The sequence below is a fragment of the Schistocerca gregaria genome, chromosome 2 (assembly GCF_023897955.1).
Source record: "Schistocerca gregaria isolate iqSchGreg1 chromosome 2, iqSchGreg1.2, whole genome shotgun sequence".
NCBI classification, from domain to species: Eukaryota; Metazoa; Arthropoda; class Insecta; order Orthoptera; family Acrididae; genus Schistocerca; species Schistocerca gregaria.
The window spans coordinates 233,506,801-233,650,979 of record NC_064921.1 but is presented as its reverse complement, the minus strand read 5'-3'; the positions used below and the strand labels follow the sequence as shown (position 1 = coordinate 233,650,979).

At 42.1% G+C, this 144,179-nt stretch overlaps 1 protein-coding gene across 1 annotated transcript; it reads left to right on the top strand.

Annotated features, from left to right (window-relative positions):
- Positions 1–30,333: 30,333 nt before the first annotated feature.
- LOC126336763 (lysozyme-like) lies at positions 30,334–142,804 on the top strand. Its single transcript, XM_050000772.1, has 4 exons — positions 30,334–30,476; positions 100,451–100,633; positions 109,610–109,683; positions 142,535–142,804. Exons 1-4 carry the CDS (start codon positions 30,395–30,397, stop codon positions 142,685–142,687), a joined length of 492 nt encoding a protein of 163 aa, XP_049856729.1. The 5' UTR covers positions 30,334–30,394; the 3' UTR covers positions 142,688–142,804.
- Positions 142,805–144,179: the final 1,375 nt, after the last annotated feature.

The following is a 144,179-nucleotide window of genomic DNA, read 5'->3' as shown; positions in this document are numbered from 1 at the left end:
CGTTCAGGGTTCCGCCGCCGTGTTAAAAGCCTCTTTAGTTGACGCCACTTCGGCAACTTGTGTGTCAATGATGATGAAGGACGCACCACACCTAGTCCCCTGCCGGGAATCGAACCCGGACCCCCTTTCATGTAGACGGTAACGCTACCGCTGCGCTACGGAGGCGGGCACAGTGGGATATAATCAAATCACATTCAAATTGCAATTTTATTGGCCATCTGTATTATCTTCCAATAACACCGGAGAACAATTTGTAACATAATTTCTGTTGACATCGATTTTTGAGCTATTTTAGAGTTAAATATGAATGCTCATTTCAAAACTGTAGTTTTTTTTCTACCACGCCATGTTTTTTTCTCTTTACATTATGTGAATGTGATTGAATGTGACCATACTCTACGGGACAGAGCGTGGAATATAGCAAGCACTGTTCTCTGCTATTGATTGACAAACTTACTGACCGGCGAGCAGACGGGAGTATGATTCCGTCGCAGACCAGCGACAGGTTAATATTGTCTAGAGCAGTTCGTATGCTGTAGTGAGACGGTGTGAGTCGCTTTGATGTAATGAAGCGCACTCCCGTGTGCAGTCTTGAGGTCCAGTTTGTATACAAGGTTAGAAGTATTTAGTGTTTAGTCGTATATGAGCTTGAACTTTTCCTAATGTCTGCCTCTGGAAGTTCGGTTAAACAGGACTGAATGGTTTTGTTACGTTTGTCGCAGTTTTATCATTCCAAGTCAAAGGACAAACATCAGTACATTTGACAGGCAAGCCTATTCTGCCTAATTTTAAATTGCAGATTGATGATCAAGATAAATCATGGGCTCCTCACAAAATGTGAAAGCAGCATGTCGAGTGTTTATGGATGTGGACGAAGTAAAAACATAATAACCTTCTGTCTGATGTACCTATGATTTGGCGAGAGTCCCCAGATCACTCAAGAGATTGTTACTTTCGTGTATTGCTAACGTCAGGATGCGACAAGGAATATAAAATAGAGTATCTTAGTTCACCGTTAGCTATACGCTCAGTGACTCATTCAGCTGAAATCTCAGTTTCAGTTTTCAAACAAAATGTTCAAATGTGTGTGAAATCTTATAGGACTTAACTGCGAAGGTCATCAGTCCCGAAGCTTATGCAATACTTAACCTAAATTAACCTAAGGACAAACACAGACACCCATGCCCGAGGGAGGACTCGAACCTCCGGCGGGACCAGCCGCACAGTCCATGACTGCAGCGCCTGAGACCGCTCGGCTAATCCCGTGCGGCAGTTTTCAAACAATTACCATTTTTGTAAATATAGGAATGAAAGTTTGGTGAAGATCCAAGTGACGACGAAGATTTTACTACTGAAAATGATTCAGTTCGTAGGGGACTTGGGCACCACGAGTTGAATGATTTGGCACTAGATTTGGGAGTATCCAGGAAAGCTCAGAACTTTTAGCATCAAGACAGCGCACGAAAAACTTGACTGAAAGAGGAGCTAACGTATCCTTCATTTGGTAAAGAGAAAGTGCGTTCCTGCAGTACTTTCGCAGTGATCGTGGATTTCTATATTGCCATAACGTACGTAGTTTAATGGAGGGTTGGAAACTTCAGCCTATAACGAAACTGAATGGCGATTGTCCATCGACAGCTCAAACCGGAGTTTGAAGTGTGTCCTCCTCGTCAATGTAAATTTAATTGGTGCAATTCCAATAGCCCATTCAGTTTTTTTACATGAAGAATGTGAAGTTTTGAGGAGTCACGTATCTGTTGCAATATCTCGTGTATCCGTGTTGATTTTGAAATGCTTGATTGAAAAATGAGTATACAATTGCACTTTTTACATAGCTATCTTGCTGACTTCCCAACAGATCTCGGTGCAGTCAATGATGAGCAGGGTGAGTGACTCCAGCGAGACCTGAAGTTTATGGAGGCACGGTATCAAGGTATTGATGGAGTACAGGCGAGAATGTACACAGATTAAACACTGCTGAAGAAGCTGTTGGCGAAAAGTTTTGGTAATACATATGTTCACCGTCTGGCAAAGAAACTAGTATTTGTGTGAACGCAATTTAACTCGAAGTAATTATTATAGTCTTTGTAGGAATAATACTATTCTTTGTGAACAGTTTTTTGTATGTTTTTTATTTTATTTTCCTTTATATGCCCATTTTATGTGACTTTTGAGACAAAGGGAGAATATTCTGTGACTTAAAAAGTTGATGTGACAGCCAAAACTGCGGTTAGTTTTGGATTCAGAGGCTATCAGTTAGCCAAAAACAAGTCGCAGATCTAAGACAACCAAAATACTTTTCTCCAGCGTAATCAGTCACCTTCTGGTCTCCATATCTTACTAGAGGGCACGTTTCTGGAATACGTCACATGTTTTAAAGCTGTTAACACCACGTTATGTACTTAGTACTGAGGTCACGGTGCTTGTGTGATGAGGCCTTTCATCTGAACGACGATACACCAAGTCACGCTGACGAGGGCTCTTGGCGCATAGTCGGCGGAAAAAAAAGACAGTTACACTCAACTGTGCAGGCGTGTAATTTTTTAGAGGTTCAGATCACGGTTACCTCGGGACGACAGTATGTTTACAAGCTAATCATGGGCAGCAAGTAAAATGGCTACAAATTCAGAGACTTTGTTACTCAGTTGGTTAATTAGTCAGTTGGTTGCGTGTTACGATGTGGAACGTGTCAAGTGCACAAGAAATACACATATGAAACTAGATTTTATAATATATATATATATATATATATATATATATATATATATATATATTACAATATAGCGTTAAAGATTAATATTTCTATTATTTACCCCATTCCCTTAAATGGCACAAAATGCATATACTATATTTATAGGTCTATTTATTCCTGTTCAAGAATTCATCTGTGATATAGGAGTTGTCATGAAGATATGATTTCAATTTATTTTTGAAGCTATTACTGCTGTCTGTCAGACATTTTATTTCATCTGGTAATTTGTCGAAAATTTTTATAGCAGCATATCTTACCCTTTTCTGTGCCAAAGGTAGGTTGAGTAAAGGATAGTGTAAGTCTTTCTTTTTTCTGGTATTATAATCATGAATATCACTGTTGTTTTTAAACTGGTCCATCTTGTTAAGAACAAATTTCATTAGTGAGTAAATATACTGTGAGGCTGTTGTAAGAATTCCCAATCTTTTAGAAAGATGCCTACAAGATGTGCGACTATGAACTCCACACATTATTCTAACCACTTTCTTTTTAGAAGCGAATACTTTTTGTCTAAATGTTGAGTTACCCCAAAAATATTATTCCGTATGACATCAGAGAGTGAAAGTATGCAAAGTATGTTAGCTTACTAATGTCTGTATCCTCAAAATTGACACTTATTCTGATTCCAAAAGTTGCTGAACCTAGTCCCTTTAGAAGATCCAAAATATGAATTTTCTAATTATGACTCTCATCTATGTGTACACCCAAAAACTTAGTATGCTCTACCCTGTCTACTGACTTCTGTTGATGTGTTATATTTATTGAAGGAACTGTACTTTTTGCAGCAGAAAATTGGATGTACTGTGTGTGTTCAAAGTTTAGAGCAAGCCCATTTGCAGAAAACCAATTAATGACTTTTCCAAAGACCTTATTTTTATCATTTTCAATTGGAGTTTCTTTTACTGGATTAATAATGACGCTCGTGTCATCAGCAAACAGTGTCAGTTCAGCTTCCTGTTTCAGATAGGAAGGGAGGTCATCCACATTTATCAAGAATAAAAGGGGACCCATGATTGAACCCTGTGGAACACCTAATGTAATTTCACCTCATTTATTTAACTCATTTGACCCATATAAGGAAACTTTTTGCTTCCTGTTTTGTAGGTACAACTTTAACCAATCATGTGCTATTCCATTTATACCATAGAACTGTAATTTCTGTAACATAATGTCATGGTTCACACAATCAATTGCTTTGGACAAGTCTCAGAAAATTCCTGTTGACGACATTTTACTATTTAAAGACTCAATTATGTGGACAGTGAAACTGTATATTGCTGTCTCAGTGGAACAGCATTTCTGAAATCCGAACTGTGATTTACTAAGTATCCCATTGTTGAGATGGCAACCACTATTGAGTACATTACTTTCTTGAAGATTTTTGAAAATGCTGTAAGCAAGGATGTTGTTGTTGTTGTCTTCAGTCCTGAGACTGGTTTGATGCAGCTCTCCATGCTACTCTATCCTGTGCAAGCTGCTTCATCTCCCAGTACCTACTGCAACCTACATCCTTCTGAATCTGCTTAGTGTACTCATCTCTCGGTCTCCCTCTACGATTTTTACCCTCCACGCTGCCCTCCAATGCTAAATTTGTGATCCCTTGATGCCTCAAAACATGTCCTACCAACCGATCCCTTCTTCTAGTCAAGTTGTGCCACAAACTTCTCTTCTCCCCAATCCTATTCAATACCTCCTCATTAGTTACGTGATCTATCCACCTTATCTTCAGTATTCTTCTGTAGCACCACATTTCGAAAGCTTCTATTCTCTTCTTGTCCAAACTAGTTATCGTCCATGTTTCACTTCCATAAATGGCTACACTCCAAACAAATACTTTCAGAAACGACTTCCTGATACATAAATCTATATTCGATGTTAACAAATTTCTCTTCTTCAGAAACGCTTTCCTTGCCATTGCCAGTCTACATTTTATATCCTCTCTACTTCGACCATCATCAGTTATTTTGCTCCCCAAATAGCAAAACTCCTTTACTACTTTAAGTGTCTCATTTCCTAATCTAATTCCCTCAGCATCACCCGATTTAATTTGACTACATTCCATTATCCTCGTTTTGCTTTTGTTAATGTTCATCTTATATCCTCCTTTCAAGACACTGTCCATTCCGTTCAACTGCTCTTCCAAGTCCTTTGCCGTCTCTGACAGAATTACAATGTCATCGGCGAACCTCAAAGTTTTTACTTCGTCTCCATGAATTTTAATACCTACTCCAAATTTTTCTTTTGTTTCCTTTACTGCTTGCTCAATATACAGATTGAATAACATCGGGGAGAGGCTACAACCCTGTCTCACTCCTTTCCCAACCACTGCTTCCCTTTCATGCCCCTCGACTCTTATTACTGCCATCTGCTTTCTGTACAAATTATAAATAGCCTTTCGCTCCCTGTATTTTACCCCTGCCACCTTTAGAATTTTAAAAAGAGTATTCCAGTCAACATTGTCAAAAGCTTTCTCTAAGTCTACAAATGCTAGAAACGTAGGTTTGCCTTTTCTTAATCTTTCTTCTAAGATAAGTCGTAAGGTCAGTATTGCCTCACGTGTTCCAACATTTCGACGGAATCCAAACTGACTGATACTGACTGATAATTATTGACGTCTGTGGTGTCCCCCCTTTTGCAGAATGGCTTGACAATGACATATTTTAACCTGTCTGGGAAAATACCTTGAGTTAGTGAACTGTGATTTAGTAAGTATCCCACTACTGTTGAAATGGCTAACCACTATTGAATACATTACTTTCTTGAAGACTTTTGAAAATGCTGTAAGCTAGGCTACTGGCCTATAATTATTGATGTCTGTGGTGTCCCCCTTTTTGCAGAGTGGCTTGAAATGACATTTTTAACCTGTCTGGGAAAATACCTTGAGTTAGTGATGCATCACATATGTGACTCAGAACATCAACTGTAATTGCTCCACACTGTTTTAATATCTTATTAGAGATGTCATCTACTCCAACAGAACATTTATTTTTCAAAGATTTAATAATTTTATTTATTTCACACAATGTTGTTAGATGAAACTTAATCTGACTAAATTTTTTCAAAACAGTCTCTTTCATATACTGTCTGGCTTTTTCTTTTGAACTCTTCTCATTAATTTTTTCTCCTACACTTAAGAAATGGTTGTTAAATACATTAGCTATTTGAGTACTGTTGGTTGGAATGGTCTCGTTCTCCTTGATAGTAATACTACCTACCCCTGTCAGAGTTGTTAATTTCTTCTCTAACATACATATTTCTTGATTTCCTTACAACTTTTCTCAGAATGTTACAGTAATTTTTATAGTGTAAAACTACTTCTGAATATTTGCTAGTTCTTGCTGTCTCATAAAGTTTTTTTTCTTTCTGAAGACACTTTAATATCTTTAGTAATCCAAGGTTTCTTTGAAAAGTGTGTGGTGTTATATTTAGTAATTTTCTTTGGGAAACACTATTCAAAAAGGGATATAAATTTATCAAGAAATATGTTGCATTTATCATTAGCATTTAGCTCATTACTTACATCTCCCCAATTAACATTTTTTAAGCTTTCTTTGAAGTGTTCTATAGATACCGGGTTGAGCGACCTCACACTTTTACTTAATGTTTTCCGAATTGTATTGTGTAGAAAGTACCCACCGATTGGTAACAAAACTTTAATACTCTGGAACTTCAAAGCGGCTTCGTTAACAATAATGTGAAATTAGTCCCCAGTCTATGTCAGTTCATTGCTACATAACCTGCAAAAGGCGAGTACACGACCTTAGATTTTAATACGGCTCGTATTATCAAAAAGGATTCAGTCATCCGCTTTTTCTTAACTTAAGACTTTATGAACTTATGGATTGTTTATAAAGCACCTGAATTAACACTGCAAGTAACGAAATAGATAAATGAATGTGTGGTCAGCGATCATTAAAAGGAAAATATTAAGAAAAGTTTCCGTAGGATAATAATGTGAGCTACTAGAATAGGCCAGCTTCGACTGTATTTTTTTTATTTGATTCAAATAACTACATACAGGTTGGAATTCGGATGTTGGTCGTACACCGATTGTTAACTTACCATAATACAGAATCAAAATGCCACTGAATGATTAATCTGCAAGGAGAGCATTCCACAGTCAGTGACAAGTGTGGACTGTAAATGCTTGAGCTGAGCAACAAAGTCACTGAAACCTGCAGCGATGATCACGAAGTTTAACAACGCACACAAGTCTTTAAACATTAGCAAATTTTTACTGCGGTTGTAATTACTCAATCACTGATAACAGGCTTGAGATTAAGTTCACCAGCATTTAGAGTTCCAAAATTATTTCAGTTCCCGAACTGATGGACGTCGAAAGTCTGAAACAAAGTACCTAAACGCAGGTGACTCTGTGGCCGCAAAATACCCTCTAAATACCTTACCAGTCCAACCGCATACCGACAAAAGAGTACGAGCTCAGATTTGCATGCCTATCTAAAACACTGATCATATGACCAGTACTTTAGACAGAATAGTGTCATCAACTTGACAATAATTCATGAAATCAGACGTATTACAGTATTTACACAACTTTAAATAGTCACCCTAAGTACTCTTGAATAGACTTTATTATTTCGTTTTGCAATATTCTGTCTACGTTTGCATTTAAAAAAACCTTTATTTATATTCCCGGCCATATTTGGGGCCGCAACCGACACTGTTCAGTACAACATCTTCACACTCAAAGAGCCTACATTAGTTAAATGAAGTTGCCAAAATCTCTTTAAATAAACATAAGGACTACTAGAATAACAGGATCTCATCCAGGCGATAAACAGTTATGTACGTTTGTATAATTTATAATTTAAGCACTTTTTTTTCAAGTTACCAACGAAATAATTTATAACTATTTACTTATTTGTTTAACCATATTACAGACATGTTCAGTCCTTAGATGACATAAAGAGCTACTTAACGGTGTGGCAATGCATATGTTTTGTGCCTGTGTTATTAGTTAATGATTTTATAAACATACAGTGTTAAATGTTGATAACTTCGTTGATAATTATTTTACACACACGGTAACGATTTTAGTGAACTCATTTGTCCATCGTGAATCAGACGGTGTCTTTTGATCTTTTGTGGCATGTCTATAAGCAGTTATTGATATTTTCAGTGAATACACAAACATCAAAAAAAGTTTTGCATCACCCCGTTTCCCATAACTCCTGAAGTTAGACGTTGACTGTGGATGTTGTATCACAGACGTAATCCCTTTGACTGTTCACAGACGCCACCAAACACACCTAAAGATGTAAACAACCATAAATGAGCAGCGCCTATTAGACGGAACGGGTCCGACAGCCGATCAGTTCCAGTCATTCCACCAGGAAGGCGGTACACAGCTCGTGTTGTCTATAGTTCAACCATGCCTAGACGGTCAATACCGCGGTTTGATCGCAGGTGCATTGTTACTTTGTGCCAGAAAGGGCTCTCAATAAGGGAAGTGTCCAGGCGTCTCGGATTGAACAAAGCGATGTTGTTCGAATATGGAGGAGATACAGAAAGACAGGAACTGTCGATGACATGCCTCGCTCAGGACACCCGAGGGCTACTACTGCAGTGGATGACCGCTATCTATGGATTATGGCTCGGAGGAACTCCTACAGCAAGGCCACCATGTTGAATAATGCTTTTCGTGCAGGCACAGGACGTCGAGTTACGACTCAAACTGTGCGCAATAGGCTGCATGGTGCTCAACTTCACTCCCGACGTTCACGGCGAGGTCCATCTTTGCAACCACGACACCACGCAGCGCAGTCCAGCTGGCCCCAACAACGTGCCAAATGGACCACTCAAAATTGGAATCGCGTTCTCTACAGCGATGAGTGTCGCTTATGCCTTCAACCAGACAATCGTCAGAGACGTGTTTGGGGGCAACCCGGTCAGGCTGAACGCCTTAGGCACACTGTCCAGCGAGTGTAGCAAGGTGGAGGTTCCCTGCTGTTTTGAGGTGGCATTATGTGGGGCCGACGTACGCCGCTGGTGGTCATGGAAGGCGCCGTAAATGCTGTACGATACGTGAATGCCATTCTCGGATCGATAGTGCAACCACATCGGCAACATATTGGCGAGGCATTCGTCTTCATGGACGACAATTCGCGCCCCAATCGTGCACATTTTGTGAATGACTTTCTTCAGGATAACGACATCGCTCGACTAGAGTGGCTAGCGTGTTCTCCAGAAATGAACTCTATCGAACATGCCTGGGATGGATTCAAAAGGGCTGTTTATGGACGACCTGAGCCACCAACCACTCAGAGGGATCTACGCCGAATTGAGGGGTGGGACAATCTGGACCAACAGTGCCTTGATGAACTTGAGGATGGTATGACACGACGAATATAGGCATGCATCAATGCAAGAGGACGTGCTACTGGGTATTAGAGGTACCAGTGTGTACAGCATTCTGGACCACCACCTCTGAAGGTCTTGCTGTATGATGGTAATGTATGGTTTTCATGAGCAATAAAAAGGGAGGAAATGATGTTTATGTTGATCTCTATTCCAATTTTCTGTACAGGTTGCTTAATTCTCGGAAGCGAGGTGATGCAAAACTTTTTTTGATGTTTGTATTAGGTTTCAGTTTTAACACACTCAGTTCCTGGGCCATCTCGTCTTGCTTGTTCAAGCATTCGGAATTCTCAAGTGGCGGAGTCGCTTTAAGGCATATTCACACTAGACTGTAATGTAACATCATGTTGTCATCCCGTCATGGTGCATGCACACAGGACATCACATTACGTGATGTCATGTCATTTCGCTTAAGCCCAGTACCGAACGGTGGAAATGAGACTGTGAGACACCACCAGTGATACAAAAAGTCTGAGAGTATCGAAATTCAGGAACTAACAACGATAAAGTTTATTAATGGCAAAAGTAAACTTCCTAATGATGTTCTTGATCAATTTTGTGTCATATGCGGTGAGAAGTGAAACAACATTTCAAAGCATCGACATGTGTTTGCTAGCAAAATTATATATGTACCAACACATCAAACATTGCAAGGGAATAAATAGAGGCTGTCGAAAATATATAAATGCAAACACACAAGCAATATTTATAAGGGAAGAAATAGAGGATGTTGGCTTGTCGATTATGTTTCTTTTTCTAATGTAACTATACATTACCGTATATACTTTTCGTTTTCATTAGAGCTGATATTTTCACTTAAAAACTTTAATAATGAAAATTGCTTCACCAACTTGTGATCTCACTTATACATAGCGTAGCCTTCAGCTCAGTTCTGTAATTGTAAAACCTAGATAATTTTTCATTTTCAGATATTTGTCCTCGCTTCTGGAAGAACACTAAATGGAAAAAATATCCCTGTCGTCATGGAACGATTGCAATTTGTCAAGAAAACAAAGCAAAATAATAAAATAAAAATTATGAAGACACAAAAGCGCCAAATTTAGTAAGTGAACACAGTGCTCATAGATGGTTAACTTTCGATTTTAGCAGACAACACCACCGTTAAAACCTTCTTCCCTAGAAACCTTGATGGTGGCGTGACGTGACGCGACGTGACGTGACATGACGGTCCGTTAATGGCCTATGTGATGTGACGACAAGTATGAATTGGCCTTTAACCTGCCGAGAATCCCCCGGCCACTCATGGCTCACTGCAATAACCTGGATGCTCTGTCCAGCGCCAAGTCTGACTTACCTGGCCCAACCATATCTTGGAAACTTGCCAGCCCCTCATTTCTAAATCTAATATTTTGCATAAACATATCATACTTACCAGACCCGCTGCTCGTATGCGCCAGCCGGAGTGGCCGTGTGGTTCTAGGCGCTACAGTCTGGAGCCGAGCGACCGCTACGGTCGCAGGTTCGAATCCTGCCTCGGGCATGGATGTGTGTGATGTCCTTAGGTTAGTTAGGTTTAATTAGTTCTAAGTTCTAGGCGACTGATGACCTCAGAAGTGAAGTCGCATAGTGCTCAGAGCCATTTTTTGTTCGCATGCCACAACTCTATGGGTGAGTGTGGAAGACTGGAAAAGTTTGGAATTCTCTAGACAAAAGATTCTCTGCTCTCAAGCATATCTGAGCCAATCATAGAATCGAAGCTAAAGCACCTCAAGAAACTCATTTTTTACTTACCTCTTGTGTACAGTGCTTTCTACTCGAAGCTAACACCAGAGAATGGAGTTAATGACTGGAGTTAATGAAGGAGAAGAGAGATCCGTTGTTGAATATGAAGATGAACTAATTACCAGCTCCATTTCTGGTAACAATGCAAACGCTGTAGTTTCGTGTATGTTTAGGTATGCTGTCAATGTAAAGTATCTACTTCAAACCTCCTTGTAATGAGCAATTACATCGTGAACATGGGCCAGTTTTCTTCAAAATCTCAGCTGGTCTGCAATAACAGTACAAAATTTTCTCTGCCAAAACAAACATTGGAAATCAAATCTCACTGTTCCTATAATTCTCTAAAGTTAATGATATTCTAACAAATGTAAAAAACAATACAAGATTTACCAGACTCAATGAGGCAATAATATAACCATTCACAGAGAAAAGGGGAACGTACCTGGATTTGTCGGTAGATAGCAACGCCTTGAGTTATCAATAAATAGCACCACTGAAGGGACTACTCTCTTTAGTTGAAGTGCATAATGGCGGGAAGAAGGTTGCTTATTGAGCAGCGTGATTACATCTTCGCTTTTTCTCGGTCACGTTCAATTTATCCGAATGCAACGCCGATTATTGGAAGAATTTGGACAGTTTGGATTCCACAAGGACACCACCGATCGATTAAACAAGCAGTTTGATGCAGGTGCCAGTGCTATAAATCCTAAACATCTCGGCCAGCCGGAAGTGTCCGAATTCTAGACATAGAAGCACCTTGCTGTGGAGCCAACATCCTCTCCTGAGAAATCGAAGGATCTCCGTTGTTTTTCGGCCTTGGTGAACATATTCAGGACAAGTCTACGAAGAGTTTTGAATGTCTTGAAGCGGATGCCATACCTTAGCTGAGGTAACACTCGTTTAGTTTCTGGCCTGATGCGGAATATTGTCTGGACTGATGAGGCCAAATTACACACATCAGTACCAGTAAACAGAGAGAACTGCTTGTTTTGGCGGAGAGAGAACTCCCTGTTACCATTGAGTGTGATTCCCAGTACATGAGAGTGATGGTGGGGGGTGGCGTGATGTACGAACGATTGATTGGCCCATTCTTTCTGGAAGGTCTGGTCAAGGGGGGACCTACCTTGAGTTGCTGAGGGGTACTGTCGACTCAGACCTTCAGAATAGGATGAACTTCAGTGACAGGTAGAGGGTGCTCCATCACACTTCGCCCATGTTGTTTGGACCTTCTTGCATGAAGTGTTTCCAGAGCGCTGGATTGGCTGTCAAGGACCTGAGGAACTGTGGAGTGACCAGCCCGATCTCCCAACTTCATTTCTTTGGGGTTACCTTAGCGATCAGATGTAATCCCATTACCAATTGGCAATATCTGCGTGAGGTGGTTGTTCAGGAGTCAACAGTGTTCTTGTGGACATGTGCCAGAAGGTGTGTGAAAATGTTTCTGGGGGTCTGCAAGCCTATATTGATGTAGAGGGTGGCCCAGTCGACCACTACCTTTAATATAAATGACTGTTACATAAAGATTACTGGCATTGTTGCGTTATCTCATTTCTGTAACCGTTAGTAGCATTTAACAATGAAAATAATTTTAACGCTAATATGTAAGCTCTTCATTAAGGCTCCATACACTTGACCAAGTAAAATGTTACATATGCCTGACATACTGTTAGCAGATCAGCAGCCAGTTCAATACCGAAAAACTTTGCTTTCGTCTATAGACGAAATTTAATTATTTTTCTTACTGGCCACTGGTATCAGTACACAGTAGCATCCTCTGGCCAGTCCCTGGCACTCCTCTGTCACTTTCGGTATCTGACACACTTACCTGGGGCAGCGAAAGTGATGGCTGCATGCCTGGGGATGGCCTGAGGATGATACTGTGTACCGAAACCAGTAGCCAGTAAGCAAAACAAATAAACTGCGACTGTAGGCTAAAACAAAGTTTTTCAACAAAAATAACATGTAATCAAAAACGTCCCAGTTGAGTCCGGCTCATCCTGTACGATAAACAAGGAAGAGTACATGTGTTTCCTCATAAGACAGAATATTAATATGGCCCAGCGTTGCACTCAAACTTCCTTATGGAAGCTTACCGACAATTCTTCCTCCTGAACACCACTCGCCTGTCGAGCCCGAAAAGGGAAAGTAATAGTAGTTCAGGAAGTACCCTCCGCCAGATATCGCAAGTAGGTTTGCGGAGTATAACTGGGTTCAGAAACTGGCGGTGAAATATGACTTGTGAACTCACTATCTCGGAAGCAACGTTTCTATTTTGCTTCATTGCACAACCATAAGCAGAGCGCATTTACCAGCCTAAAATTACCGGAGGCGCAGCTACCTAATTGCAGGACATTCACATGTTTACGTATCAATGTATGTAAGCAGGAAAGCATTCGCTTTTAAGTAAAGCGGTCATCTACTCAAAGATTTCCAGAGAGAATCTTCCACTCTGGAACTGCGTGAGTGTTGTGAAACTTGCTGACAGAATACAACTTAGAGCTGGACAAGGTCTCGAACATGAAATACTTTATGAAATGTGTCGTGAGTTATTCCTGGACAGCTCAGATGTTAACACAACTGCTTGCTAACGAAAAACGGTTATAATTGGGGTCAATCAAATATATAGATTTAAGCCTGAAGGAGAAGAGAGATCCGTGGTTGAATATGAAGATGAATAAACTACCAGCTCCATTACTGGTAACAATGCAAATGTGGTAGTTTCGTGTATGTTTGGGTATGCTGTCAATGTAAAGTATCCAGTTCAAACCTTCTTGTAATTAACAATTACATCGTGAACATGGGCCAGTTTTCTTCAAAATTTCAGCTGGTCTGCAATAACATTACAAAATTTTCTCTGCCACAACAAATATTGTAAATCATATCTCACTGTACCTATAATTTTCTAAAGTTAATGATATTCTAATGATGGGCATTGGTTTGAGGGCTACTGTACTTTACTTCAGATGATGTGCTCTTAAAACCACCTAAGCCAACAAGATATATGAATACCTACAGTTTAACATGTAATCTGGATCATCTACCCAAGTAGTTCTTGGATGAGGGATCATTTTCCAAGGCGATCATAATGCATATATACGCATAAAACGACGAAATACGAATTTTGGAGTCTTGAATTTGTAATCTGGCAGTAACCCAATCCTGTTGTAATCACATAGTAAACTGTCGTAAGATCGTCATAAAACTTGTCTGGCTACCTACAAAATATTTCAATGTAATAAGAAGATTTTATAGATATAAGCCTAAGAGTAATGCGGATATAATATAATATGTACAAGAACCAAGAAAGAACAATGAGTTTGGAACCAATAGAGGGGTGCTAAAATTAAAAAGGACTTAGGGTAGGAATGAAATCTTTCTACTTTATTGTTTGACCTATATATTGAAAAATCAACAACGGAACTGAAAAAGAAGTTCAGAAGTGGGATTAAAATTCAGGGTGAAAGGATATCAGTGATAAGACTTATAGACGATGCTGATGTTCACTGTGTAAATAAGGAAGAAATAGAACTGAGCACAACGAGAAAACCGAAGGGAGGCGAAAATACTGAGGATAAGCAAAAATGAGACTAGCGACAAGTTAACATCGAAACTGAGGATCGAGTCGTAGATGAAGGGAAATAAATTCCGTTACTCTGGAAATGAAATAACGCTTGACAAAGCAAGGAAGATATGAGAAGCATATCAGCATAGACAAAGAGATCAACCCTCATAAAAACGTCTAATATTATTAAACGTAGGCCTTGACTTGAGAAAGTAATGTCTTGAGAACAACATTCTATGGAAATAAAGCATCGACTGTGGGAAAACTGGAAAGGAAGATAACTAAAGCATATGAGTTGAGATGTTGAAACGTCCCCTTAGAACAATTATACAAGACTGTGCTTAAACTAACACACAATATTTTTAGCGCAACGCAATCTGACTTTCAATAATGCCTACAAAAGAATGGCCCTGACTAACATTAACCTATACGTTTCACAAATCACTTACCTCACAAAAATCTTCGTTACTCAAGCTACTGCAATACAGCGAGCGCCACTACTGCCAGCTAAATAAAAGATTCAAACTACTGAAGGCACTAACTACTGATAGGCATAGTTAGCAAATGAAAGATTTTAATAGAGAACAAACAATGTATTTACCTTAATAGTCATAATATATATAGCAGTTCATGACACCAATTCTTACAAATTTCAAAACTCAGCCATCTCTCTCCCCACGTCCACAACTGCTGGCGGCTCACCTCCAACTGTGCAACGCTACGCGCTGTTAGCATCTAGCTGCCACTGCCCAACACTACAATGGCGAGTATTACAACAATGCAAACCAGCCACAGACTGCACACGGCACAGCCAGTGATTTTCATACAGAGCGCTACGTGGCGGCGGCGTTACCAATAAAAAAACCTAAACAGCCTACTTACATAGCCTCCATGCTCCCCACAAAAAAAAATTACAAATTGTTTTGGGCTGTGGCTAATACAGATTTGAAAATTTTTTTCATAAGTACAATGACAAAGAAATGAAATGCACACACTTATCGATACAATGTTGGTCAAAAGCTAAAATTTTCTCACAGTCCATAAAGACAGTCCTGATCATTCATCAAAGTAAAATTGCAGTGTTTTTCTCAAAGTCTGAGTAGTAAAAGAAAATGCACACGGAAGTAGTGGATTTCCATGCAGTCTTGAAGAAGTAGTGTTGTCCTTTCAACGGAAAGACAGTGCTGACTCTTGACATGCAGACAGGTAATGGGCCACAACAGAGCAAACCCACAGCAGAGTCAGTCGAACTTTTAAAGAATATTGGTAGGTAGGTCGTCACAGAGTAGACCCATTGTAGTCCTGGTAGAGATTACGGTATTGGTGGGCCACCAGAGGTGCAGACCCACTGCAGTCCTTGTAGAAATAATGGTATTGGTGGGTCATCAAAGGTGTAGACCCACTGTAGTCCTTGTAGAGATAGCCAGCAGCCATCTGTTGCGACTGTGCAGGCGCACAATCACCATTGAAGAGTTTTGCGGAGAATATAGCAAGTCCATAACCACCACTTGTGCACTCACAAAAATTGTTTTTGAATTGTCCTTACAACCAGCAAAGCTGTTATCCAGTCCCTTACTGAATTATTAACACATGTGCAAACACTATCAGTCCCTACTTCTCACATATTGTCCATATACTATGACCAACAGAAATGTGTGCAGTGAAATGTAATTTACAAGTTACTTAATTTGATGAACTGGTGTCAATTACAATTTTATAACATAAGAATACAATAACAAAGGTACAAAATATATCATTAAAGACATAACAATACAGATAACATTTGTAGTAGTACAGGCTTTACAAAAGAATCGAAATAGCAAATACATCAGTGTTACAAAAATTACGACATAAGTACATACATATAAGATCAGAGTAACTTTTGAAACGTCAACTTCACACATGAGCATTAGAACAAAACAGAATAAATAATGTGTAAACATCTTTACAAAGTAAATAACATGTTATTAATGCAAATTATATTTGAGGATAACAGTATTCCTCATCATAGTGAATGTAGCTTAGTATTAGAAAAATTCTGCAACATAAGTCTTATCAGATAAACATATAAAGACAGGAAGAACATAAATACACAAGGGTACACAAACACATAGTGGGATAACACAAGGAAAGGGCAGGGTTTGTTTTACTGCAGTATTTTGCAAACAAAACTTTCTTTACTTCTCGGAGATCTCCCTTCATTCTTCATTATTTCCAAAAGGTCCTATCTATACCTGCTTTCTGTACTTTTCTCATATAACCTCTCAGTGCATTTCTTCAAATCCATCGCAACTCATTCTCTTATATAGGCTACCCCCTCTTAAGCTAACTTAAATCTACTGAGCTCAGATGCTAAACTAAGGGACGAGGCAATGCAGCAGCACAAAACAATTAATACAAACAGCAATGAAAAAAAAAGGTGCAGGTAAGCAAAGAAGCAGCAATAAATGTAATAACTTATATCTAAACATGACAAACCCACAAGCAGAAAAATAGTACACTGAAGACAACAACGCAGATAAGGGAAATGTATATTCACATCTTAATGTCTATGAAATTAAAATGGTGCACCACTACTTATTCAATGAAATAAATTACCAAGTACTTGAAGAGAAAATTATGTATGCAGTTCCTGTGAAGGGAAATGTCTTTTTGTGCTCCCTTACTTTTTTTTGAAGTATATCACATTATTATTATATACTGGATCTGTAGACAGAAAATATTTATATTAGTGCATCTATAAAATTTTATTTTAACCAAAGCTGCAGTGCAGCTAGAAATTAGATATTAAACAAAATAGGCAAAGCAAGGCGTGAAACGTCATTCGCTAGCCATAATGCATTTCATAATGCAGTAAACAATCTTCCAACTAGCAAGCCAATAGCCATGAAACGCTTCTCATCATTTCATTTCAGTAAATATCATAAATTAAGAGGTTCACAGTATAATCATATGTTTTCAAGTTTGAGTGTGTCGTATTTACGATGCTTTCTACAAAGGAATGAATGTCAATAGCGAGGATAACGGCCTCTTTTTTTTTTTTTTTTTTTTTTTTTTTTTTTTTTTACCTAATGGCTTTCTTTTGTCAGACGACTACCTCTCAGCTGGGCGCCCAAAACGCATTACGTCAAGGTCACTTACCTTTCTTACTGAAATATTTATGACAGCAGTTTCCGCTACAGTGACAGTCTCATATAAAAATATTTTCACAGGTTGAGAATTGGCGTTACAAATATATAGAAAATAAAATCCTATAAATATAACAGTGTCCAAAAAAGTTCCGTCGCCATTGTAATACATTCACGCATTTACATACATTTCATAACTCTTAAAGTACGATTCTTGGTTTCCAACAACCTTTTCCACAAATCAGAGTCCCTAACCGCTACTCATTATTCCTTACCTTACTATACATATACATATTCGTTGACACTTCTTCCATATTTCATCATAAGAAACACGTAGCACAATCAAATTCCTCATATATGGTAGCATCATCTTATTGATCATAAACATACCTCAACAGCATAATACACATCGTCGTCGTAAAAATAACATCATAACACCTCAGTCAAATCTCTAAAACACCGTAGCTTTCTGCAATAATGTCAAAACCTAAAAAAATTCTCTGCTCATTTCAATATTGTCATCTACCTCAAACGTACTTTAAAAATCATGATCTCATACCAAATACATCATTCAAAGCTCTCATAGTATCACAATGGTTCTGAAAAAATATGAAGTGTTCACAAAGTACAGACAAAATACAATTTCATAAGTGTGAAGTTATCCAGCTGTGTAATTGCGTAAACGTCTGTCACTGACGTAGTAAAAAAAAAAAAAAAAGTTTGTCTCTCTCAGTTAAATAATCAGATCTCTTTGTAATTTATGTGTTAGAGAAATATGGTACCGATGTGTAAAATTGTATAAGCAAATATCATATCAGCTAGGGCTCCTTGTGCTTGCCAAACACATGGTACACAAAGAAGGCGTGTACCCCCCTGAGGATGAATGTAATTATATCCTCAGATGTTACAGGTTACAGCAATGGAATGAAATGTATCACGGAAAACCTTTGTATCATTGTATTTCAAATATCTTTAAAAATAAATGTTTTAAGTACAAAATTAATGACGCAGACACATGTACTGTAGCGCTGAACTGTGCGTCATGTTGTAAGATAATCTGTGGAAGTGTCGTAGTTATCGTCCTCCGATAGCTAAGTTCTGCAGAAGTCAATGTACTGATCTCATGATAAACAAAAGTGAAATACTTTGGTTATAGATATCTTAGTTATTACGCTTATTGCCGTGATGAAGAAAGTACTGTGCTGTAACGTACTGTTATGATACGGAAAAGACTGTCTCCTTGTAGCTATACCACAAAAATTACTACTAAAACATGTTTTACTTTCCAGAAAAATTCAGAAAAACTGTGTAGATGTAAAACAGATAAACTGCAAAAGCAACATTGTAAATTGTCACTCATTAGTAGCGTCGTGATAGAATCGTGTAGCTGTCACATATACTAACCACTGTGTCATCTGGTATCTCACAGAAAGTACTTTAAATCCAGAATGTATTTTCAAGTAAACCAAAATGTTGCATTAAAATCTCATTACCAATACTGGTAAATGTTCTAAGTATGTGAGCCTTACAGTCGTTACGTAATCGTGCAACTAACAAGCAAGAATGTAGACACGCAATAACACTGTGATGTCTGGTCACTATAACAATGCACTCGTAAATACTGTCTAAATATGTTCCGTAGGTTCTAGACTGGATAGTAAACTTCAAACATGGTTGCATGTTAACAGATTCTAAGTCTGACAAATTGTACTAGCAGCGTGAAGTGAAAAATTTTATGGCAAAGACTAAGTTAAAAAGCAGATTATCTCTCAATAAACGGTTTTACATGTGAAATATGGTGAAATCCTTTGCTCTTCATAGTACTCAGACTTTTAACTTGAACGCAATTATCATGCGGTATACGTCGGTAAAGAATACTGGAGTTTTTCTCAAGGTTAGCGCCTATGTTATTTTTCTCTGAGCCAGCCAGCGTACGTGGCTGCCTGCGGTGCGAGTCATTGTCTGCTATCTCTTTGTTGGTGTGCGTCGTTATTGGGATTAGGAGACCTAACTTCTACAAATTCACATTGCCGAGAGGGCCCTGCTCTGTTTGAATCCCGCCAGTTCTGACGAAATTCCGGTCTGTCGTTATGATTATATCGTCTGTCGTCATGTCGGTAGTTCCTGTAGTTTCTTTCTTGTCGGTTAAGTGGTGGAGAATTCCTCCCTGAATTACCACTGTGCGGTGGACCCTTGCGTCTGAAATGATTCTGCCTTCCCTGATAATAATAGTTCCGGTTGCCATATTGTCTGTATCTATTATTGTCTCTGTTATATTCATTACTACGGAAATGCGATCTTTCTCTGTAACTATTACTCTGCCAGTGGTTGTCATATGGGTGGTGTCTGTTTTGGTCACGATTTGTATTATGAGAATAGCCTTGTCGTGTCCAGTTATTATTTCTTTCATCGCGGAATTGCGACGGATGTGACCTGTAATTGTTGCGTTCCTGCTTTCGCGTTCCGCGATTGTCAGTGTTAATTTCTAATTCTTGTAAGAGTCCCTGAAAAGCTTCGATGTCGTCTTTGCAACGGCCTGCCAAAATAATATGCCGTAAATGTTCAGGCAATTTGATTAAGCAAATGCGGATGAGTTCTGACGGGCTGTATGGGTTTGAAAGATACTGATTCTTATATAACATGTCTTCAAAATATTTCACAAGACTTGAAAATTCAGATTGTTCGAAATTTTTCATCATTATGATGCCATGTTTTACTCGGTCTTGTGTGGCTTGAGACCAATATGCTGAGAGTAAGGCATGGTAAAATTCTCCTTCACTGTGACAATCGTGAATGACCGATCGCATTCTTACAGCTGGTTCATTCTCCAAGTAGCCACACATAAATTCTAATCTGTGCTCTAATGACCAGTTGGGAGAAAAACAATGAGAGAATTGATGAAGCCACGCTTGTCGATGAATTTCGTTGCCAGAATTCTTAAATGTTTTGAATTTACGTGCAGTAATGAACAGCTTATAGTCAAAATCATCGTGTCGGCGGGTCGCATGTCGGTCATTGCTACGTCGTTTCGGCGGTTCCATCTCAAAATTCGGTGTACTTTGCCAATTTCTTTCATAATCTCCAAAGTGCCCTGTGTTATTATTTTGTGGCAGTTCCTTATTTTTATGTCCCTCTTCCGGTTGGAGTGCGAGTGTCCTCTGAAATACGTAATTCTTGTATTACCTGTGTCAGCTGATCTTGTACTTCCCGGATTTCTCTTTGGTGTTGCGTATTAATTTGATTCTGATTTTGTTTGAATTTCCTAATTTGTTCGAACTCTTCTGTGTCATTAAAGACTACCGGTTTTGTGTCATTCAGATTATCATCTACCTTCGTAGATAAATTATTTAGCTGATCTGAAAGTTCAACTACTTTCTCTGATAATGAACTAATGTCCTCCACGTGTCTTTCTGAACCAATTTTCAGAGTGTCTACTGTGTCCTTTAAGTTCGCTTGAGTTTTTGCAAGTTGCGTAACCGAATCGGTAGATGCAACTGAGTCAATTTTAGCTTGCAAGGTCTCATGATTTTCATGAACAATAGTTTGCAGTTCTTTTATGGCTGCTTCGTGATTCTGTAATGCATTTTCATGCCGCGAAAAAATAGGTTGGAAATGTTCACAAATTTGTGTTTTTACGTCATTACAGACTTTTTGACATTTCGATTCGATTTTATGTAATTCAGTAGTTAAATCTTCACGCGTTTGTTCAAGCGTATGTCCCACTGAGTCTAACTTTTGAAGATTTCGTTCCATTGTGTCTAACTTTTGAAGCTTTTTCTGTGTTTGTCTCTGATTTTGTTCTACTGTGTCTAACTTTTGAAGCTTTTGTCCCATTTGTTGCATTAATTGTAATAACAATGCACTGGTGTCTGAAACATGTTCCTTAGTGCTATTCGGCAATGCATTTGAACCGGCAATATTCGCAGTTTGAAAAACAGAAAATGTGTCTTGACTTATTTGAGAAAACGGTGAGGACGCAAAATCTGAATCTAAAGTATTTGCAGGAATGTGTCCTGTCATTTCGTAATCCTGAGGCGAGCTGTTGCCAACTGATCGATCGATAATTTTTCCCTGTTCACTTGTTTCACTGTCTACACCATCGTTTGCAGCCCGCTCCATTTCCCTATGTACAATTACCAAATTACTACTTTGAACATTAGTTAATTCATTACTCGGTGGCGCTAACACACTGCTTTCGTCTTCACTGTCATTTCTCAGTTTACTTTGGAGCCTAGTATTACGTTTTTCACACGCCATTATTGTCACAATATTTCACGCGACAACACAGAAGAACACAATTTGAAGAGCAAAAATAAGAGAACACATTGACATAGGAAATAATTTCTAGTTAATTGCAAGTGCAGCTGCGAAATACTTGGTGCAAATCTACACGCATGCCACAACTGTTTTACTGTACAACAATGAAAGACTGCAACTGCAAAGGAGATTCTCTCTACAATTACGCGCTAGCAATAAACAAAATCTACACTAATTACACAAACTACAAGAAAAAATCTGAAGATTCCAGTGAGGTATCCTGGCAGGGTCGCCATATGAAACGCCCCTTAGAACAATTATACAAGACTGTGCTTAAACTGACACACAATATTTTTTGCGCAACGCAATCTGACTTTCAATAATGCCTACAAAAGAATGGCCCTGACTAACATTAACCTATACGTTTCACAAATCACTCACCTCACAAAAATCTTCGTTACTCAAGCTACTGCAATACAGCGAGCACCACTACTGCCAGCTAAATGAAAGATTCAAACTACTGAAGGCACTAACTACTGATAGGCATAGTTAGCAAATGAAAGATTTTAATAGAGAACAAACAATGTATTTACCTCACTAGTCATAATGTATATAGTAGTTCATGACACCAATTCTTACAAATTTCAAAACTCAGCCATCTCTCTCCCCACGTCCACAACTGCTGGCGGCTCACCTCCAACTGCGCAACACTACGCGCTGTTAGCATCTAGCTGCCACTGCCCAACACTACAATGGCAGACAACAATGCAAACCAGCCACAGACTGTACACAGCACAGCCAGTGATTTTCATACATAGTGCTACGTGGCTGCGGCGTTACCAATAAAAAAACCTAAACACCCTACTTACAATGTTACAGTAGATGCCCAAAATTTAGTGGTGTGTTAAGAAATGAGGAGGTTCTCCGCAGAAGTGTTGAGGAAATGTGTATGTGGAAGAAACTACCTAGTGGGACCGTGGGTTCTAAAACAAAAAACTGTGCCGAGGCGTTGGAGGCAAGCACGTATCACATGCATCTAGAAGAAATGTGATCCACAAAACTACCGTTCAGTATCTTTGAGATCCATGTGTTGTAGAATCATAGATTTCGAGTTTAAATATAATGCAATACTGTAGCTGAAATAAAAGCAGCAAGCATTATGGAAACATGCGAAATACAACTAGCATTTTTCTTAGATGACATCCTGAAAGCCACAGTTCAAGGTAATCAAGTGGATGCAGTGTTTTTTTGACTTATAAGAATCATTTGACTCCGTAATACACCAGTATTTACTTAGAAAAGTATGGTTGTAGGGGGTATTAAACGCAATTTCTGATTGGATTTATGATTTCCTGGCAGAAAGAACCCAATCTACAACTGCACATGGAAAATCATGTGCATATGTAGACGTAAGTTCAGGAATGGTTCAGGGAAGTGTACTGAGGCCCTTTCCGTTGTATATTAATGGCATGCGGACAATATGAATTGTAACCCCAGAGTATTTGCAGATGATGCAGTTATCTACACTGAAGAGCCAAAGAAACTGGTACACCTGCCTAATATCGCGTAGAGCTACCCAGAACACGCTGACGCGATGCAACACGACGTGGCATGGACTCGACTAATGTCTGAAGTGCTGGAGGGAAGTGACACCGTGTGTCCGGCAGGATTGTCCATAAATCCGTGAGACACGAGAGGGTGGAGATCTCCTCTGAACAGCACGTTGCAATACATCCCAGATATGCTCAACAGTGTTCACGTCTGAGGAGTTTGGTGTCCAGAGGAAGTGTTTAAACTCAGAAGAGCGTTCCTGGAGCCACGCTGCAGCAACTCTGGACGTGTGAGGTATCGTATTGTCCTGCTGGAACTGCCCAAATCCGTCCGAATGCGCAATGGACATGAATGGATGCAGGTGATCAGGCAGGATGCTTATGCACGTGTCACCTATCAGAGTCGTATCTAGACGTATCAGGCGTCCTATATCACCCCAACTGCACACGCCCCACACCATTACAGAGCCTCCTCCAGCTTGAATGTCCTGTCCTGCTGACATGCAGAGTCCAAGGATTCATGAAGTTGTCTCCATACCCGTACACGTCCATCCGCTCGATACAATTTGAAGCGAGACTCATCCGACCAGCAACATGTTTCCAGTCATCAACAGTCCAATGTCAGTGTTGACGGGCCCGGGCGAGGCGGATAGCTTTGTGCCGTGCAGGGAACATGAGTGGCGTTTGTCTCCGAAAGCACATATCGATGATGCTACATTGAGTGGTTCGTACGCTCACACTTGTTGATGGCCCAGAATTGAAATTTGCAGCAATATTCGGAAGGGTTGCACTTCTGTCAAGTTGAACGATTCACTTCAGTCGTCATTGGTTCCGTTCTTGCAGTATGTTTTTACGGCCGCAGCGATGACGGATATTTGATGTTTTACCCGATTCCTGATATTCACACTACATTCGTGAAATGGTCGTACGAGAAAAACTCCACTTCATAGCTACGTCGGAGATGCTGTGTCCCATCGCTCGTGCGCCGACTATAACACCACTTTCAAACTCCCTTAAATCTTGATAACCTGTCATTGTAGCAGCAGTAACCGATCTAACAACTGTGTCAGACGTCTTATATGGGGCGTTGCCGACAGCAGTGCCTCCACATCCATGTCAGCACCTTCCTAAACGTCAATGACTTCCTGCCTACACGCCTCGCAGCAATTCGCTCTTCAAAAGGCAAGTGAAAAAAAATTGTGCTGTAAGGGTACAGCGGATGACAACCAAAGGGGTCCCAGTATGAAAAGAAATGACACCCCAGACCACGACTCCTGGGTGTCAGGCCGTGTGAAGAAAGGGGCCGGGTGGCATCTCACCGTTATACGTGCCATCTCCAGATTCGTTTCGCTGGTTGCCGCAGCTCTATTCGAAGCGGATCTCATCACTGAAGACCAGTCAGACTCCAGGCCGGAGACGTGTCTGGGAAGCCCCGGACAGTGGCGAGATACCAACCTGTCTGCTGCCCACCATATGACGTAACAACCAGGAGTAATTAACAGAGGTACCATTTTTTTCATATTTGGGCCCCTTTGATTGTCATCCGCCACGCACTTACAGCACAGCGGCGCGTCGACGATACTCTACGTCCTGTTTTGTTGCCCTTAGTGGCGGGCCGTGGTGGGTTTTACATTCCAGCAAGGTAATGTCCGCCGCACGCGACGAGAGTTTCTCTTCTTTGTCATCGTGCTTACCTTGTCCTACCTTGGCCAGCAAGGCCACCGGACCTCTTCCCTATTGAGAAAGTTGTACCATTATGGGCAGGGCCCTCCACCCCATCTCGGGATTTTGACGGTCTAACGGGCCACTTAGACGCTAATAGGCACGCTATCCCTCAGGAAGCCATCCAACAACTCTGTCAGTCGATGCTAAGCCGAGTAACCACTTGCCTAAGCGCCAGAGGTGGACCAAGGCGTCACTGAATTGCTCAGTTCGTGAAACTCTTTCTGTTGAATAAATCGTCCAACCATCCATTTTTTTTTTTTTTTTTTTTTTTTTTTTTGTCCATAGAGGTACATCACATCTACCGATTTCCGTCCTTTTCGATTAATTCCATCTTGGTGCGTCGTTCTTTTTCTTTCTGTCTTACAGTGTACTGTGTATCTATGATAGTAAAATATCGACGTATACATCACATCTGCTTAAATATCTCACGAAAATGCATTATCCTAGTTGTAGGTATTTCGCACAACAGACCAGAAATTGCTTCAACATGTAAGGTGAAATATTTGGTTTACTTATTCTAGGATTGAACACAACTATATGAGCTGTATTGACTTGTTCAATGTCGCAATATTTGCATAGAAATACACTCTTTTACACAGTTCGCAATGTGACAGTGTTAAAAGAGTTGTCAACATAACGCATCTCGTCAACATAAAAAAGTGAAATAATCTTAAAAACAACAATATTAATTAGTAACCCTCAGAAAGCTAAATTATCCTAAACACGACAATATTAAAGTTCAACTACAAGTTTCATTACAATATTCTTACGATTTCGTTATGATGTTGGTCAGTACTACGATAAATCATCCGATTTCGTTTCAGATTTCGCTACTATTTTTAGGATGACAATCAAGTCTACGGTGGATGGTTAGTTATGTGACAAATTGAGCAAAAGATTACCCAAGGTTGCTCGAGTTTACAGTGGACGCAAGTTGGTGAACCAAGAAGTTTACGCCTCTGCACGTGGCCTTTACCGTAAGCTGCGATGAGCTGTCATCTGCTAGGCCGTTTTCTCCTCTGAAATTCCTATAAAACTAATTAAAACATTTGCTGAATATGTTTCTTGTTATGTGAAAAAACATGTACTCATCCCTAGTCTTAGAATATGGCTATATACACACGCATGGCTGGAGCAGCGTGCATATTATAATACTGTCTCAGGTCTCACAAAAACAATTAACTAATTTGCTGGTTCGTTTCTCCACAGTTGGAGCTAAACGATGCTACCGCTTATTTTTAGCTGGATGTCAGCCAGCGTCGTACACAGCGTTATGCAGTGCGTTCTGCATTTGGCGCCAAGAAGAGTCCCCTTTTAAATTTCTGTCTTGTCTTTCTCATAGCTGAACTGTCTCCCCACTTGGGTTCTTTCATTCTTCACGTCACAGCTTTTTTCGGCCTCTAGGAGCATTCCTCTTATTTTGTGGAAACACTCTGTACCAATCGCAAGGGCCCTACCACTAAACTGCGTCGAAACTTTGACTCTGTATTCCTTCGTAGTGCGTTTCCGCCAGTCGGACGTTTTGTTCCCGCACCAGATATCAAAATGCGTAGATTGTCTCTCACGTGTGACCACTCGCTGGACATGTGGTCGAAAATGCGTCACTGGTCTTGTTAGTATCCATTTGGAAGTCTGAAATGCAGATTTTTAAATGCTTTCTATCCTGTCCTTTCTCAGATGGCCCGTTAACTCGTTCTCCCCTTCTAAGTTACCTGGTCGGTCGTTGACCTGGCTTGGGACGCCCGTTTAAGTGATTTCCGTGACCTTGTCTCTGCTCTCGCCCCTCTGAATTACAAACTAAAACCCCTCTCGCTGCTTGTTGTACCTTCTGCTCATAGACATGCATTTAATAGGAACGATGTGTTAATTACCATTGATTGAGTGTCATCCCTTTTTACATTAGATACTGATAGGCAAATTTGCTCATAACTGCCGAATTAAGTTAGGTGTCATATTCACCTTCCTGTTGCGATGTATAAAGCTCTCATGTAAGGTGCGAATTTAACCATCTATTGTGCCACCTTACAAACGTTATTTCTTTAATGGTTACTAAAGTGCTGTAGGGCTTACACTGTGTTACTGTCATTATTATTATTAGTGGAAGTGGTCTGAAACAAAACATTGGTAACTTGCAGTCTTCGAATTTCTGCCAGTTCAGAAATAGATCAGCAATCAAGTGATTTACAAAAAACAGAAGGCCTAAGTACACTCGACACATGTTAATTAGTTTGTTTTTAAATGTGTGTGAATGGCGTAGGTGATAGAAGTGTCGCTGGGTAGAGGAGTACTGCAGAGGCAGCATGTTTTGTAACAAATGTCTACTGTGAATGTGGATAGTTAGCTTTATTTTGTAAGTAGGAGTTGTAGGTGGCACCGGCTAAGCATTCAGAATTGCTTCATCAGCCTATAAAAGAAGTTTGTTAGGAATAAGCAGTACCAAATATTTATTTTTCGTCATTTTATAAATGAGTGTTCAAACGTCTTTTTCGGTCTCAAGTTCAGTTAGCGGCTAATGCTAACGATGGTGGGGGGAGGGTGTACAAATAGCTAATATTTGGTTACATTCAGCAGTAATTGTCCAAAGCTTTAAAAGGCTGTCTTGAAGTGTCTTCCGGCCCTGTTTCCAGTCGATGTCTTGAGAGAAACAGGAGGAAAAGGCACCAATACAAAAAAAGAAAAAAAAGAAAAAAAAATCGGGAGGGCTCCTCCCAGGATTTAACGACTTCTTCGCATTCACGTTATTATCTTGACACCAGAGGAGACTAATGACGGAATTTACAGTCTGCAATTTGTACTTGATACTAGAGTGTGGGCAGCCCCGAATGTAAACTGTGCCAGCTCTTTGAGCATACAGCGAATTACTGCCACCTCCCACCATGGTGTATGAGATGTGCCTGGTACCACAGCAGTCTCGGAACTGCACCCTCCTGAGGACGGAGAAGGCGAAATGCCGTAATAGTGAACAGGACCACCCTGCTTCATATAGAGGGACAGTCTACCAAGACGTACTTCATGCCTACCAACAACGTGCCTTTGCCAGGTCACTGCCTTCTCGGGTCACAACTGTCATCAGGCCATCATCCAAGGACGTCTACCAATTCTCCGATGTCCGCTCACAGTCACTCCATTCAATACAGTAGCTTCCGCAACAACCACAACCTCAACAACACCAGCAGCTCCCACGAATTACCTCTCAAATCAAAAATGGCTCTGAGCGCTATGGGACTTAACATCTGAGGTCGTGAGTCTCCTAGAACTCAGAACTAATTAAACCTAATTAACCTAAGGACGTCACATACATCCATGCCAGAGGCAAGATGGTTCCCTCTCAGAGTCGACGGCCAATGCACACACAAGCAGCGAGTCCTGAACATCATCAACAGCCTCGATCTACTGACTTTCTTACCTCTTTGATGGGACATATGAGACCTGCCCTTGCTGATATTAGAAACCTGTTTCACATGTTCCACCATTAACTTACTAGTGTACCGAACCTAGCAGAAGGTCTTCTCCACGCACTTGTTACGCCATAACTGGACTGTTTGGTCAGGGTAACTCTCGCCTTTCTTTTCTTTAATTATGTAACCTTTGTCATGCCAGTATTCTGTTGATTTGCCGACCGGAGTAGCCGAGCGGCTCTAGGCGCTTCAGTCTGGAACCGCGCGACCGCTACGGTCGCAGGTTCGAATCCTGCCTCGGGCATGGATGTGTGTGATGTCCTCAGATTAGTTAGGTTTAAGTAGTTCTAAGTTCTAGGGGACTGATGACCTCAGATGTTAAGTCCCATAGAACAGAACCTCTTTTTTTTTTTGTAACGGATCGTGCAGCCACGTCTCGATCCCTGAGTCAACAGATGGGGCCGTTTGCAAGGCGACAACCATTTGCACGAACAGTTCGACGACGTTTGCAGCAGCATGGACTATCAGCTCGGAGACCATGGCTCCGGTTACCCTTGACGCTGCATCACAGACAGGAGCGCCTGCGATGGTGTACTCAACGACGAGCCTGGGTACACGAATGGCAAAACGTCATTTCTTCGGATGAATCCAGGTTCTGTTTACAGCATCTTGACGGTCGCATCCGTGTTTGGCGACATTGCGGTGAACGCACATTAGAAGAGTGTATTCGTCATCGCCATACTGGCGTATCACCCGGCGTGATGGTATGGGGTGCCATTGGTTACACGTCTCGGTCACCTCTTGTTCGCATTGACGGCGCTTTGAACAGTGGACGTTACATTCCAGATGTGTTACGAGCCGTGGCTCTACCCTTCATTCGATCCCTGCGAAACCCTACAATTCAGCAGGGTAATGCACGACCGCATGTTGCAGGTCCTGTACGGGCCTTTCTGGATACAGAAAATGTTCGACTGCTGCCCTGTACAGCACATTCTGCAGATCTCTCACCAACTGAAAACGTCTGGTCAATGGTGGCCGAGAAACTGGCTCGTCACAATACGCCAGTCACTACTCTTGATGAACTGTGGTATCGTGTTGAAGCTGCATGGGCAGCTGTACCTGTACACGACATCCAAGCTCTATTTGACTCAATGCCCAGGCGTATCTACGCCGTTATTACGGCCAGTGGTGGTTGTTCTGGGTACTGATTTCTCAGGTTCTATGCACCCAAATTGCGTGAAATTGTAATCACATGTCAGTTATAGTATAATATATTTGTCCAATGAATACCCGTTTATCATCTGCATTTCGTCTTGGTGTAGCAATATTAATGGCCAGTAGTGTAGTTCTAAGTTCTAGGGGACTGTGACCTCAGATGTTAAGTCCTATAGTGCTCAGAGCCATTTGAACCATCCGTTAATTTACATTTACGAATCCAGAGGTGGAAAGGACCCATAGGCTCCCCAGACTCTTCTGAAAGTGCTGTAATGAAGAGGAAATTTCATTATGATTTATACCGTATAAGGAGAGACCACACACACACACACACACACACACACACACACACACACAAGGGTAATCATCTGAGAAAGGTTGGGAGCTACTGTTCTAGCATGTTACCAAGAATTCCTATGATTCGTATCATTCAGATGTATTCATGTTGTTGGTGCAATTCCCGAGAGCCGTTAGTGGAGTTTCCGGGCGCGCGTCCCTGAAGGTTTCCGCTGGTGACGATATCTGGCAGGTGCATTAGTTAAGGGCCGGCCTACCGCAGGCCACGTGCGATACGCCGCGCGGAGCTTCCGGCAGGCTGCAGGCCGGCCGCCAGGTGTCGCTGCATTCGCCGCCGAGGTCCGCCAGAGTCGTCCACGGGCTCAGATGCCTCAGCTCTCTCAGCCGGGATGGAGCCGTCGCAGTCGCAATCGCTGCCGCTGCTGCTGTTGCTGTACCTCGCCGTGACCTGCGCGTCTGCCGCCGCTGCCGGTGAGTTTCCCGCTGTACGAGTATACCGCCGTGACCTTGGAGCTCACTGCTAGCACCGCGTCACGGGGGAATTACCTCGCACGCTTGTGGCCCATTACACTGACCCGCTAATGGCCACCGCTGACTCGCAGCCTCCTTGAGATACGTAAACAGCTGGCTGCGGTGTATATGGCTTAGTTTGCCATCGTGCTCTGGAGCGCATTTTTCACTTGACAGCTCGGTGTAAGTAATGATAGAACTTACAAAGGGACCGCACCTACTCGTCACCGAATACGTCCCGATTTGTGGCGTATGCAGCGCTTGGCCGGAAACGAAAGTGACAGAATTTGGAGCTCCAGATGACCAACCGTTTAGAGAAACTAGCATTTATGGCCCGAGTCGGGCGTGGCATGAGCCATTTCTTTGCCTAGCTTCCGGGCAACGGTTGTCTCATAGGAGAGAGTGCAGAATGATACAGGGCCGTAGTGTCAACCCGCTATTCCGAAACTTCGTTTTCAATTTGTTCTTTACTGCAAGTAAACCGAAATAATCTCCGATACATTGTATTTATTAATATTTGCATAAAAGGCGTGAGAAGAACAGGAAACAAAAATTTAGGGTTGTAAATAAATTCGTAGGAAGGGATTGTAACACACCCGAAAACATCGCATATAAAATTACTTTTATAATTTTTACAGTTGATGATTTACACGTGCTGGTGAGATTTTCATCGTAATAACAGGGAAGCATTAATTTCTTCGGCATCTCTCACGCGTTATGAACGTCGCATTTTTACTATTACACGACTGTTATAAAGTTTCTGCAGAAAAACAAATTTGATTTACATTAATAAAACGTTCTTTCTCATCGTTCAATTTGGAAGCAAAGACAAGCACAATAACACATCATTTCGCCACATACTGGTGAGGACAGCTGCTGATGTACGATGGAATGTATTTTGATAGTCTTCTGGGGATGTGATTTCTTTCACTCCACTCTTAAATATTGCCATTTTTCATTTATTTCTGTTTAATAATTTATGCACTATCATTAATTTATGAGGAGCAAACAGAATCTGCTTTGTTTATTATACGTCATACTAAAACATGTGCAGTATCCATCGTAAATAATAAGACAAACATTTTGTTTTACTTTCCGTTTTTTAAGATAGTTTACACAATTTCCATTGAAATTACTCTAATGATACATTTAATTTGTTGTGCACCATAGTTTTCATCAATATAGATCATTTAATCAATAAACTTACTTACAAGATTGTGAAATTTATTAAATCCACATAGAAAAAAATTGCAAAATGTCTAACGCTGGTGGTGGTGGTGGTGGTGGTGGTGGTGGTGGTGGTGGTGGTGGTGGTGTGGCGTGGGAGAGGCATGCCTTTGGCAATTCCGTCAGAAGCACAGGTTCGCAAGCAAGCCGTTTACGAAAATTGTAATGTCGAGCTGCAGTTCATTTCAGTATGAACTATCGTCCTAGTTAATGCATACGTTTGAAATGCAACTTTCCGATTGTCCAATAATTGCGAGATTTAATCGTTTGATGAAATACATCACTACTTCAGCACGATAACTGTGACACTTTGCAGCATAGTTGCACCTGCTAAAGGCACTGTTCCATGCGTCGGTTCTCGCGTTTGGATGAAACACTGTAATTTCTAGTTGCAGCGAGTTATGAATTCTTTCAACCATTTTCACATCATCTCGTATATCTTATCAAGACTAAAATTCACTGCTCCATATCCTGAAACGTATCAATGAGGGTGCCCCATAGTTCACTTTCGTGATCACTCCAGCTATCAAAATCCAGGGGCTTGATGTGGGGTGATTTTGGTACAGGCCTTTCCACTTTAAACCATAAGCCACGCGTGGTGGCCGAGAGGATTGAGGCGCCATGTCACGGACTGCGCAGCCCCTCCCACCGGAGGTTTGAGTCCTCCCTCAGGCATGGGTGTATATGTTGTTGTTAGTATAAGTTAGTTTCAGTATTGTGTAAGACTACGGACCGATGACCTCAGCAGTCTGGTCCCTTAGGACTTCACACAGTCGGCCGGGGTGGCCAGCGGTTCTAGGCGCTTCAGTCTGGAACCGCGCGACTGCTACGGTCGCAGGTTCGAATCCTGCCTCGGGCATGGATGTGTGTGATGTCCTTAGGTTAGTTAGATTTAAGTAGTTCTAAGTGACTGATGACCTCAGATGTTAAGTCCCATAGTGCTCAGAGCCATTTGAACCATTATGAACTTCACTCACATTTAAACATTTTTTAAACCATATTGACGTGTCACATCTTAAATCAGCAGCAAAATACACCGGTGTCCCATTATACACGTAACACATATCTCAGACGTGGATAATTGGTGTGGTTGGAGCCAATTAGATGGGGACTAATATATATAATTTTCCAAATAGAACAATATTTCATGCTGAAGCCAGCAGCAGCGGGTAACCTCACGTAGCAAATATCTCGGTACTGACTCGTTTGCAGATCAGAGTTCCCGGAAAGTTTTTGCATCTGTTATCTTATACTTCCACCCTCGTCATTTTCGCCATTAACTATAATACACCTTGTACATGGGCATTTACATATACGGAGTAGTCAAATGAAAACGAGACAGATGGATAACAATAAGTAAACTGTTAATTATTTCGAAAGTAATTGTCAAGACGGTACATTTATCACACCGCGAGACAAGACGGTCAGTACCTTCTTGCAAAAATGTTTCCGGTTGCCTGCAGAGCCACGAGTGCTTCGTCCGAAGCAAATCGACAGCCAAGAAAGTCTTTCTTTAGTGCAAAATGTGAGAGGCATTATCCTGGAATATAATGATGCCATCCGTATACATCTCTGGGCTTTGGACTTTGTGTTCCTCAGTCGTTGCACAGCGTCCACGTTCTGCTGTACGTTAACCGTGAAGCTGTCTTCCAGAAAGTCAAAGAGCAGCGAGTCTTTCCAGTTAAAGTAAGTCATCATGACTCCCCTGAGCTGGTGTGTCTGTTGTTTCGACTATGCTGGAGAAGTTTCCTCCATACAATCCAGATCTCTCATCAATTGATTTCCATATTTTTGGAGCCCTGAAGGAAACGTTAGTGGCCACCGATTTGCTATGGTCAAAGAGATGCACGCCTGGATAGAATCATGGTTCCGTAGGCAACTGCAAACATTTTTCTATGAAGGCATGTGGGATAAGTGTGTTAACAGTTACGGCGATTACTTTTGAAATAATGAACAGTTTACTTGCTTTTTTCCCATCTGTCTCGTTTTCATTTGACTGCCTATTATACTTACAGGTCTAATTTCAAAGAGAGGCGTTTTGCTTCCATTATCGTATACATGGTGCGCTAACTGGAAATCTAATTGGAAGTTAAAGTACACCGAGAGGTAAGATTATTGTGACCAAAACGTCTATATTGTACATAGATTCATCGTGAAATTCTGCCAGTATATGGACCAAATGCGATGTCGCATCCAGCCGTAGTCAAATGGTGCTCAAACTTCGACCAGGGTATCACAGACTTGGGTGATACCGATCAGGAATTTCAGATCTTGCACCGTGTAGGTCACGTCTTTTCGGCGAGCTGAGAGAACATTTGGGGGAAAGCGATTTTCCAGTGGTGAGGACGTTCACGCAGAGCTTCACGAGTGTCTCTGTAACAAGGCAGCGGATTTCTGTAGTCGAGGAACTGAACGATCGCTAGAACATTACGGCCCTTGTTTATGAGACTTGCTAACTATGTTGAAAAACAGTGTACTATAGCAGTCAATAAGTTACTTGGCTTACCATAACAACGTGTTTCTGAAGTCCCTTCCTAGTGCGAACTCTGAAGTAATTCAGGGAAACCACGAAAAACATGAACCAGAATGGCTGGATGGAGATATGAATCTCTGTCCTCCAATATTAAGGAGCAGTCTTTCTAAAGCAGCGCAACCACATTAGGTTTATCACTACTTCCTTTACACATCACTGCAAACAAGTCATTTAATGTCAGAAGCTAGTACAACACCATTTGTTGATACCAATCACTGCACATACTTTTTGTGTCATCCGGCATCTGACTGATGGGGTCGGCGACGAATATCTCTCCTCTGTCTACCTCTTCAACGTCCTAAACAACCTAAGTCATTTGTAAACTATTTTCAAATCTGTCTTCACTACAGTTTGTAGCCCCTGCAGTCCCGTGAAGTACACGGAAATTATTCCTTGATGTCTTAACACATGTCCCTCCTATTTGCCAATGTTTTCCACAAGTTACTCTCTTCGTGATTCTGCAGAGAACTTCGGCATTCCTTACGTTATCAGTCCACCTAATTTTCAGCGTCTTTCTGTAGCATCGTGGCAAAAGCACTTCGATTCTGTTGTTTCCCGGTTTTCTCACAGTCCATGTTGCACTGCCATACAGTGTTGTGCTCCAAACATACATTGTCAGAAGTATCTTTCTCTGATGAATGCGTAGAAGACTTTTTTTCGGCCAGAAATGACTGCTTGTGCTAATTTGCTTTTTTATACTCCTTGTCTCATCTGTCAAGAGTTATTTTGCGAACGGGTTAGCAGAAATCCTTAACTTCTTTTACAAGTCCCCAGATTTGATAATTTTATCGCTTATCTCATTTCTGTTAGTGATAATTTCTTTCGCCTTTCCTCGGTTTACTCTCAATCCACAGTGTATGCTCATTAAGCCGTCACATCTTTCACTGACGATAGCAATGTCATTAGTGAATTCTGGATTTTCATCCCACTAGAGAACCTTTGTTCTACTTCCCTCATTGCTTCTTTGATGCATGGATTAAACACACACACACACACACACACACACACACACACACACACACACACACACACACTACTTCATAATGTATCACACTATTGTTACACTGTTCATTAGTTTCTCAAAACGAATCTGTGCATACACCAGTCGTTCACAATCACCTTACATCAGGACCATGACGATGTTTGGCTTCCATTCGGTACGTCTCAACTACTTAGTTGCTTTCTCGCTTCAGATGCTACTGTTTTGAGTGATTTTTGTCAGTAATTTAGTCTTACAATAGTGCTACTAGTTTAATCTTACAATAGTGTCTCTTTGCCTAGTTATAGAGAAAAGGATACTTTATGATGGTAACTGACAGTCCCCGCATCAGACTTCATTCCTCTGTATGTCTTCTTGAATTTAGGTACACATTTTCGGCGTTGCGACGTTCACGTATGCAACAGCATCATGTGCAATAAGTCTCACGGAGTTTTTGACGTAACCACTAGACCAATTATGCAACGTTATTCATAAGTACCGCCTGGGTTTCGGAAGACAACTGCGTGGAAACTACAATACAGAAAGTGACGTACACCAGTGGATAGAGCATGGCTCCACATTTTGAAGTCTAGTTACAAGTGCTCATATGGGCACAGTTTGTGATGTGACAAACGCCAATACGGGTAGGAGATCACGCGCCTGCAAGGCATTGGAAGTCGCTGCTGCTGTTAAGACAGCAGCCGCTTTGGGCAAAATTTCGTTGGGTTTCCTACTTGCATGCACTTCCTAAGTCTGTGCGACAATGCGAAGCGGATAATTAATTTGTCCACGTGTTCTAATACGCCTGCCCCTCTGTGACTGCGCGTATTACGAAACAAAACTTCGAGAGACGCTCTAGACACTAATGTCATTTGCAGGATTCCGTACTTCAATCGCTAAAATAGAAACTTTTAGGGGATCATCTCTCTGTCCAACTATGAAGTCATTTTCTCAGAACGGCTAGGTGTTGAAATTTATGTAACATACTAAGAACTACGGTCCCTTAGCAGTGTAAAAAACTGAAGCTTCTAATGCAATCAAAAGATACGACCATTTATGTCACATAGTTTGATACTCGTAAATCCACTCACCAAAATCTGTGGTACAGGATACTTCCCGTTTGCCTAGAATCATGAAATTTTTCAAGAAGCAAGATTTCAGTGAAAGTACAGGAAAAAATCGTAAAATTTATAATTATATCAAAAGAAAAACTAATTTTTTCTTTTGTAAATAAAACCGCCTGTTCTTGCTGCACTGTAATTTTTTGCACTGTAATTTTTCTCTTCTCCCAGAGGCGTTTCGCCTTTTTACCTTTTTTTATTCAAAGGCATCTTCAGTGGGATCTAGAACGATACATTTTTGTTTTGGTATGTGATATATTTAGATTATCAGGCAGTTCACGACGCGCTTTTTATGTAAATAAGTTGTTACTTAGTTTGTTGACACCTACGTTTCCTCTCGTCTGGTCTCGAGGTCACATTACCACAGACTACATATAATTACTTATTTACATAAAAACGCGACGTGAACTGTTTGATAACGTAAAAACACACATCAAAACAAAAATGTATCGTTCTAGGTCTCATTGGAGATACCTTAGCGTAAAAAAAAGGCGAAACGCGTCTGGGATAAATAAAACACCGTGCAGCAAGAGAAGGCGTTTATTTACAAAATACATACAATTCTGAGCCGCTTCACGTCAAAACGAGTGCATTCGCGATGCATCTCACCAGCAGCAAAGACATGCCCGGAAACACACAGAATCAACTACAAATCATACATCACGCAGAGAAAAGGAAGAAAATAAATATTTGATAAGAAATTGAAATTTTTAAAAATCAATCCGGTACACTTCCAACGAACAAACTGAACAAGAAAACAAAAAAATATCTCTCTCTAATTTTGTACTGTTCTGCCAATTGGTAGTCAAAACTAAAGTAAAAGTTCAGCTCTTTTTTTCCACACAGACAGTTAAGATTATTTATATTATCCATACACATTTTCGAACCTCTTATTCAATTCTTTATTTTTATTAGGTCCTTTACACACACACACACACACACACACACACACACACACACACACACACACACACACACACACACACACACACACACAGATAGAGAGATAGAGATAGAGATAGAGATAGAGATAGAGATAGAGATAGAGAGATAGAGATAGAGAGAGATAGAGAGATAGATAGATAGATAGATAGATAGATAGATAGATAGATAGATAGATAGAGAGACAGATAGAGAGAGAGACAGATAGAGAGATAGAGAGACAGATAGAGAGAGATAGAGAGACAGATAGAGAGAGAGAGAGAGAGAGAGAGAGAGACAGATAGAGAGAGAGAGAGAGGGAGAGACAGATAGAGAGAGGGAGAGAGAAAATGTGTGTATGGTGGTGGGGGGTGGGTTGTAATAGGTATAGGTGAAGATATTTTTATTGGAGACTGAGAACAGTGTACTAAACAGCATTATGTATTTACTTCATTTGCAGACTGATAATTGTAGCTATTAGGAGTAGCTTGATTTTGGGTTGGTTTAGTACCTCAAAGTGCATGCGACAAGAACAAGCCATTAATGTTAATTTTCCCTTGGGCAGCACGTCAGGTGTTGAAATGTGGATGCATGGATGCATCACGGTTAGCCTATATTGACAGGCATAGTCCACTTTGTGGTGCCGTTAGGACTGTGCAGAAAACACGAGGTAGTACATTGTGATGTATTTGGAGGGCAGGTAGTTGGCTGCAGAGAAAAATAGGCAACACACTGATGTGTGCACATCTTAAGGTACTGCAGATAAAAATATCTTCTACCTTTTACATCCCATATATGAAATTGGCACACTGCCCCTACTTTTATTCTTTAGTCAACCTTTTATCTTTGAACATTTTCTTCCATGTGTGCACCAAAATGAAAAATGTAAGTTAATGCAGATGGGTAGGAAAAACAAATCGATAACGTTCGAATACATCATTGGTAGTGTACTGCTCGATAGTCACGTCGTTTAAATATCGGGGCATAACGTTGTAAAGCGATATGGAATGGAACGAGCATTAGAGGATTGTGGTAGGGAAGGTGAGCAGTCGACTTACGCTTATTGGGAGAATTTTGGGAAAATGTGGTGCACCTGGAAAGAAGACCGGATTCAGGACGCTAGCACGACCTAGTCTTGAGTACTGCTCGTGTGTCTGGGATCCACACCAAGTCGGATTAAACGAAGGAAACGGAGCAGTTCAGAGGCGAGCTAATAGATTTATTATTGGTAGGTTCGAACAACACGCAAGTACTACTGCGATGTTCCAGGAACTGGAATGGGAATTCCTGGAGGAAAGGCGACGTTCTTTCCGAGGAAGACTATTGAGAAAATCGGCATTTGAAACTGACTGCAGAAAGTTTCTACTGCCGCGTTCATACGTTTCACATAAGGACCACGATGGTAGAATCCGAAAAATTAGGGCTCATACGAAGTCATATATATAGTCTTTTTTTCCCTTCGTTCTGTTTGCAAATGGGAAACACTAGTAATGATACAGCGTACCCTTCGCCACGCACCTTACAGTGGCTTGCGAAGTATGTATCCAGATGTGGAACTAACTGTGAAAACGTCAACACTTAAATTTTCGTAAGCTGTAGAGTGAAAGGTACTTCTGGTGCGGAACTAAGTTTTCCCTGGCGAAATGTACAGCTGCCGTAGAGGCATATAAATAATTTTATCCCGTCTAACAGAGCAGTATATCACCTGATAACACTAGTTTCCTGTGTGCATTTTTCTATCGAAACATTTTTCAACCCCCAGACAAAATTAAAACGTGTTACATGTGCGCAGGAGTGTAACTCGGCTGGGGAAACCGAGCCTCCCCAGAAAGCAAGAGACCCCAATTATCCGAAGGCGAGGCGTTTACTAGCTCTCTGGAGCTCCAGTGTTATGCCCACTATGGAGTCCTGTTGGTTGGTTGATTTGGGGAGGGGGACCAAAATTAAAGGTCATCAGTCCCATCGGATTAGGGAAAGATGTGGAAGGAAGTAGGCCGTGGCATTTCACAGGAACCATCCTGGAATTGCCTGCAACGATTTAGGGAAATCACGGAAAACGTAAATCAGGATGGCCGGACGCGGGTTTGAGTCCCTCAGGGAAATAGCGTTCAGAGCCAGAAAGAAATCCATTGAGCACTCGATGTGTCTGCCGAAAGGATCTGCAGAGATGTGGAGGGGCGGCCTTGCTTGCTGGTATCGAGCGTTCAGGGCTGTGGTTCATGTCGGCACCAATGACGCCTGACGCTTGGTTTCCGAGGAAATCCTCGGTTCCTATGGGCGGCAGGTGGAAGCGGTGAAGACTGCTGGACTCGCGCGCGGGGTGCAAGCAGAGCTCGTTATGTGCAGCATTATTTCCAGAGCTGGTCGGGGCCCTTTCGTACGGAACCTAGATTGAAAAAAATTTGTCAGTAACTTGACAAAGTACCGTGACAAAGTTCCAGAAGTTACTGCTCTCCAGGAAATTTTACGCGCTCAAATTATTCTCGGGACCAAGAATTGGCCGAAACTCGAAGTAGAAGGTTCTGGAATATTTAGCGAGTATTGCAACGGAAAGACAGGTCAGACGCAAAGGGGAGTTTTCATTACAGCTGGCAAAAAAGTTGTCTCTATTGAGGTTGAATTTGAATGTGACTTTAAAGTTTCCTGGACGCGTATAATACGTCTAGGGAAAATAAAGTTAACTGTTCGCTGTATTTACCGGCCACCAGATTCCACCGTGATTGTTCTAGAATCATTCCAAGAATGTCGACACTCAGTAGAGCGGAAATATCCAGATCGCTGCAGTATGGGTTGCAGGCGACTTTAACGTGCCGGATATACACTTGGTCATACATGGATTCATTGCAGGTATACGGACAGGCAGTTTCGTGAGGTACTTTTGAACACTTTTCAAAAAATTATCTTGAGCAGCTGGTTAGAAAGCCCTACTTGTAACTGCAGAGTGACAATTATTTAACAATATGAAATAAAGTCGTCATAACTTCTGGACGGTTTGCGTTAGGACGTTAAAACTGCACGAATGGTCCCGGCGCGTGATGGTAATTATTATGCCCATGTATGGTTTGGTGTAGCGACGAAGCCTACTTTCATGTGAACGGGTTTAATATGCAAAATCAGTGCATTTGGGAAACTGAGAATCCGCATTTCGCAATCGAGAAGTCTCTTCCAATGGCCAGTCACGGGGTAATTGGTGCGATATTCCCTGATGGCACGGTGACTACCGAACGGTATGTGAAGGTTTTGGAAGATGATTTCATCCCACTTATCCAAAGTGACCTTGATTTCGACGAGATGTGGTTAATGCAAGACTGAGCTGTACCTCATTGAAACAGGTGTGTGTTTGATGTCCTGGAGGAGAACTTTGGGGGCCGCATTCTCGCTCTTCAGTACCCAATGGCCACTGGCATGGGCCTCGATTTGCCGCCGTATTCTCCGAATCTGAACAAATGCGACTAATTTTTGTGGGGCTATTTTAGGACAAGACGTACAGCAATAACCTCAAAACAATTGCTGAGTTGACAACGATGGCATCGAGGTTTCGACACCTCAGTGGGTCATGCAGAATTTCGCTATTCGTCTGCGCCACATCATCGCCAAGGATGGCAGGCATATCGAACATGTCATAACCTAAATCCAAATATTTGTAGTGACGTTTACATGTTGAATAAAGTGTTGCACCTCGTAGTTTGTAAATAATCTACGTTTTTCCATATTGTTTAATAATTGTCACCCTGTACAAACTGGCCTGACCTTATCGATGGTGTCGGTTTGGGGACGGGGAATAGTGGTTACGATGTCATCGTAGCGACTATGGTTACGGAAGTTAATAAATCAGTCAAGAAGACAAGGAGAGTTTTTTTTTTTTTTTTTTTTTTTTGCTAGAAAGAGCAGGTAAACAGCTGTTAGCATCCCACTTAGACGACGAATGGACGTAATTTACTTCCAGTATGATGGATATAGGGGAAAAGTTTAAATGGACTGTATATCGCACTCTGGAGAAGTATGTGTTGAGAAATTGGATTAAGACCCATTGTGGTCTAATAATAAAATTCAGAAAATGCTAAGGATGCGCGAAGGCTACAGCTTCTACCCTCATACCTTAGCAAAAGATCTTGCCGAGAACTCGAGAAAACTCTGGTCGTAAGTAAATTCGCTAGGCGGATCGAAGGCTTCATATACAGTCATTCGGTGATCAATTTGGTGTGGCAAAAGGAAAGATGGAGTTTCAAATTTCGCGTTTAAGAAATTGTTAATGGAGGGAATCATACAAACATGCCGTCATTTGATTGTCGCACAGACTTAGCTTTCCCTCTTCTCGCATGATACCCTGCGAACATGAATGAAGGTACCGAGAAGCATTTGACATGGTGGACTACTGCAGACTGTTAAGGAAGGTACGAGCATACGGAGTATGTTCCGAGACATATGAGAGCCTCGGAGACTTCTTAAATAACAGAACTCAGTACATTGTCCTCGAAGGCGAGCGTTGATCATACACAGGGTTATCGTCAGGAGTGCCCCCAGGTACCCGTGGAAGAATAATAGGAAATTTTTTTTCTTTGTATACGTAAATAGTCTGACGGACAGGGCGAAAAGCAATCTGCGGCTGTTTGTTGAAGATGCTGCGGTGCACGGGAAGATGTCGTCGTTGAGTGACTGTGGGAGAATACAAGGTGACTTGAGCAAAAGTTTCTAGTTGGTGTGATGTATGACAGCTAGCCCTAAATTTAGAAAAAAATAAATTTAATGCAGATGAGGCAAAAACAATCCCGTAATATTCGAATGCAGCATTAGTAGTGTGCTATTTGTCATGTCGATTATATATCTAGACGTGTTGTTGCAAAGCGGTATGAAACTAGAATGTAGGGTTTATTGGGATAATATTAGGAAAGTGTGGTTGGTCTGTAAAGAAAATCGCGCATAGAACGCCAGTGACGCATCTTTTTGAGTATTGCTGGTGCTTGGGATCCCCACAAGTCGGATTAAAGAAATACATCGAAGAAATTCAGAGCTGGGTTGTTAGATCTGTTGGCGGTAGGTTTGATAAGCATGAAATTTTAGGAGACGCATCGGGAACTCTAATGGGAATCTCTGGAGGGAAGGAGACGTTATTTTCGAAGAGCGCTACTGAGGACATTTAGAGGAGCCGAATTTTAAGCTGACTGCAGAACGATCCTACTGACGCCAACATACGTTTCGCGTAAGGGCCATGAAGAGAAGACAAAATAAGGCTCGTGGAAGAAGTGGTGAAGACCCACCAACGGGGGGGGGGGGGGGGGGGGGGGGGGGGGTCTGGGTGCGGAGGGAGGTGAGGGAGGGCATATCATGCCACTGAATTTTAGAATGTTAGATGCGAATGTGTAAGCTTTGCTACTTCGTAGTGAACCATATTTACACGAGTTCTCGAGTTCTTCATTACGACAGTAGTATTTAGTGTAAATTGCATGATGATATAGAGCTTCTTTTTCTTTTCTACAAATACTACTAATCTGTAAGAAACTTATTAAGCAATATCATGCCCCTGACATCGCATCAATACTTTCAGATACAAACATTCATCCAAAAGCGGAATGTCTGTGTTGGGAGAGGATGGAAAATCACACATACAGATTATGTTAGTCGGTTGGATCGTGTGGTCCAACTACAAACCTTACTGTTTTAGCTTCTGAGAGTGATAGAAAACTACGAAAGATCATCAGATTCCATTGTGTTCGTTGGTTTCATTGGTGAAACAGTGCTTAACTATAGATAATTAATACCCACGCGATTCGCAATCAAGGGTTACATCACCCGGCGGTTGTTATTTTATAAGCGTTGTCGTTGTTATATCTGATAGAGATATCTTACAGTTGGTGTTGAAGTGCTGTCTTTTCTGTAAAATCAGTGAGATAAACAGGATTAGTCTGACGCTAAACCAGTCTGTTGCATGATCCTAAGGCTTACTATTCGCTGTAACATTCCTGAAGGAACAGGGCCCTGTTTGATGGAACCAGCACTGTTTCATAAAGGAATGGAATGAGCATAAGGTTTAACGTCATCTCGAGAACGAGGTCTTTAGAGACCGAGTACATGCTTGGATTGGGTCAAAGATGTAGAAGGAAATCGGCCGTGCCCTTTCAAAGGAGCCATCTCAGCATAAACCTGGAGCGATTTTAGAGAACTCACGTAAAACCTAATTCGAGATGGTCGGACGCGATTTGAACCGTCGTCCTAGCGAACGCGAGTCCAGTATGCTAACCACTGCACCGTCACGCTCGCTGATTGGTTCAGGGAAAATCCACTCGTGCGAAACACAAAATGGCTCTGAGCACTATGGGACTTAACATCTATGGTCATCAGTCCCCTAGGACTTAGACTACTTAAACCTAACTAACCTAAGGTCATCACACACATCCATGCCCGAGGCAGGATTCGAACCTGCGACCGTAGCAGTCGCACGGTTCCGGACTGAGCGCCTAGAACCGCGAGACCACCGCGGCCGCGAAACACAATTAGATGGCTTACACACAATATCTTGCAAGTAGTAGACGCAGTCAAAGAGGAAGATTCAGTCTTTCTAGATTTCCGAATGACGTTATATTGTACCATATTGTCGAGTGATGACGAAAAGATGATACTGAGTTTCTTATTTTACGTGGTTAATAGAAGCGTTTTTGATTAATAAAACCCGGTAGAACGTTACTCTGGCAGATGAATGTGAGACATAAACGAAAGTAACATAGGGTGTGTGGCAAGGAAGCATAACAGTACCTCTGATGTTCCCGGTATAATACACGACTTGTCAGCACCACCATAATATGGTTCGCTACGATGCTCTTGTCAAAAAGACTGGAAAGTTGCACAGGGAACACTGATACACAAGAAAGAATGCAGAAGCAATCCGCTGAATTGCAGACCCATATCACTGACACCGATCTGTAGAAACATCGAACACACTGTATGTCTGACCGTTATGAAGTAAAACAAAAAGTTGATCTATTGGAACATAACGGGCACGGATTCAAAAAAATTTGTTCTTGTGAAACACAACTGGTTCTCTATTCACACGAAGCAATGAGTGCTATTGACAGGGGATCTACAGCTGAGTCCATATTTCTAGATTTCCAGGAGACTTTAGGCACCGTTCCCCGTGAGCAGTTTCAAATAAAATTGCGGCTTAATCAGTGTCGTCCCAGTAATGTGACTGGATTCATGATTTGTCAGAAAGGTCACAATTAGGAATAACTGACGGGAACTGATCTAGGGTTAATCAAGGGGGGTTACAGGCCGTCTGCTCTTCTTAATCTAGATAAACGAACGAGGAGACCAACTGAACCGCGCTCTTGTATTATTTGTAGATGATGCTGTAGTTTGCTGTACAGTAAAGTCATCAGACGATCGAAATGAATTGCAAAATGATATGTCCTATGTGAAAAGTGGCAATTGACCCTATACTGTAAAAAGTGACATTTCGTATGAGTACTAATAAAAACCCGTTAAATTTATGACAATAGTTCACACAAATCTAACTTAGTACACAGGGATTACAATTACGGACACCTTAAATTGGAACCACTTCAAAGAAAATGTTGAAGGCGAACCAACGACTGCGTTATATTGGGAGAGCGCTAGAGAATGCAACAAGTCTAATAAATATACTGCCTTCATTACGCTTGTACATCCTCTTCTGGAGTGTTTGTTGCTGCGCGATAGGAGATCATTACCAGACAGAATTCATGGAGAACATCGAATAAGCTCAAAGTAGGGCAGTACGTATTATGGCGAAGTGGCGGAGAGCGTCATAGATATAATCTGCAAGTTTATATAGATCTCATTTAAAAAAAAAAAAAAGCTGCGTGATGTTAAGGCGCCTTGTCCCGGTCCGCGCGGCTCCCCCTGTCGGAGGTTAGTCCTCCCTCGGGCGTGTGGGTTCCTAAGCTTACACACTAATGTAACTTTAACTTACGCTAAGTAAGTTAAAGTTACATTAGTGTGTAAGCTTAGGAACCTGTGACCTCAGCAGTTTGGTCCCATAAGACCGTACCACAAATTTCCATGTTTCCAATTTTCGTTAAAAAAAGGCGTTTTTCGTAAAGACGAGATCTTTTCACGTTATTTCAATCACCTACTTTCTCCTCCGAATATTAAAATATTTTGTTGACTCCCAAATGCTTTGTGAGAAACGAGTTTTACAATAAAATACAGAATTAGTTCTCGCTCGGAAAGATTTAGATGTTCATTTTTTCCGCGCGTTATACCAGAGTGGAACGGTCGAGAAATAATCTGAAAGTGGGTCTGTGAAGCATTTCAGGGTGAATTGCACTGCAGTCGTGTAGATGTACATGTACAACGCCACTGTAAGTGGAAGCAGAATGTTCCCCACTAGGTGTAGTAAACAGCAGCTCTCTTACAAATGCAACGGAATCCTCATAAAGTGAAACACGCAGTGTGTGACAGCCACGTAAAAAGTATGTGCCCATTTATGATTTAAAATGGAGAAACAGTGCTGATATGTACGCTGCACATTTTTTTGTCTTGTTTTTGTACGTCACTGGACTTGATGTGATTGATTCATTAACGTGTTTAAAGTCTTCATCAGAAAATCAATACAGGGAGAAAACTTCGTACATACTCGATCGGGTCATGTGAATGTACACACGACCGCATAATGTATATTTGAAGAACCCTCCGCTGTGCTCAGTATAGTAACTTGATGAAGAACGCAACCAGCGACATATGCTTTCGGAAATCTTTATTTTAAGCCATTGCCGGTTTCAGGCTTTCGTGCCCATCTTCAGAGGGGTAACATTTCGAATTGCAATAACGTATTCTTGAGCAGCACGCCGTCCGCTTCTGTAGTATATTCCAGCTAACGGCGTTCTGTACTTCTCTGGCCGTTAAGTGTTTTCAAGACGATGCGCAAACTTCTGCAGTGCAAACAGCACACAGATTGTAAAGAAATCACTGTGGCGCACACACTTCATATCATTCTTCATGTCGTTTTCAATCAGTCACGTCTGAAATTGGGTACGATAACCCGAAACCGATAATGGCATTAAAGAACCGCTTTTTTAAGACTAGTTGTAGCTCAGTTTTCTCTGGTTTTCCTTCGTCAATTACGATTAGTACCGAGATGGGTCTTTCGAAAACGACACAGGTAATTTTCTTCTCCATCCTTGTCCAATCTGACTGCTCTCCACCTGTAATGGCATTACCATCGACGGGACGTTACGCTAGAATCTCCTTTCCTTATTTTTTTCCCTATTTTCCTCGGTGTATGCCAATAAGCAGGACACATCTACTGCCCAAAATTGCACCAAACAAATCTCATTAATGTAACGACAGTCAGTTGGTTACGTGCGTATCTACTTGTAAGAAGGGGACCACTTACCGCTACGTAAAGCCGTCATCAACCCGCACGTTTGCGCATATTGAATCTTTCCAATCTGCTGTGTAGAGAGAGAGAGAGAGAGAGAGAGAGAGACAGAGAGAGAGAGAGAGAGAGACAGAGAGAGAGAGAGAGAGACAGAGAGAGAGAGAGAGAGAGACAGAGAGAGAGAGAGAGAGAGAGAGAGACAGAGAGAGAGAGAGAGAGAGACAGACAGAGAGAGAGAGAGACAGAGAGAGAGAGAGAGACAGAGAGAGAGAGAGAGAGACAGAGAGAGAGAGAGAGAGAGAGAGAGAATGGCGTGCACGTTTCTTTACTTTTTTAAAAAAAGTGCTTGAACTCCTCCGTTGGATGAATGATGAAGTATGAGATTTAATCGGAGAAAGGAACAGACCAGCTTCATTAATTTTAGGAAACGTTCATCCTTACAGCTTAAAAAGAGAGGGTATCAATGTGTTAACTGTAGGAACGACCACGGTAACGCCCCAGAATTCCACTCACTTATTTATGTCATCAGTTTTCTGACTGGTTTAATGCGGCTCGCCACGATTTCCTCCCCTGAACCAACTGCTTCATTTCAGAGTAGCACCTGCACCCAACGTACTCACTTGGCTTATTTGTATAACTTTTTTTAAAAAAAATTGTCCTCTCTTACAGTTTTCACTTACCACAGCTCCCTCTGGTCCCATGTAAGTTATTCCCTGATGTCTTAACATACGTCCTGTCACTTTGTCCCTCTTCTTGTCAGTATTTTCCACGTGTCATCTTATATTCTGCGGAGAACCTCCACACTTCCATAGAACTCTGTGTTCAAGACGTATATCCTAGGAAATTTATCCCTCTGACTTTTGATGCTGTACTTTTCAGTTCGAATATAATTAATTGAGAGAGAAAAGCTTCTGTCCACAGATCAGCGCGGTTTTAGGAAGCATCGCTTGTGTGGGGACTGAGCTTGCCCCTTTTCTCACATGATATCCTCTGAACTTTGGATGAACGGCAACAGGTGGGTTCCACATTCCTACATTTCTGTAAAGCATTTGACACGGTGCCACACTGAAGACTATTAATGAAGGTATAAGCATACCGAATAGGTTCCTAGAGATGAGTGACTCGAAGACTTCTTAAGTAACAGAACCCAGTATGTTATCCTCGACGGTGAGTGTTCATAAGAGACTGGTATCGTCAGGAGCGCCCCAGGGAAGTATGATAGGACCGGTATTACTATATATATACTCCGCGGACACAATTTGTGGTTGCTTACTGATGATGCTGTGGTCTACCGGAAGGTGTCGGCGTTGAGTGACTGTAGGATGATAAAAGATGGCTAGGAAATATTTTCAGTTCGTGTGGTGATTGGCAGCTAGTTCTTAATGTAGAAAAATGTAAGTTAATGCGGTTGAGTAGGAGCTGTTAATATTCGGATACAGCATTAGCAGTGTGGTGGTTGACAGTCAAATCGATTAAATACCTAGGCATAACGTTGCAGAGCGATGGGAATTGGAGTGAGCATGTAACGACTGTAACAGGAAAGGCGAATGGTCAACTTCGATTTATTGGAAAATTTTTATGAAAGTATGGGTTATCTGTAAAATAGATCGTATATAGGACACTAGTGCGACCTATTCTTGAATACTGTTAGTGTGTGAGATCCGCACAAAGTCGGGTTAATGGAAGACATCGAAGCAATTCAGAGGCGTGCTGCTAGATTTGTTACCGGTAGGTTCGAACAACCCGCAAGCGTTACGGAGGTGTTTCGGGAACCTAAATGAAAGCTCCTGGAGGTAAGGCGACGTTCTTTTCGATGAGCAGTATTGAGAAAATTTGAGGCTGACTGCAGAACGATTCTACTGCCGCTAACGCACATTTCGTGTAAGGACCACGAAGATAAGTCGTACAAATGGACAGTCATTTGTCCCTCGTTCTGTTTGCGATAGGAACAGGAAAGGAAATTACTAGTAGTGGTACAGGATACCGCCACGCACCATACGTTGGCTTGCAGAGTATTTATGTAGATGTAGGAGTACCAGATGATTTCTGTTTGTCATGAATGCCCTCGTTGTCTGTGATAGTCTTTCATTCTACTTTACCTTGTCAGTCATGTATTATTTTGCTTCCAAGAGAGCAGAATCACTTCTTGACTTCGCGATCTCAGAAATATTGCTAATCGCGTTCCAGCTGCTCTCTCCACTGCCATCCTCTTCAGTTTAAACTTGTTGTTGCTGGTATTCGCAGCCATAAAACTTTTTTGAAGGACATCATCTTTCCGCCAGTGACTGTTAAGATTTTATTGCACTATTGCAATTTCGGCCTTAGGCCATTATCAAGTGGCTAAATACATTAACGTGAAAATTAAAGCCACCTCCACGGCAGCAAGACGAGCTAAAAATCAGCGCTTGATAATTCCTAGGCAGAAATTGCAATAGTACAATAAAAACTTATGACAGTCACTGATGTTTTTTTTTAAAAAAAACTCTGTTTATTGTCTATACATAGTACTATTTATCAGGATTTTCATTCAATTCAACCTGTCATCCAACTCTTTCTCACTTCCACTGAGGATCATATCATTGATATCCTTTTGCCCTGAACTTTAATCCCTCTCCTAAAACTTTCTTTAATTTCTGCTATGGCGTCTTGGATCTATATGTAGACTAGTAGGCGAAAAAGGCTTTCCCCAGGCTGTCAGAGAAACTGGCTTGAAAAACATTGAGAACCATTGTTTCAAACATTCTAGAGGCACGATCTGGGAATATTAGTATTTGCGAAACCCATGGACAACGAGAGTACGAAAATGTGCCGTCTTAGTTTGGTCAAACTTAGATTACTTGCACTCTCCGCCCATTAAATGATATCGACGAGACTCAAACGAGCTCACTATCTCGTCTCTCTTCCTCACTTCCTTAGTAGAGATTTGCTGTCCTAGTCACAAACGTGTAGTTTTTTTGTATATTCTGTGCAGATAACGAAAGCAGATCACAGTGCATGTGGTATGCGTGTGGCACTTTTGTTTAGAGCTACCGTGGTGACACGAAACTTTCGCGTTAATGAATTTTCTTTCTCTTTGTTTGTGGTATTTCCCTCGATTAATGGAAACCAGTGTGTAAATCGTAGCATTATCTAGCTCTGCTATTCTAAAGCAAGGCATTTCCGTGACCATTGTACAAGCGTCCAGGTAATAATGACCAGCAAATGTATTAAGTTGTTCAGTTAAATAAGTCTTCTTGGTTTTCTGTCGCTGCCTGCATAACGACACTTAATTTCTTGTTTCCTCATTTTCGCTTGTGACTGTTGGACTCGTCGTCTCCAGGCAAGAGTTCCCTAATTACTTATGTTAAAGTGCTACCGGTCACGTTTAACGTAACAGAAGGTTACGCATTTCTAGCATGCTTTGCTCATCTTCAGGCATGTATACATACAGCTACAACTAATATAAATTAACACTAAAGCTACAATTTTGCACACTGTCCTGCTGACGGAATAGCCGTTGGATTGTGTGTGTGTGTGTGTGTGTGTGTGTGTGTGTGTGTGTGTGTGTGTAGTGGGGGTGGCGTGGAATGGGGGTGGACGGGGGAAGCTGAATTAGACTTACAGTGGTAGCTGCTAGTGATATTTTGTTGTGGAACTCAGTAAGTTATCTGCCTTTGCTCTTTAATTGGACATCAGACTTTTTGGGGTGCATGAAGATAATTTTGCACCACTGCCATGGTGCAATACTGGTGTGACGCACTATGAACATATTAGTTGTTCGCTGACAGTTTTGGAGATCTATAACATCATTTTCACTGTATTTCCTTCTGGTACACTGACTGCCCTGTTGTATAACATTACAACGGAGCACTGACACTGGATGTGAGCGTGACAGGTTTCACTGCACAACACATTTTTATGTAAGTGTAAACGTTACACACTTGTAACAATATTGCAGTCTAGCATTGTATGGCTACGTATCGACTATTGCTTCTATCACACCCGATATTCACCATGATAACTTAGCCATTCGTGTCACAATGACGCGACTTAAATATGTCCACTAAAAATGGCTTAAGGCTATGAAGAATTTTGAGTTTTTAAACTCGGTTAATTCACTAAGAATAGCATGGTTATTTTTTGTCTTGTGGATGGAGATTTCTATGTATTTCCATTCTTCAATCTCTAAAGGCTGTCCTGTGTCTTCAAATGTGCTGCTAGTGGTGATTTGTTACATTTCTTGCCTGTAGCAATCCATATGAGTTCTGAAATTTTTAAGTGTCGTCTAGATAATATTCGTTGCATTGGCTGCAGGTAATTTTGTAAATGCAAGATACGTTAATATCTGTTAATAGGCATCCTAAGTACGCTTCTCGAGGTGCTTACGCTGATTAAAAAAAATGGCTCTCAGCACTATGGGACTTAACTTCCGAGGTCATCAGTCCCCTAGAACTTAGAACTAATTAAACTTAACTAACCTAAGGACACCACACACATCCGTGTCCGAGTCAGGATTCGAACCTGCGAGAGTAGCGGTCGCGTGGTTTCAGACTGTAGCGCCTAGAAACTCTCGGCCACCCCGGCCGGCTGATTTTCTTTTTTTCAACTGTATCTTCTAATAATCTAGATAATTTATCAGACATTATACAAAGATTTCTAGAAGTTTAACAGCTATAGAACTGTCGGTTGCGAATGTGGTTTGCGTATATTTGTTCAGTTTGTTTATTGTGAGTGTGAAAGGTCATATCCATTGTTAATGAGGTGCGTTTGATGGTTTCTGTTTCTTGTGTGTGATGAGATGTGTGGAAGAGTTTGGTAAAGTAGTGACTGCAGCCGTGGGTTTCCTGTGTACACTGAAAGACATCTGCTGGCTGTTTCCCGATATCTTTACATCAAGAAAAGGAATGGTGTTTTTTTAAAATTAAAGATGAATTGAATTTATTGAATTCAGAGGATTGTTGAACATAAAATAAATGGAAATGAGACTGGTAGCAATTTAACTCAATATTCCACACAGTCGCAGTGTCTACGCTGGGCCATAGCTAAACAGTTGTTGCCTTATTTCAAGCTGACACAGCTGCCCTCTGCCCCATCCATAAAACATTGTTTCGTCACTAAGAGAACTTCTAGCGCAGCAGCTTTTACACACCTGCTGGCGTGTGCTGCAGACCATAGATCGCGTGATTGCGGGCAGTGACTCCAGAGTCAAGCGGGTGGCGAGGAATTCCTAGAGATCTGCCAGCGTGCGTCTTTGAAATCGGCCGCACCGTAGCATCCACCAACAGCCACAATAGAAGAGTGACAAGAGTACCGGGTCCGGGTAGAGTGGCCTTTCCAATGCTGACGCTTCCGCAGTTCTCTGAAGAGCCGTCCAGGTAATTCGTTTACTACGTCACTACAGCTGACGCGGCCCTGTTAACAGATAGCGACCCGTTATGACAGCTAGGGAACCCCGTGTAGCCTGCTTCAGTACAACGCTTCCACTGGTCAGGATATAATGCTAATAAGGTCTGGAAGATCATTTCATGCTCTGAATGTGACAAGGAAAATATTCATCTTTACTATACGAAGGGGGACCCAAAAGAAACCGGACTCAGAGGGCGCTGCCACTCGTAGACGTAGTGCAGGGTTCTCACGCTAGATGGTGTTAGCAGAGACCTTCATTAAACAGCTGTGCAGACGGTGCCAGTGTAGAGCTGAACGTGCAAGTGTGGTATTGTGTTTCTCTGACTGTTGCGGATTACCTCTGCGAAGTCGCTAAGGCAACTTTAAAAGAACAAAGAGTGTGTGTGAAATTTTGTTTCCTGCTTAAAAAAACTGCAACGGAGACACCAAATGCTTCAGGAAGCTTTCCAGGAGAACGCTATGAGCCGCACACAAGCTTTCGAGTGGTTTGGGCGCTTTAAACGTGGTGAGATGTGTGTTGAAGACCAAGCTCGTTCTGGACGCTCTTCAACATCGCGAAATGAGAACATTGAAAAGGTCCGCCAGAAGATCGAGGATCGTCGCCAAACGATCGACCAAATTTGAATAGAGACAGGAATCAGTGAGGTCAAATGTGAAGACGATGATCATTCTTTTTTGATGTTCGTGGAAGTGTGCATCGGGAATTCGTACCCCCTGGCCTGTTAACCAGCACTTTTACTTGGATGTTTTAAGGCGTGTGCGAGAGGATGTGAGGAGGAAACGCCCGGAACTTCGGCGATCAGGCAGACTGGTTTCTGCATCATGACAACGCTTTAGTACACACAGCCTTACGAGTGACCCACAATTTGGCATCTCAGAGGTGGTCCGTCGTTCCCCACGCTCCGTATTCGCCGGACCTAGCCCCGTGCGACCTTTTCCTATTTCCACGAATGGAAAAAAAACGCTAAAAGGGGAGTGTTATGAGGTGGTAAAAACAGCTTCGCAAAAGGCGTTGGACAATATCAAATTTGAAGAGTTCCAAACATGCTTCCAAAAGTGGGAAAAGAGACTTGACAAGTGTATCACATGTAATGGAGAGTATTTTGAAGGTGACTGAAGTAATTTTGTAAAAAGGTTCATCAATAAATTTTTTATGGCAACAATCCGGTTTCTTTTGGGTCCCGCTAGTACAGAGTATGTCACCATTAATAGTGGAAACTCACACGGATGAAAGTGTTCGTTAATAAAAGCAAAAACTTTCCGCCAAACATGGACCCAGACGCTAACCGTTCGCGAGATATATATATATATATATGTATGTATGTATGTATGTGTGTGTGTGTGTGTGTGTGTGTGTGTGTGTGTGTGTGTGTGGTGGAGGTGGTGGTCGTGGGGGGGGGGGGGGGGGTTACGAGCGGACAATGACTTCAGTATTAAATATTGTCCTAGTCAGTGAAAATATATTTAAATTGTAACTTTTCGATTAAGTCCCCAGCTAAATGGGTTGCAATTCCATCGTGGCCTACCGTAACAAGAAATGCAATTCAACTCCAGCTAGTTACACGTTACCGTACGCTGGTACATGTTAGAGGACGTGGTTCACGTGTCGCCCTTACATTTGTCTGCAATACTGCAGTCATCTTTGCAGTGAACTATAAATTCTTTGAAACATCCGGATCATCTCGCAGATCTTACTAGGAATGAACAGTTCTCTGCTCCAGATCCTCAGTTGTAACAACGGACTTACTGTTCACTTCATTTCTGAGATGACGGAGAGAAAAATTCAGAGATCGTTTGGTCTTTAAGTCCAAAGTATGGAGCCCGATGGACATATCCGTATTGAACCATAATGGCGCGTTATATGTCGTCTTACAGCTCTACATCTATACTGCGCAAGCCACCTTGAGGTGTATAGCGGAGGGGCCGTTGTGTATCACTGTCATTTTCCGTTCCAGCTGCGAATAGTTAACAGGATGAAGCCTCCGTGTGGGCTCGAACCTCTTTAATTTTATCTTCATTATCCTTTTTTCGGCATTTACGTAGGAGGAAGCAAAATATTTGCTGACTCTTACAGGAACGTATGCTCTCGGAACTGAACAGTAAGCCATATCGTGCCGCAGAACGTATTTCCTGTAGTGTCCCAACTAGAGTAGGTACATCACCTGTGTGGTGTCACCGCCAGACACCACACTTGATAGGTGGTAGCCTTTAAATTGGCCGCGGTCAGGTAGCATACGTCGGACCCGCGTGTCGCCACTATCAGTGATTGCAGATCGAGCGCCGCCACACGGTAGGTCTAGAGACTTCCTAGCACTCGCCCCAGTTGTACAGCCGACTTTGCTAGCGATGGTTCACTGAAAAAATATGCTCTCATTTGCCGAGACGATAGTTTAGCATAGCCTTCAGCTACGTTATTTGCTACGACCTAGCAAGGCGCCATTATCAGTTACTATTGATATTGTAAATCATGTACCGTCAAGAGCGACGTTCATCATTAATGGATTAAAGTTAAGTATTCCACCAGCTACGTCCGTTGCTTCTATATTCTAATTTCTTTGTCCTGTTCCAGACCTCACGCCAGCCTGCGTGAGCTAAATCTTGTGCCTTTCGGCCTCCTCTAGTAACACGATGTTGGCTCTCCTGCCAACCACAACCACCTCCGTCATGCTTTCGTGAGTACTAAATGAATCTGTAACGAAACGCGCTGCTCTTCTTTAGGCTTTAATTACTTCCTATATCGATTCAGTTGGAACGGATCCCATACTGATGAGAAACGTAAGTGTTGGTCGAACGAGAGTTTTGTAAGCTCCCTCCTTCGTTGACGAACTAAATTTCCTGAGGTTTGTTCCAGTGAATCTGTCTGGAATCTGCCTTTCATGTGATTATTTTTATGAGCTCGTTCCACTTTAAATCGCTTCGTGCTTACGGTGGAAGGAGCTGCTTCTAGCCACTGTTCTTTAAATCGTTTAATCGTGCAATAATGCGCCTTTCTCTCTATGAATACGCATCACGTTGAGAGTCAAGTCACTTCCTGCACCAAGCGTCGATCCCATGTAGGTCTTCCTGTATTTCGCTATATTGTTACATATTTGGGCTCGAAATAACCCTTTTGCTGCTCCCAGCATTCATTAGTCATGAACTTCTCATATTGATGTGATCATCAGCTGTACAAAGCATTTCGACGAGAAGCGATTTACTTTCGACTAATTAACACACATCCACGAGCACATTTTATGTATAGTGAACTAATTTCTTCTCACATTTAGCAGAGCACCCAGCATGAGTTGCCGTCCGTATGGAATGACATACACTCCTGGAAATGGAAAAAAGAACACATTGACACCGGTGTGTCAGACCCACCATACTTGCTCCGGACACTGCGAGATGCGAGAGGGCTGTACAAGCAATGATCACACGCACGGCACAGCGGACACACCCGGAACCGCGGTGTTGGCCGTCGAATGGCGCTAGCTGTGCAGCATTTGTGCACCGCCGCCGTCAGTGTCAGACAGTTTGCCGTGGCATACAGAGCTCCATCGCAGTCTTTAACACTGGTAGCATGCCGCGACAGCGTGGACGTGAACCGTATGTGCAGTTGACGGACTTTGAGCGAGGGCGTATAGTGGGCATGCGGGAGGCTGGGTGGACGTACCGCCGAATTGCTCAACATGTGGGGCGTGAGGTCTCCACAGTACATCGATGTTGTCGCCAGTGGTCGGTGGAAGGTGCACATGCCCGTCGACCTGGGACCGGACCGCAGCGACGCACGCATGTACGCCAAGACCGTAGGATCCTACGCAGTGCCGTAGGGGACCGCACCGCCACTTCCCAGCAAATTAGGGACACTGTTGCTCCTGGGGTATCGGCGAGGACCATTCGCAACCGTCTCCATGAAGCTGGGCTACGGTCCCACACACCGTGAGGCCGTCTTCCGATCACGCCCCAACATCGTGCAGCCCGCCTCCAGTGGTGTCACGACAGGCGTGAATGGAGGGACGAATGGAGACGTGTCGTCTTCAGCGATGAGAGTCGCTTCTGCCTTGGTGCCAATGATGGTCGTATGCGTGTTTGGCGCCGTGCAGGTGAGCGCCACAATCAGGACTGCATACGACCGAGGCACACAGGGCCAACACCCGGCACCATGGTGTGGGGAGCGATCTCCTACACTGGCCGTACACCTCTGGTGATCGTCGAGGGGACACTGAATAGTGCACGGTACATCCAAACCTTCATCGACCCCTTCGTTCTACCATTCCTAGACCGGCAAGGGAACTTGCTGTTCCAACAGGACAAAGCACGTCCGCATGTATCCCGTGCCACCCAACGTGCTCTAGAAGGTGTAAGTCAACTACCCTGGCCAGCAAGATCTCCGGATCTGTTCCCCATTGAGCATGTTTGGGACTGGATGAAGCGTCGTCTCACGCGGTCTGCATGTCCAGCACGAACGCTGGTCCAACTGAGGCGCCAGGTGGAAATGGCATGGCAAGCCGTTCCACAGGACTACATCCAGCATCTCTACGATCGTCTCCATGGGAGAATAGCAGCCTGCATTGCTGCGAAAGGTGGATACACACTGTACTAGTGCCGACATTGTGCATGCTCTGTTGCCTGTGTCTATGTGCCTGTGGTTCTGTCAATGTGATCATGTGATGCATCTGACCCCAGGAATGTGTCAATAAAGTTTCGCCTTCCTGGGACTATGAATTCACGGTGTTCTTATTTCAATTTCCAGGAGTGTATATGTACTAAAAGGCTAGTATGGTGCATGGTGCATGGTCTCAGTTGGAGGGTGGCTATTTAGCGGCTTCCGTGGGCAACGAAAATTTAATTCTCAGTATTTGATATAATTATTGATCCAATTAAAAAAATTAAATACTTTCTGTCCAGACACTAAACAGAAAAAGACGAAGCCTCGTTGTCAGGTGTTAAAATTTACGTGAATCCTACTCTGGCAGCAAGGCACCATATAAACTATTCCATGTTCAGTTCATTGCTGCGTGTAACACAAGTAAAAGATTAATTCTGTCGTAATATCACTCCATCCACGGGGATTTATGACGTATAGTTAGACTGCAGCATCTGTCTGTCTAACAGCCGATGTCCCCCGATCTGAACACCTAAAATCGAAGAAAAATCATTTTAAGATACGGAGATATCTTTTCTACCACACGAAGGTCATTTACACGTAACACCGTTCATTTGTGTACACTATATGTTTCAAGATTAACGATTCTGAAGGCTGAAGAAGCACAAGTAGCTGAGGAAACATATCATGTAACACAGCTGTGACCAGAAGAACCACAACAGTCATAAATGACTTATTACTTGGCCAAAAGCTAAACGTGTGCCGCAAATAACACGCATTGCGTACAGAACATCATTTCCCACATTGAGGGTTCCTGTGTTGTTATGCGTTTTCCCATATTCTTCATCGAAGTGCAAATGTAGAATATTAATGCAGTGATTAAAACACAACACAACGGAATGGAACAGTATGGTTACTCGACAACGGCAACATGCAGACTGCGGACATATTACATAAATGGGGTGTTAGCCCCAATACTATATCGATAGTCCAGTAAAAAAAAGCTAGAGGAATCAAATTTCCCAGATCTTTGCCTCTGACTGAAACATCCTGCTGTGTTTCACTCTCTCGCTACTGATTTCACGTATGTACTTCGATGAGAAATGAAGGAAAGAACGTACGACAACAGTAGAAATTCTGTTTAGGGGAAAAATCTTACTTTTAAGTATTGCATGTGTTACAGGGCGTTAACGATATAAGTGCAGATATTGTGATCGCTGGTACCTTAATATGTGCCCACTTCAGTGTGTTAGTTGTTTTTTCAGCGCTCATTTAACTTTAGGACTCTATCTCAATATGAAAAAAATGGACTTGTACCACTATTTAAATAAGCCCTTCATATGTTAGTCTTAGACGTCTCCTACACAGCCTGTCAATATGAATCAAATGGACGAGAGGAAGTTCGTATGGTCCCGTTGCAAGTGAACTAGCCTATCAGTATAGACTAACCGTTTTGCGTCCATGCGCCAACACTTCAACACCTGACTCGCTGCCCAGGCGAAAATAAGTATTAATGACTTGCTCTTGCCGCTTCTACTTAGAGGTACTAACCAATCTAAAAACATACTTCTCCTAATAACAATTATTAGTCTGCCAATGAAGTAAAGACTGATGTAATGTTGTAAAGTACATTGTCTTCAGTTAAGAATAAAAATATCTGCATGTATACGCCTGACATTCTGTATATTCTTTCAAACAAATGTTTTCACCGAATAATACCTCATTTATTACTCTGTATGTCCATCTTTTCAGAGATCTTTTATGACTCTTTTGAATCTGCTGGTCATAATTGTCTGTCATACGGTACACTATCCTCAGCAACTTGTGCTGCTATTGTTCCCAGATTCGTTAACCTACGAACATAGTTTGTTTACAAATGCAGAGTTTCACAGGTGGTGGGTGATAAACCACATATAACTCCATATATAAGATCATAGTTATTCGATTTTAGCCTTTCGAGGTGGGGTACCTCCATTCTAAATAGGTAACTATCAGAATACACTTCCAAAAGTTTGAGGTTCAATCCTCAATCGTTCCTAGATTTTTTCCTTACTTATCGCTTCTTTTGTCTCTTGCAATGATTAGAGTATATGACAAATGCTAAGCTACATCGTGGTTCAAAAGCCAGTGGGTGTATAAAGCCGGGTACACCATATCAATACTACTGTTGGCTTTAAAATAGACTTTTGGACGAGAGGAGTTCCGGCTGCTGGATTCTCAACGTACTGTCAGCTGGAGCGGCAGTCACTTTCAAAGAACGCCGGTGGTCGGCCAGAGGTATGGGACAACCCAGACGTTGTCGCTGGGCTTTCCCCAAGCTATTTGTCGTGTGGTTCCCCGCACACATCTTGCAACCGATGGTATTTCAGGCCCTGTTCATTAATGGGCCTTGCCTACGAATCTGCTGTAGGTGGTAGTCCTGAATTTCTGCCTGTCACGGGGTCAGTCTTGTCCCTCACTTATGAGACGTAAGACAAGAAGGGCACGCTGGATTTCTACCCAGTTTGTCATTCTGCATAAAGTCAATTCGTCTAACTTACCCTGTCCCTATCGCGAAATCTGCATCATACCTAACGCCTATTTCCACGTATTCACTTCGTAGCGTACTTGATTCTCGTACAGGTTACATTTCACCTTCCGTGTCTTACAAGACTATTAGTTTGTTGGTTAGCTGTGCCTTAGATCATATTGACGTTAACATTAGGATGTGGAATAAACATACAAATATTTGAAAATAATTATTTGTTTGAACACATGCTCGCCATTTGCATTTTTTACTAAGTATTCAAAAATTCTTCTATGGGTAGGAGTAGATCGACTTGCTAAGGAGAAACATCTTTTATCTACATTACAAAACACTTCTTTCGTTTGTGAAACATTTTCTTTCGAGGGGATAGATTGTCAGTTTGATGGGTGGATAATTAACTCCTTTCTGTAGCAATGTTAGACTCATTAAACAATAACGCATGTCGTCGTTCTATCTAGTGTTGTACGAGGGGGCTTCGAAGTTACATGTTATTTTGGCAGGTCAAGTAACTTTTATTAAAGCTGTACTACACTTCAATGTGACAGTTGCATGGCACTTTTTAAACATAGTCGTCAGGTCTCTGCAGTCAACGGCCGGAACGTTATACCAATAGTTCGATCCCTCAGCGATAGAAATCTACTCGGTCGCGGAGTCATTGGAGTGGCGCTGTGTGAACGCCCTCATCGTCGGAAAGCCTGTGACCGTTGTGAAACAGTTCCTCGGCCAGCTGTACATTGTCGTCTGTGGTCGACGTTCTTCCTTCTCGACCAGCACCTCCAATGTCTGGCCGCCCACACAGTCCGTGAATAATTTTGTAAGTTGCATCTACATCACGTTTCCTCCCACTTCGAGGGTTTCTGTCGAAACATTACCCCCACGTGCCTATCCATTCTTCATGCTGCGAATGACTGACAGTACGAGTATTAGTGATAAATTTTTAATTATCACTTTGAAAATAGCAAATTACGATGGTGAAACTTGAAAGGTGGCTACACTGAGTCACAGCGCCAGAGATTGCGCCAAAGAGTATTATTCAGCCGCCTCCACTGGCAGTTGCCGCTGAGAAATTCCTGAGGGCAGTAGTAGTTCTGAGGTAGGCGTGATCTGAGCTCGTTGAGACGTCGATAGAGTACTAGTTGTTCTGTTGGGCAAGACACCATAGGTTATTCGATTGGGGATGTTGTAGTGATCAACGTGTTTTTTCGTCAATATATAAGAATGTAAATATTGTTTTTAATTTTAGACTTCCTAAATAACAATGCCTCTTGGTCACAGGTTCAGTCAACAAAGCATCTGGCTTGTGTTAATGCATTAGACTGTAATTATGGTTTCTATATGCAATTATAGTATTTATGTTTTTTTTTTAAATTACTTCATTGTAAATGTCGTTTAAAGCATCTTGTCGTATTGAGGATGAACCGTGCCAGATGTGTACGTTGAATCACACTTCCACACACAGAACAGCTACACTTGTGCTTTGTTGTTTTGTAGCTTTTATAGGTACTGGGGACTTAATTAATTAATTGTGTTAACGCAAATTTCCTTTCATTCTTTGTTGTAATTCTATGCAGTCAGATTGCGTACTGATATTATTCAGGGCCAACCGGTTACAAGACTGCGTAACCGGACAAACAGAGACTAAAAAAATTAAAATTATTAGCTTTCTATTTAATTAAGCCCCCATGCAAGCTTGGTGGTGCTCCTACTCCACATATTCACCCTCGAATGGGAGACATTTTTCCAGTGAGGAGTGACTTGGTAGAGACCTCGGTTGTAAAAGTCTGCGTTTTTGGCTATTTAGGAAATGTTGCATATCAAAAACCACCTTCTGGAAAAGCCTGTCACGCAATGGTTTCGCTATACGAGGAAAGAGGAGGGACAAATGGGTTGTCGTGTCACGAGAATACGAAGTATGAAGAAAGACTTCATAGCCATCTCACCACTATGTCGAATGATGATGCATTGTGGCTGTACACTTCCGCCAATTCAGCATAGACTGCTGCAGTGTTGTTCCCCTCCAAATGCAGAAATCGAATAAGTGTACGGTTCCCGACTTTACTCAACGACTCCTCTTGCGGCGTGCTACGGTTTTAAGGCGCGCGGATTTCCATGTGTACTAAGACGGCAGACGTGCACCTATAAATAGAGAAAAAAATAATTATTTCTTTCGAGGTGATGATTAAAACTTTTTCACCTGGTATTTCCAAACTGTAAACATGTTCTTAATTTCATATTCGTCTGAAACACAGTGAAAGGGGTCCTAGAACGATTAAATAGTTTTCTCTGCTATTAGATATTGTACCTTTTGCCTTGCAATGTCCTCAATACTTTACAATTGTCAGCCGTGGTCAGAACAGTTTCTGTGTAGATTTGAATGCATTATGTCGGAGATAAGTGAATCCAGCGTGGGCAAATTGTTAGTGGTTGTATGCTGGGGGCTTCTGTAACAATTGCAGCCGAAGTTTTTTTTTAATTCTTTATTTCAACAACAATATTATCAATACATCATAAACCCATCACCTAATACGTTAGTGGGTCGTAATATTTAAGAGTTGTTAAGAGCGTATTACTCTTATATTTTCTACTTTCTACAGGAAATGAGCTACTCTATCGGCAACTACATTTTTACTACTGGTTTGCTATGCTAACTGCCCTACCAATCTACACTGCTGCAGCGTTACAGGGGTTCCAGTGGATGTACACCACTGACCATTAAAATTGCTACACGACGAACATGACGTGCTACAGACCCGAAATTTAACCGACAGGAAGAAGATGCTGTGATACGCAAATGATTAGCTTTTCATAGCATTCACACGAGGTTGGCACCGGTGGCGACACCTACAACGTGCTCACACGAGGAACGTTTCCAACCGATTTCTTATACACAAACAGCAGTTCACCGGCGTTGCCTAGTGCAACATTGTTGTGATGCTTCGTGTAAGGAGGAGAAATGCGTACCATCACGTTTCCGACTTTGACAAAGGTCGGATTGTAGCCTATCGCGATTGCGGTTTGTCGTATCGCGACATTGCTGCTCGCGTTTGTCGAGACCCAATGACTGTTACCAGAATATGGAATCGGTGGGTTCAGGAGGGTAGTACGGAACGCCGTGCTGGATCCCAACGGCCTCATATCACAGCAGTCAAGATGACAGGCATCTTATCCGCATGGCTGTAATGGATCGTGCAGCCACGTGTCGATCCCTGAGTCAGCAGATGGGGACAACAACCATCTGCACGAACTGTTCGACGGCGTTTGCAGCAGCATGGATTATCAGCTCGGAGAGCATGGCTGCTGTTACCCTTGACGCTGCATCACAGACAGGAGCACCTGCGACGCAACGACGAACCTGTGTGACGAATGGCAAAACGTTATTTTTCGGATGAATCCAGGTTCTGTTTAGAGCATCATGATGGTCACATCCGTGTTTGGTGAAATCGCGGTAAACGCACATTGGACTGGCGTATCACCCAGCGTGATGGTATGGGGTGTCATTGGTTACACGTCTCGGTCAACTCTTGTTCGCATTGACGGCACTTTGAACAGTGGACGTTACAGATCAGATGTGTTACGACCCGTGGCTCTACCCTTCGTTCAATCCCTGCGAAACCCTACATTTCAGCAGGATAATGCACTACCGCACGTTGCTGGTCCTGTACAGCCCTTTCGGGATACAGAGAATGTTCGACAGCTGCCCTGGCAGCACATTCCCCATATTTCTCACCAATTGAAAAAGCCTGTCAATGGTGGCCAAACAACTGGCTCCTTCCAATAAGCCAGTCACTACTCTTGATGAACTGTGGTATCGTGTTGAAGCTGCATGGGCTGCTGTACCTGTACACACCATCCAAGCTCTGTTTGACTCAATGCTCAGGTGTATCAAGGCCGTTATTACGGCCAGAGGTGGTTGTTCTGGGTACTGATTTCTCAGAATCTATGCACCCAAATTCCGTAAAAATGTAATCACATGTCAGTTCCAGTATAAAATATTTGTTCAATGAATGCCCGTTTATCATCTGCATTTTTTCTTGGTGTAGCAATTTTAATGGCCAGTAGTGTATAAAAAAATGGAAATGAGCGTATGGCGTCGTTGGGCGGGAGGCCCCATCCGCTGAGTTCGGCCGCCACGTGCAAGTCTTATTTCATTCTACGAAACCTTGGGCGTCCTACACGCAGGTGATGAGGATGAAATGATAACAACGCAACAACCCATCCACGAGCGAGAAAATCTCCAACCCGGCCGGGAATCGAACCCGGGCCCGCTTGCATGGGAGGCAAGTACGTTATCACCCAGCTAAGCAGGTGGACAGTGGATGTATGAACCTGATTTATCTGGCCATGCCCAACGAGCTAATCCCAGTGGTCGAGCCCCTGGAATCGGGCTGGCCATTAACTTGGAATCGCTGCAAGTAGACTAGAGACATTGCAAAAAATATACATCCTACTTTATAAGATAACTACTACTGGTCATAATCAATGTGCAACGTCAAGTCCGGGTGGGTGTCGCACCTTCCCCCTGTTCCATGACGCGGCCGTTTCCAACCGTCATGGCGATCGGCCAGTCCACGCCCCGGCGGAATGGGATGGGTGCGAGGAATATCATGCTATCTCCTACCAATTACTAGCTCTCCCTTCTGTATTATCGCAGGACCTTTGATGAGACCTCGATGGCGAGACTATCGATAGTTCTAAAGGTGTTTTGGCGCTGATCATGGGGTAGGTGTCTTTGTTCGGTAAATCAACGTGTTTGTCGTTTCAAGAGACACCGTATCGGAGATTTACGCATACCGCGAACAGAGAAAGCGGGGAAATATCGTCCCTTAAGTCACGACGCGGACGAAAGTGAGAGTTGGGTGATCGTAGTGGATGGTGATTGTAGGGGATTGAGACGAGAAATGACTGCTGCAGAAGTCACTGCAGAACTGAATATCACACTCGCGCATCCTGTCTAAAACGACATAAACAGACCTCCATAACCAGGGAACTGCAGGGCTAGCTGGAGCTGTAAAACCACTCATCTGTGATACAAATGCTGTAATGGGAAAAGTTGGTGCCGAAGCAATGAAACCTGCGCCACGGAGAAAAGGAGGAAAGTCATTTGGTCTCATGAGGTTTCCTTCACAATGTTTCGAGCTTATGGCCGAGTTTACGCCCCAAGAGTAAAAAGTGACGGGGGTTCGGTGGCTGTTTGGGAAGCCTTGTCGTGGTATTAAAAGGACACCACGGTTACTCTGCAACATCGCATTACTGCTAAGCATAATGTGGAGATATTAGCTGATCGGTTTTATCCCATGGAACAATGTTTGTTCCCAAATGGCAATATTATGTTCAAAGATGACAAGGCCTCCTATTCATCAGTTGGCATCGCCCAGGACCGGTTTTGTAAGCACGAGGGTTAACTGTCACATCTCCATTGGCATCACGGTTCTTCGTATCATTGAAGCTCAATGTTGTTATGCATACTTTGAAGAAGAGTGCCCGTGATCACTATCGACCTTCGTCTTTGTCTGAACTTGCAATTTTTTTTCTGGAAGAATGGTATAATGTTACCTGGAAAGCCATACAGGACTTGTAAATATCCACTGCGAGACGATTGGAAACTGTTTTAAATACCAACGGGTTTCTTATGCCATATTAGGCACTGTAACGTAATGTATGTTTGGCGTTTCCGTATTTTTGTTCACTCCCTGCAGATATACCTAAACTCAGAAAAATACGACTTGTAGGAAACTGCGAATGAAGACATATATCGTATTAAACTGTAAATTGCCCCCTCAGAACGCTCCTGAACCACAGTCTTCATTCTGCTGCATTTCTTCAAGCTTCCTCTTAGCATCGGTTTTAGAATTTTTCTTCTTTGGTGATTTCAAGACCTAAGTTTTCAGCTTCCTGCATCCATTGTCTGTCGTGGGTAAGCAATTGGTCTTTCGTATCAGAGCCACATCTTATGCTCAGATTACTCAACACTTCGAATCTAGCTATCACTTCATCATTGAAACACATTACTACATACTTACGAATATCTGCGATCACAAGTAGCTGTAGCGCACGGGCAACAAACATTCAGTAAGACAAAAAAACTCTCAGCAAGGAAAAACTAACTGTGGGGAAAAAACTGAATAGGATCAAAGATAATCGTTTACAGATGTTATAAATCAGCAGTGTTACCAACATATACAAGACACGCTAAACAAAAATTTAACCTTTGGTTTACGAAATACTAATGTTTTTTTTTAATTGAAATAAAGGGAGTGTAGGAGCGTGCACTCCGAAATTTAATGTATAGCCATTATTTTTTATGTTAATCCCAATGTGACCAGAAAAGGCTATAGAATTTGATAATGTTAAAAGCGTTTTTTTAGTCAGACGTTCTCTGTGTCCTTAAGAAGCCTTAATTATTTTACAATACCCGCTGTGTCATAAATGATACCTCTCGTTTGAGAGTTCGTGTGGAGGATAAAATCTGTTTCGGCTATATCCTCATCAGTGAATACGTTTTTAAATGAGGTGTTTAATATTCATGGTGTTTAATAGTCCTGATTTCTGACTGATACGAGGCGCTGGATTAGCCGAGCGGTCTAAGGCGCTGCAGTCATGGACTGTGCGGCTTGTCCCGGCGGAGGTTAGAGTCCTCCTTCGGGCATGGGTGTGTGTGTTTGTCCTTAGGTTAATTTAGGTTAAGTATTGCGTAAGCTTCGGGACTGATTACCTTAACAGTTACGTTCCGTAAGATTTCACACACAACTAAACAATCTGACTGCTGTCTTCAGCACGCCTACGTTGGTGTAGACTGAATGGTGTGAAATTGCACGTGGTACAGTGGGCGCCGGAGAGCGCGTAAATTAACCCTGACTAGCTCAGAGGAAGCAGAAGGCAGTCGTATGAAAATGCCGCCGTAGTGGGATTACTCGCGTTCCAGGAAATGCCGCTTCTTTTCCGCTCCCACGTCAGCTACCTCTCGGGTGACGCCAAACAGCTGATCGCGACCGTTATCTTCGAGTTTTCCTGGTCGCCTTCTCGCCATCGGACCGTCAACAGAGTCCACCGCCGTCTCTGCGAGTGGGACTAATTGCCTTTCGAAGTATTACCCGCCTTAATTAGATGCGGAAATATCCCTTCGTTGTTTCTTCGCGTTTCTATTTAGCATATCTTTCATCACATTCACACCTATACCCCGCAAGTCACATTACGGTGTCTGACGAATGGTACCTCTGGTTCCACACTCATTTTCCGCCTTTTGTCTCGTTCACGAATGGTGCTTGATAAGAACGACTGTCGATATACTTTCGTAAGAGCTGTAATTTTTCTAATTTTTTTCCCTTCATGGCTACTTAACGAGACGTACAGGGGGATAGGCAAAATAATACGAACAGTAATAGTAATAAAATGGTTGTGTTCGACGGTCAACAACGCAGGTAAGGGTATATCGCGCTGGACAGTACGTGTTCAGTACGGACTAGGCATCACTGCAGGTTGTTTCCGAGTAGTGCACACTTCGCATCTGCATTCAGAGACAGAGGTCGACGTGCGATGAAAGATATAACCGAATTCCAAAGAGGGCAGATTGTGGGGGCCCGATTAATTGTAGCATCAGTAACCAAGACAACCAAGTTATTGAATGTTTCAAGAGCGAGCTGCTATACCAAAACTAGTAATGACGACAACCAACGCAAAGAACGGGTAAGGAGCATAAATCCTGGACGGGTGACCAGTGGAAACACGTCTACATCTACATCCATACTCCGCAAGCCACCTGACTGTGTGTGGCGGAGGGTACCTTGAGTACCTCTATCGGTTCTCCCTTCTATTCCAGCCTCGTATTGTTCGTGCCTTTGTGGGGCTCTAATCTCTCTGATTTTATCTTCATTGTCTCTTCGCGAGATATACGTAGGAAGGAGCAATATACTGCTTGACTCTTCGGTGAAGGTATGGTCCGACGACTCAACGTTTTCGTTATTTCCAATATCGGGCGGAGATTGCGTGTGGAGATCGCTAAAAGAAGCCTACAGTCCTGGTTGCTTGATTCCAAAGGTTAAACGTGGAGGTGGAAGTGTAACGGTGTGGGCAGCCATATCGTGGTATTCTGCTGGTCCCATCATTACTCTCAAAGGCCGTTTCACAGCCAACGATTAGGTGAACATTTTAGATTATTAGGTGCACCCCATGATTTAAATGTTGTTCCCAACAATGATGCTATATTTCAGGACGATAATGCACCCATTCACACAGCCAGGACAGTACAATCGCGGTATGAGGGACATGCAACTGAACTACAGCGTCTTCCCTGGCCAGCACAGTCCCCGGACTTGAACATTATCGAACCCTTGTGGGCGGTATTGGAGCGCAGAGACGGGAGCAGATTTCCGCCTTCCTCGTCACTACAGGAGTTAGAAGAGGTTCTAATCGAAGAGTGACATAACATTCCACTGGAAACTATACAATCATATGCTAGTATTCCAAGAAGAATCGCAGCTGTATTATGGACAAATTGTGGTCCAACCCCTTACTAATAAACCATTCCGAAGTAAGTATAGGTGTTCACATTATTTTGCCTATCCCCTGTATGTGTGAGGAACCAATATGTTGCCCAAATTATTCTTAGAACGTATGCTCTCGGAATTTCAGAAGTAACTTTCTCCGTGATGCACAGCGTCTCTCTGCTACTAGAGTTTGTTGAGAACCTCCGTAAAGCCGGGGTCACACACGCAGCAAAAGTGTCGCCAAAGCTAGTGCCATCTGCAGTTGCATGCATGAACACTGTTTTCAGTGGCGCAACTTAAGAGACACAAATTCTCTAATCCGATACAAAGTTCAGCTTGACTGTAATCTGTTCCGCCACTTTCCTTCCATCATTGCTGCCTGGTAGCTGTATTTCGAAACACGAGCCTTCTGCCACAGTTATTAGTTATTCAAAATGCCTACATCTACGAATATAACATTCTAAAATCTTGGAAAAGTGGTAGGTCTGCAAATGATATCTGAATACTAGATGTTGGTTAGTTTGCCATAGCAGACAGCGTTTCCGTCTTGTAGAGTAAAAGGGAAATTTGTTTTCGGATCTAACATTTGGGTTTCTTCTTCCTTGTATGAAACTCCTGTCACAGCTCCAATGCCATAACCTGCTCTATAACATTAACACCCGCCTATATGATTTCAGTTGATGTCATGTTGAAAGCTGTGCCACTACGTAGAACTTATGGCGTCCTGTATGAACGATAACTCACGGTGCAACTACAGAAAGCCACAAGAACTGGCGTTATGTCAGTTGCACGTGTGAATCCCGCCTAACTCTCTCGCGCTTACTAAACATTCGCGAGATGAAATGTGCCGTTCTTTGCTGTATGTTCCTTTTCTCTTCCGTTAATACTACTTGGTAAGGATTCTTGACCGATTAGCAGTACACAAGAATCGATCAAACAAATGTTTTGCAATCTACTTCTCTCATGCATGAATTGCATTTCCTTTAGATTCTTTCAGTGTATCACAGCCAAGCATCAGCTTTTCAGATCATTAGTTTTAGGTGACGCTTCCACTTTAGGTCGTTCCGGGAGGTTAGTCCTAGGTATTTTACGAATGTTGCTGTTTCCACTGACTTCTCACCCAAAGTATATCCGAACAGGATCGGAAGTCTTTACTTGTCTGCAAGTACCACGTTACATTTATTTAGGTATAGTGTTGCGAGCTATTCGCTGTAACAATCATGTATCTTCCGGTGTCTTCCTCTATTTCTTAGTCTTCTGGAGTTGCTACCTTCCTGTAAACAACAGTTTCATTTGCTAAAAGCCTCACAGAGCTTGTAACGGTATCCAAAACACAAATGGCCTATAACATTCCCTTCAGGTACTCTAGAAATTTCCTTCCATCTACCGATTTCATCCCTTTAAGAATGACGTATTGAGTTCTGTCTCTCAGAAAATCCTGAATCCAATCAAAATTATGGTCCGATATCCGGTTAGCAAGTATTTCGTTCACTTAGAGACAGTGGGAAACCGTATCGAATAACTTTCGTGAATCGGGAAACGACGTATCAAACTGTGCGCCTTTGTCTCCATCACTGTAGATGTCATGAACGAAGTGAGCGTTAGTGTGTTTCGCAAGATAGTTTTTTACGAAATCAGTCTTTGTTTGTGGAAATTTCCATTCTCCAGAGGTCCACGAGGAAGTTTGCCGTAATGAGAGTAAAGCATCGGCAATACCAACATTTGGTTGTGAACACTACGTAGAAAAACAAAACAAAAGCCGCGCGGGATTAGCCGAGCGGTCCAAGGCGCTGCAGTCATGGACTGTGCGGCTGATCCGGCGGAGGTTCGAGTCCTCCCTCGGGCATCGGTGTGTGTGTGTGTGTTTGTCGTAAGGATAATTTAGGTTAAGTAGCTTGTAAGCTTCTCGACTGATGACCTTAGCAGTTAAGTGCCATAAGATTTTACACACGTTTGAACATTTTTGAACAAAACAAAAAAGGCAATTGCCGCAGGCTGTTGGCAGGTTACAGTTGTATTCTGGACTTCGTTAAAAAGAAGTAATGATAAACTTTTATTGTATCTAACATTAGACAGTTATGTTTACTTTAATTCCTTATGTATGTTTCAGAAACTGTAAAGTATAGGATATTTCACTTTATTATCCGTTTTCGCCTATTATTTTATCATGTAATCATGTGGCCTTCTAGTTAGATGTTTCAAAGGAAGATGTGCCAATCAAACAAACACGCATTGGTAAGAAAATCACTTGTTACAAGAAATTGCGTTAACTACACTGATGTCCAAAGTTGAAGCAACAAACGGAAATTTTGCAACGTTGCGTTTATTTTGTCACAAAACAGTATAAACAGGTGATGGTAGAGACAATGTAAAGAATACAGAACGTAGCCAACTGCAACATGCACAACAGCAGACGAAACTGTTCTTTTTTTCGAACTTAACGGATTTGCACAACCCATTCTGACAACTGGTTAATGTGCTGCGTACGGGGTGTGACCGCCTCTGGCACCAATACAGGCCTGACAACTACGGGACATGCTGTGAATGATGTCATCGATATCATGTCGAGGCTATAACGCCCGTTCTCCCTGCACAGCTGATCACAAGTCCTGGAGAGTGGTTGGTGGATGCCGACGTGATGCAGCCCGTCTCTCTAGCGCATCCGACATGCTCTATGGGATTCAAATCGGGAGGGAGCAGTATCTTCCGTCTCCAAGAAAACATCAACCACCCGTGTTCCATAAGGTCGAGTATTATCGTCTGTCTGTGCCTAAAGCACCTCGCAACAACCGCGCATGAGATCCCAAGATCTCCTCAAGGTACCTGACAGCAGTTAAACCTCGCTGTTTACCTGCACAATTTTAGGAAGATGTGTTCGACTGGTCAACATAATCCCTGCCCACACCATCAGGGATCTTCCTCGATATAGGTCCCCTTCCACCATGTCTCTGTCCCGAAATCGTGTTTCACGTGCCCTCGAGATGCGAATCCGTCGTGAATCACTCTCCAGACCAAATCGGGACTCATCTGTGAAAGAACACTGGCCCGCCCTTCGACCGTCCAGGTGGCATGTTGGCAGTTCCCCTGTAGACCTTCCCTTCTGCGAAGACACGCCAGGGATAGACAGCAGGTCTCCAACAATAAAGGCCACTCTGCTGAAGCCTTCTGTACGCCTCTGTAAAACACATTCAAGCGATGCTCCGAGGCCAGATGCAATTTGCAGGGCAGTAGTAAGGCGGTACCGTCGTGCCCTTCCAGTAAAATAATTGTCCTTTCATTCCGATGTCAACGTGGTCGGTCCTGTCCTAGTTTGAGATAGTTTCGGCCTCTCTAAACTACCGCCTCCTCGGTGCAACGACTGGACGATCACAGTAACCAATCGAGCCGCATCAGTTTGCGACTCTCCTGCTTCCATTCTTCCTATGGCCCTCACCAGCAGAGTGTCCGTAGGAGCCATCTCTGTGCCGTACTGCACCGCCAGTGACTGCGTACACAGCAATTGTGGATGTGGGACGACCCCGCAAATACTACCCCGCTTGACAAGTGCCCTGACGTCATTGCTGGTGTGGTTGTCCGTTGATCGGAATGTCATCTTAAGTGCAGAACACGATCGTAACATCATCTGTTGATAGTTTCTATGATTATATCGTGAATTAGACATACGACGGGGAAATAGCAGTTTGGTGGTTTAATTTTGGACACCAATGTATTTGATAAAATTGTGCAGAATAAACAATGTCTAAGAGTATACTAAACGACTTACGATCAGAACTAAGTATTAATAGTAAGTAAAAGTGAAGACATTTGGGAGAAAGTTATAAAAAGGAAGGAAGACTATCTCGCTTTGAAACGGGGGGGGGGGGGGGGAGGGGGGGGCGGCTGAGCTGAGTGCTGGAGCTGCTAATGACCTGTTTGTGGATGGCGAAACGTGCTAACACTTCTACCCTACTTAATGTAGTTAGTTGCATCATCTTATGCTCGTATTACATTTCACAAGAGTATGTGTGTTGCTACAGCAGGGGAAAGCAATACTATAGAATACAAATGAGTAGCTTTGAGAGTGAAATAGTGAAGACAGCAGAGGATCAAATACGTAAAAATACAATGCACTTAGATCTCACTACAGATATTGAATTTAATTAATAAAAGGAGAAAATACAAAAATGCAGAAAATGAAGTAAGCCAAAGGGAATAGAAACGTCTAAATATGAGACTGAAAAAAGTGCAAAATGGCTGAGCAGGAATGGCTTGAGGTCAAATGTAAGGATATAGAAGCAAATATTACTAGGGTAAAGGCAGATGCTAAAGAGACCTTTGGAGGAAAGAGAAGCAGCTGTATGAATATCAAGAGTTCAGATCAAAAACCAGTAAATAGCAAAGAAAGGAAAGCTTGAAGGTGGAAGGAATAAATAGAGGGTCTATCTAAAAGAAATGAAATTGAACACAATATTATAAAAAAAGAAGCGGACGTAAATGAAGATAAGATGCGAAATAAGACACTACAAGTAGTCATTGAGAGAGCACTAGAAGTCGTAAGTCGAAACAACGCGCTGGAGTATAACACACTACCAGAACTACTGATATCTATGGGAGAGCCAACATGAGAAACCTATTCCACCTAGTGCGCAAGATGTGAGACAGGCGAAATGCCAACAGACTTGAGGAAGAGTGTAAGAATTCCAATTCCAAAGAAAGGTGTTGGCAGGAGTAAGTATTACCGAACTATTATTTTAATAAGTCATGGTTGCAAAATGCTAACAAGAATTCTTTATAGAAGAATGGAACAACTGGTAGAAGCCGACCTCGGGGAAGATCCGTTTATGTTCCAGGGAAATGTAGAAGCAAGCAAGGCAACACTGACCCTACGACTTCTCTTAGCAGGTATGTTAACGAAAGACTCGAACCTCCGCAGGGACCAGCCGCACAGTCAGACTGTAGTGCCCTAGACCGCTTGGCTAATCCCGCGCGGCTTTATATCACTGAGGATTAGGCGATGCAACAACCGTCAACAAGTGAATTGCAGTTCAATACTTGATGCATGGGCCACAAACGTTCTGGCTTTCTCGATTAAGAGGTAGTATGCTGAGATTCGAAAAAAATACAGAGGTGTAAGTGAAGTTTGAAACAAGTTGACAGTGGACCGCGGTAAGACATCTTTTCCAAAACAGATCCGTGACTGAAAAACGCTTTTGACATTTTTGACAAGCTCCAGCAAGTTTTTTCTGGTGTACAGCACACGTGCTTAAACGTTCATCTGCAAAATAGTTGAAAATATTTATTCTCGTGATAGACTGTGTAGTCCAGGGCTGTTAGTCCACAGGTAGCAGAATCGTAGTTAACGTATTTCTTGTTCATTTTGTGAACAAAACAAACAGCGTAATTGTGGTATGAGAGAATACAGGTAATAAGTTGACACCCGAATCACTGTGAATGACCTTAAAGAAGACTAAGATAGAACGACTAATTTGTAGGACAGATAAGTAAAGCTGTCTCTAATGTCTGAAGCAGATGCATTTAAGAACGCAAACTACAGCATCATGAATCAAAACTAATGGTGCTGGCTGAAGACCAAACTCTTAACATAATTAAAAGTAATAAAATTTTAAGTTGTGTCCCTCTTAGAAAACTCTTTAAGTATGGTATCACTATTTATAATTTCTTGATACAAAAAGTTTAGCGAGAAGACAATATGGGCGAGATAAAAAAATAACAATTTCGTATCTCCCATAATTTAAAAGTATCATATGATTCGTTGTTGTCATACATTTCCATATACTCATCATGGATTGCTGCAGAATTTTCGTCCTTCAGATGCAGAAAGCGAATTACCGCACAATACTTCGCTGCACCATTTTGTTTTGGCTACTTGATCGGCGTGTTACTGTACTACAGCACGCGATTTTTAATTTTGTGTAGATGTATCTGAAAATTAAAAAAAAAAGCTGAAAACGTATCTTTAGTTTTTGAGATAGTTAAATCTTTATTACCCATTCTACTACCGAAGTTGTAGCAATCAATGCGTGAACGTAGTATGCCTTCCCTGGAAGATCTGTTACCATTTACCAACTCATTAAATGCAACAGAGCTGGCATCGCTACTGCAACAGGAAATCGTGAAATGAGAAATGTGACCCTGTGGTGAGACACTGGACTAAGATTCCCGAGGGCGACGGTTCAAATCCCCCTGCGGACATCTAGAATTATGTTTCCCGAGGTTTGTCCAAAGAGCGTAAAACGACCAGACACCATATTTGTTTACAGAATATGACCGTGTACATGTGATGTGTTAAGACAGTGAAAGGAACCTGTGACCACTGGAGACAGTGACAAAAGTTCCTTCAAAAAGTCTTAGCTAAACACACATACAAATATCATACTAAATCCACCTGATGATGGAGGTTTAATCCTTAGAAACGCGTTGTGGAGATAAACAGTGACTGGTAACAGTAAACTTGTTTCATTTAATAGCGTAAAACGCATTTCAGGATGGATTGTTAAAAATTTCCTTTCCCCATCCGTTCCTGATCCCAACTTGTGCTCCGTCTGTAATGACCTCGTTGTCGACGGAAAGTTAAATCCTAAGCTTGCTCTTTTATTTCGTTAGGAAATTTTCGAGATATTGTGTGTCTGTCGTTGAAGAAGTGAGACTGTATTTAAGGATACCAGTATGCAAAATAGTGAAATACGTTCAAACAAATTACGAGAATGGAGGCGCGTGTCGTCTTCGACAACCGACAACATTTCAACGTATGAACACCGTCATTTTCAAGGCACAAATGCAACATGAGAGTCCTTCCCGAGGAAATTTAATGCCTCAGTATGTGGAAAATATTGTTTGAGCAAGGAGTGCGGGTTTATAAGCAGAATTTAAGAAAAAACCTCCGCTTCTATTAATTAGATCACTTGGTAATTTAATCGCAACTGGCTTCTTAATAACACTATTCCAATAGATGGAAATGCATGCCAGAATCTGTTGTCATATTCCAATAGCTGACTGGTGCTTAGGCTTTTTCTGCAATAGCAGATGTGTTTGGCTTCCGTAAGCGTGTTTGACGCTTGTGCCGATACACCGGTCCTACACGATCTTGATGGTCTGATCAACGTCTGTTACGTCATAACTGTAGACACCCGTCATTCTTTAGACTTCGAAGGCGCCTACTCCTAGATGGCGGTCGAAGAACGCACTTCACACAGTGTTTCCGCAGAAAATGCCTGATCTTGTTTGGAATACTACCTGTGTAAGGCAAAAAGGACGTAGACTTGGGGCCAAATCGTTATTTCTTCACTCGTCTGATTCACGGCTGGTCTATAGCGCAACGCGCATCTGATCTTTCACTATAACCATTGTGACGAAAGGTGTCATGAAGGTAGTATAACTCCGTTTGACACTGGTCAACCTATGGAATATAACACAGATTCTGGCATAAGATTCCATATGTGTTATTAAGAGGGCAGTTGAGTTTAAATTAGCAAGTGACTTTACAAATATAGACGGATTCTTGTTTCAATTTTGCTTAGAGCTCTGCTCATTCTCTGGTCAACAGTGAGAAAGAGTTGATGCTACTTGCTCATCTGTTGGTACTTAATATTCGCTGTCGATAACTTCTGAGGTTGGTCATATTTAGTTTGCGTGCTGGCGATAATGTTTACAATATATGTGTTGTTTTTTCTGCATATGCCCCAGATACTTAGGTTTTAAATTACCTTGCACAGCGATCTCGTATTGCATTTGTACTTTGAAAATGGTGGACCGTGCACCTGTTGAAATAACTTAGGTTAATTACCGAAAATGTAACACGGCTGCAGTCCCATGAGTTGACTGAATATTTTATAAAAAATGGTATAAATGACTCTGAGCACTATGGGACTCAACTGCTGTGGTTATCAGCCCCCTAGAACTTAGAACTACTTAAACCTAACTAACCTAAGGACATCACACACATCCATGCCCGAGGCAGGATTCGAACCTGCGACCGCAGCACTCGCACGGTTCCGGACTGCGCGCCTAGAACCGCAAGACCACCGCGGCCGGCCTGATTTTTTATACACCACGAGAAACTAAAGTTTCACAGTGAAATACGGACTTAGACAAAAAATAACGCCCGTCACTTAAGAAATAACGCTCGCATATTACAGTAGAACAATATTTCAATCATGTAAATTCAAATGATTCTGAATTTTATGTTGATGATTGAGCCATTGCGTGTGGCTCATTTTTCACATCGCAGAATGCACGTCTTTCTCAATCTGTTTGTTTTTTAGTTTGAATGACTATTCTGCCGTTCACATACTGAAATTCGAGATGACCTGGTTTGCAGGTACTCACAAGGACACTGCCATTCAGCCACTCTGTTTCTTCAGATCCGTCTTGTATTTCATACCAGCAACACTGTTCGCCTACTCAGAATAAGAAATCTTCTGTCGGGAATACAACAGACAAAACTACAGTGTAAACGTTTCCGCTGTTGCTCTGCAGAAGGACAACAGGCGAACTGACGTGATAGTAATTTCGCGAGTACCGCACGTGATTGTTACAGCGCCGCTGCTATTCAAAACGTCTATAAATGACACATAGTCGTTAGCGCAGTAGTAAGCACCGTCAGGCAGTGTGCTAAGGAAGCTATTGAGTGCAGCAAAGCTGCCACACCAGAAAACTGTAGCGAAATGCAGGATCACCTTAACCGGTGATGGGACGATCCACTCATGTTTGTAACCGACTGACCAGTCGATTGTTTTTCTCTTTCAGTATTTCTTTTCCCCAGTGGTCTGCAGCAAGCGAATGGAAGTAAATCTCTGAGGTCTTGTCAGCTATATGAATGTTTTCACTCACTCTCCGGATTTGAGTGGTTGACTTACATACTTTTCACCCTTTACGGTTATACGTGAAGCATGACTAGCGTTGCCAAATTATTTAGCGACAAATAGACTTTATAAGCGCTTAATCTTAGATGGTAGTCGAAAAGCACACTTCACACTCTGTTTCCGCAGCACATGACCAATCTTGTCGGAGGCTGTTCGCATATGATCTTGTGGTATACGGTAAGGTGTCGATGTTGAGTGACTCTAGGAAGATACAAGATGACGAAGACTAAATTTGTAGTTGCTGTGGTGAATGGCAGATAGCTGCAAATGTGGAAAAATGCAAGTTAATGAAGGTGAGTAGGAAAAATAAAGCCGTAATGTTCGGATACAGCATTAGTAGTGTCGTGCTTGACACATTTCGTTTAAGTGTCTGGGAGTAACGTTGCAAAGCGATATGAAAGGAACGATCATGTGAGGATTGTGGTAGGAAAGGCGACTGGTCGACTTCAGTTTGTAGTGAGAATTCTAGGAAAGTGTGGGTTGTCTGTAAAGGGGACTGCATGTAGGACGCTAGTGCAACCTGTTCTCGAGTACTTACCCAGTGTTTGGGATCCATAACATGTCGGATTAAAGGAAGCCATCGAAGCAGTTCAGTGGGGGCTGTTAGATTTGTCACTGGTAGGTTCGAACAACACGTAAGTGAGATAGGGAGGTGTTTTGGGAACTCCAATGGCAAAAAGGCTACGTCCTTTTCGAGGAACACCATTGAGAAAATTTAGAGAACCGGCATCTGAGGCTCATTGCAGAACGATTCTCTTGCCTACAACATACATAGCACTTAAGCACCACGGAAGTAAGATAGGAGAAATTAGGGTTCATACGGAGGCATATACACGGTTGTTTTTTCGTCGTTTTATCTGAGAGTGGAACAAGAAAGGAAGTGAATAGTAGTGATACGGGGTACCATCTGCCACGCGCTGTAGGGAGGAGTATCGATGAGGCATAGAAGATCGTAATACTGTTTCTCCAACCAGTTCTTGTACGAACGTCGAAATGGCAGATATTGAGATAACCGATCGCGGAATAGAAAAACTACAATCGCTTGGTAGCGGAAAGGCGTCAGCACCAGATGACACCTACAAGATTCTAAAAAGATGTTGAGAAAGAATTTCTCCTCTTCCAGTAGTAATTTATCGTAAGATCGCTTGAGGAACGAAGCGTACCTAGCGACTGGAAGAAAGCGCAGTCATTCCCGGTTTTAAAAAGGGCCCTAGGACAGATACACACAATTATAGACCTATCTCGTTGACGTCAGTCTGTTCTGGATTTATGGAACATGTTTTATGCTCAAGAATTATGACGTTCTTGGAGAAGGAAAATCTCCTATATAAAATTCAAAATGGATTCCGGAGAGAGAGATCCTGCGAAACATAGCTCCCTCTGTTTCCTCCATGAGATCCACAGCGCTGTAGACAACTAGACACCGTCCACCACTGCCGTTCATTGAAGAAAAAAAAATATAGGAGCAGATTTGCTACTGGATTCAAGACTTCCTTGCAAATAGAATTCAATAAGTCGCCCTTAACGGAACAGAATCGACAGATGTAATCTCCGATGTACCCCAAGTAAGTGTGATTGGACCGTTGCTGTTTACTAATATGTGTCCCATTTATCTTGACCACCCTAAATAAGTTTGTCCAGACGCAAATTACAAAATGTTTCAAGCAAATGTTCTTTAGCCGTCAGGGGGACATCAATCAGCATTATTGCTTTCGTTGTAGCTTTGTTTTTTTACAAAGATATGAATAGCTGTATGGCTTTCTTAAATGGCACCCTGTATTCTTAATTCGGTAATTCATTTCCTATCCTAAACAATGTATCACGGTGTACCATCCACTCAAACACAACGTTATTAATTATATAACACAACACTGACTTTGAGCCCGGGGTCACAAACTCGTCCACTTTCTGGAGTTGTCAGAAAACAAGTGAAAACCAAGTAAAAACATAAAACAAAATAGACTTTGACTTGCTTGTACTATTGCCCAGGGGTAAAACATTCAAAGGTGCTCAGTGGTGACCCTGGACACCGATACACTGGTGCACTCGTTGAGTGAAAGAATTATTTACTGCTTACAGTGTTGACTGCTGAAGAGAATTTACAAACAAGCACGATATGTTCCTGCAATTCCTGTGGAGTTGTTGGAATATCACGATAGACATCTTCAATGCATCCACAAACAAAAAATGTCCAGAGGATTTAAATCAGGAGACCTAGCAAGCCAAGTAACTGTTCCTCCTCGACCAATTCATCTGGCAGGAGACCTTCGGTTAAGAACACGACGTGTACGCAAGGCATTCTGTGCTGGACATCCATCGTTTTGATACCACACGAGCATTCTGGCTCTTAGCGGCACTTCATCCAAAAGAGGAAGAAGAATTCTTCTGAGGAAGTTGGCATACGCTGTGCCGTTTAGACTACCATTGATGGAATTAGCGCCAATAATTGTAGTACCAGGCATCCCACATCAGACGTTAGCTCTCCATTGACGCTGTGGTTCCATCTGTCTAAGCCATCGTGGGTTGTCGCTGGACCAATAATGCATGTTACTTGTATTTACCTGTCCTTTGTTTGAGAAGGAACATCCATCGATAAATAGAACATTGGAGAAGAAGATCGGGTTGGCGAGGATTTGTTGCCGTGCCCACTGACAGAACTATACACGATTCTGGAAATCATTCCCATGCAATTTTTGATGTAGGTGTACATGGAAAGGATGGAACCAGTGACGTGAAAGAATACGATGTACAATGGTTTTAGGAATGCCAATCTCGTGTTCAAGCTGTCGTGTGCTCACATGTGGATTCATCGTAACGGAAGCGAGAACAGAAACTTCGGCAGCTTCGTTGTGCGAGTGTTATAACGATTGCGTTGTCGTGGCTTGAAACTTCCCGTTTCCTGGAGCGTCGCAATAAGGCGAGAAAACATCCGTCGAGATGGTAGGTTCTTCTCAGGATATCGCTCTCTATACAGTTCCGCTGCCTGCGTAGCATTTCGTCTACCTTCAACAACAATAAAAGAAACGTTATGTCGATGCAGTTTGTAGGAAGGACAGCCTTTACAGCCTACTCTACACGGCAGTATTTAAAGGGACTAAACTACTCTACTAAATGTACCCGTACGTAATAAAAAGGTATTGCAATTGCTGTTCTGCTAACTTAGATTCCCCATGGACGAGTACCATTTCTACCTTCTATTCGTTGGTGTACATTCTACTCGCACAACTCTTCAACTTCCCATGGTTGACGGAATGACTGGCGTGCATTCTGCTTATGTTTACATGTATCCTCTGTCAACGTCAGCATGTGGATGTGTTCCATTACCCCTAGTACCTGCACTAAGCGCTGGGAGCGTTAACGTCAATGTTGTTACTTAATTAATAACGTTGTGTTTCAGTGAATGGTACACTGTGATACGTTTTTGAATAAGTCTTGAGGAGAGGAAATGAAGCACCGAATAAAAAATACAGGGAGCCATTTAAAAAGTCGTATCGCTGTTAATACCTTTCTAATAAACAAAGCTACAACGAAGGCAATCATGCTGATTGACGTCCACCTGACGACTAAAGAACATTTGCTTGAAACAATTTGTAATTTGCATCTGGGCAAAGTTATTTAGGGTGGTCAAGATAAATGGGAGATCCCAACGTTAGAGAGCATCCGACACTTCCTATGTATCTGTTCGCAGATGATGCGGTTGTCTATAACGAACTAGCAACGCCAGAAGATAGTAACGATATGTAAAATGACCACCAGAAAATTGATGAATGGTGCAGGCTCTGACAGTTGAACCTGAACGTAAATAAATGTAACATACTGCGCATACATAGGAAAAGAAATCCACTGCTTTATAGTTACACTATTGATGACAAAGCGCTGGAAACAGTATCTGTCGTAAATGTCGAGGAGTAACTATGCAGAGTAACCTTAAATCGAATGACCACATAAAACAGTGGCAAAAGCGGATGCCAAACACATTTATACGAAGAATCTTAAGGAAATGTAACTCATCCACGAAGGAAGTGGCTTATAAGGCTCTTGTTCAACCGATTCTTGAGTACTGTTCATCTATCTGGGATCCCTACCAGATAGGTCTGATAGAAGAGAGAGAGAGAGAAGATCCAACGAAGAGCGGCGCATTTAGTCGGCACGAGAGCGTTACGCAGATACTCAAACTCCATTGGTAGACAAAAGAGCACTTCCCGGGAATAGTCAAACAACATATTACTTTCTCCCACGTGTAATGGCCACGAGGAGAAAATTGGAGAAATTAGAGCTAATACAGAGGCTTACCGACAATCACTCTTCCCAGGCGCTAATTGGGAGTGGAATTAGTGGTACAAAAAGTACCCTCCACCGCACACCATTAGGTGGTTTACTGAGTATGATGTAGATGTGTGTAGATGTAGATCCCATGTCACGGAGAGGTGAATAAAAAGTATGTTTCTCAAAATGAAATTCTTTTAGCATTTGTGTTTATCTACTTAAATACAAATTTTTCGTACTTCAAGCATTAAAATGGCTTTTTGGTTGGCTTTAAAAGGTCGATAAAAGGTGCTACGCTACAAATTTATGTTTGAGTAAATGAATAATTACTTTTTATTTAAATTTATTGAAGCTCTGTTTCTCTCTTTAAGCGTATAATATACAAAGTTATTAATTGTTTGGTGACACTTCTTTTAAACCATACAATGTCACTTGTTATAAACATTTTTTGCGAGAAATCTTTTTCACCATTTGTTAGCTGCTCTTGTTCTCTAATTAATATAGTTTCCAAGCGCGAATCATCCTTGCACATACTTTGTGTCTCATAGAATTTATGGTGAGGCTCACGTTTTATCCAGCCAAACGATTTCTTCCACGCCGCTGGGTGTTGCTGCATTCTGATCCCAACACAAATTTCACTATTAAGAAAACGACGAGCTATGCTAGAAGCTACTTGTTGGTATTCCATGAAAATTAAATACTGGTCGCCAGTAACAGTGAAGACAGTTGATAAGAGAGTGCAGTCAACAATAATGATGTAACAATATCAAGACGATCTAACGTCTCCGCTCAGAACTGAATGCGCTGGACTCTATCGACTTTTTTCATTCGGTTACTTCTGCAGACTGGTTTCAGTCGAAAGAAATGAATAACTAATAAGCCTGCTGATACGAAAAGCTACAACCAACTGAATCGACTGTTTTCATTGGCTTGCCCCCACAGACGGATTTCACTACAAAGAATGAACGAATAGTCCAACTGATTGATTAGATTATTTTCGCACTGTTTCTCCCACAGACTGGTTTCACTTAGAAGAATGATTCGATAAATCGACCGATATGTAAAACTACACCCGACTCAATCGTTACCTTTCATTCGGATATACCCATCACTAACCTTAAAATCGCCACTTTTTGGCAATTGACTCTCAATATAAATAAAGGTAGGTTGGAATAAATTTCTTTATTTCCGTCTGTGATTACAAAATGTCAGGTCCTTATACTACCTTTATCGGTCGGCAGTGACCATCTTCAGATGTGCAGCAAAACATGGCAAAAAGCGCAACTACTAGGGGACTGTCTACAGCTTAAAACAATAAAATAGGCCATAATGTAAAGTGTCACTGACATACAAGAGAAAATTGTGCGCTTGAAATATGACGAGGCATACGTGTTTTAAAAACGTGCCCTAATTTAATGGAGCCTTAGTGACATCGTCGAGATTAAAACCAAATCAGCTCAGCTTCCTTACACTTACGTGAAACACCATATATATTAGTCATTTTGTTAACAGCGCTACTGTTCAAAACAAACTGCCGTACACTAGCCACAAATTGTCGAAAGTTCGCCATATGTCGCTACTGTAGGCGTACACACATTCTTCAGTGATGTAACTGCGCGATATGGAATTAAAAAGACTAGAACAATCGGTAAAGCCTGTTGTATGGTTACCAGATACGTATGTCATAACAGTAAGAAAATGAAATAAATTAAAACATAATAAAGATAAGACTGTAGGCAAGTCACTAGTTGCATTTGTGTTTTTTACGTATTTTACTGCAGATCTGCTGAATGAAACAGCTGGTGTGAGGACCAACATTTTGTGATCATAAACGAAAATAAATTCATTCTACACTTTTTGGATCAGTGTTCGATTCGCGAACATGCTGCAGATTGTGTAAATGTAAGCATTGTGGAAAGAATTTTTGAATTTTATAAATCACTGGAAAAAAAGAATAACCTAATATATGTATGAGCGAGCGAACTAAGTAGAACGACGAAGTAAAACTATTGTAGGAAGTACACATGGCAAAGTAAGATTCACTGGAGCCACCATAAAGAAATGCAATACATTCAAAAAAAATTTGGTTACAAAATCCTCAATCCATTCTTAAAAATTCACGCCAGGTTGGGTACCGTAGCACTAAGGATTGATAACAGTATTAACTGCGAGAGATTCCAAGACCGAGTGCGTCTTCGAACTTGACGCCACTTCGCCGACTTAGGGTGCCCCTAATTTCGCAAGTCTTCCAACCAGGTAAAGAAAATCTGTAGTTTAACGTGGAATCCGAACGACGTGTCTTCCATGGCGGCTACTCAAATCTTTCACAGGTCAAGGTCAAATTAAGGATAGACTGAAAATTTCCGTGGACCGCCGGGATTCGATCAGCCGACTTCTCGGTTTATAAGTATGTGCTTTATCACTTTCTTGCATTCTATTCATAATTGTTCGTTGTTTCGTCGTAGCGTAGCAGACGTCAGAGGCCAGCCAGAATCTAACTGAAACTTGCGGCAAGGACACATACACACACTGCTTTATAGCTACACTATTGATGACAAAGCGCTGGAAACAGTATCTGTAAATGTCGAGGAGTAACTATGCAGAGTAATCTTAAATCGAATGACCACATAAAAAAGTGGCAAAAGCGGATGCTAGACACATTCATACGAAGAATATTAAGGAAATGTAACTCATCCACGAAGGAAGTGGCTTATAAGGCTCTTGTTCAACCGATTCTTGAGTACTGTTCATCTATCTGGGATCCCTATCAGATAGGTCTGATAGAAGAGAGAGAGAAGATCCAACGAAGAGCGGCGCATTTAGTCGGCACGAGAGCGTTACGGAGATACTCAAGCTCCATTGGTAGACAAGAGAACTTCCCGGGAAGAGTCAAACAACATAATACTTCCTCTCACTATTGTAGGAAGTACACATGGCAGAGTAAGATTCACTGGAGCCACCATAAAGAAATGCAATACCACAGCGACAATGTTTGGTTTCCATTTCGCGTATCAAAAATGTCCTTCTCCTTACTTAAAAGGCTAATGCTACACTGTCCACTAATTGGTTCGCTTCGTTCATTGAACGCAAAAAACACGTCATACACACCTGTGTAGTTCAAGTTAGGTCGTTCATCGAAAAATTAATAAAGTTTGTCCAGGTGACTTAATAGCTGTATTGTTTCTTAATTAGGCTTTTGGACAAGAAACTAACACGTTTTAGTGAATAAAAGTGTCGTTACGTCTTCAGGATATAAGAAGCTGTGTTGGTGCAAAAGAATAGAAAACTTCTTGCATGGAAACTGTTTGCTGAAAAACAGACAACCTGACAACAACAGGAGACAGACTGGAAAATAACGTTTACTATGCTACAGATTTGTAATACTCTCTGCCACCGGTCCTACGACGTCGAAATATAAAATTAGTGGTAGTAATATGTCTACTACAAGTAGTTTCATTCATCCGTCGAACACTTTTATAACGCTACTGGACTTGGTGCAATACTGGTCAAGGAGAAACAAGAACCTTAACACACATGTGCAGACATTCACATACTCAACAGTAGTTTGACGAGACTGTGACCTTATAGCAAGGACAATCTCGATATTTTCCTAAAGAGCTTTAGGGAAACCATGGAGAACTTAAGTAAGGATGACCGAATGCAATTAGTGCCTATATCCATCCGAATACAAGGTTGTTAAAGAAAACGAAATCTCGTTAGATTCATCCCTAGTTTTATTGTTTCAAATAAGTTATTTCATAATGTAAAAGGCTAATGCTATATTGTCCACTCATTTGTTAGCATGGTTAATTGCATGCAAAATACACATTTTACATACCTGTGAGCTCACCAGGACCACAGCGACAATGCTTGGTTTCTATTCCGCATATCACAAATTTCCATCTGCTTGCCTAAAGTACTGAGTCAGTATTCCTCCACACTGAGTGAGTTGTTGAGGTTAGAATGATTCTGAGATGTCAGTAATATCCGTTGCAGACCGTTATATTTTTTCACGTCGAAAACATTGTAACAGTACGAAATACTGAGTTGTGAACTGACATAGGTGCTTTATTTACTTTTGTTACATGTTTTGTAACCTTCCTCCTGGTATATTTTTTATGATTATTAACTGAGTTTTCAAAATGTTCAAATGTGTGTGAAATCTTCTGGGACTTAACTGCTAAGGTTGTCAGTCCCTAACCTTACACACTACTTAAACTAAATTATCCTAAGGACAAACACACACATCCATGCCTGAGGGAGGACTCGAACCTCCGCTGGGACCAGCCGCACAGTCCATGACTGCAGCGCCCCAGACCGCTCGGCTAATCGCGCGCGGCAACTGAGTTTTCTTTACGACAGTCAGTCAAGGGGAAGGGTTGTTCAACAGACAGCACGCTTCGTGCGAAACCCGCAGAGTTGCCGGGAACGAAAAAGTCTGTTTTTCTAAACGAATTTTGAAGGTGTTGAATTTTGAGGGAAAAAGATTGATTTGAAAGGATAAGTTCATAGCATTTACTTCATTTACCGTGTTCCTAAAACATTTGCTAACAATGGCCTTTTCAATAATCCTTATATTATTATCTTCACATGGTTGGGATTCACGATCATATAATATTTCTTAAAAGACATCATAGTTGCCGTTGGCTGTATAAAATATTTGTTACTATTGCAATTTCGGCCTTATGGCTGTTTTCAAGTAACACTGCAAAGTGGCTTCAGCCAAATGCCGGGATGGTTCCTTGAAAGGGCACGGCCGACTTCCTTCTCTATCCTTCACTAATCCAACATCGCTGCTTGGTCCCTTCCCCCCGAATCAATCAACCAACCAAACACTCGCTGTTCCTTTGCCATTGTATGGAAAACTTACATATTAACTCCTACATCTGCAACTGCACAGTTATCTAGTGCGACTAGACTGTATACGACCGATGCAGGCGAATCCTGAACGTATGTCTTTGCTTCGCATTAAGGGGCGTGGGCAGTAGCGCTCGGGCTTTGATCGACGATTCGGCTAGACAGTGCCTCCTGCCGGAAAAGGGGCGCTCACTCCGAAAGTTCCAGAGAACCAGCGTATGGTACATGACTGGCTATTTCATGCCGCTATCGATAGTATTTAGCAAACTCCTCTGCTATACTGAAGAGCCAAAGAAACTGGTACGTCTGCCTAGTGGAGATCTCTTTTGAACTACACGTTGCAAGGCATCACAGGTCATGTCTGAGGAGTGTTTGGTGGCCTGCGGAAGTGTTTAAACTCAGAAGAGGTGTTCCTCCAGCCACTCTGTAGCAATTCTGGGCGTGTGGGGTGTCGCATTGTCGTGCTGGAATTTCGCAAATCAGTCGTAATGCACAATGGACATGAATGATGCAGGTGATCATACAGGATACTTACCTATGTGTTACTTGTCAGTCGCATCTAGATGTATCATGGATCCCATATCAATCCAACTGCACGCACACCACACAATTACAAAGCCTCCACCAGCATGAACAGTCCCCTGCTGATATGTAGGGTCCATGAATTCATGAAGTTGCCTCAATACCCGTACACATCCATCCGCTCGATACAATTTGAAACGAGACTCGTCTGACGAGGCAGCATGTTTCCAATCATCTACAGTCCAATGTCTGTGTTGACGGGTCCAGATGAAGCGTAAAGCTTTGGGTCGTGCAGTCATCAAGGGTACTTGAGCGGACGCTCGGCTCCGAAAGCCCATATCGATGATGTTTCTTTGTATGGTTCGCACGCTTACACTAGTTGATGGCCCAGCAATTTGCAGAAGGTTTGCACTTCTTTAACGTTGAACTAATCTCTTCCGTCGTCGATGGTCCCGTTCTTGCAGGATCTCTTGTCGGCCGCGGCGATGTCAGAGATTTGACGTTTTACCCGATTCACGGTTCACTTGTGAAATGGTCCCCACTTCATCGCTACCTCGGAGACGCTGTGTTCCATCGCTCGTGCAACGACTATAACACCACGTTCAAACTCACTCGACCTGCGATTCTGGCAGCAGTAATTGATCTACCAACTGCTCCAGACACTTGTCTTATATAGGCGTTGCCGACCAGAGCGCCATATTCTGCCTGTTTACTCTGTATTTTAATTTGCATGCCTATACCAGTTTCTTTGGGGCTTCAGTGTATATTACACAAGTAACCATTCCCTGTGCATAACATAATACTGAAGTATTTCATAACTGCCTTTATAAATACGTCTATCTTAGTAATTTCCTTAGGTAGTTTATCGTAGAATTATTTTCTTTACCTAAAATGCTGCTTTGAGTGGTATGTTCAGTCTTTCTTGCCAAATGTTAAATGCTCGTTTTCGATGCATCATCGGGAAGCACAATAAAACACTTCCCTGCTATGTGAGAAACCTGTTTCCCAAACGCTGACGTAAGCCTCCGAAGGCGAACGTGTTTCATAGACAATGCGGCACCATACATGCCGGCTCCATCCGTGCGCCGTTTCGGCGAGCGTCGGCACCTGTACACCGGCCACCCTGATTCCGATTTTCGGACGGTTTACCACACTCATCTAAGCAAATTTTGGGCGGTTCCTGATCTTCGTTTCAGAAATATAAAGTAAAAACGAAATCTTAAACGCAAAAAAATTCTGAAAAATTTTTCCTCGGCTCCTAAACAGGTACAGTCCTAACTTTAGTTTCAGTCTTGAGGTTTGTGACCATGTGACGATATCAACAGCTACCACTGAAGGAAACTTTGTCGTATTCAGTACTGTATCACATCGACTAATAACCATGAACCGATCATATAGGATGCCTTCGCAGACACGTGACTGCTTTGATCAATTTAATTTTATCCATATTTTGCAGCTTCAAACGTGACTACTCAATACGCTCGAGGTATTAATTAAAAAACGCCTTAAGTCACAATTTTTCGTGTTTTATTCAGCACACGATGCATTTCGGAGCCTGTGGGTCCATCTTCGGGTGTAATTTGTCTTAATACATGATTTATTTGTTCTCTTGAATGAGATGAAATGCATATTCCTGTCACGAAAAGGTTTGATGTTAGATTATGGACTTCAGATGCGGAAAATATGTGTGAAATAGCGGAAGAGATGAATAGTGTAAACTTATCATATAATTCAAGAAAAGGATTTTTGGCGTTTTAGTAACAGTATAAGTTTTTTCCGCCATCGTTTTTAAGCATATCACTTCATTCAAGAGGTGTGCTATGAAAAATTAATCTTAGACCACACAATGTACAAAATATGTGTCTTTACAAACATGTGCTTGCGAATGTGCCTCTTGAATGAAGTGGTATGCTTGAAAACGATGGAGGAAAAAACTTGCACTGTTACTAAAACGCTAAAAACCCTTTTCTTGGATTATTTGGTAAGTTTACACTGTTCATCTTTTCCACTATTTCACACATTTTCCGCGTCTGACTTACAAAGTTCATAACCTAACATCAAACCTTTTTGTGACAGGAATATGCATTTCATCTCATTAAAGAGAACAAATAAATTGTGTACTAAGACGAATTACACCTTAAGATGGACACACAGGGTCCGAAATGCATCTTGTACTGAATAAAACCTGAAAAATTGTGACTGAAGGTGTTTTTTAATTCATATCTCGAGTGATTTGATGAATTCTTCACTAACACAACAATGTAGACATAGTCTACATTTGATGGCAGGTGTCCAACAGATACGAGAGTAATATCGGGCGTGACCGAAAGAAGCGAAACAGGACCATTCACAATGTCAGGGTACACTACTTAACAATTAAAATTGCAACACCATGAAGAGTAAAGCTGGCGTGCTTTGATATTAAAATGCGTTCCATTTCAGCGTAATCACACGACATAGGCAAGGGTAACGCTGTCTACGTTCTGTATATGAGGAAATATTATACTGCGGGTTTCGCATTTAGAATTCTTATTTGAACGGTATTTGTGTGTGCGACACTCGTGTTACTCCTCGTATAATAATGAGAAACGTCTACCAGCGCGTGTTAGAATTCAAACTTGGTGGCATATCGAGACTATGGCTATAGTTATGTGATATTACTGTTCGCGTTGGTTGGGGTCCCATGGTTGACATACCAGTCCTTCGGACATAAAGATCGTACAGGCGCGTCACGTACATTCAGACAGTGAATTAGCTTATTTGCAGCAAGACAGGCACACGCAAGAACAGTGTGACGACGCTTGGAGCACCAGTGGCTGACAGGATGGCGACAATTGTCACGGCTTCGCTTGCGTTGGCAGCAGAGGTAGGTGGGCCGGCAGTGGTGCAGCCCGCGAGACACTGGGGAGGTACCATCTCGTCCCCTGAGACGTGTCCTGGTTCTTTATACAGCATCTAGATGCATATTTCCGTGACTGGAAGTTCCGACCGAAAGAGGTGACGCAGTGTTTAGCACAATGGACTCGCATTCTGGAGGACGACGGCTCAAAACCGCGCCTGGCTATTAAGGTTAAGGTTTTCCATGATTTCCCTAAATCACTCTAGACAAATGCCGGAATGGTTTCGTTGAAAGGACACGGCCGATTTCCTTCCCCATCCTTGACACAATCCGAGCTTGTGCTCCGTCTCTAATACCTCGATGTTGGTGGAACGTTAAACTCAATTTTCCTTCCTTCCTTCCTTCCCGAAATTCCGAGGAAATGGAACGTTATTAGCTTGTACGAGTATTTGTCGTAAGTTAACTGATGACTACAGCTACACAAAGAATATCATTGTCTAGTCCTGTGGTCCATACACTATGAGGGACAGTTTCTCTGCTACAGTTTCTGGTTCGTGAAAACCTTCTTCTTCCTGCCCTGCATGGATGTCTATTTTCTAAATAACGCCTCTTTGCTGGTGACTGTCTTAAAGCATATTCTGTGAGCACGGACTACTTTCATCATCCATGTACTTAAATAAATCCCTGACTCTCTTCTTTTCCTGGATTCACTAGATTAAACGTCTCTGTTGATAGTCTGTTTTTAAATACTCCGGTACTATATTTCTGTTTCAAAAATCGGAATGATGTATACGGACCTTTCTACATTAGTGAGCCTAGTACCGATCTATCTGCTTTGTATTTAAGAACAAAAAAACTTCAGAATTTTACATGGTTACCTTGGCGATAGATTTCTTAAAGATCCATTGGTCAAAAACTACTTTTCATAGCTCCATTAAACTTCTGTCCATAAAAACAATGAAGAGCGATGGATTATTTTTGTGCCGTGCGGAGTGGTCGCTCGGTTTGACGCTCCTAGTCACTGATTACGCGGTCTCTCCCGCCGGAGGTTCGAGTCCTCCCTAGCGCATAGGTCTGTGTGTGTTTGTTGTTGTTACCATAAGTTAGTTTAAGTAGTGTGTAAGTCTAGGGACCGATGGCCTCAGCAGTTTGGTCCCACAGGAATTCACTCGCATTTGAACATTTGATTACTTCTGCATATTACCATTGCTAATAAGAAGGAAACTGCAGTACGATTGGTTTATTTCTTCACCCTTTCTTTAATCAGAGCAGAGTTCCAATTACATTACCCAAAGGGATGTCCTCAAGTAGATGAGTAACTTCCATGCCAAACACTCGTGCAATCAGTGAAGATAATGACACTACTTACGAGTTCGTATTTTAACCACCACATGCATGGCAGGGCAGATCAAATGCTTGACGTATGGAAAGACTTTCAACTCAATTTCTAGAACATTGTGTATGAACAGTACAACAGTCTTGGGGTTCTTTTTAGCTTGCATTTCCATGGAGCAGTACATAAATGAAGAATAAGCATTGTGTACATGGACACTGAAAGCATATAACCGTAACGGGCTTCGAAAAATTGGCTGGTCACATTCAGTTTGGATACAGATAGGTTCTACGAGTACTGAGACTTAATAATAAGATGCGTTAAATCAGATTAGTTTTTATGAATCAAGTTTTCCTTAAGTGTAAGGTATGTTTCAGCATTCGTTTTGTGACTTAGGAACTCTCCGAAGGAAGGGTCGTTTTTTATTGGCTTAAAATTTTTCAGAAGCAGTGTAAAAGTCAGACATCTCTTCTAGGTTGTTTGAAGCTGTAGTCACGTCTAAGCTTGAAATACTTAAAATAGATTACATTACTCGTTTCAAAGTTTTCACCTGCAGTCTCAAAGAATCGTTGATAAAAGGTCATATAATAATTTAATATTCAGAGTTGGGTTCTCACAATATCTCAAAGACGATTTGTGTTCGTAATAATGACTTTGTCGATTCGGTTCAAAATATGGTTCTGAGCACTATGGGACTTCACATCTGAGGTCATCAGTCCCGTAGAACTTAGAACTACTTAAACCTAACTAAACTAAGGACATCACACACATCCATGCCCGAGGAAGGATTCGAACCTGCGATCGTAGCGGTCGCGCGGTTCCAGACTGTATCGCCTAGAACCGCTCGGCCACTCCGGCTGGCTTTGTCGATTCGAACTTTCGCATAAGTGCTCTCTTACCATTTCCCAAATGGGAACTGTCGTTTCGTGAGCGCGATTATCATTTGTGACCCTTCTCTCATGAGATGAATAGTTAACTAGTTTTTTTCGTTGTAAGATTCGTAGTCTTTTGACAGATACGATACAGGCTTAATAGATAAGCATGACATACTTTGAAATTAGTGCTAGAAATACACAGAAAATATTCCCAGGTAGTTTTTCTGAACAGCCTATGGTTTACCGTCAGCTTCTTGTAAGACGTACCGGTACTATATTTCTTTCCTATACTCTCACTTAAAACAGAATTTCGTAATGCTTTATCCAGATCTCCATAGAAACTGTCAAAGAGCTCTTCTTGCTGGCTACCACTTACTTGCCAGTAACACTTTTTTTTGACAACACGATGACACAGCTGAAAATGTCTTTCGTTTAATGCCAACGCTACTGGCGGAAATGTAGGTGTCACCTCCACGCCGTTTTATTTTCTTATCATCTTTATTCGTGTTAGAAATGTCATAAGACTGTCGTCTATTCCCACCCGTTCCTGCTGTTTACTGTTGCAAACCTCGAAACTGGTTTCTTCGTAATAAAGTAAAACTTGCTAAAAACGGGATCGCATGGTATTACACAAAAATCACAGGGCTACTTAAAATTCTTCAAGTATCGCGAACAAAAGTATAAATACGTAATTATGCTCGTATTTACGTACCTGCACTCCTGTATAGCGCATGTTTATTTACTCAACACTGTACAACAGAACAGTAGACTATTACCCTAACTGATAAATAATACGAAATTTCCGTATTTTTACTTCAACTTTAAATTCGTTTATTGTTGTATGTACATGCCCATTATTTCCTTATTTATTTGCTCTATATTTTACTTTTTCGCAACATTCCTGTTCAACACTGTTTTTTACACAGTGAATAGTTGAAACAGTTTGGGAGAATTGCGTACAATTGCTTCATCCGGCGTATTAATTTTTCTACGGACATCCTTTTGCTGCTCCTCTTCTTCCGTTGTATCTTCATTACCATCTTCTGTGTTAAGGATTTCTATAAATTTGTTGTTGAAGTGAAACTGGAATGAGTTGACAGAAAGCAATCACTTAGAATGTAGCCACCGACACTACATGAAATGTTTCGCATTTTAATTGATTCAGCAATTGCTGCAGCATTTTGTTGAACTCCGTTGGCCGCAGAAGCGTCTTGTTCTTGACCTCCAAACGCCGCGTTGTTGAAGCACTTGGTAACAGTTTTGGGCTTTTTCCCTTAATGCCAAGTTAATATACGTACTTCACTGCATCCAAGACAGAAACTAACCATGCAAGAGAAAATTTACTTTCAGTTTCTTAAACACTAAAAATAAGAGACTGTGCCAATAACTGCCTATAATGGGACTTGAATGTGTGCCGCCGCTGTGGCCGAGCGGTTCTAGGCGCTTCAATCCGGAACCGCGCTGCTACTTCGGTCTCAGGTTCGAATCCTGCCTCGGGTATGGATGTGTGCGTGATGTCCTTCAGTTATTTAGGTTTAACTAATTCTGTTGTTGTTGTCTTCAGTACTGAGACTGGTTTGATGCAGCTCTCCATGCTACTCTATCCTGTGCAAGCTGCTTCATCTCCCAGTACCTACTGCAACCTACATCCTTCTGAATCTGCTTAGTGTACTCATCTCTCGGTCTCCCTCTACGATTTTTACCCTCCACGCTGCCCTCCAATGCTAAATTTGTGATCCCTTGATGCCTCAAAACATGTCCTACCAACCGATCCCTTCTTCTAGTCAAGTTGTGCCACAAACTTCTCTTCTCCCCAATCCTATTCAATACCTCCTCATTAGTTACGTGATCTATCCACCTTATCTTCAGTATTCTTCTGTAGCACCACATTTCGAAAGCTTCTATTCTCTTCTTGTCCAAACTAGTTATCGTCCATGTTTCACTTCCATACATGGCTACACTCCAAACAAATACTTTCAGAAATGACTTCCTGACACTTAAATCTATATTCGATGTTAACAAATTTCTCTTCTTCAGAAACGCTTTCCTTGCCATTGCCAGTCTACATTTTATATCCTCTCTACTTCGACCATCATCAGTTATTTTACTTCCTAAATAGCAAAACTCCTTTACTACTTTAAGTGTCTCATTTCCTAACCTAATTCCCTCAGCATCACCCGATTTAATTTGACTACATTCCATTATCCTCGTTTTGCTTTTGTTAATGTTCATCTTATATCCTCCTTTCAAGACACTGTCCATTCCGTTCAACTGCTCTTCCAAGTCCTTTGCCGTCTCTGACAGAATTACAATGTCATCGGCGAACCTCAAAGTTTTTACTTCGTCTCCACGAATTTTAATACCTACTCCAAATTTTTCTTTTGTTTCCTTTACTGCTTGCTCAATATACAGATTGAATAACATCGGGGAGAGGCTACAACCCTGTCTCACTCCTTTCCCAACCACTGCTTCCCTTTCATGCCCCTCTACTCTTATTACTGCCATCTGGTTTCTGTACAAATTATAAATAGCCTTTCGCTCCCTGTATTTTACCCCTGCCACCTTTAGAATTTGAAAAAGAGTATTCCAGTCAACATTGTCAAAAGCTTTCTCTAAGTCTACAAATGCTAGAAACGTAGGTTTGCCTTTTCTTAATCTTTCTTCTAAGATAAGTCGTAAGATCAGTATTGCCTCACGTGTTCCAACATTTCGACGGAATCCAAACTGATCCTCCCCGAGGTCTGCATCTACCAGTTTTTCCATTCGTCTGTAAAGAATTCGCGTTAGTATTTTGCAGCCGTGGCTTATTAAACTGATAATTCGGTAATTTTCACATCTGTCAGCACCTGCTTTCTTTGGGATTGGAATTATTATATTCTTCTTGAAGTCTGAGGGTATTTCGCCTGTCTCATACATCTTGCTCACCAGCTGGTAGAGTTTTGTCATGACTGGCTCTCCCAAGGCCGTCAGTAGTACTAATGGAATGTTGTCTACTCCGGGGGCCTTGTTTCGACTCAGGTCTTTCAGTGCTCTGTCAAACTCTTCACGCAGTATCGTATCTCCCATTTCGTCTTCATCTACATCCTCTTCTATTTCCATAATATTGTCCTCAAGTACATCGCCCTTTTATAAACCTTCTATATACTCCTTCCACCTTTCTGCCTTCCCTTCTTTGCTTAGAACTGGGCTGCCATCTGAGCTCTTGATATTCATACACGTGGTTCTCTTCTCTCCAAAGGTCTCTTTAATTTTCCTGTAGGCAGTATCTATCTTACCCCTAGTGAGATAAGCTTCTACATCCTTACATTTGTCCTCTAGCCATCCCTGTTTAGCCATTTTGCACTTCCTGTCGATCTCATTTTTGAGACGTTTGTATTCCTTTTTGCCTGCTTCATTTACTGCATTTTTATATTTTCTCCTTTCATCAATTAAATTCAATATTTCTTCTGTTACCCAAGGATTTCTAGCAGCCCTCGTCTTTGTACCTACTTTATCCTCTGCTGCCTTCACTACTACGTCCCTCAGAGCTACCCATTCTTCTTCTACTGTATTTCTTTCCCCTATTCCTGTCAATTGTTCCCTTATGCTCTCTCTGAAACTCTGTACAACCTCTGGTTCTTTCAGTTTATCCAGGTCCCATCTCCTTAATTTCCCACATTTTTGCAGTAACTAATTCTAAGTCTAAGGAATTGATGACCTCAGTTGTTAAGTCCCATAGTGCTTAGAGCCGTTTGACCATTTGAACTTGAATATGTAAATAACCCCGTGGTCCATGGATTTTGAGAACCTAATGGGAACCTGGCGAATTTCACGTTTGATAACTTGACTTCCGGGTGGCAAGTTGCATTGTCTAGGAAATAGAGAACTTGATGTTCGAGTTGAGAGCCCAGCCGTTCTTCCGTAAGACCACTCACCATCCACTCCTTTTTATCGCTTCGCCATGTGACTGGAAGCTTACTGAGGTATATGAAACTTCGTGGCAGATTAAAACTGTGCCGGACCGAGACTCGAACTTGGGACCTTTGCCTTTCGCGGGCGAGTGTTCTACCAACTGAACATCTAAGCACGACTCAAGACCCGTCCTCACAGTTTTAATCCCGATCGGTACCTCGTCTCCTACCTTCCAAACTTCGCAGAAGCTCTCCTGCAGACGTTTCGGACTAGCACTCCCGGAAGAAATGATATTGCGGAGACATAGCTTAGCCACAGCCTGGGGGATGTTTCCAGAATGAAATTTTCGCTCTGCAGCGGAGTGTGCACTGATATGAAACTTCCTGGCAGATTACTGACGTATTATGTCCGTGAAACAAAACGCTTTGCCGCCTTTCCAATCAGCAGTGGCTTCTCCATTTACCTAATATGTTTTCACACAGCAGTACAGTGAGTCATCCCTTGGACATTTTTCTGTCGGTCATCTTTTCACCTTTAATTGCTGGAAATCTCGTTTCAGCGGTACTGAACAAGACTAACACTGGTCTTCGCTGCAGAGTCTGTGGTGAGGACTTAGTTGTACTGACAGTTTAGATGTCTGTCATTTCTGACAGCTCACTGTGTCAAGGGCAGTCTTACTCGTGGCTGGTCTTGCTGCCTTGACATTCGATCTCCTTGTGCGCACTGCTGTACGGGTGAGTTAGATTGGTCCATGGGATGACTGGCGAACGAGTGTGTCCCGCTGGAATCTGCCGAGATTTTAGGGCTCCATTAGAGAGTAATTGCGACCTGGCTAGCAACCGCCAGCCGTGACTTTGCAAATTTCGTAGCAGCGATAGGGAATTACAGGCACCGAGCATCACTGTTCTGCAGACACTTGAACCGCAACTGCCACCCGAGAAAGCGCCACACGTAGAGAAAAGGAGTGTTGTCTTGCTGCATCGGCTTCTTGGGGCAAACAGGATCAAAATCTTACCACTTGGTCTCAGCATCAACGTAGTATAACTTCTGTGCAGAATAAATCCATCATAGTCTATTCACTATTAGATAATTTCAGATTGCGTTATCCATGGTTTCAGTCAGAGTAAACAGTTCAGTCAGACAAACCTTAGTGTTTGGCATATGCCACAAATTTTTATAAAAGGTCAGTCCTGTGTTGATGTATGAATCATCCATTAACAAGTGACTAAAATAGTGACAGGGCCACCTTTCCATTTAGCATTAAAGTTCATTCTGATAACTATAATAACCTCTAACGCAGGCGATCAATAAAAACACAGTTCAAAGGCAAAATCAATTCAGTAGATGCATGGGGCAGGGAGTTAAGTGGAAGATTGACTAGTTAAAGTGATTGCTACTGGGGCGGTAACTCATAGTCGCCTGTCGCTCTCCAAAACATAAAAGTCCAGTCCAGTATTGTTCACTGACTGCAGATGCACCAAGTAAGCTGACTTGCACATATCTATTCGCTACACTGAACTGAATGAGAAGTGCTGCACGCACACGCATTCAGACAATGCTGCCCTGATCTCAGGCACTGAGAAAATGAAACTTTGATAGAATATTTTAGGTAACCCGCTGATAAATTTTAAACAATTCCCCGAGAAAGGGCATGTAGATCAGTGGACCTTTCTTCGAGAACTACATCGGTTGTGAATAAGTGTTTTTCAAAATAGACAGCATGCCCCAATTTCTTCTGTTCTTTCTTCATTGTTTTTCCTTTCCTCGCCAATTATGAGGATAGCACACTCACTATCGATCCACTTAATTTTCAATAATGTTCTACAGCGCAGCAGTACATCTCTCACGCTTTAGTTCTGCTCGTTTCTGGTTTTTCTACATTCACGATTAACTTACATAGATTACCTTGAGCCAGAAATACCGTATATTCTCGGAAATTTCTTCATTACTATTAGACTTATTTTGGTGATGAATGTTCCCTTCACCTGTGCTCGTCTACTTCCTGTTGCTATCCTTGCATCGTCTGTTATTTTGCTTCTAATGTGGCAGCATTCTACCACTTGGTCCTCCATTTCGACACTAAGTTCTTCTGTGTCTGATCTCACAAGTCGCTGCTCCTCCACACTCCGGCGTTTCGTTTGTTTATTCTCATTGTTGTAACTATTCTTACTGCGTATAACCATGTATTCAGTAATAACAGTGACATAGCTCCAGTCCTAATAAGCTTGGGAAAACTTCACTAAGCCTATTATGACTGGTGTACGGTGCATAACTGGCTCCCAAATAGATGAAGAACAAGTAACTCTTCATTAGGAGTAGCACAACATTTAAACACACAAGATCTGAAATGAACATAATTAGGCTATTGTCCAATAGCAGGAGAATTGGCACTTCAGTTTGTCGTCAGTTGCAGGAAGATATAACACTTGGAAAACAACTCCACTAAAACCCGCAAGCCCTTATTAGTGACAGGGTCAGCAGCAGGATACTATAGTGAGCTGTGCTCGTGCTTCAACTGATAAGCCAATGGGTGTATACGGTGTAAGGGCCTGGAGAGTGAGCAAGGCTGAAGGAGTAAGCTTGTGATCCAACTGAGTCACTGTGGGTACAGAGCGTATGCTGAGTGAGTGCTTGATCTCTGATGGATGGACTGCTAGCCATGGCCGACATAAGCCCAGGGAGTAAGCAAATGATGCCTTCTGGGGTCGTTGCCAGGCAGGCAGGTGCATATTCACATGGAGCATGTGACTTGATTGCAGTGCTACAGTCATTGAGGCTCACTCTTCTGGCGGTGAGGCCGATGCCTTTTGTGATGGCTGCAGGAGATATTGTAGATAACAAACCAGCACAGGTTGTTTGTTGTCCAGAAAGTTTGCGTGCAAACAGTGCAAGTGCTTCCGGTTGCTAAATCACTGGCGCATGAGACGATTCTAGCTGGTGACTGCAGCGCGGCAACCTGCTGGTCGCGAGTGTATGGCTGCTAGCAGAATTGGTTGGCGAATGGCCATAGACAAGACATCCCTTCTTCCTTAGGAAAGATAGTGGAGCCTTCTTGACAATAGCTGAAATTTCTGTATACTCTTCCTCCTCAGGGGGAGAGATGGTGGAGCTCTCACGATGTTGCCTGCTTACCCTACACACATCAGTTCATATTATGTGTTCATTAGAGTGATCATTCCGGTGAACAGTTGCTGTAAGTCACTTTTGCAAACGATATCAACATCATCGGCAAATCTTCTCACTGATAGTCGTTCACCCCGAAATTTAATGTCACTATCCTCATACGCTTATAGACTTGGAGAGTGTTACACCATGAAGCAACACTCTTATGTTTATGAATATATGTGGAGATATTCATCACGTAGTATCTATTAAACGATTAATCTTTCATTTTTTTCCATCAACATACGAGCTGTAATTCACATGAAGACAGGTATTCGTTGAAGCATGGAAGCAAGCAGTCTCTGAATGTCATGTTGAAAGTTTTTTAGCGATGCCTGAAGCACATGCAGTACTAGTTGATAAAGTTTGCTGACTAGCGCTGGTTTGAAAGTACAGGTGTTCCCATTAAATCACAGATATGATCTACGTGTGACAAACCTGTGGACTGGGAAGGCTAGTCGAGGATCTTATATACGTAATAGTGTTTTTAATGAGAACTGCAGTTTTCGGTCTTGCGTTGTCCTGCTAGAATATGCCATTTTGTACACTGGTCTTATCATTGTTGCCCAACTTAATCACCAGATCAGTCCTGTTGTATCAAATAGCTTCCCTCGCCATGCTTTTAGGTGTTGTAGAGGTGCCGATATCGAGTATCGCTGCATATCGTGACATTTCGGCAGGTCGGCTATGGATATCTCGGCATCGATGTGACGGCCAAAAATAAGAGAGATCCATAGCTGAACACCACAGAATACCCCTTAATTTCCCAGGGATTTTCACCTGCCTCGAGATGAATGGGTCTTTGTGTTGTCCTTACCATTTCGTCATCATTCGTGAAAGTGGCGGGATTGGACTGAGCAAACGTTGGGAATTTGTACGGGCGCTGATAACCAATCATCATCATCCAGTAAAGTCCTCCCGGACAGTTCGTGGTGCCACTCTGCCTTTCTCAAGTTTGGAAACATAGTGATAAGCTATATAACACGCCATCTTTCAGTAGTAGTTGCAATCTGCACATGGAAGGTCCCAGTGGCGTTACACACGTCCAGTAGCAATAACGTACGTGTACCATTCTTCATCTGAAGGAAAGTCTTTCTTCTGCACTGTAGCTCGACAGTGGCCATGTTGCTGCTCTTCTACCACTGGTTTTTGTAAATTGTTCAGGTTAAAAATCAATGAAGTTAAAACGTAGATGATGATGATGATGATGATGATGTGAAGTACATTGAAAAACTTAGTGAAGATGATGTAATGTGGCCTGTTAGTAACTTTGCTTGTGGATTGGGGTGTGAGAAATACTGAGGAGAATGCTGGATGGAAGAACATGGTTTGTCTTTGTCGGGAGGAACTGATATGTCGGTTGCAGGATAGATTACCAATTGGGTGAGGAAGGAGTGAGTTCAAGCCTTCACGTGCGTTTGGTTGGGTGGGGCAGGTTACGGTTACAAGGAAGGATAAACCTTGGAAACGACCTCATGGTCCATGAGGGGAAGGCGACTGAGTTTATCCTACGAAAGGGGCGCGGTAGCAGATCAGAAAGTGGAGTAGACTGTAATGTGTTAAGACTAAAGTTTGAAAGAGATGTAAGAGAGGAGTATGTGTTGCTGTTGTAGAAGATGGGAAATTTTGATTAACTGTGAAAGTAGAAGGGTGGAGGAGGAGAGATGGATACGAAATGCGAGACAATCTGTGATTTTGGGGAGTAGTAAAATTTTGGAGGGGCGGTAGTCTACGGGCAGCATTAACTTCGGTAAGGTGGCACCTCCCATGGCGAAAGTAGCACATTAGCTCTTTAACATTTAGTGCAACTAGTTTTTTTTTCTTGCATTGTTTGAACTGAATGAATCACGAAAGGCAAGCAAACAATGCGTTGTTACAATAGGGAATATTCCTGCCTTAGTTCGTCCACAAATATTGCTTCCTCCTCCCTGCCACGGTCAAGTTTGATACGTAGCAAATGTTACACTGGTGTCGTTATGTGACATGTTCGGAAAAAGGGTACATTGAAAAGACGAAAACAATGACGGTGTTGTTTTTTTTTGCCAATATCGAAGGTCGATGTTTTGTCTTTAGTATCGATGTTATGATTTTTAAACACTTGAACATCGAAATTGAAACATAGATGTTCATATTCCAACGTGAACATTTTATAAATGTCGATGATGATGATGATGAAAGCTCGTTAGCATAGTGTTGTGTGGTGTTGCCGGCAGAGGGCGGGGAGTCGCGGCTGCGGTACGACTCGTGCTACGGCTGCATCTGCGAGGCGGCGTCGAGGTGCAACCGCTCGCTGGGCTGCGACGACGGCGCCTGCGGCCTGTTCCGCATAACTCGCCACTACTGGCTGGACGCCGGCGCGCCCACGCTGCCGGCCGACGCGCGACTCCTCAACGATGGTCAGTGCTCTCCTGCTCCTGGCACGGTCGCCATTTCCGGTATTGCTAACTCTTGCTGTGGGACAATCTCTAATGAACTCTGTATCGACGGGACATAAGACCCTTATGTTCCTTCCTACCTTCCTTCTATAGAAAACTATTGCCTGAAAACCTTGTGAATTGGATTCATAACATTATTTTTTGAAAAAACGAGAGGCTAAACTAATTGTAACACTTAAGGGAGAGCTGGGTAATTGTGGGCAGTGGGTAATCATATGCATTGAGTATTTAAAGCTTGCAATAAACACGACTACTTCGGACTGATGCTGCCCTCTTCTGATTCCTGTAATTGACAAAGTCAAGACACAGAAAGTGAATGAAAGTCATTAGCTGCCAGTGGACACTGGTGTATAGTTAGTGTTAGATCAGGATTCGAACACAGGCTCCTGCTTACTAGGCAGATGTGCTGACTTCTATGGCATCTGGACACAATGGGTACAGGATAAAAAATGGTATCTGTTCTTTTGGACTCGTCTGAAAGAACAGACACCACATATATAACTAAGCCAATGACGGCCAGTGATCCCTGCTGATGCACACAGAGCTCGAACTGCTAGGGGAATCGGCGAGATGACCCGGGTAACGACGCTAAAGAGCAGGGGCATGTCAGTAGAGTGGGGTATAAGTCGAATATTTGTGTTTGACAGGCTGCTGTCAAGATAAATCAATAGTCACCACAACCGCAGTGTGGCCAGATGGCATAATGGTCAGCGCATCTGCCTAGTAAGAAAGAGACACCGGTTTCACTTCTGGTCCAGCACAAATTTTTGGCTTGCCCCGTTGATACAAATCAGTGCACACTGGTAGCCCATGGTTTTAATTCCTTCGTTTGATTCATAGAGGCTGCAGAATCAAAGTGTCAGTTCTTTTGGACACCTCCGAAAGAAGACTATATATAAAGTATTGATTCACTTTTATATGAACATGTTATTAAAACCTGTAATTCATTGTATCATTGAATGGATTTGCTTTGTAAACGTAACAGTTTGACATGCAGAATACGATCGCGTTAGTACGCAGTGCCAGACTTGGGTAATGGTTTATTGAAGGAGAACAGATGCACACCACCATACAAAAACAAGGCGAAATGGAGGGGGGGGGGGGGGGGGGGGGGAGGGAGGGAAGGAATGAAAAGAAATAATAGATGTAGAAGAAAACCAAGGAGAAGATTGTACGGGAGTGTTTCTTTGAGCAGGCAAAAGAGAAGATAAGGGTACCAGAATTAAGGAGGAAACACCAGATAGTAACGATATCAGTAAGCTGTTAACTGGCACCCTGAAATTACTACCTACATGTGGCAGAGAACCTAAGGAGTTATCTTACATCCGTGGAGAAGTAGGTAAAGTAAAAGAATGCATGTGCCGTAGAAGATATCCCAAAACTATTTGATGACAAACATTGTAAAAAGTATTGAAATGTAAAAGTGAAGTAAATTAAACATCCAAATCTACTGTTCAACTACATTTCACTACTATAATTTTCTGACAGAAGTTGGTAGACAATTTGACGATTACTTCCACTCGTGTGTGGTTAATATAATCCTTGCTTCTCAAGTGCACAATGCCCCAAAACAATGGAGATAGGTATCTTAGGTGTTGAGGAATAGTGCGGAATCGCAAGTTTGTGATTCTTGACGTTAAACATCAATATACTTTTGTTACATTTAAACTGATTTAGTGTAGTAAAAGTAGAGAAACTAAATCAATCTTACATACAGTTGTTTTTAGATTATTTATTATGAATGTGTCATAATTTTTGCTTATTTCCCCAATTCTCTTATAGAAATGAAAGTTTTTGAAAATCTGTTAATTATGATTACAGTTTCTTTAGAAAGCGGTAGGATATTAGAATGTTCTTTATGCATCAACCTGGCGTCTGGCGTCATTGGAAACAATAAAAAATTGTACACTATAACAAAAATTTCCCGTAGTCGTAAACTGAGAGTATCAAACTATAAAATCATAGCTTTTGGTAATGCTCACTTGAATATAGTCTTTTTTATTATCTTTAATCAATGTACACAAAATGTCGACACTGTTGTGCGTAACAAATATTCGCGTCTTGCTATGCGAATATTTCAAGATACAATGATACTTTTCGTTTTGCTCTGAGATCGATGTTCGTGAGCAAAAGAATATTAGATGGCAGGGGTTTAAATTAAGCACGCTGCGGGTTGAAAACGTTTGGACAGGCAAGAGAAGAAACATGATCACTAAGATAGCCTCGAATACTTTTGTTATGCTAATTATATTTTGAAACAAGGTTTCCAGTATGCCTGACGTGAATGATTATCAATGAGTATTACTAATTTCGTGAATGAGACATAGTAATTGAGGGACGGCTGATGTGAATTGTCAGGAGAGATAGAAAAATAAATGAACGCATCATGGAACAATGTGGACCGTAGGAAGTGATTATGACTGATAAAAATGAACTGGAAGCAGGCAGGCGATTGGGCCATGAAATCACTTTGTCGGTTCTAACAGGGGAAACTCCCCATCACATCCCTCTCAGATTTAGATGACCCAGTGGATTACCCGTAAAAAAAACTGAACACAGATTAAGCATGAGAACAGGAAAGAGGTGTACTGAACTGTAAAAAAAAGCGAAGTAGAAACGAGGGGTGCAATAAAGGGCAGCACAAAACAGTAACGGCGTCGTGGGTAAGCGGTTCCGGTGTCAGACTGCCAAGCAGGCGAGTTGTGCTCAAAATTCCCACGTGCCATTCATTTTTTCCCATAACGTTATGAACTGTCCGCCCGGTCACTGAAATGTTTGCTCTCTTTCTGTAGTCTTGGCAGCTGTCATACTACACACTGGTTATACAATATGAGTCATCTGGTAAGAATACGCTTTTCTGCATCTATTATCGCAAGTAAATGTGATGAATAGAGAGAGCAGGCGAGATACCACACACACGTTTCACAGAAATGAAAACAACAAATAAACGGGTGTGAACTATGTTACAACAAAGGAATTAGTCAAGAATTCTAAAACGGAACGCAACTTCAAAATCATGAAAAACGTATTTTGACAGAGCACAGAGAAACTGTGTGTTTGTGAAACTGTTGTGCTCATTTGTTACAGCTTATGTGACAAGCTATCATGTTTTCACCATTTTCTTGGGAGCGATCACATTCACATTCATACAAACACTTAAATCTGGCAAGGAGGACTATCTCACTCACTAATCGAACAAGTTAGGTGGGTCGATAAGGGGTTCGTATCGTATGACAGACGTTCTGTCACTAACGCCTTGTGTGACATGCCAGACGTGTTTTCCTGTGCGGTTCTCATTCGAAAGCCTCTTCCTTTCGGCTGTTAATAGACTAGTTGTTCAGAATCAACTGTCATTACACCTTACACCTCATTGTTGCAGACGGACATTACGCCACGACACAGACACAAATTTGAATAATAAAAAAGTGGTGAGAGAAAGGTTTGAATACGGCTAATCCGTTTGGCAATCCAACACCGTAACCACTTAACAATGACGCAATTTCTCTTTCCGGCTGCTCTATATTGTACTCCATCATCATCATCATCATCATCATCATCATCATCTTCTTCTTCACAGTCCTGTACACACTTTATTCCTGTTTTCATGCTTGATCTGCGTTCAGTTTCTGATGAGCTGTCCAGTGGGCTCTTACCACTAAATCTGAGAGGGATGTGACGATGAGTTTTCCTTCTAAGGCATAGCAACGAGCGAGACAACGGCCTAATAGAAGTTCAGTAGGTGACTTGAGAAACCACGTGGATGCAACACGCATCAGTGTATTTTCTTGGGTATTCGCTTCCAGAGTAACATCTTAAGGGTACATCTGCAGGGAGCCTATATAAATATTTTGTTTTTATTTTATTCCTTATGGTCAGTACTAAGTCATTACATTCAGTTGTTACACATACATATGTTTTTAAGTAATCTCTTTTCGCCACCACTTCTTGACACAGAGATGCAAGAGGTGTTTTACTGACTCAGTAAATTTTTCTAGATAGCGAGTGGTACCCGTGCGATGTCTGGCAGAAATTGCTTCAGGCATAACAGAAATATTCTGATATGTCATTACACCCCCCTCACTTCTCCCATAATGGTGAAACGTCATCGGGATTCTCTTCAATCTGCCTAGCCACCTATAAAACAATGTATTCAGTACTAAAAAGAAAGAAAGGAAGGAATGTTTAAATTTAGCGTCCCATCGACTTGTTGTTGTTGTTGTTGTTGTGGTGGTCTTCAGTCCTGAGACTGGTTTGATGCAGCTCTCCATGCTACTCTATCCTGTGCAAGCTTCTTCATCTCCCAGTACCTACTGCAACCTACATCCTTCTGAATCTGCTTGGTGTATTCATCTCTTGGTCTCCCTCTACGATTTTTACCCTCCGTGCTGCCCTCCAGTATTAAATTGGTGATCCCTTGATGCCTCAGAATGTGTCCTACCAACCGATCCCTTCTTCTAGTCAAGATGTGCCACTAATTTCTCTTCTCCCCAGTTCTATTCAATACCCCCTCATTAGTTATGTGATTTACCCATCTAATCTTCAGCATTCTTCTGTAGCACCAGATTTCGAAAGCTTCTATTCTCTTTTTGTCTAAACTACTTATAGTCCACGCTTCACTTCCATACATGGCTACACTCCATACAAATACTTTCAGAAACGACTTCCTGACACTTAAATCGATACTCGATGTAAACAAATTTCTCTTCTTCAGAAACTCGTTCCTTGCCATTGCCAGTCTACATTTTATATCTTTCGACCATCATTAGTTCTTTTGCTCCCAAAATAGCAAAACTCCTTTACTACTTTAAGTGTCTCATTTGCTAATCTAATTCCCTCAGCATCACCCGATTTAATTCGACTAGATTCCATTATCCTCGTTTTGCTTTTGTTGATGTTCATCTTATATCCTTCTTTCAAGAAACTGTTCATTCCGTTTAGCTGCACTTCCAAGTCCTTTGCTGTCTCTGACAGAATTATAATGTCATCGGCGAACCTCAAAGTTTTTATTTCTTCTCCATGGATTTTAATTCCTACTCCGAATTTTTCTTTTGTTTCCTTTACTGCTTGCTCAATAGACAGATTGAATGAGATCGGGGATAGGCTACAACCCTGTCTCGAATAAGGAAAGAAAAAAAGCACAGGAAACCCATATGTGGATGGCCGGATGCGGATGTGAACCCTCGTCGTCCCGAATACGAGTCCAGTGTTATGATATCTGAGCCACCACACGCGGTTTCAGTGCTAATACCGGCCGTTATCGAATATTTTTACATGTCATGATTTATCACCCACACCGAAGGGCGGTAGAAATATTTTCCTGACGGGAATAGTTATACGAAGAACACAAAATATACAAATAATGAGTCCGGTTTATACGAAATTTGGTTGAAATCGCTCCTGACTTATTCCACCCCCACCCCTATGGGAGATACTTGGTTCAAACTGCATCACCCCCCCCCCCCCCCCCATGTTCTTATCAGTAATACCCATGTTGCGCTAGCAAATTTCGTTGCCAAAATTTGTTTGTCCAATATCTTTGACGTAGTGTAATAGAGACCTTCTGTTAAATATTGCCTTTTTTTTAATTTCTTTGATCAAAACCAACGCCTCTCTCTAGATCTCATCAAAGGAAACTATAGTCTTCTGTTTACTGCAAGAAGAAACCTGATCTTCTTGGTTAAATGTTTTTATTTATTTGCCCTCCGGCAGCTAACGGCCATTTAGCTAGCTTAACACATCTGTAGTACTAACTATAAATTGATGAACGTAAACAAAGACCTTTAGAAGTCTGATGTTGATTGGCATACACGTAAACTACCGCGTGATTAAAAAAAAGGTATAGATTTCACGTATTTATTACAAACCAAAAAAATAGAAACACATTGTGCATTTCACTGGGTAAGGGAACGTTCAAAGTTTTGACACAGCTGCGCTATTGTGCGTTTGTAGCAACTTTGCGATTACACCGTCTGTTGGAATGTGCGCGAAATCAATCAATTGTTAAAGTGTAACGCGCGTACCGCCGTCGATTCAGCGAGAAACCGCTTACGTATAAGGAGATTTGTGACCAGTAGACAAAATTATTGGAAGCTCGTTAGATATGCAAAGCGAAAAAGCACTAGTCGGCCACGTATGTCTGATGGAAACGTCGAGCATATCAGAGATGCTATTACACGGAACCCCGCGAAGTCCATAAGACGGCCAGGCCAGGAACTTCAACTTCTTCAAATGACGGTGTGTGGTGTTCTAAAACGACGCCTTCTTATGAACCCTTTCAAGTTGCAGTTACTGCAGCAATTGCGTCCCGGCGAACACAACAGAAGGTACGAAATTTTTCATTTCAGTTCTCCAGGATATGATGGTGGATACGTTTTCCAAACGACTCATCTTTTCAGGCAAATCGACATTTTTATCTACCCGGTAAAGTAAACCGGCATCCATGAGTTTCTCAACAAGTGCAGTAGACCATTTTAATGAAAATTTATTATACTTTAATTTTTGACAATATTTGGTTGTAACAGCCAAGCAACTACCTACTGTGTGAATGATGGATGTATGGAAAGCAAATGTAAGTCTGTAAATAGTGAAAGTTTAATTTTAATCTTGTACATAATCTGACTGTTCTTAACTGAGGATCACTGAAATGAATAATTTACATTAATTTTGGAAATACTTGGTTGTAATAGCCAAAAAACTATCAAATGTCTGAATGATGGATTTAATGAAAGCAGATGTAAGTATTAAACCTGTAAATATTAGAAGTTTAAATTTAATTCATGTACATAATTTAACTGTTTATTGACTGAGGATCATTAAAAGTAATGAGGTGCCGTTTCTGTTCACAATGTTTATGGATCTTCCTTTTTTGCAAACGCAACTGTGACAGGAATGTCATACCTGGACATGCTGCAAAATTGGTTGTTTCCTCAACTTCACGAAGATTCCATTAATTGCATTTTTATGCATAACTGCTCACATTGACATTGAAGTGCGGCGTTGTCTTAACAACATCCCACAACAGTGGACTGGAAGAGGTGAACAGCAACATACAGTTCATTGCTTTTGGCCTCCATGGTCATCAAACCTCACAGCTTTTCTCCCTGTGGGGTACATAAGACAGTCTTTATCCCACCTATGGCAGCTCCTCTTCAAGAGCTGAAAGTCTACTTGAAATTGTTAACTCAATAAACAAGGACCCATAGATCTGTCTGTGGAATGAAATGGACTACAGATTCGATGTTCGCCTAGCAACGCATGGTGCTGGTGTTGAGTGTATGGTATAGTGTGTTTGCGCCAACATAAACCTTTGGGCCTTCTTCAGTCCAGTGACATGCGCAATGTGTTTCTATTTTTCATAGTTTCTCTGTAACGAGCAACTGATACGTTCTTTCTTTTTGAGTCACCCTGTAATTTAAAATATCATTAATGTACTATTTATGAACATAGATATAACATTTTCGAGGTGAGTATTCGCCAACGTATTATGAGCCACTTTCCTGAGCACTTACTGAAATCAACCCTCGTCCATTCGCAAATAAATTTCATACGACTTCATTTTCTCGACTTGCAGCTCCGTTAACACATTTTATTGAATGCTTGTATTAGGTCGCCGCGAAATCCACGGCTTCACCCAAGTACGTATACTTCTTTTTTCCCGCTCCTCTTTCTAAGGTAAGCACAATGCAATTGTATCACACGCAACTGCAGAACTTAAAGCAAGTCTTCCTCTGTCATTTTGAAGGAAAGTGTGGTGTGCGTACTGTAAGACCTTCAATACACACACAATCAGATTATTTGATTTGTCGCTCTAATGAAGTAGGCGAGTGTCAGCAATATGAATTGTGGTCTTATCGTGGCGTGTTTATCTTCTGCCATTAGGTCAGACGATAGAAATGCCACTTGCACGCTTAGAGTAGCAGATTGACGGTGACCAACTTTAAATAGAACTTGATTAATTTTCACATACATTTATTAAAATAATAACAAGCATAAAAATTACTTAACTTGGTTCTGGATGCTATTTACAATTGACAATTAGAAGTTCCTTTGGTATTGGTACGTTAATCTTATTCTCACAAATATCTGATACTCGACAAAAGTGTCTATACATTTATCTTCATGGATATGTATAGGAATATGGTAATCTTATTAGGCGCAGACTGAAGCTTGACTGTAGACTGGTACAGAATGGTGCAGAAAAATGCAGACTGACTAATCGGAGGTCTGTACACTTGTTATAATACCTCGCGCGTTCATATATCACTGCGCGAGTGTGATCCGTGAGGAGAAAAGGTTCTACATTAGCAGCAATCTCATTCTTACGCAGCCATATTAATACGCGGATCGGCGGAAGCAGATCCGTCTCTATGGCAGCGCCATCTCGTAGTGCGGAGACGGACGAGCGCTGCGCCTGCGCTGTTGTCATTACCGGGGCGCGCTCTAGTGGGAAAGTTGTGTACGCGCTAACTACGCGGAACTATGTACTCAACAGAAAGGTTACGAAAAATTTGAAGACAATGTAATATCCCTTTTTGCTCAACTTCAAAGAAAGGAAAGATGATGAGTATTTGATCACATTTGATGGTGAGAGATGTTTGATAGTGTAATACCGGACTAAGTGATGTGTGAACTAAGTACGGCTGAAATCGATCCCTTGGAGTCGGAGACGCATAATGTACATCTATACAATGAGTTTTGTAAATATTTATTGATATATGGACAGAGGGATTCAGATTCGTAAGCAGTTGAAGTATGGAAGAGTTCTTTATCTAGGAGTTGATGTAAAAGTGCCGCTACAATTAATTACGTTCATTTATGATAACTGTTAGGTAGTTTAAACAGCTTTGGGAGATTTTCATAGCTTTCTGCTGGATTTGTTTTCTAGTGTAGGCTGAATTACACTCATAACAAATTGATGGTGTGTTGCTATTGTTGCAGCTTTCGAGCGATGTGCAACGGATCCGTTCTGCGCCTTACGGACGGCGCACCACTACATGGAGCGGTATCGCAAGGTAAGGCTGCAGCAGAATCCGATGCTGCATTCACTGCCTCGTGGCATCGACGTCGACTGTGCCGCGCCAGTACCAGTATCGTGCTACGTATAAGGCGTCCGGCCAGTGTGGTGACGCTGGCTCCCGACGCCTGAGCAGCAAACGTTTTTTCACAGTTCTTGATAGATAAACTACAGTTTTCGAGTTCCCTGTAAAAAAAAAAAAAAAAAAAAAAAAAAAAAAATTAGAACTGTTTGGCAGATTTTCGCGAAAAAATCATTATCACAGTTCTGAATAGCTGCATAGTTGGCGCATGACTTTAGAGAAATATTTGCAGAAGGATACACAGATCTGAAGGCATAAAAAGCTAAACCAAACGATAATGCAGTTTTATAAAACAGCAACAGTTTCTGAGGCCCTATTTGAAATCAAATAAATGACTACAAAGAAACGGCAAAAGGGCGTTGTGGTTAGGCATGGGACACCTTAGAACAGTAGAAAAATGTGTAACAAAAGAATATCTCAAGATTGGTTATTATAGGAAAGATCTTAGCATCTATTGCCTAATGAATAAAATCGCAGTACAACAGAAGAAATAGGGATGAAGACTCTCAAAAAAAAAATTACAATTTGAATTTATATGTCAGTACTGAGGAGAGCGAGAAAGTAATGGTTTGTACTGCACATGTTTGTAATCGGGATTGAAGTATGCTTGAAATTGATTTCTAAAATAGGTTCTTATTTTGATACAATAGGACATAAACGTAGTTTGCTCATCATATTCAGAGCGAAGAAACTCTCATTGATGTTGAATGTGTCGAAAATAATGTGCCGTGAATAACAAACATATTTTAGCACCCAAGTAAGTGCTGCGTCATGAACAGAACACATGCTACATGCCTTTCAGCATAAAGCTATGGAAATGCTAGCCATGTAAACTGATTTCCTACTGATCTGTTTTAGCATCAGCCATAATTTTCTTGGTATCGTGCTTTCAGTTTAAGATATTATTCTAATTTCACAATATACATTGTGTTTATTATTATTATTATTATTATTATTATTATTATTATTATTATTTCTCTTTCCTGTTTTATGGAAAGTGACGCGGACCTTGATCATTCCGTGTGTCTAGCATTGTCGTTATCATTATGGACGGGCATAGGGTTCAAGCGTCGTCCCTGACCATGACAGCGCTTGTCCGAGGCTTCATTAGTTCTGTCCTGAACCAACTAAACACACTAAAAGGGGGTTAGCCCTAGTAGTGGTTTGTTCTTTTCGTCGCCTTTTACCACTGGCAGACCATACCGGAGGCCTATTCTTTTCCCGGGCCTCCACGGGGTGCATCATCGTCATCTTGAGTCATCAGTCTTATGACTGGTTGATGCGGACGCCTCGAATTCCTCTCGTGTGCCAATCTCGTCACATAAGAGTGGCCCTTACAACTTACGTCCTCAATTAATTGCTGGATGTATGGCCAGTCTCTGTCTTCCTCTACAGTTTTTGCTCCCAACGGCTTCCTCTAGTACAATGAAAGCTACACTCCTGGAAATTGAAATAAGAACACCGTGAATTCATTGTCCCATGAAGGGGAAACTTAATTGACACATTCCTGGGGTCAGATACTTCACATGATCACACTGACAGAACCACAGGCACATAGACACAGGCAACAGAGCATGCACAATGTCGGCACTAGTACAGTGTATATCCACCTTTCGCAGCAATGCAGGCTGCTATTCTCCCATGGAGACGATCGTAGAGATGCTGGATGTAGTCCTGTGGAACGGCTTGCTATGCCATTTCCACCTGGCGCCTCAGTTGGACCAGCGTTCGTGCTGGACGTGCAGACCGCGGGAGACGACGCTTCATCCAGTCCCAAACATGCTCAATGGGGGACAGATCCGGAGATCTTGCTGGCCAGGGTAGTTGACTTACACCTTGTAGAGCACGTTGAGTGGCACGGGATACATGAGGACGTGCATTGTCCTGTTGGAACAGCAACTTCCCTCGCCGGTCTAGGAATGGTAGAACTATGGGTTCGATGACGGTTTGGATGTACCGTGCACTATTCAGTATCCCCTCGACGATCACCAGACGTGTACGGCCAGTGTAGGAGATCGCTCCCCACACCATGATGCCGGGTGTTGGCCCTGTGTGCCTCGGTCGTATGCAGTCCTGATTGTGGCGCTCACCTGCACGGCGCCAAACACGCATACGACCATCATTGGCACCAAGGCAGAAGCGACTGTCATCGCTGAAGACGACACGTCTCCATTCGTCCCTCCATCCACACCTGTCGCGACACCACTGGAGGCGGGCTGTGCGATGTTGGGGCGTGAGCGGAAGACGGCCTAACGGTGTGCGGGACCGTAGCCCAGCTTCATGGAGACGGTTGCGAATGGTCCTCGCCGATACCCCAGGAGCAACAGTGTCCCTAATTTGCTGGGAAGTGGCGGTGCGGTCCCCTACGGCACTGCGTAGGAGATCCTACGGTCTTGGCGTGCATCCGTGCGTCGCTGCGGTCCGGTCCCAGGTCGACGGGCACGTGCACCTTCCGCCGACCACTGGCGACAATATCGATGTACTGTGGAGACCTCACGCCCCACGTGTTGAGCAATTCGGCGGTACGTCCACCCGGCCCCCCGCATGCCCACTATACGCCATCGCTCAAAGTCCGTCAACTGCACATACGGTACACGTCCACGCTGTCGCGGCATGCTACCAGTGTTAAAGACTGCGATGGAGCTCCGTATGCCACGGCAAACTGGCTGACACTGACGGCGGCGGTGCACAAATGCTGCGGAGCTAGCGCCATTCGACGGCCAACACCGCGGTTCCTGGTGTGTCCGCTGTGCCGTGCGTGTGATCATTGCTTGTACAGCCCTCTCGCAGTGTCCGGAGCAAGTATGGTGGGTCTGACACACCGGTGTCAATGTGTTCTTTTTTCCATTTCCAGGAGTATATTTCGTGATGTCTTAGCTTATGTGCTATCTCCTTGACCCTTCGTCTTGTCAGTGGTTTCCATATATTCCTTTCCTCACCGATTCTGCGGGGAACCTCTTTTTTTCTTACCTTATCAGTTCACGTAATTTTTGACTGTCTCCTGTAGCACCATACCTCAAGTGGTTCTATTGTGTTCCTGTTTTCCCACAGCTAGCGTTTCAGCATCATACAATGGTTTGTTCCAAAAGTGCAAATGGTCTTTTCACTATCACACAATAGTTTGTTCCAAAAGTGCAAATGGTCTATGTTTGATATTAGGAGACTTCTCTTGGCTAGGAATGTCCTCCTTGCACTGATAGTGTGCTTTTTATGTCCTGTTATGGGTTATTCTGCTGGGTAAGTAGCAGCATTACTTAATTTAATCTACTTCGTTATCAGCAATTCTGATAAGTTGCTCAGTACGCTCGTTTCTGCTACTTCTCTTTAATCTTCTTCGATTTACTCTAAACCCACATTGTGTTCTGATTACTGTTCATTCCATACAACACATCCTATAATTCTTTAACCCTTCTTCACTTTCTCTGAGGATAGCAATGTCATCAGAGAATCGCATCATTGATATAATTTCACGTTGAATTTTAATTCCACTCCTGAAACTTTCTTTTATTTCCGTTATTGGTTCTTCGATGTGCGGATTAAATAGTAGGGGAGAAGGACTACATTCCTGTCTTAAACCCTTCTTAATCTGAGCACTTCGTTCTTGGTCTTCCACTCTTGTTGTTACCTCTTGCTTCCAGTATATTTTCTGTATTACCCTTCTTTCCCTGAAGCTTACCCCTACACTTCTCAGAACTTCAAACATCTTGCACAATTTTACATTGTCGAACGCTTTCTCTAGAACGAGAAATCCAATGAACGTGTCTTAATTTCTTTCCACTCTTGCTGCCATTATCGACAGTTGCGTCAGGACTGCCTCTCTAATGCGTTTACCCTTCCTAAAACCAAACTTATCATATGTAATAGATATTCAGAAAAGTAAGTATAGATTAGTAGCTTTCGTAATTTGATGTGTACTTTGAGAAAAGTTTGCCTTATTACTAAAAGTATTCCTTAAGCGCGATCCTTCTACGAGGTGCAGCAATCTGTTATCGAGATTGATGGATTAAAAATAACTTTGACGTTAGCAGTTTTGAGGTAATTTTTACTGCAGGAAAGACAATTAGGGCAATCAGAGACGAAACAAAAACTGGGAATGGGGAAGGAATTCGGCCGTGCACTTTCCAAACGAACCGTCCTGATACTTTCCTTAATCGGTTTAGGGAAACCGCGAGAAACCTAAACCTGGATATTCAGTGCCCACTGCACCAACTTCATCGTAACGGCTAATGGCGGCGGCGGCGGCGGCGATGGCGGCAATGATGATGATTGGTTTGTGAGACGCTCAACTGCGCGGTCATCAGCGCCCGACAAATGGCGATTGTGTACAGTTGAAAGCGAGGAAGCAGATTATCATCCTGGAGTGCTGCGTGTTAGTGGAGTGACTGTCACCGCCGAACACACGAAGGAAACTGGTAATGAGCAGGTGGCTAGCCAAACTCCACAAGAGATGCGAGGGCTGTTTACAAATTAAACTCTGATTGGGTGAAACTAACTGGCAGATTAAAACTGTGTGCCGGACCAAGACTCGAACTCGGGACCTTTGCCTTTCGCGGACAAGTTCTCTACCAACTGAGCTACCCAAGCACGGCTCACGCCCCGTCCTCACAACTTTACTTCTGCCAGTACCTCGTCTCCTACCTTCCAAACTTTACAGAAGCTCTCCTGCGAACCTGCAGAACTAACACTCCTGAAAGAGAGGATATTGCGGAGACATGGCTTAGCCACTGTTTGGGGGATGTTTCCAGAATGAGATTTTCACCCTGCAGCGGAGTGTGCGCTGATATGAAACTTCCTGGCAGATTAAAACAGTTTCACCAAAATGTCTAACCAACGTTCAAAACCTGAAAGAGTGAGCTCGGCTTTGGCATTCTTTCAGTCGTACCACGAAGATGGGAGGAATTTCCGAACAGAATTGCGACTGGGGACGAGACGTGTGAACCCTGGAACTGAGGAACAGTCCAAACAGTAAATACACCCTCATTCTATCAGTAATCCAAGAACGTCACCCATAATTAGTCAAGTCGCAAAAAATAGTTATAAATCTTTAAGATCGCAGAAGAATTTTGACATCTCATTCGATTAGGTTAAGGCATGAGAATGCTCTGACATCACAGGTTTAGTGTGAGACTCTTGCGAAACTCGGAAGGTCCGTCCAAAACTAACGGCGTGGCATGATAACAGAATTAAACATTCTCTTCCACAACAGGGTGCGCTCCCATGACGGGTATTGAACGAAGAAAAACTCAGACTTTTGCCTGGAAGTTTTTTCAACATCCTTCCAACAGTCTGGACTTGGCACTGAGCGGCTTCCGTCTCTTTTCCAAGACAGCTTCGCTGGCTACTCAGAATCTACGACAGACGATGGCCTTCTGGATGCTGTCTGCAACTGACTGAAGCGAAATGCGGCACCATTCTTTGGCGAATGGATCAAGAGACCTGTGTCACGGTACGACAAATGTTTGAATTTGGGTAGCGACTATGTGGACAAGTAACTGAACATGAAAGCGCGGATTATATATAGAATATTTTGCTTATATTATTTGCATTTTAGTTACTAATCGGAGGTTATTTTATGTAGTCCTTGCATTTCTCACTCACTGTTTGGTGTTTTGTCAAACATTAAAGGGAATAGTTAGGCGTTAGAGGAGGGAAAGGGTCGCTGTATCTAATCAAGCTAATAAAAGTAGACCGCAAGTTGGGAAATGCTGGTCAAGGGCGCTTATTAAATGAGGACATCCGGCCGGATATTGTGGTAGGGTTTCAACGGTCACCGCACACATTCTATCTGCCCATGAGCAGATACTGAAAGAAGAATGATGTATCTCGAACATAATTACTTACTCCAAGCTAACCAGTACCGATCCCGAAAAGATCGATAATGTGAAATCCAACTCGCACATCCTGAAAATCAGTATTCATAGCAGTCAGATTGATGCAATGTTCCTCGATTTCCGTAAAGCATTTAATGTAATTTTTTTGTCCATTCTAATTCCCCTTAAGTGAAGACTCCAGGATTTTTTTTAAACACCCCTAAGTATCAATCCAGTTGGAATCTCGGGGAGAAGGTTAGACTAATTACAGAGCGCACAAAATCGTTTAAGCAATCATTCTTACCGCGTTTATTACATGATTGGAACTGGAAGATAAGTAACTGGTATAAAGAGAAGTAGCCTTTGCTGTGCACTTGAGTGGTTTGCAGAGTATCGATGTACAGGCGGATGCTGTTGTGGCGTTTGCCTTCATTCATAGTATGAGCAATTTTTCTGGAGACTATGAAACTAAAATGTTGGTTTCTGGTGTACAACTGATTCACACCTTACGTGGAATGTTGTTGTATGGTCGTGGAATTTAGTGCCCTTTGCCATGCACATACGATACCGTATGGATCTAACCACAAACTGCGTGGTGGAATCACGTGGGTAGTCAGAAACTACGTGAGACACATTAAGTGGTGAAACCATATTCCTTCTTTGGGGTGTTACGTGGTCGAGACACACAGGATAAGAGTAAAACCATGGAAATTTCACGTAGCATAGGTCAGCTATGGAGTGTTACAGTAACATCACTAGAGATCTTCTTCTTCTTTACCAAGCGAGGTGGCGCAATGGTTAGCACACTGGACTCGCATTCGGGAGGACGACGGGTTCAATCCCGCGTCCGGCCATCCTGATTTAGGTTTTCCATGATTTCCGTAAATCGCTCCAGGGAAATGCCGGGATGGTTCCTTTGAAAGGGGACGGCTGACTTCCTACCATAATCCGATGAGATCGGTGACCTCGCTGTCTGATCTCTTCACCCAAACAACCCAACCCCAACCCTTCATCTTTTTGTTCTTCATGGTGTTGTCTTACAGCCTGCTCTGTCTTCACGGAAGTCATCTGCTCCTCGGCTGTCGTACACCTCTTTCCTATAGTTTTCCTAATTGATAACGTGCATGACTGACCTGTCTTCTCCTAGTCTGTTGATGTTTTCATCTTGCCAGTCGTAGCTTTATTTTTTCACTACCACACTATAAAGAAAGATCTCGTCCTTAATGCTGTATTTGTATTTAATCTCTTAGGGTACATCATTTAACTTTCTTAAATTTCATTTCACCCGACTGTATTCCTCCGTTGCCTTTCTTAGTTAATGTCGAACATTAGCTTCCATGTACACCCTAAGGAAAACACACACACACAAAGAAAGGACGCACTACGGAGGAATTACCCGAACAGGACGGAAATCGGTAGATTCGATGTACTTGTACAGGCAAACGAACGACTAAAATATCAGAAAAATTGAATGATTTATTAAAGATAGAGAGCTTTACAAATCGAGCAAGTAAATAACTCGTTCGTCCATTTCTGGCCCTTATGCAAGCAGTTATTTTGCTTGGCATTGTGGACAGAGGTGTTGGTTGTCCTCCTGAGGGATATCATTGCATATTCTGTCAAACGGGCGCGTTAGATCGTGAGAATCCCGAACGGGTTGGAGTGCTCTGGTAATAATGCCCTACGTTCCCAGCTCGGGAGAGATACGGCGACTCTGCTGGCCAAGGTAGGATCTGTAGAGCTTGACAACAACGATGACACGCAGTAGCAACTCTCACCGTGTGCGAGCGGGTGTTATCTTTCTGATATGTAAGCCCAGGATGGCGCGTCATGAAGGGCAACGAAACTGGCCTTACAATATCATCGACGTACCGCTGAGCTGTGAGGGGTGCTTTTGGTGTTAACCCGTGGTCTCCTGATGTAAAAAGGGAATGGCACCGCAGACCATCAATCCTAGTTGTCGGGCAGTATGTCGGGTGATAGACTAGTATCCCGCCACTGTCTGGTGCGTTTCAAGACCCGTCTTCGCCGGTCAACGGGGCTCAGTTCGAAGTGGGACTCATCCCTGAAGACAATTCTTCTACAATCAATGCGATTCCAGGCTCCAGCGAGATAAACGCCCGCCCACACACCATGAGAGTTTCTACTGCTTGTTTTCGTGCTTACCAAATCCTACCTTGGCCAACAAGATGACCGAATCTCTCCCCAATTGAGAACGTTTGAATTATTGTGGACATGAACCTCCAACCAGCTCGGGACTCTGACGATCTAACGTGCCCATTAGACAAATTTGGCACAATATCCATGAGGACATTCAGCAAACCTGGTCTGACGATCAATGCCACGCTGAATAAGTGCTTGCATTAGGGCCAGAGGTTGAACAATGCGTTAAGAACTTGCTATGTTTGTTGAACTCTTTCTCTCGAATAAATCGATCATTTTTTAAAAATTATCATTTACGTCGCTGTCGCATGTCCAGATTTCCATCCCATTCAAATAATTCCTTCGTGGTGCGTCGTTTCTTTTGTTCTGAGAGTATTGTAAGTAGGCTGTTCAGATTTTTTTAATTGGTAACGCCACGTAGCGCTCTGTATCAAAATCACTGGCTGTGCTGTGTGCTGTCTGTGGCTGGTTGGCATTGTTGTTGGCTATTGTAGTGTTGGGCAGCTGGATGTTAACAGCGCGTAGCGTTGCGCAGTTGGAGGTGAGCCGCCAGCAGTGGTGGATGTGGGGAGAGAGATGGCGGAGTTTTGAGAGCGGATGATCTGGACGTGTTTCCATCAGTCAGTAAATTTGTAAGATTGGATGTCATGAAATATATATATATGATTAGTTTTATATATTATTAAGGTAAATACATCGTTTGTTCTCTATCAAAATCTTTCATTTGCTAACTATGCCTATCAGTAGTTAGTGCCTTCAGTAGTTAGAATCTTTTATTCAGCTGGCATTATTGGCGCTCGCTGTATTGCAGTAATTCGAGTAAAGAAGATTTTTTGCGAGGTAAGTGATTCATGAAAGATATAGGTTATTGTTAGTCAGGGCCATTCTTTTGTAGGGATTATTGAAAGTCAGACTGCGTTGCGTTAAAAATATTGTGTCAGTTCAGTGTTGATCAGAGTAGGTAAAGAGAGAAATGTCTGAGTATGTTCAGTTCTGCTCAGCTGTTTGAAAATCAAATAATGTAAGGGGTTTATCAGCACAGGCATTCATTAATTTTTCTAAGGTGATGTTTCAGTATATATTCTGTAAAGTAACCTATAGTTAACAAGAAAAGCGTTTCAAACCAAGTTAAACAGATTACAATTGCTGTTGTTGTTTATTTTTTTGCGAGTATTCGTGGGAATATGGAAATCAGCTGTCACTGTTCCTACAAATTGCACTTCATTTTCCGTAGTCCAACTTCTTTACACATTCTGTTTGTGTTGGAAATGGCGTGGTAATTCGCTCAAGTGTGGCGTATCGAGGCGAGCTACCAGTGCAGCGGCATCGCTTGCGATGGATCGTTGCGATCTGTTCCTCGTGTGTGGCGCTGTTAATGGAAAGTGTAGTGCTGATGCATATGTTCTTCATTGTCATAGGCTGAACCGTTGCCTTGTTTCTCAAGGCCGTCAGTGCAGATCTTTTTGGAACTGGTCCAAAAGCGTGCTAAAAAAAGCTGTAAATACCATATAATATGGTAATTCATATTCATTCCTCCATTCTATAGTTGCGTTCGCGACTCATAACTGCTGTGACTCTTTCGTAGTGAAGCAGTTAGAGTTGCAGGAGATAGCAGAAAAATTAATTCAAATAGAAATTTGATTTAGTAACGCGTCATATAAAGCAGATAATTCCTGCGGTTATAGAAGACAACAACGTATTTAAGTATCGGAAATATCGATCTATTTACCGTTTTATGCTGTCAAAATATCGAAATAATTAACGATATTAAGATTTTAGCTTTAATTTGCACTTCTGTTGGGTATTCGATATTAATATCTCCTATATCTTGTGTGGAAATCACTGATAATGGGTCTCTCTTAAATTTCCTTGCCTCAAATATATTGGGTCCGCCTCTGGAGCATAGTGATTAACGTGCCTGGTTGCTATGCGAAGGATTCAGTTTCGATTTCCGGTGCTACCACTGATATTTCCTTTGTGAACAGACCGTAACTGGCGCACTCAGTGTCGTGAAGCCAGTCGAGTAACTACCTGTGCGTGTAGTAGCGGCTCCTGGGTGGGAGAGGCCGGCCACGCTCCGTAGAGCAGTGTGCTGACCCTACGGCCCTCCACTCTGCATCCAATGACGCCACTGGCAGAGGATGACACGGCGGTCAGTCGGTCCCGACTGGCCATTCGGGGCCAGGAGGCAGAGCTTCTTTTGTAGATAAAATGGAAGTATTCAAATATAGCTCGTTAGCGTAAACGCCCAAAACCGATGCAGTCACAACATTTGTACCAGACCAAACAGCCTTAGGTAGAAATAAAATGAGAAAGCCATTCTCTGTTTTAATACGGAGTGTTAATAGCGGATGTTTAATGAGCGAGGTGGTGCAGTGGTTAGAAACCTGCACTCGCATTCGGGAGCACGACGTTTCAAACCCACGCCCGACCACCCTGATTTAGGTTTTCCGAGATTTCTCTAAATGACTTAAGGCAAATGCCGAGATGGTTCCTTTGAAAGGGCACGGCCGTTTTCCATCCCTATCCTTCCCTAATCCGATGAGACAACCAACCGGATCTATATAATTAAAGTTCAGATGCTCACAGAGGTCCAGTGTGGGCTGTAATTATTGTGTGACAGCAACACGTGGTAGATATTCTCATGCGTTAGTGAGGAGTCAGATTATGTTGGAAAAACAATTAGTTAAAGTTTTGGTCACCAGGTGCATATCTGTCGCTGTGAATACAAGACAGACGTACAGAAATGGCTACCATATGTAATGAATTAGAAATGGGATGTGGGCAGAAAAGGTAAACAAGTGAAAAATGTATAACGTTGATTTTATTATCAACCATCGCTTACACAATTTGTTCGGCATGAACATCGGAGACGTTTACGAGATGCTCCATCCGTAAAACGACTTGACCAACCGGCCGGTGTGGCCGAGCGGTTCTAGGTGCTTTAGTCTGGAACCGCGCGACCGCTACGGTCGCAGGTTCGAATCCTGCCGCGGGAATGGATGTGTGTGATGTCCTTAGGTTCGTTAGGTTTAAGTAGTTCTAAGTTCTACGGGACTGATGACCTCAGATGTTAAATCCATAGTGTTCAGAGCCATTTGAACAATTTTTTTGACTTGACCAACAATTACTCGCAGCAGACCGGTGGAAGGTCAGAAACGGATTCCTACATATTGGCCTTCAGATCAGATAGAGACCGAACGTGTCTCTTCTCGAAGCGTTCTTTCAGCTGTCTCCTGTGACAAAAGTACAGGGATTCAGATCAGATTATCTTGCAGGCTATGCATCTGGGAAACCTCTGAAACCAACACGTTGTGGAAGGTTGCATTAAGCAGATGTTTCACTGGCCGAGCGACACGAGGTGTTCTCCCATCTTGCATGAAAGCAGTGTTTTCCACACAGTTGTGCTCTACCAAAGCAGAAATCACATGCTGGACATGGACGTCTCGATAACATGCAGAGGTCACGGTTCACCTGAGAGGTCCTCTTGGTGTTCAATGGTGCTTGTGAATCCACACCACACAGTCACATACGATGAGAGCAGTGACAGAACAAATTGAGAACGTTGCTACCAATCTGGTACACTGTTTAGATCTTATGGAGGTAACGGTGTAATATAGGCCGCGCAAGTTTCCTTGCTGTTGACCATGGGATGGACACTTACCGTGACACTGCACGAGCAATAGTGATGCCCGGGGCACGTGCTGCGTGGTCAGCAACAGCAACAGCAACCCCCTCAATAGCGTCCACCAGGGTAGGAAACTTTCCTCTTCCACGTGCCACAGCAAGGTCGCCTGTGCTTTCGATTTCATTGTCATCTTTAACCATTTAAAGTCATCGGGTTTCTCCTGAGACCTTTTGGTCGGCGGCACAGTAAGTGCTGCCGTTCAGATAAAACAGTTTCACTAACAGCCCACGGTCTGTCTTCTCATTAGTCATACTGTCATACATAGTGCTTCTTTTTGTCTTGCTTTTATCCCGTATCTATACGTTATCGCCATGATCATTATCGGATGTTGCATTGCTAATGATAGAGTATGCCCGGATGCCCTTCCTATCGCCGGTCTCCTACCGAAGACTAACATGTGAAAACTTTTGCCGTATTGGGACTTTAACCCCGATTTACCGCTATCCGTGCACGTTCCTCGGACCGAACCAACTTCCATGTCACATTGTCTACGTCCTTATACCGTGGTGTATGAAGTCTGGGTGTATACATTGTGATGGATGGAAGTTTCGGTTGGTCCGAGGAGTGTGCACGTATAGCCATTCTGGTTAAGACGACCTTTCGTGATAACTGGGCTCGAATACCGGTCCGGCACAAATTGTCATCTGTTAGTACAGTGTAATAAATCTGTACGTAATACGGCTCATGTCATGGAATTCAGTCAGGGAATTAATTTGGAGATATTTCGCCAGCAATTTCTGTTTTTTTTTTCAGATATTCATGTAAGAAATACCAGCAAGAGTATAGGAAAAGCTGGTGTTACTGATATCCAAATAGTATTTTTAAACTATTTTATCTATAATATAATTATTAATATAGGTGTAGTGTAAGTAGTCGGCTCTATAAATTTTCTTCAAAATAAAAACAATAGAAACGTTAAACTGATTAGTAGGAAAACTAAAATTTCTCGTTTATTTCCGTGCCTAAATAAAAAAGACCTCTCGTAAAACAAATTAAAAGGAAATAGTTTTCTGGTCTAAGCCTGTCAGATGAATTAAAAAACTGTGCTTAGTTCAGATTCCCATCGTATGTTTTTGGTTAAAACATCGGGATAAAATCATAACAAGCTTGTCGTATTAGTATCTCGTTCAAGTATCGATATCTTCAATAAAATGATCGCACAGAGCAGTACAATGATTATACGTAAATCACAAGTGTGATGCATTTAGCAAGGTTCAAAATGGCTCTGAGCACTGTGGGATTCAACTTCTGAGGTCATCAGTCCCCTAGAACTTAGAACTACTTAAACCTAACTAACCTAAGGACATCACACACATCTATGCCCGAGGCAGGATTCGAACCTGCGACCGTAGCAGTCGCGCGATTCCGGACTGCAGCGCCTGGAACCGCGTGGCCACCGCGGTCGGCATTTAGCAAGGCTGTGTGGTAGCTACTGTAACACACGTGCACCCCTCACACTGCATCGGGTTTTAAGTGTAGTTAAAATCGTATCCCCTGTTGTTATTGCCGCTTGCTGTAGGGGTGGGAATCGTTGCGGTTTCGTACCGAACTGCCGTAACATGACTGATCACGGCTTTATCGCTGTCGGCATTAACATTCAAATCTACTGTGACTTCACATCGCATCGGAACCATAAGCAATCGCACACTTTACACGCGATACCAACACGTTTGCGCTGATGGCATTTACAAAGTGACTATGCGTCGCTATCCACCGATTATCCGCCTGTGGATCTCTGGCGGGTTGCCGAATGGCATCACTGTCTATAGTCTCTCCCCCCCCCCCCCCCCCCCACACACACACACCCACCCTCACCCTCCATCGATGCTGGCGCATTGATACCCAACGTGTCTACGTCGGTCGACAAGACGACTGTAATTGGTTTTCAGTACATAGTTGTCTGGCGCTGTCTATATTATCGCTGTTTTCTGCAACGACGCCTGCATGCGATCTGTACACGTTTGGAGTGACGCTGTATGCCCCAAGGGGCAGCTACGCATTCATTTCCTTTCCGCCGTGCCGTAGCTCCTGAATTCACTCGCCACTGGACTTTCCAGGCTTTTTGGTTTACTTTCGACACTAGCTTCTCTCTAATTTGCGTTTCCTGTTACTCCGAGCATATTTACGAGTCATTTGAGAAGACATCGCTCATTATTTTGTAATATTCAGTTTAATACAAATTTTCACTTACATACTGGTGAATAATTTTATTGTCTAACCTTGTGTCCTATTATTGAACCTGAAGCTCTTCACGATGACACAGAAATCAACGTTTTAGATAAAGCGTTTCCCTTTACACCAGTTACTAGATTTACACTAAGCTAATTTCTAATGCTCTTACACTGGTTACAGGCAAAACAAATTCTGCTTGAGAAACGAGTGCAGAGATCTATTCCTTGTGGATTCAACCAATTTTACGCATTATCATCGTAGTAATAGGCGATTCATGTCTGACATTTTTGCCACACAAGAAAGTTCTTTCAGATGCACCGCAAATCTGATTTACCGAAAATATTGATATTTTGCATCCGCTGTATGACGGTACCGATGTCATTATTGCCAATTTATCAGTAACTCGATGTCCGCCCCCGTTAGCTGAGTGGTCAGCGCGACAGAATGTCTATCCTAAGGACCCCGGGTTCGATTCCCGACTGGGCCGGAGATTTTCTCCGCTCAGGGACTGGGTGTTGTCCTAATCATCATCGTTTCATCCCCATTGACGCGCAAGTCGCCGAAGTGGCGTCAAATCGAAAGACTTGTGCCAGGCGAATGGTCTACCCGACGGGAGGCCCTAGTCACACGACATTATTATTTAGTACCTCGATATATCGATACTTTAATTTTCCGGTCTCTGCACGCCGTAATGGTGCGTAATTATGCATCGGTGACGTTAGACAGGAACGGTTTGCAGTGCTCCGGATACACGGTTTCTGTAGCCTTCGTTGGTTTCCCTGCTGCAATCGGCCGCAAGTCCCTCGCGGAAACCGCAGCATTGCTCGTTTCCGCAGCTTGTTGAGTAAACCGTATCAATCGAGAGGTAATTAATGTGTCTTGCTAGCTTTCTGTGTATTTTTCATGCTAAGAGCGTGATGTGATAACGAAGTGCGTCTTAAGAACTTCAACCAAATGATGCGCTAGAGCTGGGTAGGTCAGTGGTAAATTACCAGACCTTAAAACCAAAGGTTTAGAATCCGATCTCCGGTCTCTTTGGATTTTTACATGGCACTTATCACTTCTTTCATCTCTGGCATTGATTGTTGATACGAAATAAGCCGAATTTCCACCTTAAACAGTAGATCCGCCCCGCCCCTGTAACTGGCTAGGTAAGTCAGTTCAAAGGTTGGAGGGAGGCAAAGGCAGACCACCTCAAAGAGGCCCATGACTAGTACAGCAATGTGGTGTCCAAACTTTATATTCGGAATGATGGCTGCTTTACTAACTCGTTAAATAATGTGCGAATAACGCCGAGAGGTATAAATGGACTACTTAGTTTGCCTTAGTAAACTACATTGCTTAACCCCTATACATTTTGTGTTTTTTAACACTAACAGATATGAAGAAAATAATATAAAGAATTGTTACACACATAGGTTCTTGACATACTTCCAAAACCACTCAGTGTAATTAAAATTACTATTTCTGCTAAAATACGACCAGAGGTGTGATGCATAAATGTTTACTCCAGTGATTCACGAAGTTTTCTTAAAATGTTTCAAAGGAATTTGGTAACAAAGTAAACCTATGTGTCGTTAAGTAAATATTGTCCAGTTTGTTGGCTGTGAAGGTAAAATATTAAAGTTTTCATACATTTGCCCTTAGTCTACTCCCCGCACCCCCAATTCTTTGAAGTGTGTGGATACTGCTGATCGCTCGGGTGTGATGTAGTGGACGATGCCATATGGGACTGAAACTGGAACAGAAGATCGTATTCACCGTTCCTAACGGGGCCAAAATTTAGCGAAGCATCTTCTGGGAAGGAATGCAGAAGGATTAGGGTTTAAGATAGTCGTCGACGAGCCTGGTGGGGGTGAGTAGTTTGGTTCTGGGATTGGAGATGGGGGGGGGGGGGGGGGGGGGAAATCACAGTGCATTAAAGTCTCTTCCCCCCCCCCCCCCCTCACGGCCGCCTAAAGTTAACTAGCCGTCGTCCTCATATTTACTCGGCCACAGATGACTAAGATTATAATGTAAGGGGGCGACTAAGAAGTTTCCGATTGAGAGCGTTGCTGCGGTTGTATATGCGATGTAGCGTGCCACCGATGCGGATGTATAAGCACCGACATGAGGACCATGGATTAGTGTGTCATTCGTGCGTGCGGTAAAAGAGGAAACATGAACTATGACATTATTACTAAATGTTTCCAAACAAGCTCAACATGCTGTTATTCTTTCTTATTTGGCTGCCGAAGGACAAATATCGGCAGACATACACCGGAGACAAGAATTTCTATGAAGCAGCATGTCTATAGAAAACGAACGTTGTGAAGTTCAGTGCACAGCCCACGTCCCCTATAGCAAGCAGTAATGCAGAGGTTTTGCTAAATCAAGTGGGATACACTCAGGTACCATCCCTATCCCCATATGATTAATACAGCTTCGGTCCGTTAAAAAGGCTTTCAATGGTCGACGATTCCTATCGGACAAGTCTTCGCAGTAGGTAGTTACGGACTTCTTCAAGCATCCAGACACGGTGCTTTACTAAAAATCTTGTGTGTCCGTGTTATAATTGCCTCGATGCTCAAGACGACTTTTCCTGATACGACTACAGGTTGTAGGCTACACTGCCTTCGAATGAAAACTCTTTACATCCTTTCAGCAAAAGTTCCAAAAGAGTCGGAAAACACATTACTTCCTCCAACATACATCTCCCGAAGTTCCCACGATAAAAAAAGAGAAATTAGAACTAATATAGAAACTTGGTAACAATCATTTTCCCGTGCCCCATTCGCGAATGGAACAGGGAAAGAGGATATAGAGGGTGGGAAGGGGGAATCGTTAATGGTACCCACCGCTACACACCGTCAAGTGGCTTGCGGAGTACTGTTGTAGACGTAAAAATTGCAGTGCAGAGAAGTGCAGCACACGCAAAGACATTTTCCCAATAATTTTAGAAGTGTGCGTGTCAAGAAATTTATTTAAGAACTATAATATTAGCAAACTCTTACCACTAAAATTAACGCGATATAAAATCGAAGCGTGAATTCACCAGTACCAGTATTTCATTTAGCAGAAAGGTTGCGGACACAGGTAGGCAGATTATTGCTATGCGAGAGTGTAAACGAGAAGTGCTGTCCTTTTCGATCGTTTCCGCCTACTTGCGGGAAGTCAGTCCTTCCGTTCCTTTTTTTTTTAATTTGGGAAGGAGGTGGGTGGGAGATCTTTCCCTTTCTCCCTTGCTTCGCTCAAATGCAACGTTTTGCCCGTGACAATCGTGAACTATCAAACCTTGACTGATTTGTTGATGTCAGCGGCAGGCATGGGAAACCTAGAACGAGTGTCTCTTGCTGGCTGGAATGTTTTAATCAAACTGCGCAAAAAGCTGAAAATTATCCTGTGTTAAACATAGCTTGTAAGTTTCTTCCGTTCGTTGACATTTTAGAGACGGAGTTTTCATGCTACTTTATTCTTCGAAAGTTAGCCAGAAAGATTCGAAAGTGATGTGTGGAAAAACATAAGTTTCCACCACAAATTCTGTTTTTTCTGGTGGAGGGGGGGGGGGGGGTGAAATCATGACACCCCATACCTCCCACCTTGAATCCGCTCCTATGACGAGATAATTAGAGGCGGAACGCAAGGTCGGACAGGACGTGGAAGAGGAGAAATAGGTTGAGCAATTCTCGAATGTAACGTCCTGCCATTTGCCATAACCGATTGAACAAAAACCCTGAGAATATAAATCAAGATGGTTAGAAAGAGTTTGAGTCCCCCTCCCCCCTCCCTCTCCGTAATGTGATACCAGTGCCGCAAACTGTGGGAAATGTGTGGACGTGACGGGCCTGTGAAAGTGAATGGTGTGGTAGAGGGTGGGGCAATATTTCTCCTCTTATCAGCTACAGGTAGTACAGTCGCTGCTGCTAACAAACGTAGTTACCTGTGACCGTTATGGCGACCCATTCCGAAGAAATCCTCTGAGAGGTACAGGCCTATGTCCCATTGCGAATATGGACAACCATCAACTATACAATGGAATGACGACAATGAAACTTTGTGCCAGACCGAGACTCGAACCCGGATTTTTCGCTTATCGCGAACAGTCACCCTACCATTTGGCTACCCAAGTACGACTAACAGCCAGATCCAAACATTCATATGCTGTCAACCATGTGTCTACAACCTGTACTCGTATATCCATTATGTATATTCCCGTAGAGGGGAGACCTTTAACTTGAAAGTCGCTTGCCAGGTGTCGGCAGATAAGTACGATATTGCAGCACCTGTCACGATGCAATGTTTCTTCGGACCTGCATGCATGGCACCGCGATATCTTAATTTTGCTGTGGTCATACTATGCAGCCGGACCTCCACTATCTACTAAAGTGACTGCAAAATAATTATCGACGTAAGTAGTTAGTTGTTCAATATATGTGCAACAGAAATCATGAAATGACTCTTTCTTTAGATATTTAGAAGCCATAGATTTTCATTACACACAGAAATCTCCAAATTGTAGATGTCCTGTAGTAATCAGTATTTATTTGTTGAGTCAACTGGTGTTGAGCTTACAAATCCTACATCAGATTATAAACGACTACCTTGCTCAAACAGGATACAGCACTAGTGTGAAAGAGATTGAGTTCCAGAGTAGACGTCTCTCTGTCTGTCTGTCTGTCTGTGTGTGTGTGTGTGTGTGTGTGTGTGTGTGTGTGTGTGTGTGTGGCGCGCGCGCAACCGTCCCTATGACGAAGAGCATACGCCTGATATGCAGGCAACCACGCTGACTCTGCTGTACCGCGTGTTGCGTCCGAAGCCCGCGAGTACACGACTTATATTGACAGTTGAAATTTGTGTCGGATCGGTGCTAAAATAATAGCATTACTCCAGTTTAGAATAATTGGCGTCCTCTGTAGGCATTCTCGTTTCCATAAAGTTTTAATTATCTGATTACTACCTTTTTTCAATATTTGCTCTAAACTTTTTTATTCCCTAAGGAATTTTATGAAATACTTTTGACGAGTGATTTTTCTTAACTGTGATGATGGTTTTACTTTGATAGGATATAGATCCCGGCACTGGCATTTTTTAGTTAACTCACTTAGGCAAGACCTGAGTTTGTTATACATCCTCATTCAGAAGAGACATCGCGGTAGCTTATCTCTCTTCTGCCCGTGTGTTATTTCTTGCACCATGATTATCCGTGTACGGATGCGCTATTTGCTGACTACCAGTGCATTAGGCGTGCGGGAGCTCTTTATAGTGTCTTGAGGTGGCTGAACGTTTGACAGTCGAAATATCAGCAGATAACAGAGTTCCATTAAGGCTCAATCCTCGCCGTTTTATGTATTAAGTGATACACTGTGAAAACATGAAGATTCACATTCTTTAAATAATTGTTCATTTGTATGAATTCTCCTCCCGCTTTGACCATTTATCCCTAAATATCGTCTTCAAGTACCTTTGTGTCTTCATACCTCGAAAGGCTTCACACTTCTGACATTTTTATGAATGTTATTAATTTCATTTTTAAATATCGCTATTTATAATTATTCACTTAAACTATAAAAAAATTTAAACGACACACGTCAACGTGAAAAAACGTAATTGCTCCGTTTGTAGCCAGAGTTCTCAAAATATTTTACTCTGACATAATGCCATTGTAAGGTATCAACACATTCTGTGTCATCTACGTCTACAAATACTGGGTGATCAAAAAGTCAGTATAAATTAGAAAACTGAATAAATCACGGAATAATGTAGATAGAGAGCTACAAATTGACACACGTGCTTGGAATGACATGGGGTTTTATTAGAACCAAAAAAATACAAACGTTCAAAAATGTGCGACAGATGGCGCTTCATCTGATCAGAACAGCAATAATTAGCATAACAAACTAAGACAAAGCAAAGATGATGTTCTTTACAGGAAATGCTCAATGTCCACCATCATTCCTCAACAATAGCTGTAGTCGAGGAATAATGTTGTGAACAGCACTGTAAAGCATGTCCGGAGTTAAGGAGAGGCATTGGCGTCGGATGTTGTCTTTCAGCATCCCTAGAGATGTCCGTCGATCACGATACACTTGCGACTCCAGGTAACCCAAAAGCCAATAATCGCACGGACTGAGGTCTGGGAACCTGGGAGGCCAAGCATGGCGAAAGTGGCGGCTGAGCACACGATCATCACCAAACGACGCGCGCAAGAGATCTTACACGCGTCTAGCAATGTGGCTTTTTTTGTTCTAATAAAACCCCATGTCATTCCAAGCAAGTGTGTCAATTTTTACACCTCTATCTACATTATTCCGTGATTTATTAAGTTTTCAAATTTATACTGACTTCTTGATCACCCGGTATATCCATACTCCGCAAGCCACTTTACGGTGTGTGGTGGAGAATACATAGTGTGCCACTGTCACTTCCCCTTTTGCATGTTACAGTCGAGAATGTTGTGGTGGGAGGGGATGGGGGAGGGACAATCGTTTAAGCCTCCGCGTGAGCCCCAACCTCCCCAATTTTAATTTCTTCCTCTTCCCATGCGTAAGAGGAAGCAACACGTTGGTTGACTCTTCGAGGGATGTATGCTCTCGGAATTTTAATAGTAAACTACGTCTTTATGCACAACGTCTCTCTTGTAGCGTCTGCCACACAAGTTGGAGGTCATCTCCGTGACACTTCAATACTTATCTGTGACGAAACGCGCTGCTCTTCTTTGGTTGTTATCTATTTTTATACCAATCGTATTGGGTATGGGTCCGGAGTTGACGAGCGCCATTGAGCTATTGGCCAAATGAGGTTTCTGTAAGCTACCTTCTTCGCAGGTAGACTGCACTCAAAGGAGATTCCAGTGTATTTCCTACGAATAGTTGTATGTGATTGCTCCACTTCGTTCCATAGGCATACTTCTTGATGTTTAATGTATGTGGCTGCTTCCAGCCATTGTTCCACAATAGTGTAATTTTACCGTAACGGGTCTTCTCAGCTATTTGTGCGGAATGCTTTATCTGTTCATTGAGGTTCAGTTGCCTCTCCCTCAAGCAGACACCGATTCTCCTGGTCTTTCTACAATTCGCTACAATTCTGTAGCCTTAAAACGTCTATGTGTAAAACAGCGCCATCCACGAAGACCAGCATGGAGCTTCCCACGCTATCCTCTATGTCATTTATATTTACTGGAACAATAAGGGCCCTATTATAATCCTTTGGAGTACCCCCGAAGCTACTTTTGCGTCTGAAGTTTTCTCTCCGTTAAGGATGTGTTGTGTTCTGTTTGCTACAAACTCTTCAGTCCAATCGCAAAGCTGGTGTGATATTGCGTACTTTCGTATTTTGTTCATTAGACGACAGTGCGGAACTAAATCGAAAGCCTTCCGGAACTAATGGAACACAACAGTCTGCGTCTCGTGAACAGACAGAGCGAGCTAGGGTTCATATTATTGTTGTTTACACAATTCATGCTGATTCCTACAGTGGAGATTTTCGGGTCTCCGGAAAGGTCGTAATACGCTAGCATAAAGCGTGTTCCGAACTTCAACATATTGACATCAACATATTGACATCAGCAATATAGGCCTTACGTTTTATGGTTCTATTCAACGACGCCTCTTGAAAACGAGGATGATTTGTGAATTTTTCCAGTCACTGGAAAGACGGGTAACATACAATATGAACGACAAGGAAGTGGGAACAATAAGACTCGAGACCAAGAACGAAGTACTCTTATTGAAAACGTTATAAGACAGGGATGTAATCCTTCATCCATACTTTTCAATCTGTACATCGAAGAAGCAGTGACGGAAATGAAAGAAAGGTTCAAGAGTGGAATTAAAATTAAAGGTGAAAGTTTATCAACGATAAGATTCGCTGATGACATTGATATCCTCAGTGAATGCGAAGATTTATTATAGGACGTGGTTAATGAAATGAACAGTCTACTGAGTGCAGAATATGGATTAAGAGTAAATCAAAGAAAAGCGAAAGTAATGAGAAGGAGCAGAAATGAGAACAGCTAGAAATTTATCAGAATTGCTACCTAGGCAGCAAAATAACCAGCGACGGACGGAGCAAGGAGGACATCAAAAGCCGGCTAGCACTGTCAAAAAGAGCACTCCTGGCCAAGGGAACTCTACTACTGTCAAATGTAGACCTTAATTTGTGGAAAAAATTCCTGAGAATTTAATTTGGAGCAAATATTGTATGGTAGTGAAATATGGGCTGTTGGAACCGAAACAGATGAAATCGAAGCTTTTGAGATGTGGTGCTACAAACGAATGTTCAAAATTGGGTGGACTGATCAGGCAAGGAATGTCTTTCTCCGCAGAATCAGTGAGGAAAGGAATGTATAGAAAAAAATGTCAGGAAGAAGATATAGGATGATAGGACATCTGTCAAGACATCACAGAGTAACGTACATGGTACTAGAGGGAGCTGCAGAGGGTAAAAACTGTAGAGGAAGACAGAGATTAGTACACGTCCATCAAGTAACTGAGAGAATAGGTTGCAAATTCTACTCTGAGACGAAGAGGTTCGCACAGGAGAGGAATTGGTGATGAGCCGCATCAAGCCAGTCAGAATATTGACTCAAATGATCGTTTCGCTTCTTATGTTCGTGTATGTTGTCCATGGAAAATGAAACAAATACAAAAAAATTGCGTTGAACTAATATTAAGAGATTGTCTCACATTCAGACTAATGGTTTTTATTTATTTTTTTTATTCTAGGTGATATAGGCGTGACTTTCACTTATCGCAAGTGGCTACATGACACACACACACACACACACACACACACACACACACACACACACACCAAAAAAAGCCATACGTCTCAAAATCTGTCCCTTTCGGCTCACAAGCGACTCGCATGAGCAGCTTTTGAAAAATCAGAGAAACGCAAGGGCGTGTAGCGCCATGGGAGCTGATTTTCTGAAGAGCGGCAAGTTCCAAACGGAACTTTGAATGCACGACTGCTCTACATAACGATTACTGTCACAATGTACAGTCCTCGAAATGTCAGAGCCTCATTTTCTGCCGAAAACCAAAACACCTGCTCAACATACATGAGTTCAGGGTCTCTCTCAAATAGTGTTAGTAAACATCTGCTGACGGACAGGACGTGATTTCCATTATCTGAAAAATTCCAGTGGGATGGAAACAGGTTCGCAATAAACGATACTTCATGTTTTCAGGAGGATGAACTCCGCATTCTGTATTGACGTTACAGCTGAGTGTCTTTTGCGACACCTTTTTACCGAATCAAAGGTCACTGTACTGAACATGATGGCTCATTTCGCCCGTAGAGTACAACAAAGCAAGTGCAGCGACAAACACTAAAACTCATACAGCATTAGACTGGATCTGAGAGGCACTGCGTGCCATATTACAATCGAACATCCTGCGTATTTTACGTGGCAACACGCGTCTTCTTGTTAATGGACGTGACCCCATCGAAATGACATCCTCCGGATCGATTGAAGGACGCGCTGTGGTTCCAGGTCTTTTCGCAAAAGTAACTATTTTCAGAATACATCATGCTCACATTGGATGTGTTTCGTCATTGAAAGCGGGTTAAAATAATTTTTGATGCGTCCCTGACATGCATATTTTAAAAGTTCTGCGTTCAGTCTCCGGAATAGAATTAAAAATGACACACGTACATAAGTGTTTCCTGAACATTACGATGCTGATGAGAGAGAATTGTGTAAAACCCAGATGACCCGTTTCCCCTCTTATCACCTGTGAAAAGAATGTGAAGGGGCAGATATTCTACATGACACACAGCATGCGTTTGTTCCAAATGTAGGCCAGTACTAAAAAGTTTCCACGTTCGTCAAAATATGCTGCTTGATTTAATAAAGTCTATGAAACGTTAAAATATTCTCCATAATAAGATATAATAGTCATAATCGCAGACAAAACGTTCATGTAGATGTTTTGGTTGACAAGTTACTGATATAAACATTTTGTCTGCATAATACTCTATATCAATGCGGCCTTACATATCTAATATTTTACTTCAACGGTGTATGCCGTTATTTTAATGACATACAGGTCTTGCATGAGTGTCCACCTCGATGAAATTTTTTTTCTTTTTAATAATCGATCTGAAGATTGGGGAAAATACTCGTCGCTTAATGTTTCACTTGCGATCTTGGCTGTTAAGAGATTTTATTAAGAACTTGTATTTTTTGTAAAGCATTACACTTCTGGTCTCCATCGTTACTATGTTAAGAACTAACAAAAACAAAAGTCTGTCGTAAGAATGAGGAAGAAACTGCGGGTCGAGAGGCCGACTGCAGGATTTTCCCTGATAGCTAAGCCGGGAAGAACACCTGCCGCTAAAGGCAAGGGTTCGAATTATTAGAGACCCGATTTGTACCATGTTTCAAAGTCACCCTTGTTATTGTTATTTACATCTACGTGATTAGTCTGTTATTCACCATAAAGTGCCTGGTAGAGGGTTCAATGAACCACCTTGAAGCTGTCTCTCTACCGTTCCTCTCTCGAACGGCGAGCGAGAAAAACGAGCACTTAAATTTTTCTGTGCGAGCCCTGATTTCTTTTATTTTATCGTGGTGATTATTTCTCCCTATGTAGGTGGGTGCCAACAGAATGTTTTCGCAATCGGAGGAGAAAACTGGTGATTGAAATTTCATGAGAAGATCCCGTCACAACGTAAAACGCCTTTGTTTTAATGACTGCCACTCTAATTCAAGTATCGTGTGTGGCACTGTCTCCCCTCTTTCGCGATAATACAAAACGAGCTGCCCTTCTTTGTACTTTTTCGATGTTATCCGTCAGTCCCACCTGATGCGGATCCCACACCGCACTGCAGTAGGCCTACTCCAGAATATGGCGGACAAGCGTGATGTAAGCAGTCTCTTTAGTAGACCTGTTGCACCTTCTAAGTGTTCTGCCAGTGAATCACAATCTTTGGTTGGCTCTACCCACAATTTTATCTATGTGACAGTTCCAATTTAGGTATTTGTAATTGTAACCCCTAAGTATTTTGTTGAATTTACAGCCTTCAGATTTGTGTGACATATCGCGTAATCGAAATTTAGATTTCTTTTAGTACTCGTATGAATAACTTCACACATTTCTTTATTCAGGGTCAACTGCCGCTTTTCACACCATACAGATATCGTATCTAAATCATTTTCCAATTCGTTTTGGTCAGCTGATGACTTTACAAGACGATAAACGACAGCATAGTCCCTAAACAATCTAAGACGGCTACTCAAATTGTCTCCCATTTTGTTAACATAGATCAGGGACAATAGAGAGCCTATAACACTTCCTTGGGGAACGGGGAATATTATTTCTGTTTTACTCGATGACTATCCGTCTATTGCTACGAACTGTGACTTTTCTGGCAGGAAATCACGAATCCAGTCACACAACTGAGGCGATATTCCATAGGCACGCAGTTTGCTTAGAAGACGCTTGTGAGGAACGGTGTCGAAAGCCTTTTGGAAATCTAAAAATATGGAATCAATTTGACATCCCCTGTCGATAGCACTAATTACTTCATGAGTATAAAAAGCTAGTTGTGTTTCCCAAGAACGATATTTTCTGAATCCGTGCTGAGCACGTATCAACACATCGTTTACTTCGAGGTAATTCATAATGTTCGAATTCAGTATATGTTCCAAAATCCTACAGCAAATCGACGTTAGTGATTGGGCCTGTAATTCAACGAATTATTCCTACTTCCCTCTTTTGGTATTGGTGTGACTTGAGCAATTTTCCAGTCTTTAGGCACGGATCTTTCTGTGAGCGAGCAGTTGTATATAATTGCTAAATATGGAGCTATTGTATCAACATACTCTGAGAGGAACCTGACTGGTATACGATTTGGACCGGAAGCTATGCTTTTATTAAGTGATTTAAGCTGCTTTGCGACACCGAAGATCTCTTTCTATGTTTCTCATTTTGATTGGAACTCAGGAATATTTATTTCGTCTTCTTTGGTGAAGGAGTTTCGGAAAATCGTGTTATTAAAAAACTGTGCTTCAGTGGCACTGTCATCAGTGACGTCACCGTTGTTATCGAGCAGTGAAGGTATTGATTGCGTCTTGCCACTGGTGTGCTTTGCGTATGACCAGAATCTCTTTGGGTTTTCTGCCAGATTTGGAGACAGTTTCGTTGTGGAAATTATTGAAAGCATTTCGCATTGAAGTAAGCACTATATTTCGAACTTTGCAAAACTTTGCCAATCTTGAGGATTTTGCGTTCTTTTAAATTTGGCATGCTTTTTTTCGCTGCTTCTGCAGCAGCGATCTGACCCTTTGTGTACCATGGTGTATCAATACCATCACTTGTTAACTTATGTGGTATATGTCTCTCAATTGCTGTCGATACTATCTCTGTGAAATCATTCCATATTTTTTCTAGGCTTACATGATCAGATCGGAAGGAGTGCAGACTGTCTCTTAAAAAGGCATTAAGAGCTTTTTTATCAGATTTTTTAAATAGATATACTTTGCGTTTCTTTTTGATCGCTGTAGGAGTTACGGTATTCAGCCTAGTAGCTAGTGCCTTGTGGTCGCTGATCCCTGTTTTCGTCAAGATACTCACTATTTGTCCAGGGTCATTTGTTGCTAAGAGGTCGAGTATACTTTCACAACCATTTACGCTTCGATTGGGCTCATGAACTAATTGTTCAAAATAATTTCCTGAGAAAGCATTCAGTAAAACACAATATAGCAGCGATAGCGAGGATCCCTTCTCAATTTGCTTGCCGTTTCTCATTAGTAATAAGTGCCCCGTATCCTGTAGTGGAAAAATACGGCCGTTATTTTCCGTGACTTTCCAAAAAAGCTGCCGAGATCCACTGGTTACCAAACCATGTGTCCTTATCTTCCAAAATTATTCTAAACAGTATATCAGTGTTTTCAACAGAACTGTGCTACTGGTACTGACAGCAGTCATGGAAAAGTTATTGTTTGTAACACAGAGATGCAAAGTCACCCAGATACCTACCTTCAGTTCTAATTAGGTGCGGTATTTCATACGCGGAAGACAAACTGTTTCGTCGTTCGGACGTTTGTAAGTTAATATGCGGCGGAAACGGAGAAACAGCTGTAACAAACGACACGTGCAGGAAACGTGACGCTCTGCGTCTCTAGCAGGCATGCTGAATTCTGAAAGTTACCTTTGAGTAATTAGCGCAATACACATACATTTGTGGATAGTGTATGTTGCCGCACACTTGCTGTTATAATGTATAGGTTAAAAATCGTAAGTCACGATAGCAAAAATGAGTTTCAGTTCATTGTCGAGCCATCCTCAGATCTAAAATACAGAAAATTGGATATGATGTGAACAATAACGAGATAAAGTTAATAACTGAACTTGAGTTATATGATACACTCCAACGTAAAATTAATTTGTTCATTGTCTATTAGACACCAGGCAGTCACATCGTCATCTGTTGAGCTGAATCACTCTTGCCAAATTGAAGTATCTAATGGGCATGTACATACTGGAAAATATATTGAATCGTGACAAAAATAAAGACCAGCAAAAATATATTTCGTAAATAGTATGAAACTATTATCTTACCTAAAGAAAAGGTTGTCGTTGGTTACAATAATTTTTATGCAACTGGCCATTCATCACATACAGATCCAGGGTTCAATTGCTACACTTCTGTGTTAACACAAAGTGACTGACAACGACAACGATAACAGTTAACGTAGTCCATATGCAGAGGTAAACAAGTCGTACCAACGCTAGCTCAATGAACAAGGAAGTACTATGTGTGTCACAGAACTGGCTACAAGTGGCGTCGTGGCTACACGAAAACGCTAACTGCCAGATGGCGCTACCAACCAATTAATTTTATGAAGCGGTGACACTATAATAAGACAAATAATGACAAACTTCTACTAGATTTACGATCTGTAAGATAAAAAACTATATTCAAATCCACTAAATCTGTAGCAAACATATACCGAGCACTACTGTTCGTTAAGTAATACAAAACCGGGAAACACTGAATGAAAAGGAAAACAATACTAAGTCACAATTAAACAGTACACTATTTTTGGATACAGAAATGTATGATCAGGAAAGTTTATAATCAGTGTACTATAAGTTTTGTCTTACGGCAGTGATAAATTCCATTCTGACTGTAATGAAAATGAAATTGAGGTAGGCAGGGCGCATAACTGAATGAGACTAATGTTGAAGTCTCCTGAATGGTGACTCAGGAGTTCCGTGCACCACGACCACCACACCAGAATTAATAACAAAAGGGTGGGCCAGCATTGGTCGTTGAAATGGAAATCCTTATTTCTGTTGCAAGTCGATTTCAATCACCGTACTAAAGCTACAGCAACCCATCCATTACCATGAGTATTAGCATCATTATTATCCAAAGTAAAATTCAGTACGCATCCACAAAAACCCGAAGGACTATGCAAAAACACTTGCCGATTTACACCATTTTCAGTGTTCATCTCGATGCCATCTACAGCTTTATACACTGTAAGACGCGAATGCCTTCTCCTCCTATAATGCAATACAAAAAACTGAAGGACCATGTACAAAAAGTGTTTTTGCATGGTCCTTTGGTTTTTTGTGGATGCATACTGAATTTTACTTTGGATAATAATGATGCTAATACACATGGTAATGGATGGGTTACTGTATCTGACAGAGATATGGACTGCCAAAGAACATTATACTACTGCCTACTGGATTACTGCATACAAAGACCAATATTTGATGCTACTAAGTCTCTGTCTCATATCAACAAGTTGCCTAAATATATTACAAAAGGATGCCCTCAAGGCTCCGTTTGCAGTTCCTGATTCCAGGACATTAACTAAGAACCACTTTTCAATAGATTACATCCTCGAGATCACAAGGTAGCATGGAATTAATAGTTGTTACATACCGATGATTTTTTACTTTTAGTGCATGCCAACAAATATAGCAAACTGCTTGGAATTTTGCATGAATAGTGCTCACAGGTGCGACTGAAGGTAGCTCCACAAAAATTGCCAAACTTCTTACTTAAATGAAGTGTTATTAGGAATCCTTCAAAGTAAATCAGGAGGTATTTCGAAGGTTATGATCAACTGGTATTTAGGTGTACACCTGGACAAATGCTGGACATTCAATGCCCACATAGAAATTGTAGCAAGGGTAGGTAACGGTATGGTGAATAAAATTATTAATATGGGGCAAAGATGGTTCTGCTTGCCACTGAATGTAATGAGACTGTACAACAGGTATATTATTTGTGTTTGGATGCACAGGGTACGACTGGTTAAACCTACTGCTGCAGTAACAAAAGTACAGCGAGGAATTCCACTACCAAAGTGCAGAGCTTTGAGCACCATACCTACAGACATTCAAACTAAATTAAGGGGCATTATATCCCCTAGATCTACAAATAAGAAAAATAGCTGCTAAATTGGCTGAGGAAGAAATAATATGAAAAAATACACAAGATTCTCATAGAATCGGCAACAAATCCAATAGTAATAAACAATTCAAAATTTGCCGACTAGCATCAGAGATGGAATTCACCAGACACCGAAAGAACATTTTAATTTCTTCCTGATGCAGGTGGAAGGCTTGAGATGACACATTTTGAGCCCAGTAGGAGACTGGTCAACTACCTTTTTAGACATGGGCCATATCCTACGTATCTGAATAGGAATGATTAAAGACATAGAGCAGCTGTGACTATGGCAAAATTGGAACACATCATCATGTCCTATCGAAAAGTCCCATAATTCAAGATATAGCAAGGACTGCTAGGTAGGCTTTAAGAGGTAAACATTTTTGAGATAATTACAGTAAAACAGGAATTTGATACCCTAAATCTTGAAGATGATGCTGTATAAAATAAAAAGGTATAATTGTAGCCAACAGAAGCCAGAAGCCTGTACATGATCATACTTAATAAATATTAAGTCACATGGTCGAAATTGTATCCAAGAAGACTAAGAAGAATCAGTGACACATAAGAGATATGGTCTGATCTATCACCAGGCTGTCTAGTAGCAGCAAAATATTTGCAGGACTCGAAGTGGCCGATCATCAGTACCCGAATTAAAGCCTTGTGGACTCATTGCAGTTTTACTGCTTATATTTACGTCCACAGGGCCTTAATACTGGCAATGATCATGGTCGCGCAGCGATTCAAATAGATTTGCAACAGAAATAAGGATTTCTACTTCAACGATCACTGCTGCTCCCCTTTCGTTTAATCTGTTCGTCAAATCAGAGAGCTGAGAAGACAGATGATGACCTAATATAATGTGGAACATAGCATTAGGAAAAATACTGGGGTGACATTGATGTGGTGGTGGTGGTGACTATAGTGTTAACAGTGATGTCAATGATAATGATGGCAATGACGACGACAACAACGACAACGATGACGACAGTGAGTTTGCAGATGATGGTACTGATGAAAATGAATATAACAATGATGCTGATCACAATGTTGACTATTATGATGATGGTATTGACACTTATAATGATGATCATAATAGTGCTGCTGTTGATGAAAATGCAACTGCTGATGATGGAGATGATAGTCACTGTGACTATTACGATGCTCATATTGATGACCATCACAATTATGACACTGATACTGCTAGTTGTGCTGATGATCAAAAATGACGCCAGTTACTATGAAGACAATGATAAAGACTATGACAATCATGATGATAATGATATCTACAAGGACAAAAATGTTGATTACAATGACAATGACTATGATGATAGTAGAAATATCGGCAATGACTAAAATGAAGATGACTGATACGGTGACACTGAAATCGATGGGAATTGGTAGCTTTGACAATGGTGGCAACCATGATATTGATTATGTTAGTGGTGATGAGGACTACATCAATGATAATGATATCAACAAGAAAGATAATGGTTATTATGATGACAATATTGATAACATCGATAAAGACGGAATTTTGACAATGAGAATGATGATGATTGTAATTAATATCAGTGACGACAATGATAATGACAGCGATGGATGTAGTAATCGTAATAGGTGATGACGACGATGTTCACTGACGATGACGACATCGACGATGGTGGAGTTATAATGAGGAAGTTATTATGCACTATTTTTGTTACGTAATGTGTGAGATGTTGAACAGTCTGTTTATAACACATTGTCGGAAAAAGATTTGCCACACCAAGGAGGAGCTGTGGGACATAAACAAAAGGTGGTAGGCGTGTTCCTATATCTGAAAGACGATCTCTCTTCAAATTTTACCCCAGTCGCATTGGAGTGGGCGTAGTAGCGCCACTATGGGGACTCGGATCAGGTTTAAGCTGTAATGATCGTGAGGGGTAGTTACCTTTGAAATTAGACGTGGTGAGTTGATCTTAGTCAAGAATGCCTTTAACGGGACAAAGACGCCGTTGTCAACACCTCTCTGAGGTTGAACGAGGTCATGCAATAGGTCTGCGAGAAGCTTAATGTTCCTTCTGCAATATTACAAGAAAAACTTGGGAGAAATGAAGCCCCTGTAGATGACTGCTGGGAGCAATGCATGTTTGCCTGAGAATGCATGTTAGCAAGAAATCTGGGAACCTGGTGGGCACGTGGTATTATAGAGATGGAAGACCATCGTGTTCGGTACATTGCTCTGGCGCATTGTACAGCATCGGAGCAGCAATTTAAGTTTCAGTTGGTATCACAATGTAACAAAGAACTGTTACAAGTTGGTTGCTTAGAGGACAGGTTAGAGACAGATGCGTATAGCGTGCACTCCACCACCATTTGCAACTTTAGTGGTATCAAGCGAGAGCTCTGTTGTGGTTCCAGTAAAGGCCGTGTTCTGGTTAGGAGACGGCCTGTGAGCGCCTGCAACCATTCTGTCTACTTGCTAGGCACACTGAACTCACCTGGAGTTATGGTTCGGGGTGCGATTTCGTATGAGAGCAGGAGCGCTCTCGCACTTATCCCACATACCTTGCCTGCAAATTTGTACGTCAGTCTGGTGATTCCACCTGTTGTGCTGCCATTCATGAGCAGCATTCTAGGGGTGTGTTCAAACAGGATAACACTCTCCCACATACCGCTGCTGTAATAAAAATTGTCCTACATGTTTCCTCGGGCTGCTCGATCACCAGATCTGTCACCAATCGAGTACATATGGCACATCGTTGGCTGACAACTCCAGCGCCACCCACAACTAGCATTAATCGTCCCTGCATTGACCGACCAACTGCAACAGTCGTGGACCTCCATCCCACAGACTGGCACCTAGTAGCTGCACAATGCAGTGTAAGCACGTTTGCACGCTTGCATTTAACATTCTGGTGGTTACACAGGCTATTAATGTAACAGCATTTCACATTTGCAGTGGCTCATCTCGCGCTTACAGTATCCTGTGGGACCTGTTAAGTACCTGTATATGTCACCTAGACAAATGTATTAGATATCTCATTCTTTCTTTCTTTTGCTTGTGCCATTTTCCGGCAATGACGCAGGGTCGGCATGGTTAATCGTATTTGGCAAGGTTAATTGAAGGGGTGACCGGATGCCCTTCCTGCCACCACCCCATACCCCCTGGGACGGAATTAGTGTACCCCAACTGTCTGTCTGGTGTAATCCACGGAATAGTGCGAATGTGTTCAGATGTCTGCGAGCCGTGTAACTGAGGCGGGACGTGGGGACCATCCCCGTATTCACCCAGTGGGATGTGGAAAACCGCCTAAAAACCACATCCAGGCTGACTGGCACACCGGCCTCCGTCGTTAAGCCGTTGGGCAGATTCCATCCGGGGCCGGCGCGCCTACTCGAGTCCAGGAAGCAGGGCGCTAGCGCTCTCGGCTATCCTAGCGGGTCATTCACGATATTTCATTACTGTGCCTTAATTATTTTTTGTTGTTGCGATTTTTTCCATCAGTGTATGCTCAGTTCCATTGGATCTTATAAGATGTCTGTGTTGCAGGATTGCAACGGCAACCAGCAGGTGGACTGCCACGACCTGGCTCTGCTGCACTTCCTGGGCCCCAGCTGCGAGGGGACGATGCCCTCCGCCTACACGGACGAGTTCGACAACTGCCGCTTCAACGCGCTGCTGCTGGGCGCCGGCGACGTCTGACCGCCACAACCATCCCCACCTCTACTCCTTGTAACATAGTATCGTATTTATGGAGACACAGCTCATTAAACTATTCTGTGCACAATCTCCTGTATCCGTTGTTTGTTCCATGGACCCGTAGCGAATAGATCCTCGAAGGTGTGGCATACGGCAGGAAAACAAATATGTATGACATATTTACAAAATAGCTAATATGCTAATGTTCTTTCCACACATCCTTAAGTGAGACGTTCGTTAAGGGTGAGGGTGAAATAAAACAAAAGGTCATAATTTTCAAAAAGTTATTTTCACATTAATTATAAAGGTATTCACCAACTTTTAAACATCTGCACACCTGCGTGCCTACGATTATTCTTAGGGTATTTTAGCCAAGCATCATCTAGACGATAACGCTTCTCAATTTACTTACACATCTCGCATTAATGCACTGAAAGTAACTGCAGCCATGTATCAAAAAACATTCATTTTATATTAAATTTATGTAGTACATTAACGATACATAAATCATTTGACTGTGCTAAGAAAAATCATCATTGAACTAGAACGACTTGACCACCAATTAATCCTTTAGGCTGCTCTTTGGGTACATTAGTGGTCAAGTATATATTATTCTGAAATAGTTTCTGTGGGAAGAGGTGGACAACTTTCATGGATATTAAGTAATGTGTTATGCTGTACACAGTGGTTCTAGTTATTCTACCTACGACTATCGCTTTCGGTCAATTTCGGACCGTCCACGGGTCATCTGTAAGAAAGAAAAACAATCTATACAGTACATAAAGTGCATACAATGACTACAGCTAGTGCATCATAAATTATTTTTGGATACATTATACATCTATTACGCACAGTATCACAAAATTATATGAAGAATATACTTGCAAAAAATTATCTGCTTATGTCACGATTTCAGTCCCTACTCACTCTGAAATGCTCTATTGTAATATAACATGTTCTAACCAACATGTCCTGTGATAGGAGGATTAGAGCACAACCTAGGATTACGGTAGGATGGAGTAGGAAAACAGTTGAGAGTGTGAGTAGTAGTAGTAATCAGCACGCTTACACACTTTAAAAGAAACAGATGTGTATAAAATATGGAAATGCTAACATACGCTCTGAGACAATGAAGAAATTCTAAAATGTGTTATACAGGGAATTAAAACAAGTAAAACGACACGGGAGTGAAAGGAAAGGCACAGGAAAATGTGACTGGCTGCCCACTTAAAAAAAATTGAGTCAATCACTCTGCGAACACATTAATAAAATTCCCCTAAAATCTCAAGAAAAATACTGGACTATTCATAAAAATTTAAAATTCCAACACATTCGTTTGAACGTCACTTAAAACAGAGGGTAGATTCGTTGGCAAATCCACCGCTGCTCGCTGTTGAGAAAATAAAACACACTCTAATAAAATGAGGCGCATAATTATCTGTACGCCACAAGCACCACAAATTAGAGGGTCCTCTCACCTGAATAAGAAGCCATG

Coding starts and splice junctions, on each gene's coding strand:
- LOC126336763 (XM_050000772.1), top strand. CDS start 30,395: ATGGAGCCGTCGCAGTCGCAATCGCTGCCGCTGCTGCTGTTGCTGTAC. Junction 30,477..100,450: donor CGCGTCTGCCGCCGCTGCCG/GTGAGTTTCCCG, acceptor TGTTGCCGGCAG/AGGGCGGGGAGTCGCGGCTG. Junction 109,684..142,534: donor ACATGGAGCGGTATCGCAAG/GTAAGGCTGCAG, acceptor TCTGTGTTGCAG/GATTGCAACGGCAACCAGCA.